Here is a 144,179-nt window from a genome sequence, read left to right on the forward strand (position 1 = left end):
GGGAGGAAATGTCTACTGAGTGCCAATTTTACATACAGAACACTTCACCTTACAACCCAGTAATATTTTACTTTTCCTAAATTCAGGCTAACATACTTTTAAAGCAATTACAGCACCCCAAGAGAGCTTTCTGTGTTCTTTCATTATCAATCTCAGCCTTCCCAAAAATGTGGGGATTACAAAAAGATGGTCTTTGTGCTGATTTCTTTGTACCTGCTCAGATACAGCTTTTTTGAGGTACCGAGCAGACAGACATATCAGCAGAGCTTTCATGTCTCTCAGTGACCTCTGTCAGATTTTCTTCCTGGATAATATCAGAATTTGTTTGCCATGAAATACTATTTCACATCAGTGACATGCAGGGAGTGAGAAGATAAAAAAGATGCAGGTAGGTCTGAAAGGTTTTCTAACTTGGCTATGTTTAAAAAAAATGTAGCTTTTAACATTTTATGTATATTTTATATATATTATACATTACAATGCAGACAGGAATTGAAGATGAAACAAAGAATAAATACAAAATTTTTCAGTTCCTACATGGAGAGCATCAAGATTCTTGAAGGTCCTAGCTTTCTTTTCTCCCTCCAGTTTCTAGTTTCAGTGTAAATTCCAATATTCAAAATCACTTTATCTATTCTTTTCCAGTGCTGCTTCTCACCTTTCTCTCTCATCTTTCACATTGTTATTACTCCATGTTTTAAGAAAGCGTCAAGACAAATTCCAACACTGATTATCTCATCAAAGGGAAGGAGGTTTTCGTTTTATATGGCATTCACAACACAGCTGGTTGACTTGCAAAATTTACTTCTTTTGAAAAAAAATAAATAAATTGCCTTCTTTTTGACATTACTGGCTATCACAGACTAATCATAAATACTGCCCAATACTCAATAAATTTTAAATACCAAACATACTGAAAAATATGGTAGCATTAACAAAAGTGCTATGTAAAATAATTACAGTATACCTATTAATATGCATACAAATGGATACAAAGCATGATTCTTTTCTCCTTTTCCTGCATCCTCCTACTTTTATTCTGATGGTATGTGGTAAGTCCCCAAGGTGCTTAAGGAATTCTACTAATGACATAATAAATAACACCCTTGCCACTGACTCTTCATTGAGACCCCAGTTCATCAGACATGGTGTGCTGCTAGCTGTGCCATCTTTGAGTTGCTACATTAAGCTGAGCTACTATGATCCCCCAAATTATACATGCATCTTTATAGGAGAAAGGAATAGCCCCAGATTCTAAGTAATGCTATTCTGCCCATTAGATTGGGTAAACAAACAAACAAAAAACCAATGTATTTGTTGAATGTATTGTGTTTCATTGCCATACTCTACATGACTAACTGCAACTTCTTACTTTCTAAGTGGCTGTTTCTCAGCAGAGGCTGAAGAAAATACGCTAGGTCTCATTTTTACCAGCAATGGATTTGGTCTGTAATAGATGCGTACTGAAAAGAATGCCATCAACAGCGGGACATGCATAAAAAGTTAAGTTTTGCTTCTAGATCTTTATTTCAAATGACCTAAATAGATTCAAGAATGACAGATGTTTTTATTACATTGGAAGCTAACACTGGAGGGACAAGTGTATACATATTGCAAGGTATGTATCCTCATTGGCTAAAGGTTTAAAATATTTTTTTTAATAAAACAAAAGTTCTTAAAAATCACGATGTTTATGTAAACTGTTTCTCATTGGCTGTAATTCTATCTCCTAACATCCACTACTCAACAAACATGTATTAGAGCAACTCCTTTACTCAAGGATTTCTATAGGAGAATATAAAACTTTTTAAGCCAAGGTGTACAGGGTCAACTTAATCTTGCAAATAATCTTTGCAGTATATAAGAGATTCTCCAGCATCTTTATCTCCTGAGCTTAAAGGAGTTATCAGAGTTAAAAGGCAGGATTACAGTTATCAGATGAGTATTTCAGTTTTAAGAGATGGACTACTGATCAACACAGAGGGAAAGCTGACCTGGGCAAGCACCACATGAAAGATTTCCACTCTAACCAATAATAAGCCAAAGCGTTCTTTCAGTAAAGAAGTTGTTTTGAACATTTAATCAACCTATTAAACTGAAATTATATAAAAGAAACATATACATCACAAAACTGAAACATCACAAAACTAACCATCTCAGATATGCTATTCAAAGTTTGCAAAAGGGAGCTGAAAACAAAATTAAACAGAAAGATTCAGTCAGGAATATGCTAGTAAAGGCTTTACAGTATTTTCACTTGGATCCAAGTCAAAGTGTTTTGTAAGACCTAAGTAATTTGCGTATGTGTAGAACTCTTTTATATGGAAGTTAGTACTTCTGGCATTACACTCGTTTGCTGTTCTACTTGTTTTATACTTATTTTGTTTATTTTGACTGTTAAATGGTTTTACCCTTCAAGCTTTTCATAACTGTTTGTATGCAGACTGAAGGATAACAAGGTGGATCCCAATCTTGTTGTCTGTGTTAACCAGTTCACACATATAGAGCAGGGATGCTAATCATTTTTAGGTTTTCAAAATGAAAGGATGAGGCATGAGACCCTGACATGTTGCAGGTGCGCAGCCAACACAAAACCTAGCACAGTGATAAATCAAGCCCGGTAATTATTCAGAAATAAGCCACAGACAGCTCACCAACAACACTGCCCACTTATCCTTAGGAGAATCACCTACCATGTATTCTCTCACTACTGCCACTACTCTCACTACTGTTTTGGGGTCTAGGGGAATGCAGAGAAGATCACAACAATACCTCATACAGAAACTATATGTGTTCCCACTTTGTTAGTGTCCTCAAAAGTAAAAGGCATTTTGGCAGAAATTATCTGCAACTAATGGACAGAAGGCAGCTGGAGGAAGAGCCAATTCTAAGAAACTATAAACAGATGCTTAACTAAAAAATGTATTTTCAAATCATTCTGTTTGATCATTTTCTCAACTCACTTAAGAACACAGAAAGGATTTTATATCATCACAGCAAGGACTAGCTGCATTTTTGCCAATTTTGAAAATCTCTCCGCTGAAAAACAGCTCCACTTGTTTTTAAAGGGTTGTGTTTACTTATGTCTCTGTGGAACTGACCCAACATTCCTCAAGTATATTTTCAATTATTTTTGTTATTTTCATTTCACGGGAATTTTTCTTTTCCAGGGCACATCTTTTGTTTCCACAGATACAGTACTAATTACTTGTGTAGTCCTAGTATTTTCTAGGGAGACTAAAAGGAGCCGTTATCTGCCATACCATGTTTCTTTGCCTCTGCTGGAGGTTCTGGACATGGTGTGCTACAGGCCAAATATCTTTCTAAATTAAGCCCACAATCTCTCTGTTTCAGCTAGTATTGTTTAGTAAATATTAATGTGAGTAACTCATCTGCAGTGGTCATGTATGGCTTCTTCTGCTGTACTCTCTGTTATTTGTAAACAAATTCTGAAAGGCCGTCTAAACAGTTTAGAGTCAGAAGCTGTGCAAGTGTTGAGGAAAACACTCAAAATGTGCTGCAAGGGAATCTACGCTCTTTATTCATAGCCCAAATACACCGAGGGGGTACAATACATGGTATTCCCAAACATCTAATTTGAGCCTCAGTCATCCAATCTTTTGAATAATATCTACAAAAGTTGACCCTTTGAAGCAAACCCGCCTAAGTCCTGAATGGATAACAATTATCTAAGAATAATTTAGATTTGTAATGATGCTGGAGTCATCTGTATGCACAGCTTCCTGGTATTCAATCAATAGACCGCTTCTCAAGATGTTTGAGGAACGTTCTCAAGGAAGAGGCCAAAGGTCCCTTTACATGCAATGTAGTTACTGCTGCTCTGATTAATTCAAACACATGACAGGTATCATCTTGTGAACTCAAGACTGGTCCCAAGAGGAAAAAATATTGCATACAAGAAATAATTTTATGCAATGTCTAACTGCAACCTGCACAAACACTTTTCTTTCAGTATTGTTTTATATCCCTGTCACCAGCTCCACATATGAAGGTATGGGTTAAAGTTGCAGTTTTCTAATTTATGGGAATAATTCTTATGTCTGTGAGTAGACCTATATTAGGTCAAATCATCAGAAAAATGCTCCTTTATGATAAAAGCATGATTCTGTCTTGCACTATCATTCTAGCTTTATGACCCACTACAAACTACTTTTAACGAGACGACATTTGTGGTTTGTAGATCAACAACTACAGATTAAAATAATCTTTCAGATAATCATCTATCTAAACTCTAACTTATGTAAACTATACCTTTCCTTTACACAGAAAGTGTGCTCATTTTTAATCTAACCAAATTCAGAGGAAAGGATTGAAATTTTTTCTCTTTTTTACATCCTTTTTTTTTTTTTTTTTTTTTTTTTTTTAATCTGCTGTAAACTAAACACAGATGTCTCCAAAAGCATGGGGCTGCTGATGAGAAATCACAGCTTTCATAGTTGGAGAAATCTAAATATAAGTAGAGGCATCCTTTTTCTAAAGCGCTCACAGATTTACAGCTTTGAAATCATGTACTTTGACTTGGGTTTCCCTCTCTCCCACCCTGCACCCTGACAAATCATCCTTGCCTTCTGAGACTGATAATCCCAGTTGGCTGCAATGACACCTACTGGATGTCAGACCTGATGAACTGCAGACCCTTCTGCCGCTGAGTTTAGCTAGCATCACTGCCAATGCAACCTTCAATACCACAGTCCTCTCTCAGGCAGAACTCCCGCAAGCTGCAGCTCTTCCTGGCTGCTTGGATCTCAGTTACTCCTGTGAAGCAATTTCCTGCCTCTTTCAGGCTCATTTCTCAGCTCCCAGGTAACAAATTTTCAACCTGATTACAAGTGGGTTAGTTTAGTCCAGCCTCTTTTAAAGCAGTTGCATAATCTGAGCTGCTCTGCTGCAGCTGTTATTGTACAAAAGTTATTTATAAACTGCAGGCAACATTCTCAGATATTTACAAAAGCTACTATACAAAATAGCAAGATATACTGCACGACACCATGATTACTGTTTTCACTAGGACCTTTCTGTTTGTGAGAATCTCACAGCTGCGTTTCAGCCTTTCCTGGGAACTCTGAAGTTCTGATCACAAATTTAAAATCACTAAGCAGATGTCATAATTAAATGAATTCATAAACAGTGCATCTTCTTCAAATGGAAACTTGACTACATGATTAGCAACATTGGTATTTTGTTTAAATAGGCTTGGGGGAATGGCTTGCCTTATGTTTGTGTACAATCACCTTTGCTTTGGTATCATAACTAATCTTTGCTTAGGTTACATTTGTTTTTACAGATACTGCCCCTAGGGAAAAAGGTAGGGCCCGATGTGATACCACGGAGGACCAGTGGAGGCCTACCGGGATTCCAGACTCTAGACTGCAATGTTTAGGAGCTACCTGAGTTCACTAGGTTTTGGAAGCAACACGTGGTGGTCAGGGCCTCCTTGGCTGAGGAAACCTTAGAAGAAAACACTGACATGAACCTGAGCCTCTCTTGTGAATTCTCCATTTCAGTGATGGAATAAATGAGCATGGATACAAATTAGAAATGCATTACCTAAGTTTATTAGGAACTTAAATGTCCAGTCTAAGACACAGAATTTTGGATGAACTTTCCTGCAACTCCAATTCTAGCATGCAGCAGAGGAAATAAAAACATAACAGACTAATGAAACACTAAGTTAGAATCATCCACCCACCAGCTGAGTAAAATATGCCTTTTTAGAGTGCTAAAAAAAAAAAGAAAAAAAAAAGAAAGTATCCTGGTTGAGGAAGGTATGCTCTGACCATGAATATAAACTCTTAAGTCTGCCAACATTGGCAGTGAGATTCTTAGCTTCTAAAAAAAGAGGAATTCTGTAGCTGGAATAAAATATATATAAATAATAAATATCTGTTTTACGACATCTGAGCATCATGTTCCTTGACAGTAAATGAAAAGAGAAAAATTTAGTCTCAACCAAGAAAATAAGGTGAAAAGAAAACCATTTAGAATCTGCAAAAGAAAATCATAAAGAATACTGATAGTTATCAGTATTTTAAAAGAGGATAAAGCATAAATAAATATATAAATACACTACAGACACCCTTAGCAATAGCATGTAACAGATGTATTTCAGCTATCTCCACATCACAAGCAGCATGATAAAACAATGACAGTGAGAAAGCTGTCTGTCGTGTGCTATCTACACTGCTTGGGGAGAACAAACTCAGACTCAACACTATCTATGATCTTTAACGTTAAACTTTTTTTTCAAAACCTCCTACTATTCAGAATACTTGAACACATTTGTAGAGTTCCTCTCACATTGTTTATCAAAGAGCTTTTTGACAGCTCAGCTCCAAAAAGGTAGCCCCAGAGCATGGCCTGATCTGAAGACTCAAAAGAACGGTGTGATGTAAACAAACCCTGACCAGACAGAGAGAAGTTGTGCTTGAGAGGAAGAGTAGCTTTCTAGCTAAATTCCTTGGCGTTTTAATCAAATGCTATGTATGATAAATTAGTAATGTCAAGCTGACACCTCTGTAAATAAGCTCGTCAAAAAGCATTAGGGACACATAAACAAGTAATGATGAATCAACTCCTTTTTTGTTTGGTATGAGGTCGACACAGAACAATTAACAAACAAGTGCATGATGTAACTGAATGAGAAGTTCCAGTCCGCACCAGGCCCCTCCTTCCTCTGCATTTCTGAAATTTTTATCTGCAAAGCTGTGGTTTGAACTGGTCACCCACAAAAAGCCACCCACACGGACAATAGCTGAACAGACCTGGCAGTATGGCAGCATGCAGCACGCTACTTTTGGTGGGTTACCTGTGTGTACTGAGCAATGTTTAGTCTTATCTTCAGCCTTTCAAACACTACAGGACAAATTTGGTTCTCCTTTCTTAGCCGCCCCATCAGGAACCACCCATTCGTTTACAGCATTTGTACTCACTATGGCCTTTGAACAACCCAGTCTGAGACTTCTCTTCTGCTTGACAAACAGCCTGAACCCAAACCTAGCTTAAGGGACCAAAGGTGAATTGAGCTCCCTGTTTGCCTCCTTTTCTGATGTACAGCGTTCAGCCCCTGGCTCATAACTAGATCTCCAGCTGTAAATCTCTCGCTGGTCAGATGAGAGGAAGGAAGCTCTTTCAAGCTGCCAGCACTGGCCACAAGAGCCAGAACCCTTCTGGAAGTGTGAGGAACAGCTTTGATTCTCACTGCACGCAAAACTCCTTGTCTCTTTCAAGAAAACCATCTTTGTATCTGGTTAGATTTGAAGTCCTGAAGTAGCCATTCTCATTACCAACTCTGAACTCCCACAGAACGCAGACCATTAAATTACACCAAGCTGTTCCTGCACCAGTCTCAAATATTCTGGACATCAAGCACAAGAAAGAAGTAAAGTATTTTCAGTGTTAGCACACATTGTCTGCAATAGATTCCCATTTTTGGTGAACAACAGTGGACTCAATACAGTAGTTTATAGCCCAAGGAAGGTGACAAATACTTGAGAAAGCTTGATCATATCTTAACCATTTTATAGATACGGAAACTGAAAGTTAGGCACAGAGAAATTCATCTGTAACTAAAAGCAAGCAAAATTTGTATGCACTAATGAAAGTCTACAAATAGGGTTAAAGCAAGATTGCTGCCTGGGCCTGCATTTCACCCAAGTCACTATAGAGCCAACATAAATTAGAGTATTTCTGAGTACCAGCCCCTTTTTTGTACAGGGAAGCTGTTGCTTATTTTTACTTATATTAATTTGATCTGTGTTCTTGTAGATTAAAAGCACAGTAGTGGGAAAGCAAACAGTACATGGTGTTTTTTTTTTTTTTCATGGAAGAAACTGGCAAAGTTACAGAAAGCAAATGTTCTGTTCCACAGAAGGTTCCATACGCCTGCCTAACCCAGCCATATTTCCGAGGTTAAATGATGCAAAGATAAAAAGCTGACTTTGTGAAACAAAGGTAAATAGCAACCCAGATGCTCTCATTCATATTCTAAAGTTATTGCCATCAGCTCTGCGACCAACACATTTCACAGCTTGTGAATTTGCAACAATCATAAATTAAGGTAGTAAGAGAGGACCAAGTACAGTCCTATAAACCTTTGAAAGGGTATGCTTTATTTATACTCCAGTTGAGGACCTCACCAGTGCTCTAAAGTTTATAAAAGTATTGGAACCCAGTAGAATCCAGTCCTCAAATGATTAATTTAATATTTCTGATGCTCTGGATTATTATCATGTATTTACTTCGCTTCACGATTTCACTTACAATGTAAAGAACTGTGATTTATTCTTTGCCCTCCTTCCAAGTAGAACCAGGGCCACCAGGTGCAAAGAACTGTGCAAACTTAACAAAAAACAAGATCATGTCTTCAAGGAAGTGGAACAATCTGTCTTTTCTGGAGGCTTTGCTTAGCTCTCTTGGCTATCCCTTGAGAGAAAAGTAATAAAAAATGAATCTGGAAAAGGAGTTCCTAAGGTCAGTGATTTTTTTTCTGGAGGCATAACCAACTACACCTAATATCTAAGGGATAAATTCATAAACAGACTCCCTTCTAAATGAGCTTGTCCTTCTGGATGTGATATCCTGATGAGACAGGATATCTCCTGAGGTGGGAGAACCTTGCAATGCTGTTCCACAAACATAATTCCCTTAATCTATCTTTTGTACTAAGGAATACACAATGCCCTTGGCTTTCCAGAATCCAGCATTTGCACTTCTCCTACATTAACTTCATAGAAGTCTTTTTCTAGGAAAGGTTATATTTAATGATGTGAAACTGCATTGAAAATATTTGTGACATCTGTCAAATTCATTTAAAAAAATTCATTAGGGTCAGCGTAACTGCAATAAATACAAAATTAATAGCAAGGGGTTTCTTTTAAGGTTACATTAAAATAACATTTGGGATCTGTCTGAATCTGACAAAATCCAGGGAACCGGCTACAGCCACAATTTGTCCTTAATTTCTTTGTGCCCAGATGAGAAAGGTGCTAAACAATCCATATTTTTTATTCATAGAGCTCCACGTGCTGGAGTAGAGGAACTGGTCTCAGAATTAATTTGGGATTCTCAGTCAGGCAGTTTGGCTTTGTTTGGCTTACAGCTCTCCTTGGGCAAGTTGCTATCTATTTCTGTCCTTTTTTGTAAATTTATGAAAACTACCTTTAATTCTTCCCTCAGCTGTCACGGGACAGAACTGTCATCCATTAATGATGCTTGTAAAATGCTCTGAACCTTCAGCAATGAATGTGATACACCGTGGCAAAATGCTATTGCTCTCTGCACTGCTAGCAGTGCCTACTGGGGCATGTTTTACCTTTAAATTCCTGAGTTCGCTCCTTCTTTCACTTTCTGTATTCCCTATTTTTCCTTCACAGGTCTTAGAAACATACTTCCTCTAGGTTCAGAGAAAAGGACATGACAAAACGTGGACTGTTGTGCTGCAATGATTAAGATTACTGGAAAATGACATTTTCTCTGCAGTGGATTTCTGTATGTTCCATTCAAAATCTAAAGGGCTTCAGAGTCAACTTAAATATGATTTAATCTGGGATAGCTTTGAAATTTGCCAAATCAATTACTTAATCTAAAATGTTCTAATGCACTTTTAATTTGGAATGCGTGTGCCAAGTACTGCTCATAGCTTAATATTTTGAAAACAAAATACCAGTGACTTCAAGGACATGTGACTGCATCCTATATCTTTTAGCTAAATTGAAAGCAGACAGTCAGGTAATTTTTTTTTTTCAAAATTTACATGTGAATCTTTTCCCAATTAGACAAAAGAAACCATCATGACAAGGCTTTTAAGTACATCTTAAAATGACATTTTTGTTACTTAGATCCCAGTGACAAGAAAGATGAATTATGTCTCAGAATTTATTCAGCATTGCTAATTAAACTCATTCCTCAAGGCCTCAGAAGCACTAAACCACTGGAGTGTAACAGTGAAAATTAGTGATTTGAACAGAAGAATCATGAACTTTGGAAAAGAAAACATTACCCATTGGTGGAGCTCACAAAATATCCCCTTCCAGAAACTAAATAAGATTAATGAATGTGAAGTCAAGAAAAACAACAGTTTTCAAAAGTCCTCGTCTTATTTTCTGAAGAGCACAACCTAAAATACTTAGCAGCACCACTAAAAACCTTTACCCTGCATATATATATTTAACACACACACACACAAAAAAAAACAGGGAAGCAAGTTTTATAAACTTCACCTTGCTACGTAGTGCAGGAAAAAAAAAAAATCTTCACCCCAAAAAATCATTTTTTTAAAGTGAAATCAATCCTGAAGTACTTCTAAATCCTTGGGTCCAAATTCTGTCCCTCCAAATGTTGTCATGCTTTGCTTAAAAATGTTTTCCTAGAGGTTTCATTGTTACCAATAATGTTCTATGTCCAGTGAACGAACTGTGTCCTTCCCAAGTTCCTGCTGAAGAGTCTGGAGACCGGCCCATGCAGAACACAGCCCTTATGCCCTTATGGGCTCTGCCCCTGCACTGTTCAATGAATGTAGCACAGATGTAACTCTAAAGTAGCACCACTTGTCAGGATAATGTGGAGGCACAAGTGGCTATTGCATCTAGAAATCCAGGCTAAAGATAGCAAAGAGAAAGCCTTCAAAATCAGAAGTCAGTGCTGAAAATTATGAATTTAATTCAAGGGTTATTCTGGTAGGAATATCAAAGGGGCTGCAAGATGCTGCCTTGTTAAAAGGCAAGATGCTGCCAGTCATCAGCCTTTGCCAACAGCAGGACTAATCTGCTTTTGGCCAATGATTGTAGCTGGTTATACGTGTCACTTGCTTGGACAGGCCCAGCTTACTCTGTGATTGAGCCATGCTTTGCTATACTTAGTGATTCCTACAGGAGCTTTTCTGATCCAGAGTCCCCAGTAACAGCAGAACCTCTCTCCAGTTTCCAGTGTTGGATTCCAGCTGTTCTGCATAGATGGACATGTATTTTTTTTTTCACTATAGCATGTATGAATCCATACACTCAGAAGCCTTTAGCTTAGAAACAACTCATCCCTAAGAACAAAAGAAAAGCCTCTTTTTCTAAAAAAAGGAAAGCATGTAGCTTACCAACAGGGCTAGGCTTTTAGACAAAACCACATTGATACACGAAACCACGATACAAAGCCCATCACCTTCATGACAAGAATATCGTTGCAATAAAAGTGTGTCAGCTCTTGAAATCCTGCACTGTTTGGTGATCTGCTCCAGTGAGGTTCTGCAGAGATCCCTTACCTCTAGAGGCTACGGTCTGGACTGAGCAGCAAAACACAGAAACGTGATCTCTGTCAGCCTTCACATGACACTTACAAAACTAACACACACTGCAACACAACTGACTGCTTTTGTTCAAAGCCATCAGATAACTGAACATGCACAGCCATACGATTATTCCTTAAGCAGACAGTTCTCTTGGTGATTTGGAAAAGTGGAAGAACTGAATGTAAAACTCCATCCAAACAAGCTAGGCAACTGACACATTCCAAATGCTAACAGGAGCTAAAAAGCAAACAAACAAACAAACAAAACCCACAACTATTTCCATTAAATACATCTCCAAGAGCAGAATTCTTACTTTGTAAGAATATCCTTCCCTATGGTGTTTACATTCAAAAGCTACTCTCCAATGTAAATTACCTCTGGCCAGTGGTTTCCCAGTGAGAGATGTTCCTTTACCAGAACACCAGGTTAGTATCATAAATACGAGATTCAGAAGAGAAACTGCACTTGGAACTGAACTTCTGCAACTGTCCAGTAGCACTCCCCAGTGCCTGGTGTTGCAGTGTCAAGCTCTGCAGCAGCAACCAGTAAGCAAAGCTTTCCTTAAACATGAATGGCCAAAACTATACGTAAGTATTCTACTGTTGCCTACTTCTCAGCAGAGTGAGAAATACTTTTCTTCACTTTGCCACTTTGCGTTTATTGCACATGGGACAACTGATCGAAGAAAAACAATTCATATTAAAACAAACAAATAAAAAATGATGTGGGCACAGCTCACATTCGGACTTGTAAAGTTACTACTTATGAATATTTATTTATTCTCTATACTAATATACATCTATGCTATTTATGCACACTGAAGGTACCAAACCTTTAATATAAAGGCCATTTTGTGTTTTTTTAAATACGAACTTTTAACATCCAAATGTGAGATCTGAATCTCATGTTAAGCAACACACTTATATAAAACCTGCCACATGGCAAAAGTACCAATGATTCTTCTTCCCATATTTCTGCACTGCTTACTGTCCCTTTGTAATTTTTCAGCTGAGAAGTGTTTTCATAGTATGTTAATTTTCAACATGTTATTCAACAATAAGAAAACAAATCTGCTGAAATCAGAGGAACATAAAATTCATGAATGGTGTGAGAGAGGATTTTAGGAGAGCATGTGGTACTGTCCGTATTGTATTATTCAGCACTAACAACTAACCTGCACATTTTTTGTTGAATGCATCACCCTTCACTCGATCTTAGTCAACCCACCCCTTCACTTAGCAAAAGGTAAGCTAGACAATTAAAATAAATCAAATGAGTTGACCCTAGCAGTATCCGTTTCTCTTCATCAACTGTGTTTCTATGACTAGTTCACATGGAGACATCTAAACAAAGGAGATGAATCTCATCCTCAGTATTTGAACATGAGGCATGTCTTTCTCTGGGGTCCAAGTTCACAATTCTACTCCTTGAGGTTCATTGTGTAGCTTTATTAAAGCTTGACTAGAAGGCCTCAAGGTCCCTAATTATGTTAACTTTTGGATGTTCTTTTTAGAAGTGCTTTAGAGAAGCAGAGCCTATTTGTTTATTTTGAGGTTGCTGGTCACTTTGCTATTTGGAATTCTTTGCATGTGATTTGGAAATGAAATGGTTTAAAATCCAGCAGAGATGTGAAACACTGCAAAGTTCTAAGTTCTGATCAGTTTCCACTCTTGCAAATATGCAGGAGGAAGTTCTGAGAAGGGAGCATGGAGAAGTTAATTAAAGAATTAACAGCTTATAAAATACTGTTTGATTAGAGGTATCAAATACAAATATTTGGTTGAAGGAATAAGCATAAACTGCTGCTTTTTCAATAATTTTAGATCTTGCTGTGGTTTAACATAACATGGCAGTAAACAGAAGCTTGCAGCCAGCTGTGAATGTGAAGGCACAAACTTCTTGACAGTATGAAGTTCACACAGTTTTGTGAAGGCATTTCTCAGACAAGAAGGGCAACAGAATATTATACACTTTAAAATGGCAAAGATACCATGAGGGGTAGTGTCTACACAACTTTAAGTTATGGAAGCAAGATACTGCTCTTAAAGAATTGAGATTTATCACAAAAACGGGCTCTACAGAAAAGAAGGACAAAGTCATAATTATACGTTATTTGAAATATGTAGCTCATATAATTATATACCATAACTTTAAAAACAGAAGTTTAAATGCAAAAACTAGCAGTACATTTAAATGGTTAAGATTCTGAACAGTTCTCTTTCCTAGGAAAAGATGTTCTCAAGTTGCAGCTACTCTGAAAAGAACAGTTTTCCATCACTTGAGTACTTTTAAAGAAAGTATTTCTAATCCAGCAGCATATTAGTATGTCCTTGAGGACAGAGCAAGACAAATACATATCATGTATCACTGTATTCTTAGAATTAAATTGCAAGGGAGAATAATAATGGCAGTGTAATTCCTAGTGAGAGGGATTCTTCAGAAATGGAAAGCTGCACTGTTTTAGAGATAACTCTGCTCTCCTCTGAGACTTACACAATAGTAGCATGCTGCACTTCTGGTACCTCAGAGAGAGATATATCCTTCAAAACCTTTTCTTTGAGACAACTTATGGGGCCTTTTCTCACAGAGAGGGTCAGAGCCACAGACAAAGGATTAGAAGTATGAAAAGATTCCTTGATGAGGAGAGACAGTTGTGATGAGGACCATGCAGCTTAGAGAACTGCTGTGTAAGAGGGTATTCCACAAATGCACATTAAATAATGAAAGATACAGAGAAACCAGGCACTCTGCATTTCGTCTGTATTATAATTGACTTCTAATGAAAGTAAAGCGTAACAGCATGTAATTCATTGGTGGAACCCTTGCCTTTACTAGGGTTAGAAGAGGATCTTAAAAGATGTAAAGAAGTGCTTCCCATTCATTTTGGAACAGATATTTGTCAATACTTTTCACAGAATATCTTTCATTCTTAAATAAATTTATAATTGAAAAAACTCTAGAGATGATGTGATTCCATGGATCAGCTAAGGATTTCTTGTCACGCTGATGTGATGACAGATTACAAAAATATTCAATGTCCTATTAAAGAAGGAAATTATGTTTACATTTCATGGCATGTCAAACAGTGGCTGAGAAGGGACAAGAAAGAACCTTTCCACTCCTTTTCCCCTGTTCTCCATGGACAACTTGTTCTGACAGCCTGTTCTGGAGTTCCATCCATCACCCTCCAAATCATCCCCCAACAGGCAGGATCAGCTGCAGCATGCCAAACTCCATGACACAATATGACATATTCTTATGTGTCTGCAAAAATGGACTTGCAAAACTGCATGCAATTACAGAACACATTAATAAAGTTTTCTTTAGAGACTTCCTCTTCAAATTTAAGATTACACTCACTATTTACACTGTAGATGGTCACCAGAATGGAATTTAACTATCTTACCCGTTTCAAAAATATTGCCAGATCTTGAACATTTAACAAGGTTTCCATAGATTTTATAAGGGTCAAAGGGAGGGAAAGGCTTCTAAGATACTTTTAAAATAATGCTTCCATTCCACTTAGAATGGAAACTGCCTTTTTTGACACCTAAAGCTGCTGCGTTCTTGATCTGCTTTGCTTCAGGTAGAAGAATTCATTAGGTGATGAAAAAGTTCTCAAGCAGGGTTATGAGCTCTTTCCACTTCATGCACATGGCCTGAGATTCTTTCAGCTATTTTGAATGTTTTTCATGCATTAATCAGCAATTGACGCTTTGTTGCAAGAACTGCAAAGAGTATGGTACTCAGAGAAGCACACTGAACTCTTGTGACACTGTTTGTGGAGTTGGGGGTGTTATTGTGACATCTGGGTAAGTCATTACAGAGTTCTGTGATTTTTTCTGTTTTTTTCAGGGTGCTTTGAATAGCATATGGAACAAAAGCCCACAAATTGGAGATGAGTACCATTCTTTTGAGATATATTTAAAAAAAAACAATAATCCAGAACTTCCTAATAATTGCAGAACCTGCCCTAACAGCAATGTTTTCTCTAAGGTCATCACCAGATGAATAGGAAGTTTTGTTTACTTTTCAGTCCACTTGGACATGATAGATTTTGTTTTGGGAAGATGTTTGGTCTGTGATGTAAAGAGCCCATTGAAAGATGTTTATGTTTTCTCTGTATGTAAGGTTTTCCAGAGTCTTTGGTGGTGTCATAAGATGTATTTCATAGCATGCTCATACAAGAGTAGGCTGTTTAAATTATTATGCTAGACCCTGTAATTACAATAAAAGCTGCAAGAAAGTAATGCCAACCAGAGTGCAGCAAGACTCGCATTCTGGTCATGCTACCTCCACATTGAACACTTACTCGCTGTGCAACTTGGCAAAAGGTTTTTCACCAAAATTATAACTAAACTCCATTCTTTTCATGTTTTTTTCCCCAAGAGAGAAAAGAGAAGGTTGATAGGAATAAATACATATTTAGATAGTAGATATTATTTGTCTAAAAGTCTAACTTGTCAGTTAAAAGGAAGAAGAGAACATTTAACTTTGTGTTTTCATCTGAATCAAAGACAATTAAAAAAAGATAATTCCTAAATAAGCTGAAGCAACAGTGAATTTCCTAACAAGCAATCTAAGCATCATAAAAATATCTTTTTTATCCCAATATACAGGCTGATACAGCAATTTTTATTAAAGCCAGACTGTATAGCAAAAGGAGCAAAAAGCTCCTCTTAAAAACCCAAGTATCGAGCTCCTTCTTAGAAGTTCAAACTGATTTCCACATACATTACACTTCTTTTGAGATTGATACTTAATAAAGGGTGTGGATTTGTTTGTGTCCTTTTTCGTCAGCCACCTATAAAGGCCAAGCTCATTTGATTCGTGAAGGCACAAAGAGAGACCACACCATTTACCAGAACAGAAATCGCTTTTGCTCATTACAGTGCAGCATGCTGGTTGTTGTGTTAGATGCCATTTCTAGGTGGGTAATATAGTCATTTCTTAAATTACTCTTGCCCCAAAACACTGCATTCTAGTTCTACAATACCTGAAGCATGAATACCCAATACTGTTTTTAAGCATCAAAAATGTTCAGTTGGTCAAAGAATTTGGTGATTCCTGTAGGAAATGTGGCAACAGTAATGAAAAAGCAGAAAACAAACAGAAAATCTCTACTGAAGGTGAAGTTTTGTAGAGTAAATGCAGGACAGAAATCACATAGAAAACATTCTGTAGAAATCTTTGAAAAGATTTAAATGTACATATTATTAAACTTACATATTATATATCTGATTTTATGTACATATATATTAAAAACAGAAATTCTCTATAAAACATACAGAAATGATAACTATCACTGGCTAAAAGCCACTATAGATTAATAAAATAATCTGAACAGATCCTGATCTGCCGCTGAGAGGGTACACAGTCCTGACAGATCCCTTAGTACAGATGGTGGGAGTAAAACATATCCACATGATAATCACATCCTTACCAAAATTGAAAACGTATGTGAAAGTCATGGTGGTCTTGCAAAAATATAAACTCATAAACGATTTCTTGATTTGGTGTCATCATTCATTTCTTTCATTTGAAAAATCAGTTTTAGTAGGACATACAAAGATCGATGGCTTTTTCATAAAAGGATATTTTATGAAATAGTGAAATGTAGCATATTTCTACCTGATAAATGCAGAGACCTGTAAACTTTGAACCCATGTTGGCCTTTGTTGCTCATGACCCTGTTTAAGTGATTTATTTACTTTTAACAACTAAAGTCTGCAGGAGGTAGAATATACTGTGTAGGTCCTTAATTCTGTTGAAAATTTAACAGTTTAAACACAGAATGGCTGACATTGGAGGACCTATTACTGAAAAGTCATTATCTTTATTTCAGTATCCCTTTTACAAATAATATTTATGGTTGCAGAAAAATACATAATTAATATAAAGAGCCTGGTAGACTGCTGCAGAGCAATGAGGAGTTGGCATCCTTAGACCTACATCAGGGTGTCTGGTGGACTGCACCAAAGCTACAAAATCTGGAATCCTGGCACATGTAAAGGTATGAAATCAGGGAGCTTGCCTGTTGTCTAGAAGAACAGCTCGAGGGAACAGAACACTCCCCACACCTTTGTGAAATATGGATTTCAAAGATTTAGCAAATCCCAAGGAAATAATACTTCACAAGAAATTTTCTGTTGGACTTTCAGTATAGTAGTAGCTTCATGTTTTACTTAAATAAATTCAGTTCCTTTTTTTCCATCCCTCCACGGCTTCTTATATTTTGTGAGTGTGCAACAGTTAAAATAGCCTTGTAGGCATACTTCCTACTCTTCAGTGTGTGTTTCACCACAGAAATTACGCAGATCAATACTCTTCGATATGAAGGAAAAAATCACCTCAACCCCAAATCATTTTCCATACAGAGAGTCCAACATTGGTTCAGAACAGTGGGGACTTATTCCAGGATGTTTCCTCGGTAGCAAACTACATCACTGCTCTAATTCTCTTTCATTAGATTAGCGTACACAATCTTAACAGGCTTTAATATGTATCTCAGCATTATCATATAGTGTCCAATGCTCCATCTTATAAAACAAAATTGATATGGTCAAAGACATGAATAATGTTTTATTATCATTATGTTTTGAACTTGCTCATTCATTGAATAAGCTTCTGAGGTTAAGCAAATTCTATCTTTGTGAAATATCTCAAGGATATATGGTGCTGTAATACAAATAATATATGTTTGAAACCCCCCTACTTTTCTTTACTCTTCATTATTAGAAATAAATCTTATGAAGCAGATAAAAGTATTACAACCAATCCCTCCTGAATGGAGACAGTACGCACTATTCTTTTCAGTACAAGAGAAACTGGCTTTGACTAGAGTGGCAACCACTGGCAAACTGATTTTATAGTTTTGATTTATTGAATATTAGGAAATAAACTTTTTAATAACAACTCCATTTAAGTATTCATTAAAATGGAATTAGTAAAAGCATGGCCAGATTCTCATATCCATATTCTTGTCAGACAGCATTTTATTACACAAAAGTCCCACTGACAGCAGTGGGATTACTTGTAAAAGACTGTTCAGCATGAGAGAGAACGCAGAGTTAGATCCTAACAGGGTACAGAGGACTACAGAAGTAGTCTCCCCACCGCTGATAAATGCCCCCACATCACCCCTCAGCATTGCCTGGAGCAGTACCTAACTGCGTGCCTAAGGCAACTCATCTACACTGGTGTGCACCAATGCCTGGATCTCACCAACATGAACACCTGACTAACCTTGTCCCTGCCCCAGGTATGGGGCACTTGAAATACGAATCTTCATCCTCACAAGGGAAATCATTCCCAAAGATTAATTATTTTACTTTAGACTTTATGCTGAAGATGGTTATCATCACAGTTCTTTCAGTCTGAACAACAGTTAGAACTGGAGAATGCATAGCACATGTTGCCTTACAAGAGCACTACAAAGGTGAATTTTAATTTATAAGAAAAGTAATGCAGAAGGAAAAAAAAACAGGGGGCTATAGTAATGATTCTTATTAAAGGATCATTATAGCATATCAAGGCTGCATACTGAAATTGTTTTAATTACACAGCAGAAGACCACCTTGGTGGTTTTTTTTTTTTTTTTTTTTTTTTGTTTGTTTGTTTGTACACTGCTGATTTAAACATATATAAAAAAAAATCCAGTAAACTTTTGTGATGGCAAGGGGGAAAATTGGTTTAGCTATTACTACTGTTGACAATTAGGAAAAGCACATTGATTCTTCCCATATACAAACCAAAGAGACTCTCAAAATGAGCTCAAGCACCTGCACTGTCTGTCTTTATTCAGTAATCTCTAACTAAAACGAACAGGGTAAGAAGCTGAGAAATTTGACCTTTATACATGAAGCAATGATGTATGAGCAATTGGTGGTTATCCTAATTATCTTTCATTTAAAATTACTGGCCACTGATTTTGGAAAATAATCTTTAGTACGTATATGGTGCTTTACATACATGAAGTGTATTTGATTGGGTGAGCAAAAGTAGAATACAGTGCTGTCAGCAAATACTCGGTGCATTCAGTCAGTGTACATGCAGCCCTTCTTCCTCTAAAAGACTGATGTTTCTGTACAATTCCTTAGCAGCAAACTAATTTGTCAATAGAAAACCAGACACGGTCAAAGCCAATTTAATACTTTCTAAAACTCTAAAAAAAATAAAAAGAAAAAAGCCTATATTTGTTTGCAGGTACAATTAGTAAGCAGACTACTTATTGTTGTTTAACTTTCATTTAAGAACTAGCCAACACTATGGTTTTCTATTGTATAGTTCTATAGCTCGTGAAGGTCAGAGTCAAAAGCTTAAACTCCAGGTTCTTCTGAGATAAAGGCACTGAGCTTTGCAAAGTTATGCTATTATCCCTGGTTATAATCTTCACTGACTTCAGAAATAATTGCTTTGCTTAAACAAAAAGGAAGTCTGATTCTAATTTGCTATCTAGATCTACATTCTTATATTCTTTTTATAGATTTTTGAACAAGTTATCACTGGAATCTTCCTTCACTCAAACATAAGTGAAAGTTTTATCTTACTTCGGATATCACAAAAATAATTTATGACTAAGGAAACAAAACCTTTTGTCTCACAATATATTTCTTTGCGACAGCTGTGGTATTTCACTGAAAGCACAAAAGCTGTGATGGTCTGGACTGCAATCAACCATTTTTAATAGGAAATTTTTACAGACTTTTAATAAGATCTCCTAGCATAATTTATGGGGAGAGGTTTTGAAGTGAAGAGGCATTGTTTGGCAAAGTGTTCTTCCTCTAATCTCAGGAAATTTAAATAATCGAGTACTCATTTCCTCTAAACTTAGGATTTCTCCTTTAAAAAAAAAAAAAAAAAAAGGTTAAGAAAAACACCTGCTACACCAGCAGCAAAATAAGTGCATCTAGGGTCCAAACACAGTATATTTCTAACAGCTTTTCAAATGCAAAATGCTCCATGTCAGAACATAATATTATTAATAGCAACACAATATTGAACTTTGTCTATTAAATTCAGGATATTTAACAAATACTTTCAATGCAGATAGCATGCTGGTCAGGACAACTGTATTTTGTTTTGTTATGTTTTGTTTCAAACTCATATAGTTAGGTGGATTTTAAATAAGTGGACAGGCACACACAGTTTACAAACATTATAAGAAAACCAGAGAAGCACCAAAAGTTACTACACTTACTGAGGCTATCCAGAATTCCTCCGATTACAGAACTTGGTTGGGAAGAATAAGGACAACAGGCTTTCACTGAGATTTCTGACACATCTTGCAGGAAGATACTCAAAGGGTATTGCAGCACTTTCTCTTAAGTCCCAGACAGAACTAGGGGAAAAATAAATAAATAAATAAATAAATAAATAAATAAATAAATAATAAATAAATAACAAAACACATACATAAGTAGGAATCACATTTCTATATATCAATAAAGTTAATCAAAGTTCCTGAACATAAAACAGCTTCGGTCTGGCTAACTGGGATTTTGGATGAAGTTCTGATTTTTTATTTTTACCTTTTTGACTTTTCTGGGTAACCAAGTGTCCGTATTTCTGACTTTGAGTAACAGCTATGCTAACTGCGTTCCCACACTCTAGGTTGGTTAGAACGCCTCTCCCAAAGGAGAAGGAAAAAAAAAATAAGCACAAGGAGGAAAAGCCTTTAAAGGAGGGACTCATGAACAGCCCAGGTACAGTTGCGATACCCGGGACTCACCCAGGTCACTGTGTGCTGAAGACCTCAAGAGGGCACTCAGCACAAAACATACTGCATGCCAGGAGTGAAAGGTGTCTACAGTTGTGTCGCTGGCCACTTTCCACAAAAGGCAGTTATCCTTACCTAGTTTTCCAAACGATCAACTCAGCATTTATCTCCTCATCAGTTCAGTTTAGATACAGAACTGTTAAAAAAGAAAAAAAAGAAAAAAAACTGTAGAGGGAAAACAAGCCATTATAGGATCAGTGCTTCTTTTCTATATTGAAGAAGATCCCTTTCATTAATGCTTTTAAGAAATGAGGGTTCCTCAGTTTCTAGAGTCAGCCCTAAAACCTTCCTTTTTCAAAAGCTGTCTGTTGCTTTCAAAGAGTTATTGCCTTCAGAAATACTGCTTTTACATTCGAGGCAGGCAGGACAGAATACTGCTTCTTCAGACTCCATCTCTCTGGCCTGGCTACGGAACCGAAACAAAACCCACCCGGTTTACAGCCAGTGCCGGTCAAAACTCATCTCCTGCCTTCTGCAGCCGAGACCTAGCGGGATGCTTCCTTCCCTGCCCGTGCACGCACCGGGCACGCTTGCGCCCACGCTTGCGCTCCCCCTGCCCCGAGGGGCTGCAGGGCACTGCCCCAGGCTCCGCGCTCCTGCTGCAGCCCGGGCGGCCTCTGCAGGGCTCTCTGGCTCCCCAGGCAGAGCCTTATCCCCATCCCCGGCCGGTTTCTGCACTGCCTTCCCAGCCTGCAAATGGCATTATAAACAATTGCCTCGTTCCCACAGAGATGTCATTATTCCAATAAAACTGAAACCCATTCTTCTACCACATCCTCTTTACATCGGTAGTCTCACAAAACGCATACTGCCCCTTTTATATTCAAAGTGGACTTCCTGATGCACAAGTTCAAACTCCAGCTATCATCTATCATCTTAATTCTTCTGGGACAAATAAAGTATCATGCAACATACCATATGTGGATATTTCAGCAGAGCTCTTTAGAGGCATATCCTGTCTACTCCGTGTGATCAATGGTTATTTTATGTTTGTGTATTTAGAATAATACGCGGCAAACCTCCATCTGGGTGCACTACCTTAAGAAAAAAAGAAAAAAAAAAAAAAAAAAAAAGACATTAAGGTTGGGAGTCAGTTCCTGATGTGACTTGAGCCATTTCTGTACTCTAGGGCATCTGAGACTTCTACAGAGGAATCTCAGACAGCGTGTGTAGCCATGCATGATGTCCTAAAACATAAACTGGCACTAGACACATACGTCAGCACCTGAATCTCCCGAAGGGCTGGGGCACCCCCGTTCCCCAGTGCACTAGATGCCAGGTTACCTTTGTTCTCACCGGGCTCTGTTAGGCAGCACTCGATGAGAGTCACCTGCACTTTAAAAATACTTAAACACTCTGAAAATCAAATCCCACCGCAGATTAGGCACACAAGGGAGAGACGTGTACGAATAACTTTCAGATATACGTTGTAGACAATCAGCGGTATTACTGCTGATCTACATATTACGAAAGAATTGTAACACTACCAATTGGCATTAAAAACAGCTTTAGCAAAGACACCTCATCGGTTAAAGTAGAGTTATTACAACAGAAATCCTTCCTCAACTAGAGTAAATTTGTTTGCCAGGATTTGCGTGGTAGAAAATTTAAGAAAAATTAATCTTGTATTATTTAAAAGTAACACAAGCTTGTAGATGAGCCAAACCAATGTGATTCCTGGACGCTAATAAAGGCAATGTGGGCCCTTAACAGGCGGAATGGGCTCAGTGCTGTGGAAACACAGAAGCAGGTGCTAGAGCTGCCCTGCTTTTCGGACTGGGAAACTGACTCCAGGTGTTATTTGGTCATGTTTGTTGGCGGGAAAAGAGGGGGGTGAGATTGTACTCAGCAGTCTTATTAACTTAGGGAATTTAGGTGAGTTTTTAAGATGGCTTTATTTCTGCAAGATATACTGGATATAGCAGTAATAAGGCGATGCGACTAATAATTAACTACTAGTTAGCCTTTAATAAAAGGTTGAAACTGCTAGTGTTTTTAACAACTCCTATGTGCTTTATATAAAAGTTGTATTAGAAGTATTTCCTGAAATGTTTGGTGGGGTAGAATAAAAAAGGGTTTTGAATAGAATCACCTTATGCACGTTAGCTATGATCCAAATGTGTAGAACTCTGAGTATAGAGCTGAAAGCCATAAAGGCTGTGCTGAAATCCCACAACATTCCCTCAAACTTTGGATTGAGACTTTGCTGCAAATTGCCCAGTAATTCCATGACAGATTTTTTTTTCTGTTCAGCTTTTTGTAGAAGGGATGGAACTTCCACTTCCCAGCCAGTGAAGCCGAATTCATAAAACTTTGTTTTACTGAAGAAGAAAAAAAAATTCATAAGGAATTTCCATGACAACAAATATAGGACATGCTATTTTTAAGCATTTTCTAAAGAGTTCTCCTTTAGTCTATAAATTCTTTGAGTTCATTGTCAATTGCTGGCTGTTCCTAGTCACCTTTCAACATATTGGCACAAAGGGTATGAAACTCTGTACAAACTCCAAGGTTGCCATCAATACTCAAAGAGCCTCCCAAGTTTGCATAAAAGATTCCTGAATACAGACCATTGAGAATATCAAATATCAATGCTAAAGTCCCTTTTTAATCGTGTTTCCTTATTTATTGCTAAAATCTAATTTGTAAAGTTGGGGCTAGACGAGTGTTTCACTAACAGCCAAGTCCCTCTTTGCCAAACGGCCTTAGCACACAGTGGTATGACCAATAACCACCTAACTTTTTGCATACTGCAGATTATTTATTTAAACTCTTCAAGCATAAAACACCACCTCCAGCCCCGGCGCACTATATCTCATCTGGTTATTTTACATCGGGGACCAGGCTTTACGAAACGCTGTCTCAGGAAGGCAGTTCACACGTTCTAGTGCAAACAACGCCAAACACAGCACCTGTGTTTGGCCGGCAACCCCGGCTTTAACGGAGAGATCAGTTCAGAGCTTTTTTCCTGGTGCTTCAGCACTCCATTCCTGGTTGTCAGCTGCTATTTCTCTGAAGGAGCATTTCAGTGGTTCAATGGTTTTTAGAGCAACGAAAAGCTCCGTAATTACTTTTTAGCAGTACCGTTACATAGCAATACGAGGCTATCTGAATCCTGAATGATTCAATGTTTTTTAGAGGAAGGAAAATCTCCGTAAGTACTTTTTAGCAGGACTCTTACGTAGCAACGAGAGGCCACCTGTGAACCTTTTGCAGTAGGAATTGTCCAGCTTAGTTCATAAGTCTTTGGAAATGTTTTAAGGCAGGCAGTTGCGACTAAGGGCTTTTTTAAATGACTATTAAACACTAGGCGCATAGCGTTTGACTATATTTTTAAATGACTATTAAACACTAGGCGCATGCCAGCGAGTTGGAGACACAGGGGTAGCAGCAGGGCAGCCCCGCTCCGTCAGGGGGACGCTGAGCGGAGCCCCTCAGGCGGCGCCTCAGCCCCAACGGTCGGTGCGGGCGGGAAGGGGCGGCGCGCGGCGGCTCCTCCCGCCCTCCCCTTCCCTCGCCGTGTGGGGAAGCGGAAGCGGTGGGGCCCCGGCAGGCCCCGCTCCTTCCTTTCCCTTCCCTTCCCTTCCGTGCCGGCGGCGGCAGCAGCAGCAGCAGCGGCGCCATGAGCGTGCCCGCCTTCATCGACATCACGGAGGAGGACCAGGTGCGGCCGGGGGAGGGCCGGGGATCACCGGGGGGAGCTGGGGATCGCCGGGGGGGCCGCGCCGGCTCCGTCCCCGAGCGCCCGGTGCGGCGGAGGGGGGGTGTGAGGGGCTGTGAGGGGCTGGGCCTGCTCGCAGCCAGCGCTCTGTGTGTGTGTGTTTGTGGCAGGCCGCCGAGCTGCGCGCCTACCTGAAGGGCAAGGGCGCCGAGATCTCCGAGGAGAACAACGAAGGCGGGCTCCACGTCGACCTGGCGCAGATCATCGAGGCTTGCGACGTGTGCCTGAAGGAGGACGACAAAGGTGTGCTCCCCTGATAACCGCCGCGGGTCTGGCTTTAATGGCTGTGGTGCTGTGTGGCAAATATAGCAATAAGAAACAAGACTGTAGACGCCTGTAACTAGAAGTACTAAGGCCTGAGCATTAGTTGGTTAATAATTGTCTGGAAACACTGAGGTCTCTCAGCAGTCAGTACTGGTTTTGAGCTAGGATATAAATCCTTAGAATCCACACTGCTATGGGTTAGTGACACTGATGCTGCAGGAGCCCGAAATGATCTTTCTGTGCTGATACAAAGTTCCATCTAGAACTTCTACCTGTAAAAATGATAGCTGATTATTAATAATAAGTGTTTGAAAGAGTGTAGGGTTTGTCTGAGGAATACATACAATTATCTTTCATTTTGCCTCTTAACTGTAGGCAAATGAGTATGAAATATTGGGGAACCTTATCACAGTGCTGTCTGAAGTTCAGGTGTCATTAAGAGAAATAGATATTTGCCATGTGCATAGAATTTTTTTGTTGTTACACTTTCTGTAACTGACACCTGGGCAGGCTGTGAGCAGAATACCTGCCAGGCTCTATTTGTGCAGCATGTAATGCTGTACTTGAAACAGGCCACAGAGGCCTCTGCACGTGCTTTGTTCTTCTGAGCACTTTTCCTGTGGTTTGGGTTTCCCTTGCACTGAGCACTAGGTTAGGATCCTTGCTTTAAAACAGTTTTCTAGATGTGCAGGGGAAACCCACTGCTTTTTTTAAAGGCCAAAACCTGAAGCTCCCCTGCCTTCTCTTCTGGGTGAACAGAGAATTTGAAGCAAGTCAGATGCCAAATGCCAAATTCTGTTTTTACCTGGCAGTATAAATTCTTGTTTTAAATTGAGACGTGTTAATAAGAGACCACATCTCTTGATCTCTTGAACCAAATCTCTTGAACATTCTGATGAATATCCACATTGGTTATGTTGGCATCTTAGCCCTTACAGTTCATGCCAATGCTAAATAAGTGTTCCCAGCAGAAGGAACTCTACAGCACAAAATAGCTATTGATGATGGTTGCTGCTGGCAATTTTAAACAGCTGTGTATTTTGTTTTGTGCAGATGTTGAGAGCGTAATGAACAGTGTAGTTTCTTTGCTTCTTATCCTGGAACCTGACAAACAGGAAGCATTGATTGAAAGCCTGTGTGAGAAACTAGTAAAATTTCGGGAAGGAGAGCGCCCATCTCTCAGACTGCAGCTGTAAGTATTCCACAGAGAAGCTGAGATAATGGTGTCTTGCAAAGTAATCCTTCCTCTAAAGAGAATGGATTGTTTCGTGTGTCTCTGGAAATGAAAGTGTGGGGTGTCTGTTGCAAGAAGCACAGAATTTTTGGCTTCTCTGCCGCAACCTGTTATAAAACTGAATGCTGTTACAATTCTTCATGGACTTAAGGTGTTGCCAGGTGCTTTGTGTGTGCTACCACGCATCTGGACAGAAACTTGCTCTGCGCTCCAGTGAAGATTCTCTAAACCTTTTAAACTCAATTGTTTGTTGTTTGTTTGTGGTTTAGACTGAGCAATCTCTTCCATGGCATGGATAAGAACACTCCCGTGAGATACACGGTATACTGCAGCCTTCTTAAAGTGGCCTCCTCGTGCGGTGCCATCCAGTACATTCCAACTGAACTAGATCAGGTAATTAATTATGGTGGTGCATCAAGATACAGCCATTGTATTAACAGTGTTGCATCTCACTAAGTATTAGTCAGAGTTGATACAGGCCATTTTTCCCTGCTGTAAATTGCTAGACACTACTGAAATAAGAAATGTAGAACGTGACTTCTTACCTTTTAAAGGTCTGTGTCCAGAATCTAAATCAAGGTGCTGTTTATTTTCCATCTCTGATGCTGAGCATAGTTAGATGTGTCCGATTCTTGTAATGAAAGTGAGAAGCTTTGATCAGGAATTGGGGCAGCAAGTTCTTGTCCCTTCCTCTGGAATCAGAATGTATTGGAATCACACGGAGAGCACAGACATCTGGCCTTGTCATGGGAAAGCTTCCAGGCGCTGCATGGGGAGCCTGAGAGACAGAGGACCCACAAGAGAAGTCTCTGTGAAAGATCTCTTGAATCCTTTTCTGCTTGAGAGTAAATTAGGAGTATTTGCAGTTTGTTGTTACCTTTTTTCCAATGCTTCCTTTTCACTTGTATTCTCCTTAGGTCCGAAAATGGATTTCTGACTGGAATCTCAGCACAGAGAAAAAGCACACTCTTCTGAGACTGCTGTATGATGTCCTAGTAGACTGCAAAAAGAGGTATAAAAAACAAGTAATAACTGCATCTTAAATCAATCTATTGCAAGTGATTTTTAGTAAAAGTGTTTTTTGTGGCATTTTAAAATGAACCTGTACTGATAATTCAGTCCTAAGGTACCCCCTTTTTTCTGTTTTTATAAGCATTGTTGCATTAAACCAGTTTTTGAAGCTAGTAGTGAATTAGCTACAAACCATAGAAAGGAATAGTTTTATTTTGGGAGTCTATAAATACTAATCTTCAAGCATTGTAATGTTGTGCCAAGTTTATTATTTAATTGCACTTTTGACATTTTAGTGCATGGTAGTGCTATCTCTTAATGATGTTGGGAGGCTTATCAATCACAGTTAGCAGGATCGGTCTTCTGTATAAACATTACCTTTAGGACAAAGCTTTCCACCAGTCATCAAAATTAATGTCTGCAGAATACCTGCTTGACCATTTTAAATCATTTTCCTGGATCCTAAGAGGTATCTTTGATCTAACAAACTTGGCAGACCAGTGTCTTCTGGCATGCAAAATAATGCTGTGCGTACTGAGCCTGTTAATTAGTGTAAGTCTTAACCGAGAGCTGTCATCAGTTTATCTCAGGTACCTGATATAGTGTATCGAGTGCGTTGGCCAGGGCTGTTGAGATGGGCTGGTACTTAGAAGTGGTTTCAGCATGTAGTTCCACAGCTGTTTCAGCCTATCTAAATTGACTTCACTGTGATTTGGGGGGGGAAGCAGCTTTTCCTATGCTTGCATAGCGTTGTATTGCTGCAGACCTGTTCCTGTCCTGTCCCTCCATGTACTGGAACCAGTGTGTGTGCAACTGTACGTGGATTGCACTAGGGAGGTGACTTGCTGAAAAAAAAGGCATGTGTGGAGCTGTCGTAGTAGGAGGAAAGTTTCTTCTGGCAGGAGAGTTAGCTTATTTGGGCCTGGTGAAATTGTAGCCTGGAAATGCTGTGTCAGCATAGCCGGATCGCTTTTACCTCACCTCCATTTAGGGATGATTAATGGAGTCGTTACACTGTGAGTTATGTTACTGCGATTTCCTGTCGCTAACATTAAAATGCTTTTGTACTGATAGTATTTTATGAGATTTCAAAAATATCAATCAGATCTTGTATGTGGCATAGCACTTAGTTTATTTTAGAAATATGCTGGTATTCCGTAATGCTCGTACTCTAAACGCTTGGTTTACTGAGAGGTTTTAACTAGTTTAATTTCCATACTTCATAGCTAACTATTTTTAGGTCGTCTTGTTATCAAATCTGTGGATTAAACTCGTAACTTTTGTTTTCAGTGCTACTAGTAACCTTGCTACCAAAGTTACTTTGTAGTTAACTGCCAGATTTCATTAATAAAAACACAACACTGCTCACCAATAATAGGTGACATTTTTTAAATTAGGCATTTAAAAACTTTCACTAACTCTGTAATATATTACTCCTGCACTCAGTGTCCTTACCATCTGTTGCAGTGAGCTTTGCACTGAACTGAGCAGTTTTTCAGAGCACTTATATTTCTCTCCAGGAAAGAAAACAAGAAGTGACCCTAGCACCTTTGACCTGGTTCATTCTCCTGGATCAGTGGGCAGTATTTGCTGTAGTATGGGAAACTCACAGCAGCATTCCAGCTTTCGCACGCAGGAATGTTGCTCTACCTAGCAGTTTGGGAAGATAAGGGGGAACTGAAAAATAAGCAATAAAAATCCTACCTCAGTTACCACGTTGATTTATAATAAAGGAAAAAACCCACATTGTTGAAAGCAATGGGATTGGTTTTTTTGGTTTGTTTTATGTGGCAGAAAAGATGGCTTTCCAGACCTAATAGACTTTCTCCAGTGGATAGCTCAGAAGTGAACAGCTTGTGAAAAGTAGATACACAGATGTTAAGTTCGTTGTTCCTTTTCCTGCAGTGATAAGTGAAAGCTTGTTTTATTAAATCTTTTCCAGTCACTTTCTGGTTGAAGTTTCTTCTTAGTGATGATCAAAATCATCTTGATCTCTTTGAAGAAGGATTCTTATCTTTCCCATGATCAACTGAAGAAAAATTGGTGGTGGTGGCTGGAGAACAGATGGCTGCGGTGGCTTGTTTCTGAGATCTGTATTTGGTAGCTGAACTTTGCAGGAGATTAGTTACTTTCGCTGCTACTTACGATCCTTGTCATAAAGGTTCTGTAACAGTTTTGTGCCTCAGCTTTAATATGCAGCATTTTCCTAGCTGTGTTGGTATGAAACTGCAAGGTAACGCAACCTGTTTTCCAGGTGCAAGTGAAGTTTTGCAGTTTTCCTGCCATTGACCTGGCAGGATTCAGACTGGGGTGAGTCTTGTCCAAGTTTACATTCAGACAGGTCTGGCAAGTCTGGTTATTTAGCTGTCTTGCTAGAAAAGCGTTCACACTTAAATCTTAAGTGAAATCCATGCTTAGCAATGAGCTTTGGTGAAATGATGGTCTGTATCACTGCCTTAAACACCCTAATTTATATTACTAGTCTGACACTGAATAGAGTAAGATGAAATAATAAAAGGAATAGAAGAATTTTGGTGTATTTGCTGAGGCTTACAAGGCTCTAGCACAGGAAGTTTGGGAGTGATTGTCTTGTAGCATTCTGATATTTCCTAGAAATACAATATGCTGCTTCTCCCCCTTCAAAAAAGGGAGGGAGGGATTGCAGATTTCATTTGAAGTGAGTGAAAAACAGAGTTTTAACTTTTGCTACCAAGGGAGGGAGAAGAGGAGGAATGTTCCAGAAATCTAACATAGTTTGAAGTATATAAGTACAAAAATAGAAAATTTATATTAAATGTGGGGACTTATATTGTTAGGTCAAATAGAACATCAGCTGAGACTCTTTGTTTGAATCCCTCTATAGTGCAAGTCCTATATTAAAATGGTTCTTTGTCTTCGCTAATTATTGAGCATTGATAAGGCTTCACTAGTGGAGAAATCAGACTGTTGTAGACTGACACACATGCAAATATTTCTTGCATGTGTAAAACTGTCTGTGTTCAATTTCACTGATACAAAGCTATCAGTTCTACACATCAGTATCAGTTGCTGCAACAAAGCATAGGCCAACCTCTTTAATGGCAGAATCTAAATATTTTGGTCAAGGTTTCTGTTCAAAACCATTTGGGAATAATGGCTGGCACCTGTAAAACTTCTCTGCCTTTGGTACAAACTCTTTTTACTCAGTGGACATCCAGATTATATACGATACTGTTCGTTTCCCATGCTCTGCACTGCACATAAATGATATCTGCCGAATTTTCTAGGAGCACAAAACTTCACCCTATAGAGAAATTGCCAAATAGTAATACTGAGAGTTGTAAAATTAATATCCACGTGAACCTAGTCTTTGGGCTATAAAAACCATGCTAGCTTGTGCTGCTACATAGGATAAACCCATATCAGCATGGAAAATTGTGTAAGTCTATCAGGCCACACTTGTGTACAGGTTTTGGCTGGAGTACAGTTAATTTTCTTCACTGTAGCTTGTATAGGCAAGGCTGCTTTATCTGGAGTTCAGTTACTTTCAGGGAAGAGTTCAGCTTTATATTATAACTCACAGAGTGATATCCAGCCTTACTGAGAAAGTATTTCTGTCTAAAGGGGACCCCAAGTATATGTGCAGAAAAGCAGCAGAACACTTGCCAGTCTGTCTATATTCACTGCATGTGTTTTTTGCTGAAAATTTTGTGAAAAAGCATGAGAAGTTAGTGTTCTCAATAGTGGTGAGAACCACTGCTTGAAAATAAATCTAAGTCAGTTAAAATTACAGTATCTGTCTTGGAGCTGGTTTGCAGCAATGTCAAGGAGCTATTTAAAGAAATCATCAGGGCAGACAAGACTGTGGGTTTACTCAGTTTTCTTCAAATGAATGCTTTTTCTAAAAGCTGTCTGTCAAACCAATGTTGGAAGCTGCTTCCTTTGCAGCAGCCTAAGACAATCTAATTGCTGGCTGTGTAACTTCGTCAATGAAATGAGCAGCTCTCGCTCTGAATACTTGGAGAGAATCTGTGAACGAAGAAAAGGGAGCTTTTACACAGTCACTTTTCTGACCATAAATATTCTTTAAGATATGCCATTTTACATCTGAAATAAACTTTGCAGTGCTACTTATTCTGCAATGATTAAATCCAGATGTGCATGAGAAGAGCATTCTAGTGAACCATATAAAGCTGTTCCTAGCTCAGAGAGCTTTTTCCATAACCAGCAGGTAATTAATCAATTTAAGAGAATGAAATGAAGGGTGAAGATAAACATTTTGTAGAACAAGAATTGAAAGAATACATCTAGTTAATTTGTTCTCTCCACTAGAATTAAAATGGATCATCTACATCTTTTCAAGTGTAACTTAATTTGACCTGTAACATCTTAATGGAATTAATCAAATATTTGAGTGTCCTGTTTGAACTTTTTTTTCCCCAGCAATCCTGAGTTAACTTTGTTTTTCTTTCATAGCGACACTGCAGCAAAAGTAATGGTGGAGCTATTGGGGAGTTACACAGAGGACAACGCTTCCCAGGCTAGAGTTGATGCTCACAGGTAGTACTGACTGCCTAGTTCCCTTACGTGGCTTTTTCTAAATTGCTGAATTACGTTGATTGCCTTACTATTAAAGAATATTGCATGTCCTGGCAGGCAAGGGCCCTCCCATGGCCCTTTTTCTATAGCATAGCTGACTTGATAAGGAGTTTATCTGTGCAGCCTGCGGTAGGTTAGCTTGTTTCCAGGCTGTCAGGTTTACTCCACTGCAAAAGTGTGCAGGCATACTTGTGCTCACCGCTGAGAAAGAGCAGCCTTGCTAAGAAGGTTGTTTACATCAACTCTGTTATCAAAAGTTTAAAAAAATCTGAAAAGATGTCAATTCCTCACTGCTTATTTGATTATCTAACTTAAATACTTTTTTTTCAAATGGCACTTTCTATTGAAAATAAATTCTTGCTCTTTGCTATGAGCGAGGACTAAGGATGTGAACTGCACAGAAATAAAATTACTTGGTGGACATGCTGGGAGTGAAGATGATTCTTAATTTACTTTCCCCACAGGACAAAATGTGTAAAAGCTTATTTTCATGTTCTGTCTGTCGTTATTACTCTTAGGAATTAGATATTTAATAAGTCATGTAGATATTCTGGGTGTGTAATAGCTTACACTTGAGCAGCAGGAAGATGAAATGACTCATTTTGAAAATTAGAGCGTCTCCATAAGTAAATGAAAACTTGAATGGCTACCACTGAGGCCTTTTTACCTCTGAAAGAACGTGTGTGCTCTGGGTTTGCTACAGCGCTGCCTCTGTGCAGACTAGGTTCTTCTGGATGCATGTTATGTGGTAGGGTCATGGTCTAGGCCATTGGTGCTAGTGTAGCACTGACAACCTTCTAATGTGCTGCCGAACAAAAGCTTTCATCTAGAGTTCTAGAAACACTTTAGGAGTGTTTATAGTCTGGAGCTGCAACTGATAAATCATAGGTCTTGCAATGTTTGGTACTGAAGATTTCTCTGCTTTGTGTCACATGTTCCAAGTATAATTAATCTTCCTAAACGACTTAATTCTATGAAGTTTTAGGAGAACAGTAAAAATACCACAAGGAATGAAGATCTGGCTGGAAACAAATGCATAGATGGAAACAGAAGGTTGATCTGTAGCCTTACCACCTGGCAAATTTTATTTGTGATATTGGGCAAAGTACTAACAGTTCCTGTTTGTTTGTTTGTTTTTCTGTTAAACGAAGATTAAAGTTACCTAGGAATGTGATACGCCTTATATTTAAGAATAGTTGAAAACCACAGAATATTTCCTAGAAAATCAAGAAAAACAAATTGAATTGCATTTAATCATAAAAATGTGTATTGTTGTAAAAAAAAACAAAGTAAAATCTCCTTTTCTAACTAGATGCATTGTGCGAGCATTGAAGGATCCAAATACCTTTCTCTTTGATCATCTTCTTGCCTTAAAACCAGTCAAATTTTTGGAAGGAGAACTTATTCACGATGTAAGTAACTTTGATTTTAGTAAGTTGGTTTGATACCTATTGAGTGCCTCCTTTACTGGTTTCTTTGGAAATTCATTAAAGTAGTTGTCTGTTGGCAATCTGCAATGTACTTTTTTTTTCGCTTTAAAAATTTTTTTTAAATGTTACATGTAAAACGTAGCGTGGATAATAGAACATTCCCCTTTAGAAGCATCAGAGTTACAAATCCTGTCTTTTCATGAGTTCTTGTGGCAAAACTACCTTTCAGGTCTGAGAAAAGAAAGCACAGCATGGGTTGCCCTTGGCTGGTGGCAGCAGCCAGAATTTTAACTTTCTTTTTGCATTTGTTTTTCAGTTTAATAGTAAAGTGGTGTTTATATATCTATCCGTGCAGCCCTCAAGAAGGGAAACAAAATGTTTAAACTGTTCATATGCTTGTTTTCTAGCTTTTGACAATTTTTGTAAGTGCGAAACTAGCATCCTATGTCAAGTTTTATCAGAACAACAAAGACTTCATTGACTCCCTTGGTAAGTTTTCAAATCATTATGTTTCTGACTGTTTACATGGTTTAAGATAATAGAACCCACAAACTGTTTCAGTTTCAACAGAAATACTGAAGCCAGAGAATTTTAATGGGATTTTTTTTTTTTTTTAAAAACACTGGATTAGAGTTTGTAGAGTCCTGCTGGTTCAGAAATGGACCATCTAAAAACTACGGCTTCTTATAGTAGGACAAGCATTAGAGGGGTTTGGAAGATGACTATTTTCTCCTAACTTCTTTTCACGTAATCCTTTTGGGGGCGAATTTGTAACACGTTGCTACCCTAGGCTAGGTCAGAGATTACAGTTTTCCAACAAAAACAGCAGCTGGTATAAATCTTTTTTATGATCAGTAAGTTTACAACAGCAAATACTTTTCCTGAATGGTAAGGTAAAACATGCAAAGTACAGTGTGTGCGTGCACGCGTGCGCTGATGCATTAGACCTAGCAAGCCACAGTCTGTCCCAGTTAATTTGTTTCATCACATGAAGCAATGTGATGGAATGTTAATGTCAGCACCCTCTTTATTTACACACTGTGGAAAAAAGGAGTAGTAATTAACACTTTGACACTCCCCCGTTGATGTGTAATTGACTGTTTCAAAGGAGCACTGGTTCATAAGCTATTGCATGCATTAAAATTACGTTTTTTATATTCCAGCTTTTTAGGACAGGGGTCAGTGACAATGCAGAAATTGCTCAATGATGCAGATTTTTTTATTACTGCATTAAGGTTTTGACATATTGGTAATGAATAAATGTTTCCATAAAAATCTGATTTTTTTTTAATAACTTTGATTTTGAAATGACATTTGAACACTAACTGAATGCATTTGAAGAAAGGCACGGTTTTGCTAAAACCAAGTTTAGTGCAGCCTTCTAACACATGCATTATTTTGTTTAATGGAGTGTGGTATAATTCTGAGAATAATTACCTTCAGAGCTTTAAAATGCTGGTACTTTAGGTATTAAAATGATGGAAACAATGACTTTTTTGTGGATAAAATTAGCAGCAAGTTTCTGGTAGTTTGTAAATGTGTATACGGGATAAGCATGTCTTTTGTCTTTTTATTTGAACATGAGTTGTGGGAATATTTTACGCTTTTCTTTCTTAGGGGAAAATATTTTTTGTATTGTACTTATTTTTGTGTGTTGAAATGGCTTGTTATTTGCTGAAAATGTATTTAATAATTAAAATGTATGCAATATAAGTTACACATGGGGTAGCAAATGTATGTCGTGCAATAGTCATGATTTATTTTGCATTGCCTTCTTGTATCTAGGTTTACTTCTGTGAATATACAGTCTGTATTTTAAATATATCTGATATTCACATTATTCTGGTGAAATCCTTAGATACCAGTGTAACTGGTTTTGAAATACAGCCTTACTTAAACTTACCTTGATTTCTCACCTCCTTTATGGTATACTCAGGACATTTTGAATGTCTTCAAGGCAGAGATTCTGAGAGATCTAGAGATGCTAGAGGCCAAGGTAGAGATTCTGAGGCAGTTCAGACCTGAGTGCTAGGAACTTGGTTTACTTCTTCCAGTTATGCCTTTTAAAAACAATAGCAATTTGGTACAGAAAACAACACAATTAATTGATGAGACATTCCAATATTCTTTAAAACGCCTAGATCTATTCCCCCCAAAATAAATATTTTAAACGATGCTCCTTTTCTGGATCAGGGCCAATTAAAATGTCTATGAAAGCTGTGCAGTGAAGGCTCCTACAGGTGGCATCAGTTTGTTACAATTTGTTGTTTTATTAATGCTGACAACTTAGGCCAGCAGTAGCATTATCTGTGTCAACTGGATCGCCCTAACATGTCCACATTTAATCTGGTATTATCAGCAGTCTTCTTCAGAAAGTTAATCAGCATCTCATTTGCATTTGTTAATTAGGGTTAATGTGTGCTAATTGATTTTTTCGATGCTTGTAGATTTCCATTAAACCCAGTTAGGTATAGTTTCTGATGCTTCTCATTTATATGAATTATGGTGATCACATTTTTGTTGAATTGGTGCCAAATAGGGAGCCTGCATCATAATTACAGCTAATTAACACAACATGATGTCCTCTATTAATGTGCTTTCCTATTAGAGTACGGATGTTATAAATTCCAAACTTAAATATTTACTGAAGCAACGTAAGTGCTTATAACATCATTCCAAAACAAAACGATTGCTGTTCATTTTAAAGAAACTTCCAGCAAATCTTAGTTGGTGCCTCAGAGAACTTAATTAAGAAATGCCTTGGCTCATCCATGTGTCTTAACTCTGTTTACCTAAACTTTTTCAGTAAAACAGGTTCTGATGTAGATGTGCAAGGTTCAGTTTCTTGTGCTACTATTCATACTATCATGTAACAGATGAACAACTTCTAGTATCTGTTCATATGCACTTGAAGATCACACTTTTGGCACCCTAGATGCCACTCAGTGCTTTTATACTCTGGTATAAAGTTATTCAGTGTCTATGTGTTTATGGGAGAAAAATGTTGTGTTGATAAACCGCTACAGAGTTGTTGGGTGTTTCTTTTTTAAGCAATCAAATAAAAATGAGTGGTGCTGTAGGAAGGCTTTGACATCGCCAGATATTTTTCATTTGTTTTTGTGCTGTTATTCTTTCAAATGATGTAACTGAAAAAAAAACTTTTATCACTTGTACTCTTTCCATCTAAATTTCTGTTACGGTGATGTTCTTCCTGGTTATCTATACTTCTACATAGGCTTGTTACATGAACAGAATATGGCAAAAATGAGGCTACTTACTTTTATGGGGATGGCTGTAGAGAACAAAGAAATATCATTTGACACAATGCAACAGGAACTTCAGATTGGAGCTGATGATGTAGAAGCATTTGTTATTGATGGTAAGAACTGTAACAAAGCACTTTACACAATGCTAATGAACCATACCTTTTATAGTCTTCAAGGCTGGTGTTAAATATGCAGAGAAATACTTTTACATTTCTGTTCTAAGATAAATATCTGTAAAATTTTGTGTTTAAAGACATGCACAACTGCTGACACTTCTATGAGTGACTTTTCCTTTTGTTGATAGATACATTTCAGATAATTCTTTATAGAACTAATAAATTGTTTGCAGATTCGTCATCTGGTTCTGTTTGCTGTCATTAAAACAGGATGTGTTTGTAGGGGAGAGAAGTTTATAAAACTATGCAGGATATTGCTTTAATAGATTGGCATCAAACAGTGAAGATACATGTATGACCTTCATCTTGTTACATCATTTTGCTTTTCTGCCTATTGGACAAAAAAAAATCAGTGAAAAATATTAACTGTTTTTTTTCAAGTTGTATTGATCCAATCATAAAGAGGTTTTATGCAATTTAATACCTTAACGCTATCTTGAAAATACTGCTCAAAACAGCATTGCTTTTTTTGCAGCTGTAAAGACAAAGATGGTATACTGCAAAATAGATCAGACACAGAGAAAAGTAGTTGTCAGGTAAGACAATTCTTCATAGCATTTTGTGGAACTTAGTGTGTTCTAATTATTTCACTTACAGTTGTAGAATATTTTAACTAGAAGCAAGGTATTGTTCCTATCAGTTGCTGGTAGTTAAATAGTTGCTATTTATCATAATTTTATTAAAGCTCAGACTGAATGTGATTAGCTTATTTAATGAAAGAGTCCTATTTTCCAGCACATTTCATTTAATGACCTAATAGTGACAAGAATACTAATGACTGTTGTTGCTTTAAATATTTGGGAAGGCTACAGATTTCTGTAGCTGATAAAGTGCAGCCCTTTGTATACAAAAAATAAAATTTCCCTATTCATGTATGAGAGCAAAGTAATGCTATCAAAGAATTGCTAGGTGAGCATGACATCTAATAATCATCTTCTAATTCTGTTTTACTTCTCTAGTCACAGCACACATCGGACCTTTGGAAAGCAGCAATGGCAGCAATTGTATGACACTCTAAACACCTGGAAACAAAATTTGAATCAAGTGAAAAACAGTCTCCTCAGTCTCTCAGACACTTAAAAAATGACCTAGAAATGTCTTACTGCAGATAATTTTTATTAAAAATTTTGACAATTTGTGAACACTTCTAAAATGTATGCAATTGGTTTATAGAAGCTAAATATTTTAAATTGAAACCAAAAAAAGGCAATAAAGCTAACAAGGGAGAGTATCTTCTGTTGATTTTTATTCTATAATTAACAATATATAACATTAGCAATAGCAGTTTCTTTTGTTATTGTTATTTAAGTTCATAATATGAGGATCTTTCTTTGGCAAGAGGTGGGGAAATGAAGGGAGGGTAATCAGAAAAAAGTGTGTGTAAATAATGTGAAACGAGAGCTTCCCTCATGCCCTAAAGGAAGAAAAACATGAATGAGTTAAAAGTGAAACTACGAAGCAATATCTGCTGCCATATCTTTGAATCATACCTGATGCTTTAGTGCTGAAAGAGGTATTATTTAGACAATATTTAAATAATTCTGTAGTAGAGGTAAACAGACGATTTTCTTCATCTGCCACTTAGAGTAGTTCTAAGTTATTATAAATGTTTATAGGAGGAGCCATTGTATTTTGAAACAGTTGCAGTGGATTGTTTGAAAACTGAGTGAGCAGTCTGAGAAAGAAACCAAATTGAATTATTTCAGTCAAAAGTTCTTCAGAACAAGAAAGAGAGGAATGTTAAGCAATAGTTTAATATTACTTACAGGTTTATTAAAACTTGTGAACTTTTAACTTCAGGCAAAACTTGTAACAAGTTACATGCAGTTGACTGCAGAAACAGAACTAACTTTTAGTAGGAATTCCACCATTTTTAAACAGAAGAGGTCTATACTTTGTATTGAACATGAAAGCACAATGAATACATACCATATTCTATAGGAATACCTTTACCACTCTGGTTTATGCAAGTGATTTATCTGTGCAGACACATACATACTTGTAGCTGCTGCCACTGTTTTTTATTCTCTGTCTTCGTGTTTTCTTTTTCTTGATGAACAAAGTCTCTCCAACTGGAGGAATTTCTCAATTTCTTCTATTTGATTTTGTATGTTAGAATTATGAGTAGAACAGGCGCCTTCATCTCCAAGCATTCTTTTGCTTTTTGCTGGAGTTACAGTTACCTGAGAAGACTTCTGCTCATGTGAAGCAGTAAATCCTTCTTTCACCTGACAGAATAAAAATGTAGCAGTTAATAATCAAAGAAGTGAGGTACAAAGGTTCAGATTGTATGCTTAATGTTAGCAAAATTTGACAAGGAAATGTGAACAGAAAAATGAGTCAATTGCAAAAAGTTTTATTTGAAATGCATATTTCAGCTTTAATCTTGAAGGCTTAATATACTTTTTATAAACCAAAGCTTACCATAAGTCTTAGTACAGAAGAGTCTTATTTAAAAATAAGACAATCCTGCCCTAGAATGCAGACTAGCAAAATAAATAGTTCAATTAAACAGTTTAATGTTGCAATTGACAGTTGCATTGCTATGCAGTCACTTGATTAACAAAACCCAAAATCATGAGGTTTATAGTGTTAACTCCCTTTCTGCTTAGCTTTACAGATTAGAAAGTGAACACCATTATTTGCAGTGAGGTCTGCAACCAGGTGCCTTTGTACGTTGAAGATCTTGTTCTCCGAATAGTTTTAGTTAGTATTTCATCAGTATTTCGTATATACCCTGATCAGGCACATGACCACAGAGTAGGGAAGCAGTGCAATCGTGCCCCAATCAATTGTAAGCCATGGTCCTTGGTTTTAGCAAACCTGTCTTTAACTTCGTACATATCTATTTCCATTAAAGAAAAGGAAAATTAAGGCAGGAAGATGTGTAGTGGGACAGCATATCATTAGGTAAGCTAATTAGTAAGTTTTCCTTCCCTAGCACACAAGCATTTCTTTTAGTTTGAAACACTAACAGTAAACAATGCAAATTGTTCAGTTAACCTGTTGCACCTACAATGTTATTGCCATGCTTTTGGTTCTGATACTTGGTTCAGCAATGACTAATCTCTGTTTCAATGAGGAAGTAACATCCAACCTGTTAATTCCACTGCTGTACATGTACACTCTCCCATTCTCTTCCCCCCCAGGGCCTCAGACAGAAACAGATGATACTTCACTGCAAATCACTGGTCAAAATGCACATGGGACTGCATCTACAGCCCCTGCAGCCCCCTACACATGGAGCTGCATCTGTGCTAAACTAACTATCCAAGAAAAAATAAACCTTTAAGTCTTACACATGTCATATGGCCAATGAAATAAAGCCATGCCATTTTACTAGGATTTTACTGAAGACACCAAACATTTAGACCTCTTTTTGGAGAAGTAATTGCAACTAGGTAACCTGTATATATAAACCCCATTGTCACAGACTAATATTAGAAAAAATCAATGTCAAACTAAAAATCCTCAGCATTTTCACCATGAAATACAAGTAAAACAATGCATCTTACTGCCCATGCTGAAGAATATGGAAGGTTCTCTTTAATACCATGGCAGATGCGTAAAAACTTATATTGCTGAATAGCATGGCTACATGGTTAATGACTTGTGTGTAAACTGAGCTCAGCTCTCTTGTTCATCCTTACCTTGAGGCTCGGGAATACGCAGATTAATACTTAAAACAGTTCTTCATATTTCTACTAGAATTTCAAATACATCTGTAGCATTTCTTTTTATTTTTTATTGGTTTAGTGTTGTGGTTTGGTTAAATGGAGTTACCCAAATGGAAGAAGGCACAAGTCTGCTCTAGCGATGAATGTACAGTCAGAACAACTCAGCTGAGCGACAAAAATGACTGCTGAGCCTATGTTTAATCTCCCCAAAGCTTTTCTGTATCAGTCAAGTAGAATGACAAATTTAAGAAAAGGATGTGCTAGAACAGCACCAACAGACAAAGGAAGGAGCAGGCTGCAATATCACAGGCTGAGACTTCAAGTCTAACCTAAGGTTAAATCAGCAAGAAACTGTTCTTGTCCGTCTCAGCTTTTACTTAGCCTGTACATAAGAGCTTTAACTTGTAGATGAGAAAAAGATAATAATCACAATCAGAAAATGAAATACAACTTCTTACTAGCTGTAAATTAGGAACTTCAGTCTACTCCTTTCCAAAAGTTCTCAGCTGAGAGTGAGGGAGAAACAAGCAAGGAAGAGCAAGAGTTTTAATTCCTGAGCAAGAACTTTAACTGATCAGTTTCTGGCTCCACCTCAACGAGAAAAAGTAGGAGACGTAGTAAGTATCACCATAATGTTTGGTATTCTCTGAAAAATCCACCTCATTGTCATTCCCAAATGTAGTCTTATTGGGAAAGTTGAGCCTTTACACTTCTTAATTTCAGAGAACATGAACGCTAGTAGCACTAAAGAGAACCGATTCAGTCTCCTGAAGTCAGCCAACTGGAACAGGCTGCCCAGGGAGGTTGTGGAGTCTCCTTCTGTGGAGATATTCAAGGCCCATCTGGACGCCTACCTGGGCAGCCTGCTCTAGAGAGCCTGCTTTGGCAGGGGTGTTGGACCCGCTGATCTCTCGAGGTCCCTTCCAACCCCTACAATTCTGTGATTCTGTGAATTTTGTCATCTGAAAACACTATATGCCCTAATCTCAAACCTCACCCAGAAGAGGCAGCTGTAACTACCTGAGAAACTGTTCTAGAACCTCTTCTGGAGAGGAAAGTCAATTGCAGTTGTAAGTTAATAGTGTCACTCTTGAATGTTATGTTTAGTATTAGGTCAAGCCCTAATACAGCAATTAAAGCTGTTCAAGCTCCACACAGAGTAGGAGAGTTTAACAGATCTAAACGCGCAGTGTGAGCCATTGGTAGCATCACTCCGAACAAACTTGTCTACATGGGAAAGAACAGCTTTCTTTTTAATTATCCACTTTTACACATTTGTATAATGTCGTGCTAATCAGTAAGATAACATAAAATATGGCATTACGTAACTGCTGTCGTGGAATAAACTGATAGGGTCTCATTTGTAGGTATGCTGAATTTTTAGCCGATTCTTTTAAATAAGATATTCCTACCAAGTAATAAAGGAAAAAATGTCTATACTTCTACATGATACTTCCCTCCCCCCCCCCTTTTATTTAAACTCCTACTTTTACTACTTTAGGTGGTGATTTTTATTAAGGTACACAACGAACTACCCACTTCTTCCCCTCCCAAACGGGCTGGTTAGCATCTGTTTGATTCATATGCTGCGACTTTTTCCTGCTGCTTTCTATCAACCTTAATTGTGAAAAATGGTGCCTTGCTGCCCTTTTGATATTATTTTGGAGATTGACTCAGCCTTAAAGTATCCAGATGCGTACAGTTGTACAAATATCTGTGGAATTAGCTCACTGAGGTCTGGTCCGCAATATTTTTAATTGACTTACGTGTTCTGTGGGAAAAGAAGAATCATAAAAAGTCTTTGCTGTAGCATTCCATTCCTCACTAGGGTCTCCCTGGGGGTCTCGGTGGATACTAGAGGTACTCAAAGTGTCGGCAGCTCTGTTAGAACTGATAGAACCTGATTGACAAAAAGGAAATGGTAACAACTGCAATTTAGTCTCTAGGCACTAATTGTAAAGCAACTAAATTTCTGGTTTACCTCTGATCTTAAAAAAAGACATACCACTCAAGTATTTTTTGTCTTAATTCACCAAACCTCTGTTGCAGGCTTTTACTTTTTTTTTTTTTTTATTTCACATAATTGTGTGTATGTATACTTAATATTCTAACTGAAGATGCCTTTTCTCAAAGAGCACATCTATAAAGACCCCCACTTTCTGATGATGATAATAAGATACATAACTACTGCCATCCCGACATCATATTACAGGATGACTTGAAATAAAGACATTCTAAATGCAAAGGTGTTTAGACAGACACAAAACATCTTTTAGATAAGGAGTCTTCTAGTAAATAGATACACCTGATTTCATGAAATCAGGCTATAGTTATCTACTAAAGGTAAAAAGGACAGATAAGTAGGTGAAATGTAGCAGAGCATAAGGCTCCAGCCCTGTGGAGGCTTTATGTACTACCAGCAGATTCTGTTGAAACCACCACCAAACTACCTGCAGGATGAAAATATACACGTACCAAAATCACTCATAATGCAAACAGGAGCTGTTTTGTCACTACACAGATGCCCATCAATTACTGGTATATTAGTAAAATCATTACTTAGCTATAAAAATATATTTTACCTCAAGTCTGTGCAATGTGGTTGATTAAGAACAGATTTTTTTTTTGTCTTTTTTCTTTTTTTTTTTTTAGGAGGGGGAGGATTAACAGGAGCAGAAGCAGGTGGGAATAGAGAAAAAGGGGTTGGGATTTGTGTTTGATTTCTTTTTCAGTGTCTTCCCAGGAAGATTCTGACCATTCCCTACTCATTTCTCTACTCGGTACGGCATAGCTGCTCCCTGCAACCAGAACTGTTGTATAAATAGCAGATTTTACATTTTGGTTAGGCCATAGAAGGAATTCCCTCTGACAGGCTTACAGAATTCCAATGCTCTTCCCATCTGGGAAAATATTTTGAAAAAATACACAACATATATTGGGAATTGCAGTGCCAAGTGTAGCACAACAATTAATTCTTTGGTGCCCTGTCAGTAAGATTTTCTACTCTCCAAGAGGTGCAGGATTCAGAGAGGCCAGCAAGCAGAAGTAGGGACCTATATAAATTAGGCAGCATGATGAGAGGGAGAGGCAGATCTGGAACACAGCCCAAGATCCTCAGCTGGGAAGTTTTGCCAGAATTAAAGAGGTCTGGTGACTGTACTGGTCACTAGGCAACTCGTTTGTGGTATTAGAGTCATATTCAAATCCCTGCTGGCTCCTTTGGATGAACTTGTCAGACTCACTTCTTAGAATTACTCTACTTTGCATACAAAAAGGTGTCTGGCAAGAAAAGAAGAAACAACGCATGGAAGAACTTCAAATAGTGCAATCCTTTCTTCCAGAGAAGATCCAGAAAGAATATTACAACTGTGCATTTATTTTCTTGAAACTGCTACTGAAATTCACGTTAATGAAATACTAATGTGCCATCTGAGATCAGGATTCTGCTACCTTGCTACTTTCATTTTAGTGACAGAGGCTCATCTGAAACTGAGCTTCAAATAATCGTGTGTATAGAAATAAACACATGCAAGAGACCAACTACAGAAACAAAATCACCTATAAACTTCAAATCATAATACGTGAACAATATTAGGAAACCAAACTGATGGTTTTACATCTCACTGCCACTGGCTGCAAAACCAAGGGGTTGGCTTCCATTCTGTTCACACACTGAAGGGGCGAAGTACAAAACACTACATCAGCAAAACCTGAAATAGATACAAACACCCTACACTGCAGGCCTAGCTCTTTTGGAAAACATCTAAGCAACCAAAATGCCATTTTTCAACAAAAGTAGGGCTTTAATTTGTTCCAGAGGATAACAGATTATCTGTTTTTTTTTTTAAGCTTACAGCATATACGTGCTCAGAATAGAATTCACATATAAGCTTTATTTTGAGAAAGGAAGGCAGTGCTTAAAATACCTTTTACTCTGTCCAGTTACTGAAGTAGAGGAATATCTACAAACATTTTGAAGTCATTTTACTGTGGACATAGAAATGTTTTTATTACTTTGGTAAGAGATTGAGTTTTAAAATGGCATTTTTAGTAAATAAATACAGGAGTAATAGCACTAATCTTATTGCAAAACAAATCTAAAATATAGTTCTTCCTGCATTTTAGTAATGATGTATAAATGTGGAATAAGATGTTTATTTTTATGAAGGCAAAATATTGCTCAGCAAGTAATCACCAAGTGTCAACAACAAAAGATGAAAAACCTCATCGAGAACTCCCAACAGCCTAGTGTGATTTACAAAGCTTCAGAGAATAATCTTTCACACATTCAGATGGTTCTGAGTGTCCATCTGAACTGAAGATGCACAATAAAGTATATAAATACACACCACATTAGGGTTTCAAATGCCTATAAAATTCCATTACACTGCTTTTCTTTCACTAAGGAAATAGGAGAAAAAGTTGATTTAATCAATTGATTTAAATTGATTAAATAAAAAAAAGCTACTTAGCTGTATTTATACTATTAGATTTCTCAGGCTATCTTTCATCAATCAGTTTTTTTGTGTGTGGGGGGGTTTTGTTTTGTTGTTGTTTTTTTTTTGCCACAAAAATGACAACATGTTTTCTAATGCTACACTACTTAAATGCAGGAAAAAAAAAAACACTTTTTTTTTTTTTTTTTTTTTTTTTTTTTTTAATCTAGTCAATACATACTTCAAAGCATGCTTTTTTCTTACCTAGTCCTTTTTCTCTCTTGGCAACGTTTTCATCGGGACTCTGACATTGTGCTTTTGAAATAACCTTTCTGTTTTCCACTAGGCATGGTAGTTTCTCTTTCAAAATGGGAGGTTCTTTGGCAGCTGAAGTCCATGTAACTTGACTTCTCATTTGATTTACTCTTGAACAAGAACCAAGGTCTAAAAAACCGAAGTATACTGGAGTTTTCTCAGCTTTTTTATCTGAAGTTGAAAGATCAAAGGATGACCTTCCACTTACATTTACTAAATTTCCAGATGTTCTCATGGGTAAAGAGCATGATTCTTTCAGGTGACCCTCAGCAAACTTCCTTCCTGGAACTGTACTGTGCAGTGATCCTTTTTTCTCTTTTAACAATGTATTATTTATTGAATTATCATTAATCTCCAGGGAATGTCCATTTTTGATGAACTGTGCCTGAATATCATCATTAAGTTTTTCACATAGAAAAAAATTTTCTGTACTAATTCCATCTGTTGCGACTTTATGAGCAGTTATTTCAAGATCAGCAGCCTTTACTGGAGATACAGCTTCAGCATTCAGCGTGCATGTATTTGTATCACCTCCTGATTGCTCAGTACTGCCTTGTTCAGTTTGTTTGCTGCGCGTATCATCCACATTTATTCCTCTGTCTACTTTTTCAGGGCATAAATTTGAAGTATCTGTAACAGGCATATTACTACTGTGCTCTTTTGCAGCAGCACTGGCACTTGCATTATTACAACAAACAGAGGGTGTATTTTGAGCATCAGTAGCTGGAAACCCAGTACTCCTTAGTGCACTATTTCTGCTCATGTTTCTGTCTTTGTCATTGTAATTTCTTTCTTCAGCATCTACATCTGTCTGTTTAAAAGGAAACTTATTTCTGTGTAAACCACTCAGCTTTAACAAGATCTTTTCTGTTCTATGTAATATGTTACCTACATAATTATCACTGTCCAGCAAGCTACATTTCTGGTATTCTGTCTGAGAGTTCTCCTTAGCATAAGGAAGGATGCCAAAATTGAATTCTTTCGCTTGATGATTATCGGTTGTTCGCTCACACACAACATTCTTCTCAATGCAGAAAACTGCTTCAGACTCTTTTTCAGATGCTTCAGACATAAGGACACTGTTGTGTTCTATAGTATTTGATTGTTTGTCTGCCTCAGTACAAATTGATTCATGTGTAGTATTACACAATTCTTGCTTACTATAATGGGTGTCTTGACTCGCATTTTTCTCATAGAAAACTGTGTCAGTGCTGTCTAAAAATACCTTTCTCGTTTCTGTGTGGCATGCTGCCACTGGATCAGTGCTGTCCTGTAGCTTTTGTTCTAAATTCGCATTGCTTTCCTCCAGTAGCATTCTATGTGTAGTTCCTAGATTTTCTGCTTCTTTGCACTCAGCGACATGTATTTCAGAGGTCTGTCCTTGGGTAATTAAATCAGTATCTGTGCAGAGGGTATTCCTGGGAGAAACCTCCCTTTGCTTTTCTTCATAATGGCTAGCAACATTAATTTCATCCTTAAAACTGTTTTCAGGAACTTGTAAATCTGTTAAAGTGTATTCTCTAGTTAGCAATAGATGATGAAGAGGTTAAATAAAGCAATGTTTTCACAGTTTAAAGCTTCCAAATATAGTTTCAAGGTTAGTATCAATACAGATTTTTCTTACATTAGAGCAATATTTCAATACACATACAAATAAAGCAAAAAATTGCTGAAGACAAATATTATTGTAATTTATAAAATACTTATAGCCTGTTCAAATAGAAAATATATTAACATTCCGTACAGTTTAGTCATGGATTATATTGAATATATATTGAAATATTTCCCAATTGGTATTTGCCAGCCTTATTGAAAGGGTGTTATATGAAACTATAACACGCTTAATCAACCCATGTTTGTCTAACAAAGTTTGTCAGTGGTCTACTACAGTGACTATTTGTCTTTGGTTTTTGGAAATGGCATTTCTAGCTAATAAAAACCAAAACAGAAGCCAAACCCAATTAAGCAACTATGTTCGTACCAAAAACAATCTCCTACAACTTGATGGCAGTGAGCCAGTGAGGAATAACTAAAGCATTTCAACATCAGAAAGGTGTTTTCTGAAAAATATGCTTGGATGCTATGAGCACTGATCCTTTAAAGCAATAATTTTACAGTCAATAATCTTTTAAATTTCCACTTACCTTTGTTACAATTTTAGAAACTAAGCATTAAAGACTTAAATACATTTTCTTTAGGCTTCAAAAAAAATACTTAGTGGAGTTATAAAGTACTTTGGGTAGGAAAGTATTATGTGTTTATCAAAATATTATTCCCCAGGAACAGACTTTCACTTTCATGTGCAGGGCAAGCAGTCTTGTGCCCATTTTCATTGTTTTATGGGAAAGGGAAGTTCTTCCTTGTTTTTGCTTTCGTACACTTCTAAATACATAGTTCGTCTTAACCCTTACTCACTTCTGAACTGGCATACAGGAGAAGGTATTGCAACAGCTTGAGGAGTGACAATACACAAATCTAACTTTATGTCCCAGGGCAGCCAGCAGAAGTACTGTATTTTCATTCAGAGCCTTGTGAGTTTATCACAGATTAGCATTACTGACACCAAGAATTTTACTGTTGTTAGTAGAAAAAAATATTCAATTCAGGACTCGAGCATTCTCTTATCACATACTGTAATGTAAATAGTTATCCTTTTTATCAACAATATTACTTATCTCTACTATCCGGGTAATCTTATTACTTTGCTCTATCTGTAATTCCTCAGTGCTTAAGGAGTTTTTTACTTCAATTTCATCTTCATGTCCAAGAATACTGTCTTTTCTTAGTATAGATTGCATACTCTCATTTTCATTCTGAATAGTCTGCATTTCACTGTATTTTGATGGTTCTTGACCACTCTAGCACAAGGGGGAAAAAAATTACAAATAGTTTAATAAACTACTAGAGTCTCTGATTAAATTTAAATTCAAGACCTGAATTAGCCTTCACTATTCTGATGAAAGCCAAAGACCATTCTCCTGAAATACACCAAGTTAATGTAAATGGGAAGAAAAAAAAAAGGCAGGTCAGCACCCTAGAAGAGCAGGAAAGAAATTAGGCCCTACTATATTACAGCCCACAGGAAAAAAAAAAAAAAAAAAAAAAAAAGTACACTGATTGACAGAGTTTTTCAGAGGAAGGAAGATGTTTTCAACATCTTCTGACTGGATTACTCCCTCTGTCTGCAGGCTAGATCAGTGACCTGCTCAGTAATTACATGTGGAAAAAACCTGCATAATTGCTAATTACATTCAAACACATGCATACACACATTAACGCTTTTTTCTTCTTCTAACAAACCACCTGGTATTTTTAACTGTTTCAGAGGCAAATATGTCTTACGAATTTTCACTTGATTAAACTGCTCATTCCTCATTCCCTCCCAGCTGGATTTTGAACCTGAACAATCGAACTCAACAGGAGTAGAAGCCTGAAAGATGTTAAATTCCATAAAGTTCTGCGACAACTGGAAGCTGAACTGAAGAAACACCCTAAACAAAAAAAAAACAATCCATCCACTTGCCTAGCCCTCCTTCCTCCCTCCCTCCACACACACACACACACAAAAAAAAAAGAAAAAAAAAAAGAAAAAGGGAAAAGACAAGGCATCATTTATCTGTTCTGTTCTTGACAGCTGAAGGCAGGAGCACATGCTGGCTCAGATAAAAGTAGGTAGCTGTGGGAGGGAGCAGGGGCACTGCTTAGTCCATAAAAGACAAGAGAAGAAGCTGAAGATACTTGGGTGGCTGGAGGTGTTGCAGAAGGAAGGCTGGGATGTGGGAGGGAGTTACAAGAGCTATGTGTTGCATCAGATCTCTGGGGAGGACAAAGTGTATTGTAAAATGTGGGGAGGTGCATAGGCAGTGGTGAAAAATAGGATTATTGCAGTGGTGTGGTAGTAGATGATGTACAATACAAATCTGCAGGAAATGATTTTCTACAGGTCACAGAAACATCCTGACGCTCCCAGCTTTGCTGATTTGGGGAAGGGAGGAGTCATGGCAAATGGAGAGGAACTGAAATCAGATTTCTTTGCCAAATATTCCACCTTCAATTTGTCTGATTTTTGTCCTCTTTTTGGGTAGGGGTGGGGTAAATCCTCTCCCCTGTAAAGACTAACTTGAAATCATAAATAAAAAAAAAAAAAAAAAAAGATTTAATAATCTTTTAATTAGCTGATTCTACTTCTTGGTTACGTGCAGCCTTGGCATCACATTTTAAAGCTTTTATTTTCAAATACAAATACTAGAAACTTACTTTTTCTTTCATAAAAGCCACAGTCCCTTCATACCCTCTTGCTTCTAAGAGCTGTTTCTTTAGACAGAAACAAAAACAACCCCACATAACTTCATTTTGTACAGGTATAGACCTACTGCAATAGAACCTACCCCATTTGTTGGTATGGGCTGAACTGTTGAATGGATCTGAAACAAACCTGAAAAAAACGTTCTTAGAAAGGGACAAAAACTGCATGATTCCTCTCCAGATTTTCTGAAAGGCTGACTACACCTAGTTTCCGTGAACTTCAAACACCTGTTCATCCTTTCAAAAATAACGTGTAAGATGCCTAAACTACAAAGCCTAAATATCGAAACTTCCAAATCTGGATTTTATTTCTCTCCCCCTGTAAGTTAGTAAAATACATCTACACAACATACATCTAACCTAAGACGACCTTTCCCTCAACAACATATTTCATGGTATGAAATTCAAAGCTGTCTCAGAACCAGCTCTCCCAGTATGTATTGCAAGCACAATAATATAAATAGCCTGCTGCTCGGTGTAGTCCTGTTCTATAGTGGTACACAACTGCATTACAAGTTAAATATAACTTTACCATGCTTCACATTTAGTTTAACTAAATTGCAATGCATAAGCCAACATGGGTGTAATTATTCAGGTATGAATTTGTCTCTGAAATGAGGTCTGACTTTGTAGTTTTCTTTAAAAGAAGGTTTTTGCTTAATTCCTGTTCCACAGGTGATTTGTATTAAGTTTACATACATGCTAAATTTCATGCCCCGCAAATAATCACAGGGACTTCAGATGGTACTAGGTGTAAAAACAAATACAGCTTTTATTTTCTTGCAATGCTTGCTTCATCTAAACCATAACCAACACTATCTAAACATAATGACAATGCTGTCCTTTTATGTTATACGAGACACTACCTCATTACTAATACAAAATGAAATAGTACAAACTAGAATGACCAATACAATCTGCTGCATATCCTCTAATTTCTCGACAGTGTTCGACTGTGGATTTTACTCCACCTAACCCGTCAAGCTTTTGAAATCTTACAATCTTACCACACAAAGCGGTATGGCAATTCACTGTAAGATAGGTAAAGATACCTATTTAGATGACACCTCCATTTGTTTTCACCATTTTTAAACACATGCTTCAGGCTTATCGACCTTAAAACACATGGGATTTTCTCAGTAAGCACAAGTACAGTTTCTCATAAATGGCTGACAGCATGCTTTGTTTCTGCATCTTAAAAATATATTTTTTTCTTTGAATTAAAATGAAATACAAGATTTTTCAAAGTTACACAACTCCTCCCCATAATTCTACATTATACCTTGTAGAATTCATACAGCTATTGCATGATGAGTACTTATGTCAAGTCTTATTTCCATTGCATTATTAAGCACACACCAGATGTGTGTATGTTTACGTGTGTATGTATGGATGTGTGCTATAAACATAGCATGCATGTATCGTGAAGAAATTCTTTTGTTCTTCTAAATCCTTTTTTTTTTTTTTTTTTTGGTTGTTTTTTCACTGTCAATTCACAGCCTAGTTCTGAAAAAACATCAATAAGTTTCCACCCAGTGTCTTTCTAACACTAAAAGCAAAAATCAGAGATATTCAGAATGAGTTTTCCCTTCTGTGAAGGATAAACCATTATCTGAATGTAAAAATGAATGGAAAAGAGATATAGTCAATGCTCAACCAAACAACAGATTATACTCAACACAGAAGAAAAGCTTCTTATAACTTATGACTCTATTTTTTTCAGTCATATGAAAGACTGGAATATAAGTTTGCAATCCAGTTCAAGTAGGTAACACATAGCTATAGTGCTAAGCGTTCATCCTTTTGCTCCAAAAGACCATCTTCATGAACCTTATCACTTGCTGACTTCTCATACATGCCCTGAATATAGAACTGAATGTAGACTTGGCTCACGCAGCAACGCAAGCTCAATTTATTTCAAGCTGCACTGCGTAAACCAGCCATCTACCTCCTGCATTCATAACTTGTACAGCTTACTATGCCTTTGATTCTTAAACAGAAGCAGCAAAATAAAGGCTGTTTAGTTTGTTTGAACTAAAATTAAAGGCCTTAGGTTATCTATTTGCTGATAAGGTGAAAATTCTGATCTGTCCCATGTTACGTAGGCTCAAATTTGTTCCTCTGAGTAGAAGTCGATTTGAACTTCCACAATTACAGGGAACTTGCATGCATGTAAAGGGTCAGTGCATCTGCACATAGCATTTGAGAAGCACCTATGTGAAATACATATGTGAAATGTGATTTAGGAAAGATGCATTACATTATTTAAGATAATTGCTATATATCTAATAGAATAATGAACATCCCAAGTTTCTATGGTAAAAGTGCCCTCTAGAAGAAAGGGAAACTTTCTCTGGGTACAGTAAATTTTAATGGGGTCTTGGATCATTGGCTACAAGAGAAATTTCTAGGCTTAAGTAATGTCAAGGGAAGATCAGCGGACATAAGAGCCAGACTAGAAAAACTGCCGTGTCTCTCATTCTCTAAGGTTAATTTATTTATTTTTAGGAAGAAATGCAAAGTACTGCAGCTGTTAGATACACTTACCTGTGGACTTTCCACTTGCTCAGCATACTGGTTTCCCAGAGGAGGAGGATAATCTTCAAGACGTCCTTGAGCCCCCTTAAGGGAATTCAGCTCATTTTTTATAGTGGCTATCTCTCTTCTCATATTTTCCTCCTATAACAAAGCAGAAAACACACATACATAGATCTTTTCTGCATGTTCAAATATGAAAAATGGCATGTTACACCAGTATCAACAACTTAGAAGAATGTATAGATGCTGAGGAATGCACAAAATAAGACAATTTTGAAACTTTTCGTTCACACCAAGATTTTAATCATTATCATCTTATATATATATATATATATATATATATATATATATATATATATATATATATATATATATATATATATATATATATATATATATATATATTAATTATTTGGGCTTTGTTCATTTACTTCAGGTTGTAACTCTCCAAAAGGTAGGATTTGTATTTATAGTTTTTTTTTTCTGCTCAAAGATAAACATGCTAGTAAGTATTCATTCTCTATCTACATTTTCAAGGAACTATAATAAGTAATTTGCGTGGAACTACTTCTGTAAATAGCCTCAAGTGACCAATGCTTCTTCAGTGAGTATGTAACAATCACATTTTTCTACTTAGAACAAGAAGTATGGTCAAATAGACAGTCTGTAAAGGAAAAAAAAAAAAAAAAAAAGGCAACTTTACAGAAATACCTTCATTTCATTAGCAAATATTTTCAGAAGAGCGTGTAATGTTAATGTTATCCATCATGATGCTAGGCTTTATGAAATTAAAAGTCCAAATTTCTAGTTAGTCACAGTAAAAAGATTTGGGGTGTGGAGGTATCTTCTAAAGAGAAGATAGAAACTTTTCTGAGAAATAAACAGGGCCAATTTCCATGTCTATACAAGAACCTAGGGTATAAGCCTCTGTGAGAAATTAGTAAGATGGAATCTTTTCTCCTCAGAGCAGCGAGCATCAGAACAGTGCAGGTATTTTGTAGTCTCAAGCCCATAGTCATGTCCATAGTGGTTGCGCTCAAAGAGTTAGGACAACAGGCCTAAGATTTCCCCACAGCCTCGCTGATACAATCAGTCCACCAGTTTCAAATCCCTTCTGGCAATAGATGCCAAGTATGTAGAAGACAAAAGAGGCTATTAAACACATGCTGATAGAATCTAATTTCCACACACAAAGCAGACCGTGTCTTATTGAAGAAGTATTACTCACTTGTGCACGTACATTTATTATTGCACACCATTTTTACAGCTAAAATACCTCATTCTTAAATAGTTAGCAATTACTGAAGTATTTAAAAATAATGAAAGCATAGAAAAGATGCCAAATGTTGAAGACAAACTATTGTTTAGGTGTATGCAGAGGTGAATTCACTGAGAAAATATACAGGGTTTTACCTTTTTTAAATCTCCTTTCACTCCACAGTACTTGTTAAATAATTCCTTTCAAATGAGGACCCCCCGCTTCAATGCAAGCCTTCAGCATCTCTACCCGATTCAGTTGGAGATTGCTTTTTGCCCACCCTCCAAGTCTCTGGGCATACAGTCCTTCAGAATTACCTTCAGTATGTGCCACTTTAATCAACCTATGTTGTTGTTTTTTGTTTGTTTTCCTTCCTTTCCTCACCAGAGGGTATAACAGTTTACCACCAATAGTTTTTTTCAGGGTACAAGAGTGTACCTAGAATACCAGCCTAGAAGTGCTGGTATTCTCTGAATGAACTGTGTATAAAATTATTCTGAAAAATATACAAAATTCAATCCATGTAAGTTAAAAAGTTATAACAGCTTCTGTGTCTAGGTAATTGTGTAATTCTGGAATATTTTTAATTCAGGACAACTAATACCCTGGGACTCTTGCTTTATAGAACTTCCCTGAGCTTTCATAGCACAGAAAGCACCATTTCTCCTAAATATTAATTTCTAGATGAGTCTGCATTATTAGAAAAGGAATTGGTTGTTTTTATTGTAGTATTTCTACAATATTTTCTTGGCTTTTAGGAATTACCTGAAATGCTTGATGGCTACTTCAAAAATCTTTTAATACTATAACATTTAATTTAATAAACCTACATCTTTTTTCCAAGTTCTCAGTGCTTTCTCATGCTCATTCTGAAGATTAAGGAACTTTTCTTCATTTTCCTTTGCCTTCTCCCTTTGCAGCTCATTATCTCTTTCAAGGGTCTGCAATAAAATTAATTATCCAAAAAATAATCAATACCACATTAATGAATTTTGATGTGTTTTATGTTGCTTGGACCTTTGCTTCTAACATGCTGAAAGTGCCATACAGATCAGTGATAATGTGCTATCTCAACAATAATTTTCATAAATTAACAGAAAGGTGCTTATAGTTTAGCTAACAGGAAACAGGGGGAGGTTATGAAAAAAGAAATGGCTATAAAAGGGTATAAAAACACTTGCCATTATTCAGTTTCACTGCATAAGTTTTAATGTGCTGAAAAAGTAATATAAAGTCCAGAGATGAGAAATGTGAAATGTAGCACAATCTAGACCTTAAAGAAAGTACTTAGGGAAAAAACTACTCTATAGCCAAAGACAATATTTTTCTGATCACTTTTTCTTCCTAATTTGTTTATTAACCTAGCCTACAAATGGTGTAAGCTTCAAACTCTAAAACAGCTATATAATAAACACTTCATGTTCCAATATCTGATTATCCTTTAATTTATATTACGTCACTGAAACAGAATAAGTGTGTGTTAAAATAACAGTAATATAAAGTTTTTATACCATCTTAATTGTACTCACGATATTTTTTGTTTAAATGTTTCAGCTTTACTGTGCCAAATTAAAGCACTTGTGTAAATCAACAGTAACTTCTGACACACCTCAGGTATTGTTGGAATTTTTATCCTACTACACTTTTATAGCAAACAATATGAAAGATAAAGGACTTACTGCATCCATTACCTACTATTTAGATGACGCATATATTTGATAATGTAAACATTACTGTATGTAGCTATATGACCAGCTATATATTTATGACTCTGCTGAGCTTTTTTGAAAGTCTACATGAAAAATGTTAAGATATGAGGGCATTACTCTAAAGCAATTTCTTTTTACTTAACCTTTCAACTGAAAGTGGGTCTACTTCTTGATTCACTTGCCAACCATTTAAAAATGCTTATTTGAATTAATCTATTCTATTAATATAAACATATTTTACAGGTATAACACTAGGAAAATGCAGACTACCTTGCATTTTTATACACAAGGAAAAAGACGTTCATAATAATGTAATGAATTTTCTCCAACAGATTATGTAATTAAAAGGGTGAGACAATTCAACAATACATTGTCTGTATAATTGCACACAGATGTAGCACCTTTCATACAGTTCTACAAACCAGGAGTCTAAGATCTCCTTTCTTTGATGAACCTCCTCTACTTCTCTAAATAAAGGATTCTTTAATCCTTCGAGATAAATGTGGCTCAAATTCAACCTCCTCTGAGGTGGAATGCAATGGTTCTTCACAGCATAGTTCTTACAACAAAACAAGTAGTAAATTAAAGTACCTGACTGAAAAAAAAGAAGAGTTGCTGCCTCACCTAAACTTTCCTTGAAAATCTCCACTCCCAAAGCAAACCTTAGCTTTGCCCGTTTAACATAAGAACTCACTAAGATACCTACCCAATATTGGGCCCTCTCAGTTAACCCTATCCTACTGAAACATTTTTGAAGTAACAATAGTTTCAAAATAAACTGTCCAAAGTACTTTCTTATAATCATCACAGACGTAATTAGAAGCAGTATGGACATCAGAATAACACCTGTAGGTGTAGGGTTAACATTAACTAACTGTAAACACTTAAAATCCTGAAGACCCTTAGTAGAATATCAACAGATAAAATGCATCTTCCGAAAATAAACATAGCATCCTCATCATCTCTATAATACAGTGTTGTTACAGCACTGAAGTTTGAAATTTATGGAGACAGGTGTGCAGTACAAAATAAAGCCAAATCCATTATAAACACATCAATCAATCAATATAATAAGAATATTCTTGCTTTGGAGACCAAGAAGGGGAAATTTCCTGATTTGGAGGGATACCGAGTGAAAGTATTCAGTAGTGAGAATGCTAAGTAATCCTGAAAAAATGAGATGTCGGAATGACTGGTGGATGGATCCTTACTGCACATACATATTGCCCCAGCACTTCTGCAAAGCCGAACTTGCCTATGCCAAAGTCAGCAAGATCATCTTAGTTAAATCCGCACTGGGTTTACATGTGACTTGTGGAATTAGTGGAACTGAAATTTACGTATGTATTAGTCCTGTGATTCAAGAACATGTATCATCAAAAGACCTTCACACCACCCCTTCCTAGACAAGCTCTGCTTTCTGTTCGGTTGCAAACAAGACTAACAGAAGCAAGCCCATCCCTAGTAGGTACATTTCCTTTGATAATACGTTACACAAATAGATAGAACACAGTTGTCTCTGTGTTGAGATAGTTTGCAGTGTAAGCTTTCTTCTTCCATTTGATCAAATAATCTATTATTTAGATAGGAAGAAATATCAGTTGCCTATTTATTCCAGACTATATAAAGAAGAAATCTTGGGAGTAGCTGATGAATAGAATAATATATGTTAAAGACAATTGCATAGAAGAGAATACCCGAATTCGTTGCATTCTCATATATACTGTCACTAAGAAACTTTAGCTTGCTTTTCTGCACTATTAGATACTCTTGTATCCTAGCACTGTGTATCCACAGATAAATGAGAAAGGCCAATATGACCTTACTTGAATGTTATTTTGCAAGTATTCAGTCATCTCAAGCCCAAAAACTAAGTAGAATTATTTTTGTGAGTAAAAGAAAAAAATATTTCCATAGTACTGTACAATGACTCCAAGATTCATAAATGTGACAGGAATGTAGGATAGAGCATAGGAATAAAATGTGATCTGCACAACCTACTCATCATATTAAGATTCTAGAATCAGTAAAAACAAAAGCAATAGTTCTCAAATCAACAGTAAAGTGGGTAGAGCATTCAAATAGTAAGCTCCTTATAAATAAGTTCCATTTCTTGCTTTAAAAATGACAAGGCAAAATAAGCAGCTAACATCCTGGTAATTGTCTCAAACGGTCAGCAAAACCAGCAGCTGTAAAAAGCAACAATATTTTATGGTGACCATTTAAATAGAGACAGATATTTTTTTGACAAATCAAAATAATTGCCAAAGTTCATCTGGAAAGAACCAGAACACACAAGATTCACTTGAGATTCCTCAAGGGCCCCCCTATTATGAAAATCATCATTGGTAAGGTTACAAACCAGTTATCTCAAGCCTCTGCTTTTCTTTGCAAATTCATTTTAATCAACTTACAATAAAATGCACAGTACCTTCTCACTAACAAAAAAAAAGTGTCATATGAATAGCAACTAACCCAGATATTTCACTGTTTCTGCTGATAAGCCAACATGTAAACAACAGTTTACTAAAAAGCTTGCTACTTTTAACAGTTCCTTGCCTGTAGAATTGCCTCAATTGATCGTGGTCAAAAGTTTAAAGTGTGCCAAGAAACTAACCTAATACTAACATTTCAGTAACCTTAAACTGTGCCTTGTCACGTTTAAACCTTTTAGTAAAGCAAATTATATGAAAAATGAATTGGAGAATGCTGAAGATTCATGATGAACTAGTGGAACTATTCTCCAGGCCGAGAAACATCTCTTCTTGGCTCTAGAGCAGTCAGATCAAATAATTTGAAGTCATGAAAAGCCAACACTCTGGACTAAATGCAGGAACCTAGACTCATCTATAAATTTACTTGTTCAGTCAAAATGCAAAGTTCACATACTTATATTGTGGCAGAAGGCAAACTGCTTACACCTATAAAAAGACAAGTTTAAGACTTATGTGAAGCAAATTAATTTCCATTTAGCATTAGAAGCATTTACTTAGAAACAAAAGTATATATGCACATAGAAAGCTTAATTTGAAACTGAGATGCTAGTTCAAAACCTTTGCCTTAAAGGCGAAGCAAAGAATAGAATAGTTGCAATTGTATAAATTATAATAAATACAGTGGATAATTATTAATCATCCCATTAATAGTTGTAGCTGAACTCTGCATGGAATATCTGAAGAGAAAAGATAATGACCTTAATCTTCAGTGCCAGTCTGACTGGTAGTATAATTTAAAATCTAAGCTGTTAATTTTCTTTATTTTATTTACAATCTCAAAGAAGAACACTGCAATCCCATGACTACTTACCACCCTTCGCATAAATATGACAGACAACACAGTAAAAAATGACTAGGGAATATTCTTGGTTAGGCTCTTTGCTCTAACAAAATTGAGGACAAGCAATGGCTCTGAAGTCCTGAAATTTGAAGTACTTTTCGGGAACAAGAAATTTATACCTATATACAAACGAATTAAAAGAATCAAGTCATAAAATCATTTGATTTCAAAATACTTGAAAGCAACCATAGAAACATTCTGCTTTTACCCTCCAGAAACAGTTGATTGGAGTGGCAACCATGATTTACTTTAGGGGGAGAACTCAAAGAGGGAAACCATAAGACTGCATTTCAAGGTTCATGCTGACAGTTAAGGAGCTGAGGGAGCAATGGAAGTGAGGTCAAAAGTTCTGAAAAGCACACAGATGTCTTTAACAGCCCTAGACTTAAAAAATACATAACAGATAGTAGCAGCTTGTCTAATCAAGAAAAATCTGACCTGATATTCTTCTTTCAGTGCATTTAATTCACTTTCCATTCTAATATTCGTTTGGGTTATTCGCTGAAGCAGCTCCTGCACACATTGTAGAGAGCTGAGAATTTCCTTGTTAATACAAACAAATCAGGATATATTGAATTACATTTTGTTTCTGAAGTTTAAACATTAGTTAATTTATGTCTGACATTCAACATTTATTTTTTTTTTCTGTCAGTGGTATACAAAATAATGTATGTTAGAATGTATTTCCTATTACAACCAACATCAACATTTGGGAAGGGCTTGTAGGAAGAACCAGACCTCCTCTAGGCTATTTCAGTCTTTTTCCTGGGAGACTATAATAGACTATTCTTTATCAGAGATTTTTTCTTATAATTAAAATGAACAATTCACTGATATTTTTAAAATAATTCAGTGCAAATCAGAACAATGTGCATCAAATCTTACCCCTCTGTGGGTTCAATTAATCTAGCAGAATAATTTTATGGTACCATATTACAGTTCTGGAAAATAATGGAAAATCCAGAGAAATTATGAAAGACATGTAATCACTAGCATTAATGGATCACCATTACGTGACGTTATTCTGAATCTCAAATTAAATCCTAATAGATTGGAACTAACACACATTAGCTTTGCACCATATAATGCCATGATGCATATGCATCAAATTTTGCTGTCACAATCTGATTTTTTGACATACCTTCATCAATTGTTTTATAATGGGTAACCTTTTTAGAATTAACAACTAATCTGATACTTTTTTTTTTTTTCTTCCCCTTTTGGGAAACTTCAGGGCCAAATTCTCAGCTTCATATTCATTGGCCTCAGCGATTCCAACAAGACTCTTCTGGTCATTATAACACGGGGTTCTTTGTCTGTCTGTAACCCATTAAGCATTCACTACTCTGAAGGAATAATAATCTCAGTTTAAATTCCATGTGAGATGATACTACATGAACTTTGCACTGAGTTGTACTAATGAACACTACAGTCTTGACATGCAATTAACACTTTCTTTCAGTGTTCAGACTAAACCAAAGAATCATTACAAGTAATGTGTCATGGTTCTGTTATTTCTGTTACAAACATGGACTTGCAATTATTCCTTCTGTATTTTAAATCTAGATGTCAAAAGTGAAAGACTAGCATGTTAATTCATTGCGGTAACTTAATTTCAAATGGACTAAGTTGGTCAAATGCAAAGTTGGGGTATTAAAATTTCAGCTGTCCTGCAGGAAAAGATCTTTTTTTTTTTTTTTTAGAAGGACACTGTTCATGACAAAAACCTTTGAGTTAAACAAAACGGATATGACTAAATGACTATAGACAATATTGCTACTTCAAGAAGAGTAAATTGTAAGAAAACAGCCATCCAATGAGTTAAGGTGGTGTAGATTTACAACCCATTGGTGCTACCATTCACTACACTGCAGATGACAACATGGATGGAATGGAGACAGTTAAAGTCATTAAGACCGAGTACATCTCTTGTTGTTTTCTATGCTTATTGTCAAGTATTTTTAAAAAAGTGAATTCAAAATGCAAACAAACTTTTAAAAATTGTAAGAGTACTGCTGGATTATCCTTTAACGAGTGCTCAGTGAGTATACAAGCAAGCTACTGCTTTTGTCCTTGCCTCAGAACAAGGTTAAAATTTCTCCAACGTGTTCACTTAATGAGCAGCAGAATGAGAATTCTGTAACTGTATAAGAAAAAAAAAAAAAAAACTTTTTACGTTTAATATTTGCAAACCAGTACATTATGATATTATTACAGGAAACACAATTTTTGTGCCACGTGTTTGTTACTTGACTCCATGTATCTGTCTTGAATAACAGGATTTGCTCAGGAACAGAGCAAATAACTAAGTTTGAGAAAGAAGATAATCCTATCATCATCTATGTAAGGTGTGGCACAGTAGCAAGAATATCATGCTTATTTGGACTAAACAGATAGATAACTTATTTTAATGGGTATACCAAATTTCTCCAATCTGAACTCAAAGACAGAAGACCTGGAACAAGGTGTCAAAGAACATATTTCATTTTGCTAATTCATCTTCTCAAATTGAGGAGTAAAACCCCATTTGTGTTATTAATGAAATACTTCAGAAAAGTGAACAAGTGAATTTATTTTTTTAATAGCTTAGTGAGATCGTTTAAGAATCTTAAATACATAGCACCTCTATTCTTAATTTTGAATAACAATGTTATATTAACAACTCACCAGCTTTTCTCCTTTAATTTGAGTGTTTTCTTCTCTAACTTTTTTACTAATTGCTTCCTCCTTCAAAAAATGAAAAAAGGAACATGAAGCACTATAAAAGGCATTTAAAATTACTGTATATATATATATATATTAATATTGTATTAATAGGGTATTGTGAATCATCATGACGCTATTTTAAAAACTGTATTATATTGCAATGTCTAAATTTTTATTTATTTATAAATTTGTATTTCTATTCAGTGTATTTACTTCCCTAGGAAAGGTAGTTCTGGAAATAATTTTGGTACACAGTATATGCAGGTAGTAGAAAGGAATCACTGAGATGTATGCGTCACAGAGATCCTTGCCATGATGTTTTATAAATGAAGAACAGAACACATTAACCAAAAAATTAATTTGTTTAAACTCCAAAATACCATTCTGAGTTTTTGTTGCAGTTCTTGAAACTGTTTTTCCTTTGCTGCAAGATTGATGTTTTCTTCTCCCACCCTGTACTGAGATGTGACCTTGGACCTTATCAAGTCTGTAGTTACTTTCTTCAGTTCCTTAACACAGGAAACACGTATAAATAGTTCATCCAGTATAGGCATTGCAATTCAAAACAAAGACAAATCTTTTAAACTATCCTAAGTCATGCCCTACTTTTAAATAATGTATGGAAACAGAAGAATAAATTAAATTGAGGAACCAAAATTTCTAAGACTGACTTCCTAAACTTTGAACTTGTCAAATGTGGCTGAAAGTTTATTTTCATATGTAAAATGTTATTGTGCTAATAATATTACTGTTTGAGGCATTTCTGATACTTCCATATTTTGATACTTTCTCTTCCTAGAAGTACATTAGAAGTGAGCATTAAGCTGATATTGGTAAAGCTTCTTACACTGAAATATACAATAGGAATAAAGTACCTATTATAACTACTATGTTCCTGAGAATCAGGAGGGGGAAAAAAAAAAAGAACAGTGACTATCTGGTAAAAACAGGAACTGGCTATAAATTTGGAGGATCTTTGCTTTTCCTGAAACATTAATTACTTAATCTCAGGAGAATGCTAAATTAATTTTATATTAGAAACTTCTACAACATGATTTTCCATCTAAAATATGCGTTTGATTTTATAGTCTTTATAATCTTTTAAATATCCTGCTTTTTGAGGGGAGAGGGGTGCTATCTGTTTTCCAACCAGTTTATTCCAAGCTCCTAGTGAAGCAAATAAACAGCAAATGCTTTGATCTCATTAAATTACAACTTATAGTTCCTGGAGTCATAAATATTGTGCCCTATTCTCCCCCACCCCTCCCATTCTGGTACAAGGTAGTCTGTTTAATATCGCTCTCTCCTTGAGTGCTCTGACGTTTACTCAGACAAATAGCAGAGGTTATGAATGCTGTTCACAGATAGTATCAAGAATTCTTCATGATGCCATAGTGGTGAACCAAGCATTCAGAATGGTAATAGTTTTATCTAACAACTAAGTTTGGTCTGTTTAACTTTTCTTCACAAAACTGGAATTCCATCTTATCACAGCCCAATGGTTTAACTGTTCTGGACAAAATCATATAACAGTACCAAAAGAAAGGGAAGATTATGTAGCTGAAATTCACAAAGTTACTTGGAAAATACAAGTACAGATACTACATTTAAATAAATCATTTTGTTTGCTAGAGGCTTTATTTCTCATGTATTTTAGCCATAAATAAATCTGAAGTGATCTAGCTAGGACAAAGTGTAATTGCAGTATCAATTATAAAACTCAAAGACAGCAATGCTTTAGAAATGTGACATTCTGTAATCTAGGAAGAACCATCTTTGCAATGAAAACTTCTTTTAGTTGTACTATTTTTACTAGAAGGCCCTTATAAAATATGCAAGCAGTAATCTTGTATTTAAGAAACAGAAGGTGGTGCAAGTTGTGTTTTTTTTTTTTCTGTTTTGTTTGTTTGTTTTTTAAACTCTGTAAACATGAAAAGGTACATTACACTAGTCTTTTACAAAGAATTAGATTATTGGTAGATAGGTTGTGTGCTACACAAGCAGGTGCATAATCCTGCCATGGATCTGATGTACATTTTGCCAAATTCTGAGTATACTGTGTACAGAAAAGTCTTACCATTTATTTTGTTGGGGAAAAGAATGTGCCATACTAAGTAAATTATGTCCTTGAAGTAAAAGAGAAAAAGTAAAAAATAAAAAAAAAAAAAAAAAAAAGAAAATATAACTACATTTTATTCTGTGTATATAGCAGGTGGATGTGTATAAATACATCTGGAATCAAACCCACATCTGCAAATCTACCAACACTGTGGGCAGAAAACAACATACAAAAAGAACCAACACAAACCAAATTACCAAGAGTAATGAGAAAGTTTACCATGATGAGTGGAAAGCACAAGCTACATAACTGTAAAAATAATATAAAATATTTTTAATACATACATATATTTCTTGTACTCTGAAATTAAATAAAATCTGGAAAATAATTTCATCAGTTAGGAAATGACAATAAGACTTTAAACCTATTCCTTTGATGTGTTGCTAGCAGTCAACACTCAGGGATGTGGTTTCAGAAACAATTTAAGCCAGCAACAGAAGTCAGAAGTCACACAAAAGAAACAGCCCTGTTCCTTAAATACGTTTTTCTTTCCTTTTGCTAATTGATCTAAGCTAAAAGTCACTCCCTTTTTTGTATTGATGAAAACTACATTTTACTAAAAAAAAAATAAAAATAAATAATTCTACTGTTTCTCAGGGCCACACAATCACATATGCCAGCATGAAGTGGCAGTATAGGACTGGAAAAAGAGCCATTACAGACAGATGTAACTGCTTCCAAGACAGTACCAATAGCATATACAAACTTAAAGTTTATGCAACATAACAAGCACATCTTTTTGCTCTCTTCCAAGATCAGAGCAACCCTGGTAATCTCTCAGGCCTTGAGCAGAATAGATGTTTTTTTAAAGGTTTGTTTCATTCTATTGATTTTCTTGCAAGCACTTTCAAAGTGTTTGAAAAAAACCAACAACCTACCATGTTGAATATCTAAGTGTTCAAGTTATAAAAACAAAAGTGTTTCCTAAAAAGGAAATTAAGCCAAGATATCAGAACTGGACTAGTAAGCACACAATGTCAAGAGCAAACTGCCACCTCTCCAAATATTTCTTTCCACAAATTCCAGAAGCCTAAACATTTGCAGAATGGACCTCAATGTAAATCAGGTTTTCCAGTTGTACTTAATACCCCCATCACATAAGTGTAATTGTATTAATATTGGAGATTAGTTTACTTTTTTCCATAAACGTTGAATTCACTAATTCATATTCCCATTAAGAACAAATGTGAGAGATCATTCTAGTCCAAGTTAAAGTAGCGGCTGTGGTAAGAGCTAACGGCTCACAAGTTTTTAGATTTATTAGAGGTCAGTCAAGTTGCCAAGGCAGATAAAACCAGTTGCATAAGACGTCACAACTTGTGCTGCAGATATGACAACTTCTTTCAGCTTTGCAGCAATTGAAGATAACCTAGTAATTCCTCTTCAAAACCATTCTAAATATCAAAGTTTTCTCATTGCTTTATATCTCTTGTAGGTCCCCTCAGCTCTACAAGATACATTCCCCAACAAGAGAAAACACCTTACTGCTTTAAGATCACTACTGCAATGGTAAGGCTAAGGGAAAGGCAACTGCAATGAAATGAAACTAGCTCAGGGCAATTCTTAGTGGGTCCAAGCATTTTCTTTGTCTTCACTTACAGACTGACCCAAAAGACAGAGCCCACAGCCCTTCACAAATGGAAGTTGTGCTAACTATACAGTGCCATTACAGATATGTGTCAGGAATACACTATGCCACTACTTCACTTTCTAAAAGTGTTTTATAAGCTGAAATTTATAAACTGTTGAAATAGGAAGTACTGAAAAATGGACTGTAATTTTTTTTTTATATTATTAATTTTAAATTGTATTTTCACAGATATTCTACCTTTCATGGAAAAATACCCGTCATTCTACTACCCAGAACCTTCATCTACAAATCTGTAATTACAACTAAACAAGCCTTCACTTTTTGTTCAGACAGCAAGTCATTCCCACGAAGTGTCACATCACTACATGAGTATTGGAAAGCTAAGCAATTAAATTCTAGTTCAGGTCTCCACTCACATTCACAACAGGATGGTCAGATACTACATGTCCACTAAGAAATTCAGAAATAGCCAGGATAAAGGCATTTCCTGGTGAACGATGGAAGCCAGATTAAGTTTCTGCTGGCCCCTTCTACTGCTTATCTAGCAGTACTTTATTTAAAATTTATCACCCATGACCTTAAGAGCCAATAGTACTGCTGAAAAAGATGGATCAAGAAATACATTTTATTACTGGAGTACACAAAATATTATCAGTTTATCTCGTACACCTCTGTTACTCATAAAATTTATTACGTAAAAATTTTCTTAAACATTTTTCTTTTCTTACCTCTCAGATTACTTACTCTCAGGAGAATTCTATGCAATTAATTGTTGATTCTTAACCAAAAGCAACAAATCTAATTGACTGTGATGCTTAAGAGTTTTTAAAGAGTCCTTGAATGTTGATATTTGCAATATAATACAATAAAGATATGCTTCATTTTAGATAAATGTCCCTGTTCTTCACATGAAAGTTACAACACACTTTTAAAAACCTGTATGATATCTAGGTTCAATTTATGATTTGTGACTAAAATATTTTCGTGTAGTAAATATCAACATTAAGTGTTTGAGAAGGCAGAAATGAAACAAATGAAAACGGAGCTAAGTAGTAGGCCAAGAAGCTGCAAGTAATCATGCATTTGCTTCCTCCCTAAAATCCTCACAGAATCAAAGGGAGAGAAAATAGCAGACTGGAAAGAAAGAGAGATATGAAAAAGATGAGGTACAGAAAGATAATGAGTTTACAGAACAATTTTGTCTTCAGAGGGTCCCTTTGCCTCTTCTCCTGTCAGCACCTAAGAAACAGCTTAAAGAAAAGAGAACTTTATCCTTACCCCTATTATATAGGTCTAAGAGAGTGCAACTGAAAACATACCTGGCAAATATTAGTTTCTTAGTAGAAGAGAAACAGAAAAGAGTTTAATGGCCAGGCAAATTTTGCCCATAGCATCGCTATAATTGATGGTCTCAGTTGCCCTACATCAAAATTCTCTCATTTCTGACAGAGATTGAGAAATGAATGTAATTTATTCTATGTTTAAGCTATCAGCTTGCTTCTATGACATAAGTAACCTTCTTCTTACCCAATTGTGTTTGACTACACTGAAAACACCAGTTACCTTTCCCTACCAGATGGAAAATGCAATGGCAACACAGCACAGGAAAAAGACGGGTTGACAATAATTAAAAAGAAATGAGTAGGATACTATTCAGGTAAACAAAAATTCCCAAGTTACAGAAACTATTCAGAGCTGCTCAACATTTAATTGGCAGCCATCTGAGGCATCTGTGTATAAGATGGGAAACTAAGACAAATTCAGACGTTAGTCATAGAATGAAGAACAGTTGCATGCTACTCGTATGCTGTTTCCATTGACAATACAGCAGCTTGAACAAGTCCAAAAGAAGCCCACCTACACGTTTAGAAATACATACTATACTTACTTCCTTCAGATTACTTATTTCAGTCTCTTGTTTTTTATTCACTGATGTTAGTTTCTTATTGAGCTGTATTGCTTCCTGTACTTTAAACAACAGATGAAACATGTTAATATATACTTCTGCATTTAAAGAGCTATTTGATTTATATCTGCAATATATGTGTTTTTAATGCTTAAAATAGTCAAGCTTTTTGGAACAGAGGCTAAGGCTGAAAATATGACTCAACTACTCTTTCCATGTATTATGATACTACATAAAAGGATTACAGCAGCCAGTATCAGTTGTTCTATACCTCAAAAAACAAGTTTAGAATTTTGTTTGTTGATTTTGTCATTTAATTTCTAGTGCCATTTAGCATCACCCATTTGAGTGACTTCTCCATCAGCTTTCAATCTTATCTGAAAATTACCTGTAAAACCCTAGTTTTAAAAACAAAGCTAAGTCAATTATTTTCAGAGAAACAGAGAACATAATGAACCACTGAACACTCAAATACTTGAGTTAAATGTACAGAGTTATGTTCATATAGAACATGGAAGATCACAAACAGGATACTGGAGGACAAGCCCAAGTATATCCTCTGTCTCTTCTGAAAGGGAACGGAATCACAAGATATCACAATGAAAAACTGAAGATGTTCACCACCATTCCTGTACTTTTTTAGTCACTTCTATTCAGCCTAAGAATTTTGATCCCCTCAGCTTTTTCTTCAGCCTTTTCTGTTTCCTGACTCCTCTTTGTATGCAGGAACTCCAGACACTGCATCACACCCAGAAAATTCTTCCCATCTGTTGAAGATGTGCTTAGCAAATGAAAATGCTTTTAAAAGAATGTAATACATGTAAACGTCTTCTGGTAAACTTTAGGAAAAAAAAATCAGGCAAAAGTTGGTAAAGTTTTCAACGAGACTCATATGTTCACCCTCTATCTTTAAAGTGCTAATAATGGGTCACTAGTAAGACAAAGTTTTAGATTTATCATGCATTGTGGCATTTTCCCTATAAAAACACTAAAGCATCAGTTTTTACTTTCTTGTTTCCCTACATACTGTTCTAATACAGCAGATAAAGAACAACTGTTCATAAATTTAAACAATTTGCATGAAAATGTCTCATACCCTTTCTGCATGACTCTTCCATTGACTGCAGTTTCTTGCTCTGAATTTACAAGTTACCTATTTCAGGTCTTACATACTGCAATGAAAATTGAATTCTCACTGCAGTAAAAGACAGACTGGAGTTAAACTGGTGAATAGATTGGCTTCTTACACAGAACCAGTTAATAACTTAGATTTAATCTTTTCCAAGGGTTTCTTGGGCAATTACTAATAAATGCAAGTAGAAACATGGCAAAACATTTTATACATAGTTAAAAAATAAAAAATAAAAAAAATACTGAGTGTTATGTTTCCATGAAATAGCAAAAGACTTTTCTGTATTGACATAGTAGAAAAGCCCTGCCTTTTTTTTTTTACATATTTACATTTACATATGAAGAAAAGCCCTTCATATGTAAATACAATGAAAATACAGCAATGTTTTCTCTTTGTTTATTTTGAATATCAATCACTAACCTACTTTCAAGAAAGGGGTACAAAAAGTAACCTGAGGTAGTAAAATACCACAATTTCACATAAATAGAGAAAACCCAAAAATACTAAAAATATTTCGGGCAAATAATGTCCCAAAATTTTTGATAATGTGTTAGCAGTTTCTTTGGATGAGATCTGAAGAACTAGCTGGCTTCATGCAAAACATAAAAAATAAAAATAAATACCAAAGCTTGTAATTTATACATCTAGTATTCCTCTTCTTTACAAAAGGAATTAATGTTCTTAATCAAAGGACAAACTGGAGGCACACAAAACAATATGCACAAAATAGTCCTATACAAATTTTCATGCAGACCTTGCAGTGAATTACTTTGTTATGCAAAACTAGGATTTGTCTCTTGAATTAACAGGTACTAAAAAAAAAAAAAAAAAAAAAAAAAAAAAGTAAATGAAGTTTATTAGTTCACATATCAGCTTTATTATTTTACAGATGAAATATATATATAGTTATATTAAAAAAAAAAAAGGGTATGCGGAATGCTATTTTTGTATTAATAGATTCACAAATAATTCACAAATCATTTTGTTATTTAATATATTAGAGGGGTTAAGGCTTTATAAAACCTGAATGGTCACATAGAATCTAGGTAACAATAACTCTACAAAGTTATTCATCCACTCTATTTACTGAAGTAGTTTTAAGACTTTAAATTTCTGTACAAAACCCACAAAATATTATATTTCATCAATGTTTTCTGTCTATTTCCCAACATTAAAGCTAGTTAAAATGACATTCATTTTTCATTATCTGCTGATTCAGACCCTCATTTAAGCTTGTACCACTGTTTATGTGGATGTCTACTTAATGGCAGGAGAAAGGTGATCCAAATTAAGCATATACATATACACATGTATAATATATATATATTTTTTTTGAAGGGCTGAGTCTGCTGCTGGACTGCTTTTGAATACAAGTCTTTTCCTCAATGTAGTTTACTGTATGGTCACACACACAGCTGTAGTCATATAACAGCAAAGAGCAGAGCAGGTACAGGGGCTGTACTGCTTGACTTGGCACTGTCACGCAAAGAAACACGGCAGAAGCTACTGAGATGCAGTAATTGTCAGCTGGTATATTTGATATTAGACACATGGCAGCTACTATTTTTTGAGTTCTGTCACACATCTGATACTCAGTCTGGTCAAAAATAAAGTAAAAAACAAATGCTGGAGGATGTTTAAGCCATACGTACCACTGTGCTCTAATTGTCCATGAACACCTTTAACAATGCCAAACTGACATACAATAGTGGCATAACACCTCTCAACTTCATTCAATTTCTTATGATGCTCCTCTCTTGCTGCTAAGTGCAACTGTAATTTCTGATCCTGTTAGAAACAAATGAAGCCACTGCTTAATGGTGCCCACTAGCATGTATCAATCCACTCTGCAAATGCTTAACATTATAGCATAAATGCAAAATCATTTTCAGAATAGCTTAGTTGTCTATTTCATATCTGACAATCAGTTCCCACTTCCAGATAACACCCCGCTCCAAAAACCTGCACCTGTGTGTTAGCCTATCAAACAGGCACTTCAATTTATTTTCTCATGCTGCCCCTTAGATTTAGGAGAACTTTCAAATAAATACATGCAGAACTCAATTAACTGCTTTTAAATCCTGTTCTCAAGTTTTTATTTGTTATATAGCTTACTCTAAACATGCCATTTCATTTGTATTGTGAACATAACCTAACATAGTAACAGTGCCTCAATATCTGCCTGTGGTGCATACTTGCTGTCCTGTACTACCATTCAGGGCAGCATCACAAACTCACTCCTTCAATGTAGGATGCCTGTGGAGTTTAGCAGCATAAAGACAGCACACCAGCTTTTCAGAGTGGTCCTCCACCTGCCTTTCACTGCGGATTCAGAACTGTAACAGTGGCTTTGGCAGCTGTATGTTTCCACCTCATTGCCCTGGCTGCTCATTTCTCCCTACTGTAGTACTCAAACAAGCATACTGTGTTTTTTTGTTTTTTTGTTTTTTTTTTCTTACTACCTTTATGAGTACCTTACTTCTTTCAGCATCTTGGCTTAACTAGTATCTTGTCCCACTCTTTAAGTAAAATGTATTTAGATTTCATTAATCTAACCAATCTCTCTCGTTTTGTGAGGGGGTGATTGAAAAATTTATATTCACATGAACCTGTATTCAGTGACATATACCATTATTTGTTTATTTTTACCCTTTCATATACAGTATTTTGTATGTTCCTCTTAAATATTTTAGTATTATTCTTAATAGCTTTGTAGGTACTATTAAGACAATTTTAAATTTAATTTTCTCTTTAAAGAAAGTAGGTTAAATTACTTCCTCTGAAAATATACCTATTTAGGCATCTAGTCTCTAAACTACAGTAGAGCAACATAGCAACTAAAATGAATTGGGCCAAATTCATTCTTGCGTGTAAATTCAAGTTACACAAGGATGAGTCTGGCCCAAGCTGTTTGGCTTCTGTAAGGCTCCCTTCCCATACAGTAACAAATGCAATACATGTCCAAGCATCAGAGGATAATAAAAGCTGATAGTAATCAAAAGAAATGATCAACATAAGGCTAGCAAAACAGGATATACAATACAAATTTCTCATGTTTTATAAGGTATGAAATTAAACACACTACAGCAAATGGAAAGTCATAATGGAAGCACTGGTAAAGAAACACCACCACTTACAGAATCACTGCAAGGAATTTAGGCTGTGAATTTTCACGTACTTTCTCTTTTTCCTAATGAAAAGTAAGCTTAAAAAAACACTGTACTTCACTAAAATAAGAATGTGGGCTTTATACAATAAAGGAAAATCTATATTTGTTTTTCCTGATAATAATTAAGGCGTACTCATTCTAAGAAACTGATAAATAAGGGAGCATCACTAACACAAGACTTGAACAGCTTGTGGCAAAATTTGAGTTTTTGCCTTTTGTTCTTATTTTGTTTTTCTTGGTGTTGTCGCAATTTCTTTCTTAATCTTTCTTAAGTCAGCAGGACAGCATTACTCCTTTCTCCCCATTAGAACAGGTAGAAATATGCTTTGTTATTTCCCAAGGCTCTTTCCAATGAGAAAAGGAATTGGCTTGCTGTATCCTCAAAAGAGTTCTATTAAGAGTTTACCACTTGTCTAAACATAATTGATGGCAAGCTGCTCTCCATCCTTGGAGTGCCCAGGAAAATAAAAGCAGTTTGGTTTGCCTTCTGACATCTTTCCCTGGATATGTGGATCTTCTGCTCACAATGAAAAGGTCTTAAAACATTCTTGCATAGAAGACAAAGAAACACCAAGAGACTCCACAGGATAGGGAGGGTCTGACCCTGGAGTTGGAGCAAGACCCACAGAATCTCGGTTCTCCTTCCTAATGTCTGATACTGCATGAACAGGAATTATTGCCCTGCCTTCCACCAGTAATAAAGATAAGCTGGGATGGGGAGTGGAACTGATTGTGGCCATATGGCTTGTTGAGGCACAATCATTTCTTGGTGGAACTAGACCAGAGAAATAGCTCAGGGTCAGGTAGGTGACTGGAGGAAGACAAAGAGGGAATTGCTCATATCTCAAAAATATTCTGGAAATTGAGTCACTAGTCAGTTACTCAGCGAATCAAAAAGGTGGTAATTGGGAGGTGAAAGTGTCAGAGGAACAAAGGGGCTGTTATGGAACAAAAGACTACAGGCAAGATCATGTGAAAATTATGCAGAGAGCTACCAACTCTAAATATTCAAAACAGGAAAAGTGTTTCCACACTAGTTCTCTAGTTCCTACCATTTTTCTAATTAAAAGTCATTATTTACAGTTTATACTGTACTACTCCTTTCTCACTATTTTTAGACAACAGTGTAATTACAGGCAAATTTCTAAAATATGTGGAAAAGAAATAAGTCTAATTTTAAAAGTTGAGTTGTTCTTAATAATCCAGGATAAGAACGTCATATCCTGTTTTACAAGTAGACATTTTTTGTTTGGTAACCACCTCTATATTAGAGAACTAAAAAGTGGCAAGGAAACTCTCAGGCAATGCCTATACTGCTGGGTTGTTAGGAGATTCCTGACAGATTTGGCCTAAATCAAAAAGCACTCAAACAGAGCCTGGGCACAGTTCAGGAGACTGTCTACTGAGAACAATCTGGGTTATTTGGATGCAGCTTCCTCTTTTGAAGAGTAGTAGAGTTTAATGAACCTAGGCCATTTCATATCACTTGAATTCAGCTTTGATAAACGGTCTCTCAAGCATTTCATTTACCAATATAGTCAGCAAGTGAAACTAGACTAATTACCAGTCATTCACAGAAGTATTCATCCCATCTACTTTACTCATCAATACTGACTGTCAAGTGACACCTTATAAACAGTGACATCTCCCCCTTTGGTCTTCAACCCAGCCATCACTAGCCTTAGACTCACTCGCCTTCTACATTTTAGCACCATGATGGTATGTTTAAGGATTAGGTACTACAAATACAAGTGAAGTTGAGAAGAGAAGTAACTCTAAATGCTTTCTCAGACATACCCAGGATAAGCCAGTGCAACTTAAAAAGGGAAAGGATGAATACATGCAAAGTTTTTGAAGAGTATTTTTCTACTCTACATCCACTTTTATTCTACACTCTCAGAGTTTCAGCATTCTACATTTTATCACCTGTGAGGAAAGTAGTGAAGGAAGAAACAAAAACCTGACCCAAGACCATTTTCCTCTAGTTACTCCTTTATTTCAGCAGCAAGAAAAGAATGCAATACAGAAGCCACAATCGAGTTGGTTACAACACTAGTTGTCTGACAGAATAACCCTGCAGCCTCCTGGCTGTATCTGTATGCAGTGACGTACAAAGCAACTATACCACACAATAATCAATACCGTTACTGCATAAACAAAAAGAATGATGGAAGAAAAATCCTTTGTTTTATGTTGAAAGGCTATATAGAGATGGAGAAACAAAATTCTACTATTTCAAAATTCTAGTGTGTCATCATATACATGATGTGAGCACTATAGTTTTCACATAACCTTAACTGGATAGCATGCTAAAATAACATGCAATATATAGACCTCAAAAATGTTAGATTAAAAGAACAGAACTGAAAGGAACAAAACTGAAATAAAATGGTACATCAATTCCCAACACATATGAAAGCTACTTTATTAATTGGCAGAGTTTCTAAGGTTCCAGATATAAACTAAATCTCTAACAAACTTCAAATTTAAACGTAAATGGGTCTCAAAAAATCCATTCTACTTCAGAATATCTTGTCGTTTGTGATAACTAAGATTCTACATGGTCTTTTGTTCCCTTAAACACATTTATTTCAGCACAATCACTCACGTTGGTAGAATCTAACCCAGTCTAAAACTTTATTAGCCCACTACTGCATATGGTTGTAGGAAAGAATTAATTTCTACTTTGTGTGTTGTTGGTTTTTTTTTTGCTTGTTTTTGTCTCTACATCTTCTACATGTATGGCCAGGCCATACATGTTACATTTGGTGCTACATGCAAAAGAGGACTTCTAATATTTAGTCCCAAACTCAACAGCATTTTCAATAACCACATTCTGTATCAAGGGCACAGTACCCCAATGTTTTCAAAATATTCAAATAATTGTTGAAACAATATTATGAGCATAGAAAAGGAAGATATTTAAATAACAGCACCTTTTCTACAAGCTAGAAATTGATCTGTGCTGCTTAAACACTCATTCATATGGAAGACTGAACTTGCAAATTATTAATGAAAGGTAGTATGTGAAATGATCTAAATATAAGTTCAATAATTCTGTGTATTTTAAGCACCCTTTTAGATCAGATGTATTTTAAGAATAAACGTAAGTTAAAAGTGAAGTAAGACAAAACACATTTTATGTTGCCTTTGATCTTTAACTTGTAGCCTTATCTCCCAGGTCAGAGGGCACATTATTCAATTTCACCATATTTTGTGTAAAACCACTGTAGCGTTGAAGATGACTTTCAGTACAAATGTCATGGTACTTAAAGCTAAACTGGACCCTAGTTTTTTGAGCTTCTTAATTAAGATCACAGTTTATAATGGTCTGACAATATTATCTTTATTCTTTCCAGTTGAGCAGCAGCAGAATTTTCACAGCATTTATTCAATCAAGCTTAGCAATGTTTCTGCAGCTCATTCTTTCACTTCCCAAAACAGACAACAGGGTTCAGAGCAACTAAGCTGTCACTCTATATAAATTTATTCTCTGTGTCAAAGGGAGTAAGCTGGACTGGATGAAATCTAAACTGTTCAGGGGAACTGATGTTGAGAAGTAATTCTGAAAAGAGTGGTGAAAGAGTGAGAAAATCCATGATCAGTTTTTCTCAAACAACAAAACAAAAGCAAAAAGCTGTCCAGAATTTTCTACTACTTCTTTGGGATGGATATGCTAGATCCTACAATTATATGGGTACTATAATTACATTTTTCATATCAGACCATGAAAAAATAATTTTCATTCTGTTCTATAACATGAGCCAATTATTTTTATTCATGAAGAAAAAATCCAAATGATTTAAGCAGCAGCTATCACAACATAAGAAACTGAGAACGTTACTTTAGAGAGAAAACTTTTTCAGACTCAAAGGTGATATCACCTCTCAATTACTTACAGTTATACACCCATCAAGTATTAGAGATAGCTAGGATTGACATTATATAAACTGACATTCTCTTTTCATAAAAACTTACTCTTTTATTAATTTCTTACCATTTCATTCAGTTTCTTTTGTAAAGTGTATTTTGAAATCTGTCAAATGAAAAAGAGCTATCAGTTGAACTGCAGTTACCCTTTTTTCCTGAAGACAAACTGTAGATATTTAAATATTCTTATACCTAAGATTTAATTGCACTTATTCCAATCCAATACAGAAACACTGTTTTCAAATGAATGGTTACCCTATTTTGCTATAAGACTCACTTAACATCATCTTTATGTTTTTAAAAAAAATGCTTTACATTGATTTGCAGCTACAGGAATTTTGAAAAATACATAAATACCTCTGATCACTGTCATGTATCATAATATTTAAAGGGACTACATTCTATAAACTTAACCCTTTGAAATAAACAGAGAAGAAAACAGGAATAAAGTTTATCCCCTTCTGGGGGAAAAAAAAAAGTAGATAGTCCAATGGTTTTATACAAAGATATATTGTACCCATCTTGCATGCTTTAATAATAAAAGCTAACATTTGAAGTCATTAACACTTCTTTTCATACACCACCACCAATAGAATTTTGATTTTTATAATACTTGAGACTAAAGCTGTTGCTATTTTATTTTTTCCTTTAACATCCTAAGACATTGACTTGTAAATAATTAGGGAAGCATCAGTGAATTTAGTATGTGTAAATCCTACATAGCAAGTATTTCTAAAAAACAAACCTAAGCCTAGAGAGCAATCATTTTTAAGGTAGTATTTTGACTGTTTAGATAAAGGACTACAGAACTTAACTGAAAATTGCTCAGTCATATTTTAGCCTGATTTCCAAACATTTTCTCTGGGTCCACTGGTTCATTGTGGCCTCCCACTTCCTCAAGCCACAGCAGAATTCTCTAGATCTGAACTATACAGTTACAAAAATGTTTGATCTGCACTCTCAACTGTACAATAAACAATGATAAACTTTTCTAAGAAAAACTGAAAACGGAAAAGCCAGTGAAACCTTTCACTGCTCTACTTCATCTGTGCTATATCAAGGTTTGAAGGCAGCAATGGAACACTTGATCTATTATAAAAGACTGTTAATAAGAACCGAACTTATTGAAAAATCATTAACACCCATTATTATAGAGAAAATATATGAAGTAGTGAATATCCTGAAGAACATCAGATGTTATTAACATGGCATTTACAGTAACACTAATTCTCTTTTAACTAGGCCACGCCTCAAGTACTGTGCTCAGCTGTGGGCCCCTCACTAGAAGGACATCGAGGACCTGGAGTATGTCCAGAGAAGGGCTATGAAGCTGGTGAGGGGCCTGGAGCACAAGTTTTATCAGGAACGGCTGAAGGAGCTCAAGTTATTTGTCTGGAGAAGAGGCAGCTCAGGGGAGGCCCTGTTGCTCTCTGCAACTACCAGAAGAAAATTGTGGGGAGCGGGGGGTAAGCCTCTTCTCGCAGATAACAAGTGATAGGACAAGAGGGAATGGCCTCAAGTTGCACCAGGGGAGGTTTAAGTTGGAAATTAGGAGACATTTCTTCTCAGAAAGAGTAGTCAGGCATTGGAACGGGTTGTCCAGGGAGCTGGTAGCATCAACGACCCTGGGGTGTTTAAGGAAAGGTTGGATGCAGTGTTTAGGGACACGGTTTAGTGGGTGACATTGGTAGTAGGGATATGGTTGGACCAGATGACCTAGGAGGTCTTTTCTAACCTTAGTGATTCTAATCTATGATTAAAACACCTAAAACAATTTTAATCACCGTGCTTGTAGCAGAAGCAAACACAATGTCTCTGGATTTTAAGAGGTAATCCTTCCTTTGACAACAGTCAACTTCAGATTTTCTCCAACTATATCTCATTTGTCCATGCTTACCACATCACTTAATGGATATATTTACAACTCGTTAAAGGAACACTTCAGTTCACATAACCAAGTCTCTCACTGAAGTGCTTCTAGCACATGCCCAAACACTATCTGGGACTGGGCAGATTGGGATTATTTCTTCTTTAGAGCATACTGCAGAACTAGACTATCCATTCAACATCCAAAACAAATCAAAAAGATGTCTCTAATTTGGAGACTCATTTGGATGCAGAAATCTGAGCAACCCTTAGCAAGTGTAAAGTTTTTAAACATAAATTTTTTTTATGTTTACCTACAAATAGAATAAGTGTCATTTAGGATTTCACTGTCCTGGAAACTACAAAAAATATTGTAATATTAATTGATGAAACCACTTCCATCTTGATGGTGGTAACAATCTACTGAAGATGACTTGTTTGTAGGAGTGCCAATTGGTTGACAAGCCCAGATGCCAAAGGTGGTGTTATCACCCCTTGCAAGGCACACACCCGTCCAAATTCACAAATTGGTACTGCAGTCTTTACTTATCCAACTTGCCTCTGATTTATAAACCAAGGTGACAACTGAAATCTATCTTACCACCTATGAATTTGTAGTTAATAAGCGTGTGATTTACCTTTTCCATTTTTAATTCCAATTAAAGAATCTAATGGAAAAATTAAAGAATTAAAACTATACCAACATCAGCCTGTTTGACCATAAAGAGGTAATGTGAAAGAATGTACGAAAAGCAGCAGTGATCAGAGCTATATCCTAAATTGAATTACAAATGCCAAATTCAGAAGTTTCAGGTTTTCTGAGGAGGGAGCTGGGGAAGAGATGTGAACTTTCTTGAAAAATATAACCCAGAGATTTTGCTTTATTTCAAATAACCAAAAAATACAGCTACAACATGAAACAAAACCTTATAACATAATAAAATACAAAACAGAAATAACAGGAAGAAGCACCAGAATAATTTGTGGGTTTATCTGACAATTTTTACTTTTACTAACAGACATTGTAAAGCAATGGATTAAGTGGAAAAAAATATAGAAACCTCCCAGTGACACAAAGTCAGGGAAACTAATACAAAAGACAGGTAGCTTTGCGAGTTGGAGGTCCAGAGTGAATACTTTTTGTGTTTAGGAGTCCAAAACCAGAGTTTCCAGACAGGTGAGAAGGCTCCAGAGGAGAACGGCACAAAGAAAAAGAAAGACTGCAGACATGAAAAGAAAAAAAGAAAAAGTGGCGTGTGAAAGTTCTTGTAGAAGAAAAGAACTTTAGCTGGAAAGTTAACTGAAAGTAGCTGAAGACCAGAAGCTGAAGACCAGAACAGAAACTCAGTGTTGGAAAGTGATGTGTAAGTGTACTAGGAAGTTGAAAAGAGACTGCCATAAAGACCCTCTTAAAAACAGCTGGTCAGGTTATTGTGATGCCGGAACACTTGAATACCAAGGAACGTTATTTAACAAAAATAACACGTTACCTGTAATGTTTTTAGTGTTTCTTTCAGCCCATCAATTTCTTTTTCTTTTGTTTCTACAGCAAGTTGGTATTTTCCCTTTCAAAACAAAATCTGTGCTTCAGGATTTGGACAGAATAAATGCATTTACAATGGAATCTTATCAAGACGAATATTATTAAAATAGCACTACTCTGCTATGACAGAACAATTTACAAATGCAAAAACAGGTAAAAATTCAAATAAATGTTTATATATATACGTATATACACACACACACACATTTAGCTGAATGCATGTACATATTACTATAAAGAAAAGAGTGAAGATGTGACAATATATTTTTTTTTACCACTTATGACCTGTCAATAAGTTTTAGATTTTTCTGTTCTTGGGGAGAAGCCTGACAAAGGCAAGATCAAAAAAATTACATGCACACAGATGAACAATTTAAAGAATTTAAATGCAATTGAATTAGGTAAGAATCTCAGGTAGCAATCAATACAATGGAAAGTGTAATCTAGGTAACAGAGTACACTTGTAGAAACATCACATCCGTTCACCCATCCTTGGGTGTTCTACTTGTTTCAAACAGTGCTGGCAGTGCAATCTCCTGAAACAACCTTGACGAATGACTTAATAAAGGTACATATATTGTAAATTGGGCAAAAGTTATTGTTTGTATTCAAACTCTGTCCTGAACCATTACAGCTAGATTTATTATTTTAGTTACTTTGGTACGAAGTACTGAAAGCATCACTGGGTTCAATGGAAGTATTTGAAGTTTAAAAAAAAACAAAAACAAACACATCTGTACATAATTCAACTCCGAATCAGTAACTGTCACTGGAAATACACATCAGGGACTATTACATGGTAGGCATGGACAAGCAGCATGTCTTAACAAGGAAAAATCTTTAAATATGAGTAAAACAATAGCTAAGCCAGATGCTATAAATGAAAACAACGTATTTTACTTTAATATACTTTCAAACCTATTTCATCTATTTACAATTTTCCATGAAAGTCCTTATGAAATATATACAGCATACTCATCTAGTCTTAATTAAGAGCCCTTATATAGATATTCAACTGCTTGACTTCTTAAAAGAGGCCTCTAATACAGCAAATGCAAATCCCTTATTCAAACAAAGAGGCAGACACACAGTTTGGTATAAAAGCCTCATGTGGTTTAAAAAAAAAAAAAAAAAAACAAAACACAAAGAAACAAACAAATTTAGTCTCAATATCTTAAACTACCTCAGGTAAATCAATAGAAACCCTATTATAATCTTTTTACCAAAACAGAGTTATTTTTGGCCAACTCTCATGTAAAAAACAAAACAAAACAAAAAACCACCACCAACAACAAAAAAAACTTATTACAGTACCCCAAGACCTCAAAATAAATACAGTTTTGTATAACTTCAGTATAGAGGTATCAAAGAACATTTATTCTTCAAACAACTTTTTAGCATAAACAGATCTTAAAATATTATTTCACAAGTAATTAAAGTTATACAGGTTATAAAGAAGGAATAACAATTGTTTAAAGTAACTGTAGTTTATATTTTATAAACAAATAGCTTTAGTAAAAGCCATAGGAAGAAAAATACTTGAACTGTAATATAATTTATACTTAGAAGGTGTTTGACAAGTTACATAACATAATCACTTGCTTATGTGCTTCACCAGATGAAAAATAAATTCTAATATACAGTACCTTTTCTTCTTCCATGGCAAACATCCTTGCTTGTAACTTGATTCAGTGGCATAAAAAGTGGAAACAAGTCAATATAGCAGTTAGGATTTATTCATGCAGCTTGACAAGGCAACATATTTATACTTTGCAGGGTAATATATATAATTTTAAAATATATATCTATATTCGTAGTCCTACAATAGCAGTAAGCTTGTGAATCACAAACTATTTTTTTCAAGAAAGAAAAGACTTGCTTATTATTTGTGTGATATGATTGCACATCACAGCATTAGTGATAAATTTATTCATCACCACATGCAACATTTTCAGTTCTTATGACTGTTCTCTGCAGCTTTTCAACACTCATTTATTGATTTATGGATAAAAACGATCCTGATTTGAAGGACTGAAACATATTTTCAGACATTGAACTGGATAAGTTACATTACAGGTCTTTTTCCATGGGGGCACGAAACGATTTGCAAAAGATGTGCCATTTTTGAAAGCGGAGGAGAATGGAACAACAAACAAACAAAAAATAAGATTTAGAAGAAGCTTCTCGAGGAATTTTTGTGAAAGAAAATCCCAGTAATAGTGGCTTATTGTGAATGAATTGCCAAGTGTAGTATGTTTGGATTTTTTTTTTTTTTTTTTTTTTTGAGCTGTATATTCCATCATTTTACATGCAAAAGTATCATAATACCAACTGAAAACTTGCTATTATGCCATCATATTCTGAAATCTTAGTGTCATATTGGAAAGCTTTATTGTGCTACCTGCTTTTTAAAAGCTGCCATAGCTTCTTTGTTCTGTTGCTGTAATATGTCTGTCTGATGCTGCAGAGTCTCCTGCTCACAGGAAATAACAGTATTTAAAGCAAACCATACATACAATCTTAAGGAAAAAATAGGTTTAATAGATAGACGATTAAAAGCAAAACCCAAAGATTAAATAGACATTTATAAATAGACATTTATATATAATAGACACTGGTAATCATCTAGGGGCTTCTCTTCTAGTTCATAACAATTATCACCTCAGGAATTCAAATGTGTTGTTGCTGGGACAGCTATAAGCAGCTCTTACCCATCCTATAAAGCTGCATAAGAAATCCTACACTCACTGCCATATTAAGATAGTACTTTCACGCAGTTCTAGATAGATCTTCATCTCCATTTAAATGAAATACCATCTGTTATTCTGTTTTAGTTAAATGACTAAAATTTAACTGAAACTGCGTGAAAGGGCTGAAGGAGGACAGAACAGACAAAGTGAAGATGATCACAGTGCAAGACATTTATCATCCTGCTGCCTGGCTTTACTCATAGCCATAAAATGGCACACAAGAAAATGATAATAATTTCAGACTAATACTAAATGCTGTCAACTTGCAGAGCCATAAGATCTTTAAAGATCGTGTTCCTACACTCAGGATAGGAAAAAACTAATTGAGGTGAAGTAATACGGAAGATATCTTTGTGAGATCAATTTTTTTAAATTCTGGGCACTAAAGAAATATTAGGTAAAGGGAATCCAAAAAAACTCTGTCCTTGAGCAACTATCTCAAATTGCAGATGTGTGTTTAGCTATGAAGTCTTTGTGTGAAGTAGGAAATAATGATTAAGCAGTAACTGTACAAAAAAAAAATAAAAAAATACAGACTGCTAAAAACAAATGTGTGAGAAACTGAAATGATAATTTGTTGTATGTGTGAGAAACCTATTTCCTATTTCTTCTTCTCCCTTAACCAGGGATTTGAGATTTTCTGACAAAGTGATTCTAAAATTGCTACTTTCTCCACCAAATAGGCATTACTTTCAAATTCTGCAAGTGAGAGCTTCTGTCTTTTTATCTGAGTAAGAAGAGAATCTGTGAAGGTAAAGACTTATACCGATGTACATACAGATTAATTCATTGCAAGATATTTATAGACAGTTCTGATTTGCATTGAATTCCAACCAACAAGTACGTGAATGAATATTCAGAGGTGTAAAAACATGAATCTTGAGGAATAAGCCAAGTTTTCTCTTAGAACTGTTTTCAAAGACAGGTTCTCCAATGGGTGAAAGGCATGCCAAGTATGCCCCAAATCCAGAATTGGTAGCGGATTACCATCAATTAAACTATTCTCAGGAGATTATTCCTACCCTCTACAGAAATAAAAGTTTATAAGCATGGTACTGCCAAATTAAGTGACACTACTTTACAGTAATTCAAACTAATATTAGATAATTTATGTAAATAAAAGTTTAGTTTCACAGAATAGTCATCCTTTACATCAATGACAAAGTTGTATAATTAATAACCAGATAAAAGTATTACTGAGCTCTTCAATATTTGCTGTATATTCAAGTGATATATTTTAATAATCTTAGATTATGTTTTTTAGTAAGTAACATGAAATTTTCAGAAATTCTGTTTGGGAATATATTTTGCACACATGGCATGCATGTTTGGTGAAGAGGGTGTTAAAAGTATAAGAAAAAATCACCTTTGATATTTTGATATTACATTTAGTATACTGAGTACGCTTACCAGATTTAAGAGTAAGTACTCCCCTTACTGTTTTCTATACTATAGCATTTTTCAACAGCAGCAACAATATTCTCAAAACATATTACAATTTGAAAGCAAATCTTTGTCTTAAATCAGAAGCTTAGCTTAAGTTACATCTTCATTTGAAGCTTGTTCACTACAATTACATAAAATAAAATATATAATGAATAACAAAAATGTTGGCAGAAGGGTATCCCTGAAGGAAAACATAAAGAACTTTTTATAAGCCAAGAGGAGAAGCTGTCTACTACCTGAACTACAACTGAGGTCAATGTAATTTTTGCATTCAGAAACCATGAAGTCACAAATTCAGGCTACATCTCATACTTTTGCATTTTCATCTTCCTGGATCTCCAGAATTAGAAGCATAATTCGTTCTTTTGAAGTTCCAGAACTTTACATATGTGCTCACCTGAAGTTCCTATGAAGATCTATGACCTGTTGCTTACATTAGGTTTGCCAATTAAAATCCAAGCGTGGGGAAAAAAACAGAGCTTATCTAACTGACTCTAAGTTCCATCTTTTTATAAATGGTAAATTGAATTGTTTTTAAGGTCTTGGAAAGAAGGGAAATCATCCCTTTTGAACCCAAATTATTAAGGACTGCAATGCTAGGTTAAGAAAAGCAAAGAAGGGTTACAAATTGAAAGCACTGTTGCTTCTACAAATATAAAATGTTTCCTGTTTCTGCGCACATATATATCTTCCATGAAAAAAACACAGAGTTAGGATTATTAATTTAAGATGGTTAGTATGAACTCCAAGACGAAATAGACTTCCTTTACTACTAAGATGTTAAATATCCCAAGATCAAGGATAGAGCTGAAGTTATTGTTTTTTTCTGTGATCGTAAAATATATAGAGTGAAGCCTTTTATCTTGTGACCTAGTGACAGGGGTCATAGGTTTGATTGTATTAGAGAAGGGAATGGATTTCCTATGAAAGCATAACCTCAGGAGCCCTAACCCTAAAAAGAATGTTAGATTCATTTTACTGAGAACATTCTGAGCGTTTAAAAGCTGACATAACACTTCTGAGTATGTCTAACCTGTAAGTTACTGTTTAAAATAACTTTTTTTTTTTTCCCCTGTATGTATAAATCTTATCCCAAAACACTGCAAGTGAAACTATTTGTACAACTGCAATGGTACTGGCACTTGCCAAAGCCAATCACACTACAGAGATGTTGCCACGTAGCTTCCCCCAGATTAACGTGTCAAGATGCCTCATGTTGAAGTGATGGGACATTTCATCGAATATTTACATCCCTTTTATTTGAAGATTTCCAGTCATGTCAAATATTATGACGGGATTATTCGTTAAGCAAGTTTTTAGATTGGGCACAATCAAAATCTATATGAAAACAACAGAAAGACTGGAAAAACTATCATATACCACGTTTTACTACTAGAAGTGACAATAGCCTTAAGAAAGGGAATTGTACCATACTACAATTCATATTAGTATTATCTTAAAATCAAACCCCAACAGTTGAAATAATATAATCATTTAAGACAGTTACCTTCTGCCATTCAAGTTCCTGTTTCTCTACAACAATTTTACTTATTTGATCTTCATAATTTATCTCTGTTTCCTAGTTAAAAAAAAAGAGTGAAAATTTAAGACAGTTATTGGCAAATCAGACACCAACATAACTTTTATAGTCTTACTCTTTTTTTTTTTTTTTTTTTTTTTTTTTTTTTTTTTACAGACCATTACACAAAACAGTATGCGTATATACACTGCACAGCAAGAAGGAAACAACAGTTTTGTGTATGTGGTGAAATGGCAGATGGCTATCTGCTAAGCTATCTAACAGCTTGGTTGTTTCAGTCAGAAAGCTTGCAGAATAAACAACGTAGATTAACGTGCACAGTGGAACATTAGGAGCTAGGATTATAGCTCTCAGTTGGCAGGAACAGTTCAGTTCCCTCTTTGTACGTATTCTCTTATGCATCTTAAAAAAAAAAAAAAAAAAAAAAAAAAAAGACTCAAAGACAATAAAACAGACTTGACTTTACTTCACAGTTGAAAAATAATTGAATATCCTGATCAATCAAGTCACAATATTGAGATGAAAAGAAATTCAGCGAGCTGCAACAAATGCATCAAGAATCAATGATTAATCAATGATACAGATAATCGTGGTAATGAGTCAGAATCTTTGGGACACTAACAATTTCACAATGACTTCATTCAAAGTAGACTGTTTACTTATTTATTTTGCCTTCTCCCACAACAGCTGAAAATTTGTGCCAGCTATTCTGTCCTTATTATAGAAAGTGAGATATTTATCCTGACATTTTCTGCCAAGAAGCCTGCTGATTTGTCAGATCAATATAAAAAATCAAAGATAATTCATGGATAAATGACACATTTTTGATGAGATGAGCTACCTGAAAGTCTTAGAAGAACATTATTGAAGTCTAAAGTTCCTTCACAATCCAGAAGATGGACTAGGAACAATTAGGAAGGTGTGTTACATCTGTGCTGACACAAGCACCTTGTCAAGAATAAAACTGCTACTGTGACAATAAATAAGATGCATCTGTTGTTAATCATAGTTCCTAACAAGTTATTGTTTTCCCAAAAGACTGTGGTATTAAAGTCAGATTTTCCTAATAGGAATCACCTTCCCTTGTAAGTTTTTTTTTTTTCCTTTTTAAATAAAAACACAAGCACTGGCCTTCTTTTACAAATACCATACTCAAAGGAAGAGCAACAGATTCTCCTCAAAAAAAAATTAATCACAACCTCTCTCAAGAAAAGTACATAGGCCGTTTATGTATATCACAATAAGCAACTCACTGCTGTCCTGTTTATATAGAGAGCCAAAATAATATCCTTTAAGGGACGTAAGACCTAGAGCTACACTAATGTGTTGCTCTGAGCTTCAGAAGGCCGATTTCCTGCCTTTTCTCTGCAGTGGTCCTTACCTTGAACAAGTGACTACATTAAGGTTAAAAAAAAAAAAAAAAAAAAAAAAATAGGAGAAATTAATCTCTTGATACCTGTTAAGTAAAACTCCATTGAATTGCAATACCATTAACTACTGTTATGTGCCATAAATTACAAATTGAGAAAACAAACTACTGCTAGGTGAAGTAAAAAAAAAATAAAAAAAAATCAGAAACAATAGAGAAAGAAAATGAAGGTTTTACTCCTTCCTATCATGAAGCAGATAATCCAAATATTTGGCTGCAAAGAATGACATATGCTGCAGCTAAAACATGCAATTCTTCCTAAAACCCTGTGCAAAGGAGAGGTTTAAGTTTTAAGTACAAGGATATTTATAGCACTTCAATTTGTGCAAGAGCATTTTAAAGAAGGCTTTGCAACCCTTTCTCACTTAGTGTAACATTTGATCCATAGTCCCACTGTATTATCAATAGAAGTTAAATGGCAAAATATGTCCCAAGGTGATTTAACATAGGTTTTTGACAGTGACATCTTTTATAGGTTTTAGGGTCAAAACTGACTTCCTTGATTGCCAGGCAGTTTACAGGCACATGTGTGGACAGAAATAACACACACTTCTACCCACAGGAGGCTACTCCTAAATATTTCAGGAGTTACCTGTTGGACCTAAAAGCATGCCTCTACACTTGTGTCAATGTTATATGTAAAATATTAAACATACTTTTTAAATTAAAATTTGGTTCACAGAGAACTAGAGAAGGTGTTTAGATTTGTTCCTATGATATGTACTTAACAGGTTATAGGGGGAAGAGATCCCTAAAAATTTCTTATGCCTTATGGTAAAAAAAATAAATAAATAAATAAAAAATAAATAAATAAAAATAAATTAAAAGAATTGAAAAGGTAACAGTGTGTCTCTATTCTGCCTTAACAAATAGTACTTCAGAGTTGCAATGACTTTGTTTTCCCATAATAATCTATAAGCAATTAATGATAATACATTCTAAGTTCCCTGGAGTAACAAAAACAAACTAGGTTGACTCACAGCTTCTTACAAATCTTAAGCAAGTTGTGCCACTAAACTACAAATATTATTAAAATGATACATAATTAGCAAAAGTTTTGTACTGAAGTGTAAGATCATAAAATCTGACCCTTAAAGTGGGTTACCTAAATTATTCCTAAACTAATAAAAATGCGCTGCAGTTACAATTCTTCCCAGACTCCATATTTCTGCCACTCCCCTGGGCAGGCACCAGCATATCCAGAGGACAACTAACCTGGGAGAAGGATGCAGCCAGTTCTCCCACGGGTCAGATCTAGCCTGCTGGAACACAAATATTTGTACCGATGCAACAGACGTAACGGGAACACATTGCTGCTTGTGATGTAGCAAGGACTCATCCACACAGACAAGAAGACTGCACCCAGAATATCAGAAGTGCCTGTGCAATCGAGTCCTAGTGTGCTTTTTCATAACGTGCTACCCAGTTTTTCAAGAATATTCATTATTTTGAAAACATGAAAACTAGTCATTCTATGATTATTACATTTTTTCAGATCTATGATTGTAACTCTCTCATTCTCTTCTTAATAAACTCATATAGTTTGTTATATTTGTTAAAATGAAAGCCTAAGATTTTTTTTTCTTGTAAATTCTCTAAACTGTGACTAGCTTCAGAAAATACAACTCTGAAGATAAACTGATAAAGAAAAAAGATTAACATACGCACTTGGATTCCGACCTCACTAAAATTAATAGCAAAAATATCACTAATTTCAATAGTTGTTGGAGATCAACAAGTACCTATCCATATGAAACTCATGAAATAAAGGGAAAGAAAAAAAGCAGCAACACAATAGTGTTATAAATTTCTGACAAAGCAAACTTCCATTCATATACACCAGGCTTACTTAAATGTAACAGTTACCTAAATAAAACTAAGCCTTTAGTATCTAGAAAATAATAATAATAATAGTACAAACTAATAAAAATATTTGTATAAAAATTTGGATTGGCAGACTATTGTAATCAAGCATATACACCATTTGAATTTTAAAATGTGTATTTTAAATCTTAATGAGTACACAAATTGAAAATTTTACAGTTGATCTTGGAAACAGCATGTAAAATTTAAGCCCTAATTATAAGTAATAACTGCCATATCCACACCAAGTCCTTTACATCTAACTACATAAATACAAATTTGAAAACGGCATTAAATTCCACTTAAATGAGCTCTTTGCTTTGAAACCTAAGAAGGATAAGAACTGAAGTCCTCTAGGGGAACAACACTCCAACTTACTCCCAGATTATAAAGGAAAATCTGGAAGCTCTCAAAAATGTGTATATATGTGTAACTACTGTTGAAAAAAAACAATAAACATAATAAATACTTAAAGTGAGAATGACAATTATATGATAAGCGTTTTCATGTGAAACCGCTAACAATTATAAGCCTTATCCATCATTTTTACTTCTTTCAAAGGACATTTATAGTTTACCCATTTTGAAGTGAAGGCTTTTAAAACTTGTGAAGCACTTTTTAAAAAAGTTCCTACAGCTGTTTAATAAGACCCAAACATTTTTGTTATACTTGGGAGCATAACGTTGTATATAACTTTGATGAGGTATCGAAAAAACACAAAACCTTAAAAGTGTTCATTTTTTATTAGATGCCTTAGGACTACATGGATTTAAGTGTTTTTATAAAAAGACTACCATAACAATAAAAGAGGAGTAATTTGATGGTTTATTTACTCGTTATAACCTTTAGAAAGTGTCAAGCCTTCTTTAAAGTGTTTGCTTCAGGCTGTAGTTTTACAAGATGGGCTGTGGATTGGTCAAGCCCCCTCGATTCTTGACCCTGAACAGATTTAGGAACGGAGTACAGCTGGCTCATGTCCAAGCAGCCAAAACTGCTGTTAGGTACTTTTATTATCTTTTTCGAACTCATAATCTACCTCCTACGAAATTGCACATCCAATTTCTCATGCAGCTCAATCAAATAGTACTTATAGAAACTACAGTTTGTTTGTTTCATGCTATAATTAGGATATCCTTCATGAACTAAACAGTCAAGCACAACTTTTAGAAGACTGCATGGATACTCTTAAGTTCCTCCTCTCACTAATTTCCTCTTTTTACTCTATGGTTTAAAAAAAAAAAAAAATTCAAATCATGCTCATCACTATACTTAGTGCTTGCTGGCTGTTTGAATTGCAATAAATCTCACCAAAAATCTTTCGTTTCCCTGACATCCTCTTCAGTTTTACAAGTCATTTCTGCCTTATCCCCCTTCTAAAAAAGTAGGTGCACCCCTCATTGACTCAAGGTACAGTATTGAAATATCTTTTTTTTTTTTCTCCCCATGATTCTACTCAAAGAAGATTAAAGATACCTGAAGTCCAGGCTCTTTTGCAAGCAAGCAAGAAAACAAACACAAACAAAAACAACACACCGCAAACCAAAACAACAACTAACTTGATTTCTGCAACAGTTCCATCAAATCCCACAGGTTTGAGTTCTCAAAATAAATGGACTCCCCTAAGCAGCCTATATCACTACTGCAGGTGCCTCTGGTGCCATTTTTAACTTCACTGCCACTCTGTGCATCAGAAGGCAGAGTTCTTCTGCAGAACATCCTTCCAAGAAGGTTCAGCTTTTGTATATAGTGTACTACTACATACTATATGGTATATTACCATAACAGTATACTACTGTTAGTTTAGGTCTAGATATAGTACAACCAGTATGACCATAACCGGCAAGTCCACCAATGTTTTAATACCTCTAATAACTCAAGCTTAGTCTTTATGGTTCGCTTCTCCTGATGAGCAACTTTACGGTTTTATCAACTTAGTCTTCACTTAGTATTGCAAACACCAATTTATCTTCTGGGCATAAGTGACATTTTCAAATACTAACCTACTGCTTTCCATTTGCATCTCAATACTGAAGTCCACTTGCCCAAGTTATCTGTGAAGCGCTGCTAAATTCATTATTTAGCCCTGCTAGAACAACTACACACACCTCCATTCTGTCTCAGGTTTTGCATGGCACTACACTGTGCAGTGCAAACCCCTTCAGATTTTCCAGAAAGCACAAGTATGTTTTAGGAATGAAGGAAACGGAAGAGAGTGGTTAAAGTGGGAAGAGCTCCTTCATGACCTCTCTGTAAGAAAACCTAGGAAAAAAAAAAATAGAATAAAAAGCAACTAGAAAACCTAGGCCCCTGTTCTGAAGAAGTTGGATTAGAATAGCCAGAGGGGAATGTTTATTCTTGGTAATTTTTACTGAACAGAAGAAATCTATTACAGAGTCCACAGTATTAAACTGACATTCTGATGTCCTGGTTAACAATCAGAAAGGGCTTCAACAGGTGCTTGTTTTCAGGTATAGAATCGTGTCACTGAAAGTTATCCCTTGTACTAAAGAAAAACACTAGTAATTTTTTTGAAGTTGTCACTAAATTCAGTCTTTTTTGTTTGTGCTCAGCTAATCATCACCTACACTTCTCCAACTGTTACCAGAAATCCCCATATCCTCTGTATTAGAATACACTTCTATGCAAATCAGGAGGAACACCCTCAATTTACATTCACATTTTTCCCACTAAGGATGTTCTTCTGTATATAGAAAGAAACTCAATGCACAACATACACGCTTTATTGTCCTCATAAACATTGTCTTCAAACCTACTGTCGCTGTTCTATACACATCATACTTCAGGAAACATAAGAGACTTCCGATTTCACTTACTTCACAGCAACTTTATAGCATTAAATAGACAATATTTATCTGTTAAAAAGAGGATTGCCTGATATTACTCAATGAAATTAGACCAAATGATTGCAGAACAATGCTGAGACACTTTGGAACAAAGTGATTTTTTGTGGTGAATACCACATTCATTTGGCTGATTGCCGCGTGATGAGTGGGACAGCTAAAGCATCAAAAAGAGAAAAGGATGTTCAAACACTATCCCTGGGGGAGGGGGAAGTAATAGTTTAAATATATACATGAATGCAATGAGAAGCTACAAAAACCTAAGTCTGTTCATATTAAGAGCACATACTCTCCAAGCAGACTAATGAATAAAGTGAAGCTCTACTAAGTTTAAGTAATGCATTGTCTACAACAAGCATGTGCACTCACCATCGACAAGCTGCGACTATATCTGTAAGATGACAGACTACTCATTTACTTGAAGAAAAAAAATTAGAATTATGAGCAAATCCTCCAAATTATTTTTGAAGTTAATTACAACTGTACATGTAACAAAGTAAAAAACGTGCTTTGAAGTAACTCAATGCACTTATTTAAATAAGCACATTCAGAAAAATCAAAAAACCAATTTTATTGTATCAGGTATGGATTGAATCAGTTCACAAAATATTTTACTATTTGTTTAATTTTTAATCTAACTAGCTTTGCACAGATTATTTCACCTGTGAATTTATTTTTATAAGTTTGAATTTATACTGCAGTACAACCTTATCCAAGTTATTCAAAGCAGTTTATTAAACCCCAGATATATGGTAGTTCCTGTCATGAAGAGAATCCTGTCCAAGTGACAAGCAAGATCAACAAAGGGAAGAGAAACAGAAGCAAACAGATGTAAGATCTCTCATCTAAGGTCAAGCCATAGGTCAAATACAAAATCGAAAGAAAAACCCATTACACTTGGCTATACTGCCTCCACTGGGTTATCAATTTGCTACAAGCCTCCCAAGGAACTTGGAAAAGAAGTTTGAAAAACAAGTGGCAAAGGAATCAAGAAACCAGCAGAGCTTTAACTCTGCTATCTATTTAGCAGATGACACTGGTTTAATTTAGTCCATTTTGTCATCATTCATAGGAAAACTACCACAATGCAAGACAAGCACTGCAATTCTCTGGGTTCGGATTGTATTTTGGTGTGTGCACTACCTTTTCCTCAGGATTGAATATAAATTTACAGAATAACTCTGCAGTGATTGGATTTGTAAGACTCTTAGAGCCAAAATCACCAAAGGATTTTGTAGCATTGTTCTTTTAAAGCAAAACATCTATAAAGATTCTACTTTAAAAAAAAAAAAAAAAAAAAAAAAAAAAAAAGAGTGGCCATATTATTTAATTACCACTGCATGTTCAAAATATTAAAGTTTTATACTCCAATTTTCAAACATACTAAGCCAGCAGACCTAAATTGATCATTAAACCCAACAAAAATGCATGCAGATACACTTTAGGTTTTCCAATTGACTAGGTGTAAAATGCTTAATTTTTTTGACATACAATTCTAATTAAAAGCAGGTAATTTTTTTATTCTTTTTTTTTTTTTTTTTTTTTTTTTTTTTTTTTTTAAGGAAAGTACAGATGTTTTAGCAACTGAGTAGCATGTCTTATCTATGGAATTGGTTCTTGGAATTAACATCAACTTTGAAATGAAAAGAACCTTTAACCAAAAAATTGCTTACCCTCTTGAGGCAACATTCTCTAAAATACATCACTTACTCTTGTGATATAGCAGACACAAAAGCAAAAGACAAAAACAAAAATATCCCCAAAGATGAAGTTCATAGCACTACAAAATTTTAAGACTCTGACAAAAGATATTAAAAATGCGTAGTTATGTTAACAACATAAATGGAGTCTAGCTAATATCTTAAGGTACACTTCAGTAATAATTACAGAAGGTCTTTAGGCTTTAATTTTTAATACAAGAATAGGCTAGACTAAACATCATCATTGTAATAAGAGTTTAGGGATGAAGCTGTGGTAAATTTCAACAATACTGCACCAAAAAAATGGGATTGCGCACTTTTCCTTTGATTTTTTATGGCCGTTATTCTTTTGTTTATATTTTTTAAAGAGAGGATTACAGCATTTAACTTAGATCAAAATAAGCATACATCAAACATGTCATCGATACTAATATTTTAAAGTAATAATACAAAGCTTTTGAACAGGTCAAATTCATCAAATGAAGAAAGACGTACTTTAGATCTTCCAAAACAAAACAGTTCAGAAATGCTAACGGAAGAAATAGAAGAAAAAGCGTGTACCCATACAACAATTGAGAAATTAACCACAGAAAAACATAGCTGCCTTCAATAGTGCAGAAACAATTTCACCTTAGTACTACATGATGACCCTACTCTTATTTCAAAAAGATCCCCTACCCCACCATACTCATATACCAGTATTGTAGGGCTCTAACCTAGTAGTTTAATACTTGATTTACCATGTGCTAAACAAGAAAGACTTATGGAGTTGGCAATGACTTGGATTAGCTTTTCTTCCTTTCCTTAGCAGCAGCCACACTGTAAGAGAAGAATCGACTACTAGGAAATACAGAAGCAAAATATAGATCGCTTTTGTATATAGCCTGGTGATCAACTGTAGCAGCCTGTACATAATTATAGGAAAGTCAAATTCATTATTTCCACGCAACCCTGTTGTCTTGTGCAGCCTACACAGAAAATTTCAATTGTGGACGCTGCCTAAGCCCACGTGATTTTTTAAAAGCGTATTTGTAGTTGGTGAATTACTTAAAATACAGTATGCAATTTACCTATACCTATGCAATGCTTTCTATGATTACATACAGGAAGACAGAAATAAAACATCAATATAAAAACGTTTACCCTTCTTATACGCAGTTCTTCTATAGCCTCCAATAAGCTTGTTTTAAAGTCTAACAGCCGAATGGAAATCAATGTCTCTGAGGGACTCTGAAGATTGGAGTCAAGTGTCTGTGGTTTAAAGTCTTCATCCATTCTTACAGATTGTCTGCAAAATAAAAGCGTACATTTCCTCTTCAGTTTATCTTTAAGAGGATATTCAAACCGCAAAATTGCAAATGTGGAAGCAGATTTTTTGAAAAGAATAAAACCACTCATTATAGCTGTTAAGCAATCACTTTTTCCATTATAAATCTGTGTGTAATATCGTAAAAAACAAACAGCTTTATTATTCATTTGCCATACTCTTTTTTTTTTTCCTCTTTATTTTGGGCTTGGTTTCAGTTTTAAATGAAGAGTGATGAGCACGAAGGAAGTAGAACTCCTCCCTCCCAGAGCTACTGCCCTGCACTGGCATGAAGGTACTGCAGCTAACACGGCAGGCCATGAGAAGCATAACACTGCCTACCTCACGGTGTTAAAAGTCATGAATCAGGCTGGATTTTAAAGATCTTCCAACTGACTTGAAATAATGAACTAGAAGTAATATTTGGGATTTCTGCTTGTAAGAAGAAAACTTTTCCTTCTATTCCCATGAGATCAACTATCAACGTTGGGGCTTTAAGCTAGCTACACCAAATGTTGTTGAGTAATATTAGTGCAGCTCTTCTAAGACACATAAGCCTTCCCAGGGACAAAGTGTGTTTTAGTGACACCAGAGAGTACTACAATACTTTTGTCAGTTTTGTAGATCAAATGATGACTGAAAAGCTAACAGTACATATTTCATTTGCATTTTGCAGATTTATTTACCCGTCTATATAGACAGACACATATACACACACAAGACTTCATCTCCAGCAGCGTGCTAGAATGAACCCAGTCACGTACACGCCTTTAACGCAGCCCTACCCTGTCCCCAGAAAACTCTGTGGGGGTTTCTGCACCACGAGCTGAAGAGGCTGGGGCAGAGCGCAGGAGTTACGACCGACCTGGCCACTGCTGCACAGCCCTGGGGAAGGAATTCCTGGAGGAAGAGCGGAGACCTGGTCTGTATCATGGGGCCATAACAACCACAAATCAGGACACACTGCTTTTCCTTCTGTTGTCTAAATAAAACCCTAGCATAGGTCAAATTTAAGCTGCTTGATTGTGGGTAATTGATTGATTCCTTGCTCGGTTGCCCCACCACAAGAAGTTATTCCAGCTAAGTTACTGAAATTATGGTTTTGCTAAAAAACAGGAAAAGAGTCTGAAATATTTAAATTGCTTTGTTAGCATGAAAATATGTGTTTGAAGGACTTCTAAAGGAAAAGAGATGCACAGAAGTCTGAATAAGAACAACGTACAAACATGTACAACTTCAAGCAATTTTATTATTATTTTTTTTTTAATTAAAGCCCCAGTTAAAAAACAATTGTAGCCAAAAAAATTAGAATTAAATCAGCCCCTGGAAAGCACACATGAATTCTTTCATCCAAGTTCCCAAAAACTGTTCCCTACTGATAGATACTGTACCAGTAATTCATAAAGCACAAACAACATTTTTATATTATACCAAATATTGGGAGGTTATCACAGCTACAAAGCTAATAACAGCACTGATATTAGGCATAGTAAATTAGGCATGAAGCCATTTGATTTCAATTTTAAATCCTGCTATATTCTGATCTGAAGGGTAAAATTTTGTGCATATAACGTTAAGACATGATACATGCTCTAATTCTATTGCTGTCACCTCCCATCACACCTTGGAGCTGGAGGACTCTGCAGCAATGGATTTTCACGCCATAGTACTGTTACCCCATGGAGAACTGGTTGCCTGTTTTATCAGAGGAAAAGAAAAATAATTGTGCTTGCAAAAAAAATTGATACAGAAAAATGACTTCCTAACTCTGGGTCCCACCCTACAAAGGAGGGTGCACTTGAGCTTCAGTTATGAAAGGATTCCTGTTCAAGTTAACTGGTAGAACTGGTGCACTAACCTATGCACACTGAGGTTTGTGATTTTCTTTGCCATCACAGAAGTGATTTGTGAATTACTTTCTTAGGGTAATATTTTCAAACCCATGTTACACACCGAGGGATGGAATAAAACAGGCCTCAGGCATCTCTGGACATTCCCCCAGCTCACTGAGCTCAGCAAGAGCACTTGACAAGCAAGACATCACCTCCCTAAAGCAGTGAGAAAGGATAAAGGCTTTTCCGAGAGAAGCTCATTGAGTCTTCACCCATCCCTTCATCGTGAAGTACCATTTCCTCACGCGCAATTTGTACTCGTTCTGCTACAAGGAGGTCAGGCTGCTTTTTCTGAGGCTGCAACAAAACGCTTCACAGCCTGCTGCTGGGAACTGCAAGGCACAGTACGTGTTACACACGCTCCCTCTCCTCCTCCAAGTTGAGCACGAGACACCCCTGTGGTGCCTCCGCCACAGACATCAAAGAACTTGGTTACCTGCTAAGTAGTTCACACCGTGCTCGGAAGAAAGAAACCTAGACAAATTATAATGATAAAGGTACAGAATTTAATACCTTAACGTATCTGCCGTATACACTGGTAAAATGCCTACTTTGGATATTTCATTAAAACAGCTATCTAGAGATACTATGAAGACACATGATAGATAAGTGCCTTTTTGACAAAGCAAATACAAGAAAACCCCTGGTGTAACTAAAGCTATTCCTAATTAAGCAGGTGCATTTTTACCTCAGTTATTGGTATTTGTCAGAATAATTTTAAAACATTAAAAAAAAAAAATACTCTGGAGCATACACAAGATAACATTCTAGAAATTAATAAGTAAAAATGAATGAAGTTCTAATTCTGAAGTGTTTACCACGTTTGCTTTTCCGTTACTTGTTTTATGCTTAACAAAATAAGGACAAAAATTACTTTTTAAAAAGCACATTATAAAATCCATTTTAACACAATTTTAAGCGCCATAAAGGGCTTTATATCTTTCAAAAGCACTTATTAAAAATTACATCTTAAATACCCTACGCTAGAAAGTAAGTTAGCCTATAAGCCTGATAGGGGTCAGGGTAATAACACAGAATGAACAAATTACACTGTCATTCCACTTAAATTATTTAAGTTATTTAATTTGACCTGTAGATAGTCTCTTGTCTTCTCATCATGCCTGACTTTTAAGTGGGAGGTCTTCATTCATGATGATCCTTTAATGGAAGCAAAGCTTTCTCCATTTAACCCATGGTGTTATCAATCATGTACAGGGATAAATGAGGCTGTAAGATTTTGCCAGTATCACAAATGACACTGTGACCTGAGGCCAACATCTTTATTTGCTTCTCCAGTGATTCACTTCAGCAGATATTAACCAATTTTATAATCCATGAAAGGCAAAATTAAAGGACACCATCCATAAAACAGAATAATTCCTATCAGCAACAAAGTGATGTCTGTATTATCTTATAAATTATATGGCCATACAGTGTGGTAATGTAATGAAGTAAAGATGGTAATAATCAAATGCCTAGGGCAAATGCTAATATGCATTTAATCACACAGCATGAAGCCATTTGTCACTACAGTTGAATGCATGTGTACATAAAATACATGAGTCACGTCCTTATTGTTATAGAATAACAGCATCAATTTCACACTATCATTTTACCACAATAACAACCGTAGGTTTTGATATTAACTAAAACATTCCAGCACCAGAAGTGCAACTGATGGCAATATCTTTAAAAAAAAAAAAAATATATTTTGAAAGACATTCCTCCTACTGCTATTCAACTTAACACATTTGAATACTGCATGTGTGCAGAATTTTATTACTTTTATTTTTTTAAACACCCCCCCACCCCCCTTCAGTACATTTTAGCAGCACCCTGAGAGGCTTTTTAGAAACAAGGTAATTTATGGCATTTCAGCCTAGGCTGAGTCAACTCTTAGGTATGTCTCATCCTGGATAAAGAATTACTGATTTTCACTTGCTTGTTTATGGGTATTTACAGATGCACAAACTTCAGATGCGGGCCACTAAATTTGATGTTTTAACTGTAATAAATGCTTCTGTGACAATTGGTGAAAAGCAGTCCAGAAGTTTATGCAACTGAAATACATTTATCCAGGAACATAAAACATCCACATGCATACAGTTATGCCGAGTTAAGAGCTAGCATTCAAATCTGAATATGCCAAGATACTGCATTTACAAGATATCAGTGGTGCAGTAGAACCACCAAGTTACATTACAATTTAACAAGCGTGTTCCACATTATCACATTGTACTGAAGCGTAGGATATTGTCCACTTTTAAATCACTTTTAAGAAGTCTTCCTAAATAACAATGGCACAGTATGACTGAATTTTAAATAAGATGGTACCACTGTTAAAAATAAAAGATCAAACCACAGAGGATAAGGTTACTTTCACAATCCTTTAAGCCCCCGAACAAGTTTAGAGGCACTGCCTGATGCATTAAGAGCAAGACAATGCCTCGTGTATACGTCTTCTCTTCCTAAGGAAATGCCTTTTCTTCTGATACCGTTCAAATTATCTGCTTTCACTGGAAAGAAGTAAAAACAGATTTGACTTTACCCTATTCTTATCCTAAATTAAAAATGTGGGATAAAGCCTTAATTTCTATTCTGAATTGACTAGAAATTAGACAAGTGTTCCGCTACACCAAATGGGCATAACAAGCCTTTAAAGATCCCCCTTTATGCTATGAAGGGCTCACCAGAAAGCACTGGGGGTGAAGCAGGTGTTCCAGGTTCCAGTCATCAAGTCTGCCTTACACCTTGCTGATAAACCAAACAGGGCTCCTCTATGAGGAGAGAACCTGCTGACAGTGACAAAGCTTGGATTATAACACAGCTTGGCATATCTCCTACCTAGGGGAAACAACAAGGCAACAAAACTGAAATACGCTACATAATGTGAGAACCATACACTTGCTCAGAATCCATTATGTAAGCATTTAACATGTATTTTACAAGATCAAGAGAGTTGCAGTGTTTTGGAGTTCTTAGGCTTGTTCTGATAAAATAATATTCAAAGACAGCACTCTCCCTATTGTAATTGTGTTTTTAGGAAGAAAACACCAATTTTAAACTCAGAACATTTTTGTGGGAAGGGTTATTTATTTTAAATCCTTCAGCAGCTGAAAGATATTTTCTGTGGATATGCTTGATATTGTCTTAATTCATTTTTCTACTTCTGGATCTACAGAAAAAATAAGTTATTTTTCCACTTTCAATAGAATTTTGCAACACTTCTCCATCCCACATCTTCAACAAGAGGAAATACCATCCCCTTGGGAAGAACGACTGCCTTTCTGTACACCAGATACCACCCGCACCCAACTAACATGCTGGATTTGCCTACGAGCAAGTCATCTTCAGATCCACAAGGTGAAACACCTCAAAGAGCCACAAAAGCCACACTGGCAGGTTATCGCCATGCCTGGGTCTCCTCTCAGCTTCTAGAGTGCTGACAGTGGGGCATCCTGCCCCGGAGGGACACACAGTAAGGCAGAACACTCCTGTACAAAGGGTATTGGTTTAATGCTCTATTTCGTATCCTTCTGGGCTGCACATCTTTCAGGAATCATCTGGTTTAGCTGGGAATGGCTCCATTCAAACGTACAAATCAAAAACCAAATAACCTAGACATTTCACACCTTTTCACGGTTCTGGGGAAGAAGGTAGCGCCTCAAGCACATCCAGAAGTAACACGCCTACACCAGCAGGGCACTGTTTAACCTGAAGTATTTCCTTCCTAGTACAAAATCTGTCATACAACTCATTTTCAATACTTTCCTCCACAAGTGAGTTAAAGATATTAAATGCATCTATCCATTGTCAGCTATGATTTATTGAACTTTACGGTAAGTCAAGTGGTACTGTCAACGCAAGATACTTAACTGTCTAGCTTATGCTAATTTCAGATAAATATTGACTTATCCTACTATTCCCTAGAATTTTTTATCCACGTATTACTGAGATGTAAATCTGGGGAACATACACTTACTATAGTAACAGCTGCCCTAGGTTAGGCAAAGGGTCTTTCCAGCTTGCTAATTCATTGACAACGCATAAAAGCCCAGTTGTGACTCTTCTACTAAATGGAAGAGAACAGGAATTTTTCACCTTGGCCTTGCAACTACAGGACTCTGAAATTAGCACAGAGCACTAATTCGGATCATGTGTTGCTTTTTATACAGTCAAGTAAAACATTTCTACCAGCATGCAATTTATGTCGTGACAGGGCACCTTTGGGTGCTGGTAGAACCAGGCTGCTTCAGCACTTCTCTGGAGAACATTCTCCATCCCCTTAACTAATAGATTAGTAAGAAACATCACTGGATCTTCTCTTTTGCATTAGCTAGCTCTATCCTTCTTTATCGTTTTGTAAAATTAGGGGTTACACTTGCACTAATTTACCTTAGCATAGAATTGTCTCAAGAGCTTATAAAAATTTTTGAAACAAAGACAGCAAATAAATGTATTGCTTGTTTCGCTAAAGAAAGAGAAGATGTTCTTCACTGCTCTAACAGCTGAAGAAATAAAATAACAGATTTATTCCCCCTTGTAGAGATCCATTATTCAGCACATTTTATCCAAGGAACACATTTGTGAACCTGCTACTATTTCCCCTTTTCCAAAGGGGAAAAACCACCACCCAGTCCTAGTCACATCAAGCTGCCCTCATCTGTCATATTCTGGTCCAAATTCGATAGTACTTGTTTAAACTCAAAGTAATTGTAAAGGTTTTTATTCTGGAAGATGTGCATGTATTCCAAAGCCAAAATCCAGTGAATTCCTGTCGGATAACCCAACCGAAAACCCCGGGACAAACAGACACAAGGACCAGTGTTCTGTGCCGTAAGCCAATTTATTACTGCGTGACATTATCTTATATAGTGTCAAAGTGTCCCGCCCAGGAACCCAGGACCCCACCCACTGTGCTCGTGGGCACCCCAGACCCTTCCCTTCGTGCACACAGGCACAACCCAGAATAATCCCACAAGTCCCTGCCAGTGAATTTCCTTTCCAGTGAAATATGGTGTCTGGGATGAAGGGGGTAAGGTAGTCCAACATTACATCCTTAATGCAATACAGTTGTCCTAAAAAAAATTCCTTAGCAGCTTTGCTGACAAAAACCTCCTCAGATACCACCATATTGTCTTACGTTACTAGTACCTCTCTACAAAATGTCATGCTTTAATAAAATTGTGAGAGAAGTATTGGCCAAATAACTCTTGGATCTTAAACCCCTCGGGTTAAAAAGTAACAGGCCTGCATTTTTTCCCTTTTCCCTAAAAGTTTTTGTGCTATTCTGTAAGATACCACTTTCCCACCTCTCAGGTTCGACATGTTAGTGAAGCTACTGATAAAGAGTATAGATAGGTGAACTATCCCAAAATATCATCAAATGGTTAAGATCTTTATCTGTTTCAACCAATCTAAATAAAACTGATGTTTACTATATGCAGACTCAACATACAACAACAAAAAGTGAGGGAAAATGAACAAAACATTCCTGACAAGACCAAACTGACGAACCAGAAGCCATGTGGGAAAGTCTCTCCAACTCAATTTTTATTTTATTCCACCTTCAAAGCTGGATTTTGAGTAATAATAAGCATTTCAAGCAATCAGTGTATCAATTTACCTTTTTGAATCAGAATTCAGTGAAAAGATGCTCAAACGTGGAGCAACCTGAAGTGAAATTTTTTGAATATTTTGTCAGGTACTTCAAAGTTAGCTACCTGTTGAATTCTGGATGAAACTTAAAGAAAATGGAACTGCTTGTTCAAGCATTGCATTGCATTGCTTGAGCTCTGCATTCATTCACACACACACACATGCACTAAAAGAAGATGACTTCAGGAATCAAAAGAATTTGATAAAGACTTAAAAGGATTTTTTTTTTTTTTGATAAAAATATACAATCTTCCAAAAACTAGCTAGCCCAGGCATTTTCAAAAAACAGATTATTTAAAATTTCCATAACATGCAAGTTTGTTCACAGGTTAATAAACACAGAAATAAGTTTTCTGAATCCTTACCTTCTGTAATCAAAACCAATTATATAGTATATTTTATCTGTCTTTTATAAGACAATACTATGGTTTAAAGAAAAAATAAAGGTAAAAGGATTTTTTTTTTCTAAGCACAATTAAAAATATTACTAAGAAAATAGGAGCAGACACCTCAACTTTTTCCAGTAAAATTTAAGAAAGAGAAGAGGACGGTTACAGTAAAAATGTGCATGTTCTTCTAACCCTCATGTGGGATTGAGTTCTCTTCTCCCTAACCTTTCCGTTCCAATATTTTTCAAGATTTAGTCAATGTCCTTTTAAGTATTAGTGTAAAGGCATTAATTGTTCAATGGATCGTTAGCTCATGGGAACCTCATTTTACCCAGATTTTAGAAACAGCAAAATCTAGAGATCATTTTACAGAAACGCAGTACATCTGTTGGTCTTGCACACTGAATGATTCAAAGTAGCATACTTTTTATTTTAAGCCATACTGCCACCTAGTTGACAACCTAATGAACTGTGCTGGCCTGAAACAACGCACTGTAATTACAGCTAGAGCCTTTGAATAAAACTGAATTGTTTTCTAAAAACATGTTTGTGCAAGGATTAAGATACCAGGAGCAATGAGCACCTCAGCTAACTTTCTCATCTGTTAAAAGCTCTCTGGCAGTACAAGAGCAGTTGCAGAGTTCTGCACAAAGACCAAATTTATTCAGGTAGCACTATGATTTCGTAGTTCATACTTCTTTGTAGTTACAGTCGTGAAATAAATATACCAAGTATAAGTCAAAGCAATATTTAGACTCAATACCATCAAGTAAGGAATTAGTCTAAACATAACAATAAGCTGAGGAATAAGCAGTGTATTGTTACGTAAACATAATACACTGAGGAAGGGATGTAAGAAGGGATGTAACGCATTAAAGAAAGTTGGTTCTGAATGATGCTTCCATAAAACATGTTGAGCTGTGGCATTTTTCTCACATGGTGGGCTCATTAAGGGCAACAAACTGCTCTCTTAACCAAATTTAGTCCAAAAAAATCAGGGACAAGTCAGCAAGAGAAGCACCTGCAATCTTTTGTTCCCCCAAATGCAGGCACTATTGATGTTTATTCCCAAAGTTTTGGAAAGGAGTTATGTTATCTTCAGAACTAACTCATGGAGACTTTTTTTTTTAATGTGTCTAATAAAGTATTAGTTTAAGTAATAGTTTTTCTTCTACAAATCCTTCGAGACAATTTACAATAAAGTTGCTATTAAACATTTTGGGATTCTTACAGTAAAACCTCAAAATGAATTAAGAGTTTACTGAGGTATGGAAAAGTTGTTTCTTCTCTGCTCATGGAGAATGTTGATGTTGGTGAAGAAGGTTCCTGCCTCTGAGAACAAGTACCTAATCCTATATATTTGCATCCTGCTATAGGTTACCGTGAGGACATCCCTGCAGCACGTGTTTTGGAACAGCTCCCAGTGGAGGTCAGAAGCAGCAGGAGATGGTAAGGAGCACAGGAGCTGTCTCCTCCTTGTCCTGCAGCATGCTCAGAGCTCCAGAGACTGCAGAAGATGAGCAGACCTTCCCCTGCATTGGGTACCCAGTGTAATATAACAACAGACACAGCCCTAGGCTGATTTCTGCAGGAAGGGAGGCAGAAATATTCTGTGCATGTTTCTCTATGAATACAAGACAGTACTTAAAGGCAAAAGGCATGAGAAGCCAAAATAGCAACAGTTTGGCAAGAAGTAAACTTTCTTAGTGAATTATTACAGGTTGAAGCACTCTCCTGCTGGCTACACATATAGTTATCTTCTCAGCTAGAAGAACCATCGCCTTGGCTATAACAATACGCAACTGGCACTGAGGTGTCTGAGGGACTAAACCAGAAAAAAAAAGATACTGGTTTCAAGCCAGCAACACCTCAGCGTAGTTACCTGTAGGCAAGAGACACGGGAACTCAAATACAAGTGGCACAAGAATCAAACTACGTGATGGTATACATGAAAACACCCAGAGAAACATGTGGGAAGATAAATACTCCTGCTCTTGTGCTCCTTGTTTGGACTCGGGCTGTGGAAGGTGGCGCTGACAGAAGAGATGCGCCACGTATCAGCCATCTCCTCACAGACCCCCAGCGTTGCAAAGCCTGTCCAGAGGCAAGTAGCCTGACTAGAAACTTCAGCAAGTCATTTGAAGACTTTGGATGGGACACTGCATAAACAAATCCATGTGAAAAGATTAAACCCTACACGATAAAAAAAGAGGAGAGCGAGAGTGGCCTCTGGGCAAGGCCCAAGTTTATTAACAGTGCCAGGGCCCTCCACGCTGAGCAGCGAAACACCTTTTTTCCCCTGTCACCAGTGATTCAACCACCCTCACCAGGTTCAGAGTGGGCAAAACCCCAAAGCTGCCCCCCTTGGCCCCTCACCAGGCGGTGGGGTGCAGGCCGGACATGCCGCACCCACCTCAGGGCCTGCAGCTGGGCCCTGGGCCTGCAGGGGCAGGCGAGTGTGAGCGGGGACCCCCATTTCCCCCTCTCCTCTTCGTCTTCTGGCAGGGACACCATCTTTGACAGCACCACAAACTTCCACGAAAGCACTATTTCTGTACATTTTATAGTGAAAGAGTCTTTCCATAAAGTTCACAGCGACAGCTTGGTGCATTTAACACCACACAACCTGCATTGTAGGGGAAGATCACGCTCACTGGGAAGGAAGTTGCTTTTCATGAAAATCCAGTGATTTACTTGGCACAACCCTGAAATATTTATTGGAAGCAAAGATTCCAGGAAACGTAATATTTTCCAAAGCACAACTCAGAAAGCATTCTTTGCCGAAGGTTTGAAATACGCCATCTAGATCTGAGTGCCACCGCTGACCCCAGATTTATTCCTGTCAAGGCCACGGTTGGAAGCTAGGAAGGGAGAGCGGAGGGCTGACCTCTCTCCTGCAGCTTTGAGACAGTGCTACAAAATGAACACCAGATTGGTGACTCTCAGCCATTAACTGTTGGCCATGACAGCTGTTGGAAATCACGTTTGCGACTCTCCACAGCTTTCCAACCTTAGAAAGTACATTTGGCAGCCTAAAAAATATGCTGCACAAAACTTTGTTGTTGCTTTAATATTTTCTGCTATGAATTCTACCGGTGTCAGCCATTACATAAATTTTATACTAAATTTGAAGAAAAGAATTATTTATAAAATATGTTTTTGTACTTAATATGTCAACGACATTTGGCTTTCTAACAAAGCCAACATATAACTCATATCTTCAGCTACAATCTGAAATCTGTATCCATCTTTGGTAATACCTGCTTTAGATGAAATAAAACGTATACTTGCTGGTGAAGCACACTGGTCAAATGGTGCATGTTCCAGCAAATGCTTTTTCTTTTTCAGCAGATGCTATTACTACTGACAGTATTCCAAGTAACTTGAAATATTAATGCAATATTTACTTAGCAACTTTGGAACCTGTCAAATCGTATTTCTGTGGTAACATTTGCAGTTCAATCAGCTTTTTTTTTTTTTTTTTTTTAAGTTCCTTATATTCAGGAAACTTCTATCTGAAGCTGCAGAAGAAGTGCTACTGCTGCACAGAATGTGGCCGGTCTGTTATCAGGTTTATTTATATACCATGATGATCCTGAGATTATATTCATCCTCACTAATGTGAGGAATTCAATCTGAATGGAAAATTTCAATACCTTTTCTGATAAAAATGGGTAACAACCAAACATGGTTCTACATTTTTACATACAAAAAAACTCTTTGATATTTCCCATGGGAATTTGGGACTCCTGCTCTCTGCCGAGCTCAGATCCCCCATCCCACTGCTCCTCCTCCCACACCAAGTGCATCTATAATCTTCCTGTGCTACTTCTGCTCAAACCAAAGTGGGGAGGAGGGACATGAAGGAGAGAAATTCATTTCTTTCCATTGTCCCTGCATACCAAAATAAAGTTTTTGGCCTCCTACCTCCAGTTTTTAAATCCTTTCATTTTATATAGCCTCAAGTCCTTCCAACAAGACTTGTTGGAATTCCATCTGTCCTTAGAGTAGCTGTATGTTCATTGCTTCTTGCCCTGGATATATCCCCATTTTCCAAATTATTCCATGCTCACAGAAGATAGTAGTGAAAATTAAAAAAATAAAACCAGTAATATCAAAGTTCAATTATTCAACCTGTTGCAAAATCATGCCTGACCAAGCAATCATTTAAGAACTCACTCACCTCCCAGCTTTTTGCTGTCAATGGCACTATTCACAAGTTGAAGTGAAGTGCTTTGCTGAACACTCAACATCAAACATTTGCTAAACCTAAAAATATTTGCTACAAGTAACAAGTTTCAGTATCTTGGCCAGATTTTCAGTTTTTATCCGAACTGCATTCCTTGAAAGAATATTAAGTCTCAGTTCTCTTCCTTACATTACAAACTGCACTCCAGCTAGCACAGGTGGTGCTGTTAAAAAACAATCAAGCTGCTTATGTCAAATAAACATGGCCTTAAGACAAAAAATAATAATTTCCAGTACAGTAATTCTAAGCATCTCTCAAATACACATTTTTTCAAATACCATGATGAAAAAACAGATCAACAAGTTATTTTATACAACTCTTCTCAAATATATTCTTAGCTTGAAAAAGATGTTAATCAGATTCAAAAGTTATCAGATTCAAAAATAGTTTTAAAATAAGAAAACATCTTTCTTTTGTATTTAGGTCAAATAATAAGGATGGCCTTTTTATCACATTAAAAATAAATAAATCAAATACTACAAAGAAATACGATGGCAGTCCTTTTTTCCTCATTTTTCTCCCCCCCCCCCTTTTTTTTAAAATTATTATTCATTTATTAGGTACACAATTATTTTGTTGTTAGCGAAAAGCCAGAACGAGCAAATACCACAAAACTCAATGGATGATTTCAGTAGGAACAGTAGCATACTAGGGCTAGCACATACTGAAAAACAGAAAAAGAGTTAGTCTCTTTCAGTTTTGTTTTTCATAATTATGCTATACAAAACAAGCTGGTGTAAGAGGCTGGGGGGAGGGTAGGAATCAGAGGCTCTTTGGCTGAGTGGATGTGTTACATTAATTTCTTAATATGTGAAGGAGTGGATTACCCCTCTAACAGCAATGGGAAATTAGTTTCTTCATTTCTTCATTAAGACTGTGGGAGGGAAATTAATTTTCTACTCTGGTTTTCAAAATTAATTGAATATATCTTTATTAACATGATAAATATGTACACATACTTTTTGGTTGAAAGAATTCTCTAAATTAATCCTAAACAGACATTTTCAAAGCAGTTCGTTAGCACATGGATTTTTGTTTAGTTTTCTGAGGTTATATAAACATTGAAGAAATTGATCGCCTAAGTTTTAATAAAGTTATCTACAGAAAAAAGCATCTCAAAACAGTTTTTCTAGTATTCATTGAATAGTACATTAGTGAGCTTTCTTTTTTTCTGCTCTATATTTGTACCTGTGTTGTTGCAGTCTAACATGTGCCTAAGTGTTACAGTTTCACACGTGAGTGTATGCACCAGAAACTGTATTTGGTGGCTCTAACAGGAAAGCCCAGTTCCTGAAAACATCATCCTCTTAGCTTGAAGGTGTCTAGATGCCTCCATGTATCTGTATATTCACTTAGGTGAATTTACAAAGCATCTCAAAAGTTGCTCACTTCATTTCCTACACAGTGTTTTTATATCTGTATTGTAAACATAGCTCTTATGGTGTAGTTCCACCACTGCGTCATTCTATTCTTTTATCTACATTCTGTAGTATTCTTCTATATACAAAGTCAATCACCTCAGTTATACTAATGGCTTTTTGATTTAATCTTCCACTACATAAATTACAATCGTATCCTCTAACGTCTTTCAAACTGAAAAATAAATCAAGCATTTTTTCTAAAAAAAATTAGGTTTTTAGGTACTGAAACAAACTATCAATGGCTAATTTTCAAACTGTCTGAAGACAGCAAGGCAGGATGCTTTGATCAGACATAAGCTGCAGAATGAACACAACAATATCACAGCAGCCTCAAAGAGCCTATAACATAAGGAAAGTAAGATCTTCAGGTTCTTTTGGCCTAAAGGCTAAAAAGCATGGGAAAACTCCTAATAGCTTCTTACAACTTAATTTTCCTCAAGTATCAAATGCATTATACAGGGAATATAACTTGAAAACAAGTCTTTTTTTTTTTTTTTTTTTTTTTTTTGACTTAGTCTTCATTGAATGAGGGATAAGTCCATGCTATTTTATGGGGCCTCTGTCTCCCTAGACAAATAAGTAATCATGACCAAAACTATTCCAATTAGGCTACCTTCATTTAATCTTTTTTTGTTTTTTAAACTTATACGGTTGACCTTGCAACTTCTACCAGCTTTCACATGGAGTGTATTACTCTTTTCTTAAGAGTCTTAAGAAAAGAATCAGAAAATTATTTCTGTGAAAGGTCACTGCAGTTGCTGTAACCCAAATGCAAACTCTAACCTCTACCACCAATTCCTAAGTCACCATTTTCTGTTTAATAAGGTGCGTAATGGTTTGACAGTCTTGACTTGAAAAAAAAAAAAATCACCTTGATATATAAAATAAAACTATAAATGAAAGTTTGACTCTGTGCATTCACAGACTATCTTCACAATCCTTGAGAAACAATGACCTTTAAGGAGACTGTCCCAAATAATCGGTTAGATCTTTCAGATGTTCTTCTGCCTGAAAATATTACCTATGTGGCTGGAATATTTTGCATTCAGTTTCTATGTTCAAATAATTCAAAAAAGGTTATTTCCTAAATTACACACAAAAGACAGGAAAATACCCACATAGGCAATGGAAATTTGCCTTTGCAGAAGTTCCTCAAGTCACCTCCATTTCATGGGCTCCACCTTAATTCATATTAATTGAAAGCTGGAGAATTATTTTAATTGAATTGTTCTGCACCAAGAAAAGCAGACTACAAGTAAATAAGCAAACTGGGGATACATTAGAGCTGATCTCCTTCCTTAGGAAGTTAATAGGAAGTTTACGTTTGGCTGGTCAAGAAAAGAACATCTTTTTTATAGACATAGATCATAGGAATTAAATAAGCAAAGTTTATAGCAAACAAAATCAAGACTGTCTCAGAAATATTCACACAATATAATTCAACCTGTTTAATCCATTTTTACCAAAATAGATCTTCTCTTTGAGAACTGCTGACAAGGAAGTTGCAAAACACAACCAGAAGGAAGAAGCAGAACAAGTTCCTCACTTGTTTTGATAATTCATTGTTTCATTAGTAGCTTAAGAAACCTCAGCAAGTCCACAGAGCATCTTTGTTAACATGTTAACCATAATTTGCAAAGACAAAATTAGTTGCACTCTTTGCCCAGAGTTAAAACAATTAGATGTCAAAACAGTTCAGCTTTAACACAAGTAAAAAAAAAAAAAAAAAAAAGCTTTAATCTCTTTTTTTTTTTTTCCTATTGTTCCTACTAGGGGAACTTAAAGAAGCAGAACAAGTATGGATGAAAAATAACTAGCAGATGAGATCTCAGCCACCTGAGGAAAAGCCAATGGCAAAACAATCTATCTGTCACCAAAACCTTTCCTCCAAAGGAAGGAAAAATCTCTTATCCAACCTGTGATTTGAACAGCACAGAACAGAGCTCCTTCCAATAGTGTAACACTTATGAAAATTTGAAATCTGATTTTTTTTTTAAGCTAGTGGTGCTGTTTTAGTTACCTCATGTTCATGGAGGAGGTTGATGAAGGCCCTGCAATTCTCCATGTCAGAATGCCAACACAAGCTTCTGCTTCTGTCACAGCTCCAACAAAACCACCACATTATCCTCTCCAAGGACTTTAAAGAAAACACACAAACACAAAACAAAGCCACACAATGCAAACAAAAGACAGCATGCTGCCTGAGATCAAGGAAACTTCAGAAGATATTTAATAATCCAACACACAACCTCAAATTGAGGAGGAAAAAAAAAAAAAAAAAAAAAAAAAAAGCTTTTTATAGGAAGTATCCTCAAACTCTTGGTCTTGAGCCAGGACTCAGTAATTTTGTCCCATAGGTAACAAACTTGGGATGAATGGGGCAACGTAAGACCATGCTTACTTAGCACACACCCACCTATAAGTCAGATGAGAATGGCAGTGCACAAAAGCCATGAATAGTTAGAACACAAGCCCAATGCCCAGACTTCCAGCCCAAAGATATCTCTTTCCTTCTTATCATATGAACTTCCTTGCTTAAAGAAAAGAACAGCAGCACAGTTGGAGGTGCCACAGCAGTCCCACAGCATACCACCCATCTTCATGAGCCATCACAATGATCTATGGGATCTACCATGTCATCTACCCAGCAGTTTCTCCCGAAGCCAAATCGTTCATCGCTGGTGTTCTTCCTGAGCTACAGCATTAGTCAAATAACTACTTGGTTGCCTGCGTAGGATAAACTAGATTATGACTCTGAGAAGGGTCATTAGTCAAGCATTAAAGAGTTTAGCATCCTTTGCGAAATAGCCTGGCTTTGTTGTAAAGCACCAGGAGTCGTACGCACATCCGGGATGTAGTCACAACTATTCTGTCAGAAATGAAAACTGCCGTTTTGGGGGCCACAAAACAAAAATAGCCATAAGATGTTATACCCGTTTTCCTCATTTAACCTCTCTGAGAAGAGGGAGTGCCTACCTAAGTTCACCACATATTTCCTTAGATCGGAAAATAGTTAAGGCAGCTTGTAATCATTGACCTTAACATAAAAAAAAAAAAAAAAAAAAAAAAAAAAAAGGCAAAACAAAAAAAAAAAGCTTTCCTTCAGTCTATTATATGAATTTTATTTATTGTTTAGAACCTGCTTTTAGACCTTTGCAAAGACTACCTGCATTGTCAGACCCGTGCAGGCTGTCCCTGACACAGACCTCGCTCTCTCATTCAGGTTAAAAACCTCAGAATTCTCACCAACTGCTTCCTCCAATTCAATTAAATTCACTTTTTTCTTTATCTGGCTATGTAGTATCCCAGCCCATTTTCTAGAAAGCATAATTGACATAAAAAGAATGGCATGTTACCATGTGCAGAAAAAAATATATAGGTGGATCAACACCACTGTCTACAAAATCAGAATTAATGAAAAACACTACAAACAAATTTGTAGTCTGTGTATCAACTCTAACAACCATTAAGTCTGCTTGCACCTAAAATAATTATCTTACCTACACTGACTGCTACTCACCAGTGGAAATAAGTTGAATTTTTATGATTATGTCCCTAAAGAAAATCCCTTTCTCACCCTAAAGCAGCCCTCCCACCTCATAAAACCCACAAACACAAAAATTTCTAGTGGATCAGTCAAATCGAAACTGACTGTATCACAGCAACAAATGAAAAGCTTACCAAACAACTCCACAGCTACCACAATAAATGCCAGGCATAGCAAGCATCAGCTTCATTGCATTTACACACATCAGAAGCCCGCATTGCTGTGACTGCTGCTCCAGCTGAACAAGATCAAGACGAAACCAAAGCTGTCCACCTGGTGTTGCAGCACTTCACTTACAAGTGACCTGGCAGCTCAGTTTCAGTCTGAAGTGAAACATGAAAAAGAAAAGAAAAGGGAGGAACATGAATACAGGGCATCAGCTGGTCAGAGAAATGCCTCACAGGAGATGTAATGCTACAGGAGCAGTTACGGAGCTAACTAATAGTCCCAAACTTGAGCAATTTAGGAGGTGAGACTGAAACATCAGGGCTTTTGCTCTACTGTCACAGGTGTACCGAGGCTGGGAGGGCCCTCTGGGGGTTATCCTGGCCAAGCCCCTGCCCAAGCAGGGCCACAGCCACACAGCTGGTGAAGATCTCCAAGGATGAAGAGAAACTTATCTGGGCAACCTGTGCAAGCACTCAGTCAACCACAGAAAAAAAAAAAAGGAAGAAAAAAAAGTGTTTCCTTACACTGAGGGGGAAGCTCCTTTGTTGCAGTTTGTGCCAATTCATCTCACCTGGTGATTGGGCACCACCGAAGAGGCTCCATCCTTTTTGAGTCCTCCCCTACAGCTGTACTATGTACATAAATACGTATTACAAGCAGGTGATTTTCAGTCCTGCAAGGCTTTTATTGACCCTCTGTAAGCATTTTATTTGTGTAACTTTCCCGTAAATGTTTGCAAATGTTTGTATAAACAAAGCAAATATAAAGCAATTACTAACAATCCATGTAATATTATATAATACTAAAATCAACAAATATTAACTTGCTAATTGGATGTATGACTACTTTTGTTATTTATGTGCTATTACAAGTGTTAACTTATTGCTCAGAAATACTGGTTAACAGTTTAGTTTTATTAACTGAATGTTCAAGTAGGTGCAGGCTTTTTTTTTTTTTTAAAAAAAAAAAAAAAAGTCCTTAGGAAAAGTTCTGCCTTATTTGGAAAATTAACAATTAACATTAACCTATGAACCTGTCCTTAAGATCTTGTTGTTTTTGTTTGTTTGTTCTTAATAACAAGAACTACTAAGTTCTCACATTTTGTTTGTTTTTCTCTTAAACTGCAATAGAAGATGTAGGTAATTTATTTTATTTTATTTTTTTTAAGATAAAAAAGTGACTAACTCTCCTATGAAAGGAGCAAGCAATAACACCAGCAGAGATCAGTTTTATAAGCTAAATTCAAACTTTTAATTCCAAGGAGCCTCATGACCAACACTTAAAGCCTTCATTCATCATATCTTCTGGGGATGAAGCAATATTCTTAACTAATAACTAAGTGACATGCATAGCAGAAATTTAAGCATATTTAAAATGTGCTTAAAATTCTATTCTAGCTAGCATCATTAAAATGGTAATCTTGATTTGAAATACAGATTTAACAGAGGCAAGTTTGTCACTCAACGGGATGTTGTTCTTTATGCCTTTTATAAGACCAACCAACTTAGCCAGGGGGGAAAAAAATTACACTTCTATAGAAAGGCAGAAGGGACAGCAGGTGGTACCTGAGAAAGTATTTGTCTTTCCCAAATATGAGTTGGTCTGACATAATCCTTCCCTCCAACACACCCTGTGTGGAACAGTTACCCAGCACTCTGATACACTTCAGTCAATTGTTGAGACACTTATTACTGAATGCAGTAGTTTAAGAAACCCCTTGACGTTAGCTGCACTAAAACAATGATTAAAATCTAAGTTATGTCAGATTAGCTCGAGTAAAAAGGCATCACTTCTAAATCAAGCTAGAGTTAACTAAATTTCTGCCCAGGTACAAACACAGGAACTTCAAATAACATTTTGTGTAGCAGACAACGTCCATCACACGATGCAGGAAATAAAATAAAGCAGCACAGAGCCAAACAGATGCACACACTTGAAGAGTCCACAAGAGGGGGTCATTCAATTATACAATCATTTAACTTATGCTTCAAAGTTCTACCCACAGCATATCACAATACAAACGATTGATAAACACCGCCTGAGAAACTGGACGACAGCTACAAGGAATTTAACGTTTGAGAACTTATGGTAGGCTATATTTGCATACTGGAGTGAGAAAAAGGGTGTTACTTTTCCTGACTATGCTAAACAACCGAAAAACATCCTTGATAGCACAGTCTGAATGGGACACAGCTAGCAAGGGGCTAGATGCATTCCTGCCCCAAAATACTCCAAACAGAAACTAGCCAAGCCTATTATACTTGGCTATACTGAAGCAGATACACTGCTACTCATTTGCAGCTAAGTAATTAATAAATGCAGAAACAGCTTAGATTGATATCGCACTCTTCTTGGGAGGCATGCAGCGTATTTTACTTACACTGAAACACACCACGGAGTTGTTGTGCATTCATGCCCCTGTGCTGCAGCCGTCCATGGGTATTTTGCTGGTTGGCAGGCTCACAGAGACCCTCACGTAGGAGCTTGGGCTGAGAGCTGAGCAGCAACACACCGGAGGAAGACACAAAGTCCTTTATAAAGTACTGGGCATTTCTCCTGTTTCCCAACAGGTAGCCACCAGGAAGTCTCAGCTTCCCTCTTAGCGTTACCTGGACAATAAACACCCTTTTCTTTCCTGGTACAATGCAGTTCTTCTTAGACCTCAGTTGCATTGGAAGTAAATACGTAATTGTACTACGGAGCTTTCTATTGAGATCCCCAGCAGCTAAAAAGCATTAGAGCAACCAGCTTAAGTTACACACTCATCAAGTATCTCTTAACTGCAATGTTGATGTCACTAAGTAAATATTTAGCCACAGTCATCATTCCTCCAAACTGTTTTCCTTATCCCACACATTACAAGTTTCTGTTTTCCTCCCGCAAGTATCCGATCACTTCCAGCAGCATTATCCCGTGCCCTTTGTGTACTCCCCCCTGCTCCTGTGTACACAAACCACTTCAGCACTCAAATAAATAGCGCAATCCAGTGACTACAGGAAAAGCTCTAGCACAAATCATGCTCAGTCCATGAATTTCCTGCTAGCAAAATTGTTCCGATCCCACAGCCCAAAAGTTACGTTGGTGTGTGATTTATGACTGAACGTGATTGCCTCGTACAATAGTACCAGAACATTTTCTTAGCTGCCTTCTCCCCTTACCCTGTGTGGCTTTCCAAGCACCACTTCTTGTCCTTGCTAAGCGCCACAAAGCGTTGGAGACCCCAATGGGGAGCAATGTGTCCGCCTCGCTGGCGGAGAGGAGTTAGCTTTACAAATGTGAGGGGAAAAGAAGGGAGGCTAAGGGGGCAGGCAGAAAATGTAAGCTGGTTCTTTTGCCCTACCTGGTGAGGAAGACCTGGTGAAGAGGAAAATGCTGTAGAGTGCTGTTTGATAAGTAGATGCTGGGAATGAGCAACAAGTTTTGGGGTGCGCTGCCACCCGGGCGCCCTCCTCTCCTCACAGCTCGCCCTCAGCTGCTACCCGCGAGTTTTATTTCGGGGCAGCGAGGACCAAACGCGGCTTTCAGCGCTTTCATCAACCCAGCAGGGAGAAAGCACTTCTCCTCAGCCCTGTTTGACAACAACGAGAAGCCTTCAAGAAGCGTCGACGGGATTTCTCCGGGTCAATCGCTAACCAGGAGCGGTGCCGGAGCTGCTCGTACCTTGTCCTCGAGGGGGGTCAGGGCGGCTGAGGGGACAGCCGGAGCCCTCGGCGGGGCTCCCTCAGGGCGTTCCCTGCCCGCCCCGGTGCCGGCTGAGGTGCGGCCCTGCCCCTCGGCCGCTCCCTTTCCAGGAAGCGATCGCTACGGGGCGGCGGCCCCCCGGCAGACACCGAGAGGGCCGGAGCCTCGGCAGGGCAGGTAGGGGAACCGGCAGGGCCCGGGGAAGAGCGGGGGCTGAGCGCGGGGGGCTCGGCTGCGGCGGCCGCCTCAGGGAGGGGAGCGCGGGCTGCTGGGGCTCGCTGAAGGCAGAGCGGGTGCCGTGCTGGTTGACACCGGGGAGCTGCCTTCTCTCCATTAGAGAGCCCGGGGACCTTTCGGGGAGCTCCCTGAGGGCGTTTTCTTGTTAAGGTGGCCGCCGAGCCCGTGTGGCAACTCTGTGGGGGTCCCCCGGAGGGGAGCGGGGCTCGGCGCCACTTGCGGGTGTGGTGCCAGGGAAGGTGCGGAGACACGCAGGACCTGTTTGTGGGGCGGTTTTTGTCTCCGCCAGGGCACCATTAGCCCGAGCGGCGTGTAGGTGCTTGTGCTGGGTGACTTCACCTGTGGGATTCACGCAGGGTTCAGCGCCGACACCTCGGAGGAGCGATTGCGCCGTCGTGTTCCCGAGTTTCTGCCTGACGGAGCCCGGACATGTTGGTGGCCTTGGCCCTGCTGTCTCAGCTCCAGGCTGTGGTGGTGTCCGCGGTGCCGCACTGCGCTGAGGCACGAAATGACCCGAAGCACCCGGAATCCGAAGATGGTAACTGACTTTTACCACAATTTTGGTCTTCCTGAAGTCAAACTGTATCTAGGTTTTCTTCTACTAACTTCTAAACTACTTTCTTCCTATGCGCGCAAATGCCTTCCTGCTTCATGAACACACTTTACAGTTTTATTCTTATTTTCAGGGTGCTTGAATCCCTTTTGCTGAAACGTGTGATAATTTGGGTGTCAGTAATATATGTGTATCAGATTCACCAGTAAGCGAAGCTTGGCACAGCCGAGCTTTTTCTAAGTCTTTGGATTGTTGTCAGTGATATGAACAGAGAAATGTCAAAATTTCCAAAGTTTGAGATCTGTATTAAGACGGTATTGCTTTGATACTATCTGAGCACATTACATCATAGTTTTGTATATCTAGAATTCATTTAAAGTGTTTATTTGCTTGGTGTTTGAGACTTTTTTTTTTTTCCTCAGTGCCAGATCCCTTACAACACCTTGAAATATAGCGCTGATATTGCAATTCCCTACTTTGGAAGGAGGGAGGTGGAAAGGAGGTAAAAACAAATTTAGTCTTCAAGAAGGACTCAATCACTGTGATGCTGAGCCATCATAGTTAAGCCCTGATGCTTAACATTTAAGTGTCAGGGCTTCGTAAAGGAATTTTTAAGATAGCTGCCCCGTCTCCTCAGTGAATAAGGAGTGCAGAAAACTTAACACAGACTTGCAAAAGCCATCGCATTGAGCAGGAACTCCTTCAGGGCAGTAGGTCGATCAGAAAACATAGCTAGCAGAAGAATGCTGAATACAAGTTATTCATTAAAATCCATATTGCTCTGGGGCAAAACACAGAGCTGCCAGACTGCTTCTACCCTCCAAGTTCACAGCACAGAACCCTCTTCTGGCAATAGACTTGGTTCTCTCATTTTTTAAGACAAAGTTGGAAAGTGGGAGGCCCATCTCTTTTATCCAATAATTTAGCAATTAGAACAATTGCCGAGAGTATGGGGTACCTGCCTTGTGAAGTTACCTCTTCAGCATTTTCTGAGCCTCTTTTACCACTAGAGTGACTTTATTCAGCACATCGCATGGATGCATTTTTAATTAAATGTTAGGCATGCTAAAACGGGATTTACCATCTTGTTGCGCTATGGCTCAAGAACTGCAGTTCTGTCACGTATAGCAGAGAATTCAAGTTCACGTCTCATTCTTCAAATACTATCTTAATCATGGGATCATATGTAATTTGGAGGTGGAGACAGGTAAACATTGACTATGTCCTATAAAGTAACAGAAGGCACAGGTAAATGGATGAAGGCTCTGAGAGCAAAAAGGAGCTTGTATCACTGGGAAAAAGGGGTCGTAGGTTCTACTGTATTCTCCAGGCAGCCCCATTGTGCACTTCATTCATTAAAAAGCAGCAATTATCTAAGTTAATTGAGAAGTATAGTTAATAGCACTTGCAAAGAAAGGTATGAAACACTACTGAACAAAACCAAAGATCTGTTTCAGACGTATTAAGTTACTCCTATGTGATTTGCAACGAACCAAGATATCGATAATATTTATTTCTGTGTAATTCTTTTCCCTTTCTAGAGAGCAAAATATTTTGAGATACCATTGCCAGATCTAATAGTCACTATTAGGATAAAAATTCCAGAATGATGTGATAATCCAGCCAAACAAGAACACAGAGCTAATTTGTAGCCAAATAACTTTATTCTGAATCTCATCTCCTTTTTTAGCTGTCTGCCTTGGTATGTAACAATGCTGTTTCTGAATTACAGTTGCAAAAATAATCCTCTAGTCATCTTACTAAACCAAATAGTCTGGATTTCTTAGAGCGCAGATTTGGCTTTCACTGAAAGCCAAGCCAGAAAACTAGTTCTGTCATATAAAGACGGTATTTCTTAAAAGAAGCTATAGCAAGAACAGGCTAAAACTTGACTATGAAAAACGCCTGGTGAGAAAACACATTCCTGTATTCCAAAGCCTTCTACAATTTCACTAACTTCTGGAATCTTACCTTACAACTTACTCCACGAGGCTTCATAGGGCTTGTAATAAGCACAAAAGAAGAAAAGAATTAAATTTCTTCAGAAATGCCTGCTGCCAGTAATATTCCTATCATGGACTACTTCAGAACAAATAAGCAGGGTAATATGCCAATCTTTACATAAAACTTCCCGCCATGGTTGTGAAAGGAACTATTCCTGTGAGTAGGACTCTGGCCATGATGTAAAATCTAGTCTATAAACAAACACTGGAACTCACAGACACCTGAATCTTGATAAATGTATTTTGAAGATTCTTTTGGAAGGTGACTTATTTTTTCTTTCTCCTCCAGTAGGTCAGCATCTTGCTGGGTTTCAATCAGACTGGATTTCTGCATTCTCTGACTATGCTTTGTTCTCAAAGGCTCCAGTGAAAAACTGATGCCCGTATCCCAGAAGGGATAACACTAAATCTTGAACTGCCAACTGCTGTCTTGAGAACCAAATTCTCTTGGCCATTATAAGAAATAGCTGAAATGCTTTATGAGAGGAAAATATGTCCATTTTATATTGCATAATTGGAAAATTTAGCAGCAAAGACAACATATTAGGAAGAGAGCTTGATGTTTTTTTCTCCTCTATGTAGTTGAGAAGAAGAGAACTTCTACAGGAAAAAGTTGACTCAACATAGTCCCTTTAAGATATTAACCACTCTTTAAAAACAGCCTTCCTAACTTGTCTTAAATCACTTTTTTTTTTTTTTTAAACTAGTGTTCACATCAGCAAAGGAGGCCAATTTATTCATCGGGCGACGTCTTCTGAACAACAGATTTGATTTTGAAGCATTCACACCGGATAACCTGGAAAGAGAATGCTTTGAAGAGTTGTGCAGTTATGAAGAAGCCAGAGAAGTATTTGAAGACCCTGATAAAACGGTAGTTGTTCAAACAAATTGATATATAATGAAAGAGGCTATTGAATATACAATTACTGTATTTAAATACTATTTTTTACAGCAATTAAAACAAGATGATTGCTTATTTTATAGCAGTAGAGGCCCAGATTAGATACGATTATTGCTCTTGATATGCAGTGAATGTGCTTGCATATGTACTGTTGCGTTAAAGACTTGAGATAACAGCTCCAATTCTGCACAATCAGAAATGAAACTTCAGAAGTACCTCTTGTGGCTATATCTATATGCATTTCAGAATCTTAGTAACTTCTCAGCATCTGGACAGAATGTGTTCCAAATGCTCTACATATTAATTGGCTAATCTCATCCTTATTTAATGCGAAATAAGCGTTTTATAAGAGAGAAGTGCAAGCTAGATCTACATCTCAGCTATTGCTGAGTATGAGTAGCATAATTTTTAAGTTGCTACCTATATGCACCTTGGAAAAAAATATAATTTAGACAAAACAAATGGGAAACTTTACAGCCCAGTAATAGAACATAATAATGGAATAATTAATAGAATAATAATAGAATACTTGCTGCATGTAGCATTAATCTCTTCACGATCCTATACGTGCTCTGCACTAACCTGAAGAGCAAGGAACACCTAACCTGAAGGTGAAAATGCTAGTTTGCAATTGCTATCATTTCCTTAAGGAAAAGATGAAAATGTTAAATCAGACTCTTTCTGGAGTTTTGCTAGACAGCAAAAGTAGAAATTATGGCAAAACACATTCAGCGCACTGCAGTTACGCAACATGAAGGTTTTTCTCTTAAAGAATCCTATTATTTTTCCCAGCTAATATGAATTCAAATTCTGTTCATAAAAATGTCTGATTCTTAAGAACTTGACTTTGCCTCATTGATACTCCTATGTAGGGATTACAAAGGTTAACTGTCACCATTTTTAGTATCACAATATTTGCTAACTTCTGCAGGCAGCAATGTCTCTATGATGTAACAGACAGTTAAATGCAGTTCAGTATTTCACCAACTGGCATTTTATTCTTTGTGAAATAGTAATTTTTATGCAAATTTGAATGTATGACATAAATATGATGGGATAAGCAAGTACAAATCCCTCATCAAGAGTTGCTTCTGTTTATGCCATTGTTAAATTCTGCCTACAGTACCACATTTTATAAAATGCTCAAGGTTGCCAATTACGGATCTTTTATAAATCTGATCCTTTGTATTTTTATAGATGGATTTTTGGAAAGACTATTCAATTAAAGGCCCTAAAATAAAAACAGGTAAATCATCTTTTTATTCTTTTCTTCTTTCCTCATCTTGCAATGTCTTGTATTTGTTAAAACAGTACCTCCTTAAAAATACACCAGTTAGCAGATCTACAATTTGATCAGGGTCACAAGTATGTGAAGAAGTATTTGGAAGGCATTGGAGGAGAGACATCTCAGAAGCTTCACATACAGAAAAGGGAACATCTACTCACCTCTGCTTTAAGCTGAATGTGAACTGTGTTGCACTGATACTATGGCTTGTCAGAGCACACCAGACATTTGTGGAAAGGAACAGCTTTATAGCACAGCAGAATTGATATTTCATAGTGGACACTGTAGAGCATGTAGATGGGAAAAACCCTGTCTGAAAATAACCAATATTTTATTTCCAGGTGATGAAACACTACAAAAGATTAACGTCACAGGACTTCTCATCAGTCTAGTTGCTGCTGGAGTAATGTTAGTCATAATCGGACTGCTTATCTTCTACTGCTGCAAAAGCAGATGCAAATCAAGGCAACCACCAGGGTAAGGAACTTCACTGCTTAGAGGGGGGGGGGGAAAAAAAAAAAGTAAAAAATCCACCTTGGCCTCTTACAGTGGAATTTAAAAACCACCACTGGTTGCACTGGTTGGTCTAACTGTGTTCTCAGATAAGCCAACGGGAGCTCTAGTTCTCAGTTTCCTGGAAGCAAAGCTAGGTGAGGACTAGCAGTAAGTAGTTTCGCTGAAGTTAATTAGTAACAAACAGCACTTGCACAGCTGACACACATTCTGTTTTTGTGTTTGTGTGTCTTCTTGGGTCCAAAATACCCTTGCTTAAAACCAGAATCAATTTAATAGGTTGGGGCCTGCACTAGAAAGTCTAAGTGTGCTCTATTTTGCTTTCAAAAGTAGAGTGCACTTCATGGCATTTAACCTGCTTCAGATGTGGAAGGAGGTAGGTTGGAGGAAATGCTTCTCTATCGATTCTCCAGCCCTGCTTCATCCTAAACTTCAATAGAATAGGAGTCTGTTCTCTTCCCTACCCATTTCCCATTAGTGAACTATTCTTACCCTGTGGTCTGAGGAGAGTATTTGGATTCTGTTGTTTATGATCGTTAATGGCAAGGGCAGTTTTTTTATTATTGCTTCACAACAAAGACTTTATATTCTGTCTTCCATTTATTAAAACAGAAGCCGCTACTTACAATGCTGTTAATTTTGTTTAGGTACTTGGATTATGCAAGAAGTAGAAGACGTAACTCTACCAGCATCTTCAGAAGGCATGAAGAGTTTTCTTTAAATCCAGTTCCTCTCAGAACTGATGATTCAGGACTACCAACTTATGAGCAAGCAATTACTTCAGGTGGACAGCACGATGTACCACCACCTCCTTACCCAGGGCCCCCAAAAGGGGCACGGGTGTTCAGAAAGTCCATGTCGCTCCCTGCCCCTTAGCTACAACCCTCCTTCTGGAGAGAGGGGGTATTACTGAAGCATAACATACTTTTTTAAAGTGCGCTACCTTGCATATTGCAAGACAGTTTACAAAAATGTGAAAGATCTTTAGCATAACTAGGAAAAAGTGAAAATCCCATTTGGGAGAAGTGATCTGTTGCAAAGACTGCAGGACAATTCTTTGCATGAGGTTACTGCGCTAAGATGAGGGAATGTATCGGGATTAAGTCTTGTACTGTTACACTCTTCCACATGCACTTTGAGCCATCCCATCATACTATTGATGTTTCATTAATAGTTTCATCTTGTTTCTTTAGAAGGAACAGTATTTTAATTGGTTTCATAGACACTAACCATTTTTGTGACTTGATGTTTTCAATCACTAAGAAATCTACTTTATTGTTTGTTGTATTCACTGCTGTGTAATTTTCTATTCATTCTAGTAATAGATTTGAGTTTGAAAATTACTTTATGAGTTGATCAAGTATAAATACATTACTGCTTCTGGAATACATTGGTTTGTTTTAGACATTGCTGGTTAATACTAAATTTTATGTATTTTTGTGATTATTTTGGATGAAGAGGAACCGTTAACTGCAAGACATGTTACCCACTCAGACAAAGTATACTTTAATCAAAAGGTTTTTTGATACTCCAACATGGTATTTAGTGTACTACCAGTCTTTTTTTTGGGGGGGATGCTAAGCACAGTGCTAGAGATTTGTCCCTTGTTAAAATTATGGTTAGGATACTTTGTCTGGGAAGTACACAGGTTCCATGGATAATATTCCTCTTGCAGTCTCAGTATATAAATGGGGGAAGAAGAGACATTTTTCTTGTGGAATAATATGCCAAACTACTCCAGGCTTTTCTCTAGATTTTTCCTGGGACACAAACATACTAGTTAAATGGGACTGACAGCAGCACTTTCAAGGAGAGGGATTTCACAGGGATTGTAAAAGTTCAGATTCTGTACTGTTTTATGTAATGATGTATGCAGCTGGCAAGATCACAAATAAACTACAGAAATTGGACTGAAACCTACTTAATCACTTGAACTTTGATTCTTCTGCTATTCCTAAAACTCATTTGCAAGTGATTCTATGCAATGCAAGCAAAAATCTTGACCTTCATATAATGAAAAAAAAAACCACACCTAGGATGAGTAACTTTATTGCTAAAAGAACTTACAGCATGGATGTTAAACTGCACCTTTTATATACTTCTATAGCATATAACACTTCAAAATTAGTCAATGAATCTGCAGTTTAGACCATGAGGGTATTCAAAATATGCAGCGACTGACATTCAAATAGTGGTTACATGTAACAAACAAGTGGTTGCATGTACACGTCCTGTACATGTACAAACAAGTGGTTACATGTACACGTCCTGTACATTATAAATATGGAACAAAGTTTAAAATTAAATTAAACATAACAGACTTACCTCATCTTAGATAGGAAAAAGTTTCCCAAGTAGTCAATGGGATTGTTTGTTTGTTTGTTTTGCTTTTACTTTCATAGATGGGCTACTCTGTCCAAACGCTTACCTTGTATCTTGTTTTGTTTTAGAAGTTCTTACTCATCGGGGTAGTACAGGAAAAATAAATAACAGGTAGACCATGCTGTTTTGTGAATTAAGTATTGCCACACTTCCATGTTTTACACACCATTTCCTTTGCAAATGTAGTTACTATGAGAATATAGAAAAGAGCAAATAGAACTCTCCTTAGGTGAGCGGAGGAGGTAGTTTTAGAGGAGCAAAGCAGGAGCAAGTTTAATCCAGCTTGTGTACAGATGTAAATCATCAGAGCTGACCTTCAGGACTTTTCTTTTCAAGGTCTGGCAGGAAAGGCAGTGGATTTTAAGTAAATTAACAGACATCTACCCTGACAGATAAAACCAGAAGTGTCTAAATGAAACCCTGAGAAAAGTTACGGAGTACTTTAATTCTGTTTCTCACAGAACAGGTTTAAACATGTCACAGTACTTAGATGGTCTTGGCTATCACCTTGGACCATTTTCAAAACTTACTTCGTGTTGTCCTTTCAGCATCATACCAGTTTACAGCATGCAACCTTTTAGAAGTCTGAATAGACTGTTAGTTAGAGCAAATACCTGGCAGTCAGAGAAGCAGTCTCCAATTCTATCAACTGAAAAAAAAGTCACCTGACCTGTTTTTTGCTTCAGTAACACAGGAAACCCTACTATGTCATTTCTCAAATCCTCTGACGAATATTATTATAAGAATTACTTGTGTGTGTGTGTGTGTGTGTGTGTGTAAAAAACTGGAGGAACAAAAACAAAGGACCACATGGAAGCGTACCTCCTCTGCAGTTTAGGAAAAATGTGACTCTTGAAGTGTTTGATTTTGGTCCTACAGAAGTCTACGGCAAGGTTTTTATTGACTACAACTGCACTGGGATTGGAGCCAAAAATGAAATAACTTATTACTTCAGGTAGTAAAAAAAAATATAATGCACTACCCCATTATTTACCACAATGCAGTTCCCAAACCTAATTTATAGGTTATTCTACTGTCTTAACGATGTCTACTTACATAAGCCAGGATTTTTGAGTCTGATCTGCCCTCAAGAAGTATATTTGGAAAGCACAATAAGATCCTTCATCTTTCCTACATTACTAGCTCTGAATAAGCTGCATTAATTATCCATAGGAAGTCATTAGCAATTCTTTTTGATTACTGTGATCAACACTACAGGTTCCTTTGCAGCCTTTTTTTCCCTTCTTTAAGCAAAAAAAAAAAAAAAAAAAAAGAGTCAACCTTTCTATTTACAGTCTCATCTTGCAACAAAAGTTTTATTGCTGCTATCCTCACTTGTTCCATGTGGTAAAGAACAGGAAGGAAACACCAGGTTTGAAACCCATCTATAAACACTTTAAGCTTGCTCTTTCTACACTGTAAATGTCTTTTCATTTATTCATGTCACATAGAAACTTCCCACTATACAGTTTTCACGGTCAAGAACTTTCATTTTCCTCTCAAAAATGTGAAGTACGCCTTCCCCAATGCTGCTCTTTATTTAGTGGTAACTTCTGACTGTTTCGAGTCATTCCTGAACTGTGTAAATGGTTCTTGTGACTTCGCTGTATTTCAACTCTCCTTCTACCCACCTAAGATGGCCTTTTGAATGCAGTTGTCACTAGTTATGTTTTCATTGCAACTTGGATGTTAAGTGCTGTCATTTTGGTGAGAAAGAAGCAGTGACATTTAAAACTCTGCTAGTCTGTTATCTTGCAAAACAATTTCCAATAAACATGTGCACAGGCTAATCATAGCAAAAAAAAAAAACAAAAACAAACAAACACACACAAAGTCTAATTCAGCCTAAGGTTTTTTGTTTGCTTGTTTTACTAAAGAGAAAAACAGATAAAACCATTTAGAATTTCTTTTTGTGAAGCTGTTAACAGCAAGCATACTTCTTTATGGCATATAGCAACTGTCAAAGGGGAAGAAGCCTTTTTTTTTTTTTTATAAACATTGTTAATTTCTACTCTGGACAAAAGCTTCCTACGTCACTGCTCTAGTTCACTCCAGCATCTGATGTATATAAATACGAAGGAAGGTTCTGAACTGTGAACAGCAGTCACTGGACATGAAGCCCTCAAGACAGACGAGCCAAGTGAACAAGGCGGCGTACCCTTCCATCTCCCTTGGCTTTCACCAGACCTTTGGTGGGAAGCTTTAACACACTGATGTGTCAGAAAAATTCCCATCTTCTACGGGGTAGTTAAGTGAGCAAGATCATGACAGAGCACCAGAACAGGTGTGCAAAACCAAAGCAGGAAGCAGAACTTCCTTGTTCGGTCATGGTGACTTCACCCTGAAGGGATGACACACACTGCGCAGTGAGAATAAACTTCTGCAGAGAGGCAGGGAGGACAGCTGAGGGCAGCTAGGTACAGCCGATAACGTAGCACAACCAGGTCAGACAACTTCCACAAGAGCGAGTAGGGTCAGCCTTATCTCCCTGCACAGAACCCCGCTCCTGCCACACAAGATGAGCTGAACTAGCTGGTTAAAATTCCTCAGAGTAGTAGTCTCTTGTATTTGAAAATCCAATGAATATTATAACCAGTCACCTAAACTGAGACTTGGAAAACAGCTGATGGGGTTTGGGTGCTTCGTTCTGATTAAGCCAAAGACCTGAAAGGATCAGAAAAATACTTCAGTCTTGACATTGGTACATTTCAACACAAGTTTTGAAAAGGCCTTAGAACAGGTTTGGAAGTTCTGGTGCAGTACTTGCTTCATTTAGGAAATGAGAAACACTTGAGGTCATTGAAGTTGTTCAAGCAGCTTCAGTTACATTCCCTAAATATCAGTAACTACTAAATACGTATTGAATATTACATGTCCAGTATTTAATGTTAAATACCCAGCTTGGATGCAATACAAAGGATAATATCCAGTAAGCGTTAAAATAACATACTCCTTGTTAAACCATGAGCTTATCTGAGAACAAAAGCTTTAAGTTCTGTTGTTTTCCTACATTATCACTGCATATTTCTCCCGCTTGCCTTACACCAGTACTGGTGCTTACTAGATCCCTTCATGAATCAGCTGAATGTGCTCATCCAGCAAAAATGCAGTCAGCTTTCTGGTGAGCAGGTGAGTTGAATCGGCTCAAGTGTGAGTGGTGGTGCCTCAGAAGGTGTGGAACCACATGATCAGGAGGAGGGTTGCGAAGGTGAAGGAAACAGGGACTTCCCCCTCTTTGGTACAGCGTGCTTTCTGTCAGCTCACTCATCTCTTGTAGCATCAGAAGTGCCACGATTTAGTAGATCAACATTTGTTCTGCTCCTGAAGACTGAGATTCATTTGTCTGTAATTACACCCAAGCTTTTTATCAAATAAAGGCGCTGAGCTTATGTAAGGAAATGCAAAGAAAGAACACTTGCCCTGAGGCTCCAAGATAAAGCATGTTCTTTGGAAGGCAGCACTTTCTTCCCTATTTATACCTTTCTTAGCATCTAGCTTGATGTTTGAAGAGGCCAACTGCCAAATTAAATGCAAAATCTTATCTGTTAAGCAATTGCAATTTTCGGCTTTGGTCAGAACCACAATCACAACCAAAAAAACCACCCAACAATCAGTCGGTGATTAATAACAGGCCTGACCAAGGCTTGTGTTACTACTGCGTAACACCTGCATGCTCAGTGCTGCTTATGGAAGATAACCACAGCCTGGCAGCATCTTTACTTACACACAGCCCACACAAAGGTGCTACATCCACATTCTCTAAGTGAATTCCTGGTTTGTTCAGCATGGAAGAAAGAAGCTGAGAAATTTTATTCTGCACCCTTTTTAAAATTTGTTAGATAATCAGTCCCAGCTCCGCTGTGGCCTGCACTTTTAAAAACTTCATCCGGTCATGTACACTCAAATTATTTGAATATTTCTCTCTCTGAAACATTAATTTTCAAAAAAAAAAAAAAAAGTCTGCAGGTCTCTGAAGCGCTATTTTCAATCAATTTTGAAGATTCCTTCTCCCAGCATAAGGCTAACTGCTAGGTGTTTCTAGAGCTTTTGCTGACAAACGGAAGCAGCATTAGCCACTGAAAGCTAAGCACCACGATGTCTGTGTATGTTAGCAAGCTATTCACTGTGATAGTTCCAAAATAAAGTACTATTATGAACCAAAGTTTGATCCTTTTGTCCACTTTCACCCACCAAGCTGTAAGCTCTGACCTGCAGAGTTAGCTGCGCACTGTGCTGGTAACTACTTTCTCCAAAGAACAGCAGCTGAAGCTGCTGGTCAGCAGGTCCATCTGACTCTTACTTCTTTCCCATGCTTTCCAGCCCATCAAACACTGCCCTGAAGCATACCAAGCGTTTTGCTGCAGAAACAATAGTTTAACTGGAAGATTCCTAATACAAGAATTTTGTATTTCTTTATCTCACACTTAAACATGAGGGAAGAGCCTGGGTAAGACCAAAACCAAGCCTGATCTGTTATGGAAAGATAACGGACAGAAGCCGTGCCCTTTATGGAAGAAGGCAGCATCTGGGGACAGAGAGACACTGGAAAAGCCTTGCAGAGCTAGGTTTGCTGTAGCTGCAGTGAAAAGGATGCCAAAAGCACAGGCAGCAACTGCGGGCCCTAGGAAGAATCACCCCATTCAGTATTAACATTATTTAATTTATACCATTTATAATTAGAAAAAGGAAAGAAAGAAAGGAAGTTTCACGGAGGGGCTGCTATATTAGCTAACACAGTTCTGCAAGAGCTGGCTGGATTCTGGCCAAGCCAGAGTATGAGCAGAGGAACCCGTTACTGCCTGTGGAGGTAGCGCCTCAAGCACTCCTAGAGATTTCTGCACTGAATACGCCACAAGCTACCTCAACATCTCATCATCAAAAGCAAGTTTCCTGCTTTTGCTTGTCATCTCCTTCCTTTCCCACCTGCTTCTGGCTGTGACCTACTACTCCTTGCCCTGAACCAGCACTCGTTTGAAGCAAAACAAGCTGACTCAGCTGAGTGGAATTAACATGAAAATGTCCTGGCAAAAAAAAAAGTAGTAAATGTTCTTTTGCCAGAGGAGTAAATTTACTGTTTACCTTGTGACCAGAGTGCCTCACTGGGAGCAGGAGGGTGGAGCAGGGAAGGAGGAAGGGAAGGGAAGGCTTTGGATGCCTTTGGGTGTCAGCAAGCACCTAAGGCATCCCATCCCTGCTGGGACACCATACCTGTAGGCAGCACCACATGCTGCAGCTTTGAAGATCACTCCTTGAACATTACGGAGACAATCCCCACTAAAGTATCACCTTAAGTACTGAAATCTGTGCCTACGTGGCTCATAATCATCAAATGACAACTCGGGCTCTGTAAAGGATTTATGTTATTCTAACAAGTGGGGGCTATTTGTTTAGGGAGAGGAAAGAGCAACAGAAATCCAGTGCTGCCCCAGGCTGGTATGCTGCACAGATTGTGTTACAGGACTGTAATTTAAAATTTATATATATTCTTATATATATATATATTATTTTTAAAAAAAGCATTAGATTGTTTTTCACAAAAATACGACTATTAAGTTAAATTTTCAGTTTGAGAGATAAGTGCATGTACTATCAACACTGGCTACAAGCACTCAGCGTTTATGAACTACAGTCCTGGATGTGTTAAAGCCCACTGAAGGTCAGTCCCTAAACTTGCTAGTAGTTGCTTTTGAAGCTGAAGCGTTCCTTACAAAAGCAAGAATCCAAATATTTCCAACCGACATTTAGAATCATGAACATGTCTAGTATGACTTTTAAATACACACCTTAATATATGCACTTCAATCCACTCATTAAGATAACACACGTAACTAACAGGATTTGTCTAATATTTTTTCGGCGCTCTGAGACCTGTCAGAAAAGCTGTGCATGTGGCACAGATACAAAGACGATGTAAAAGCACTTATTCTAAGCAGACCCTTTTGTTGTCGCAGAGAATAAAGTTACTAAATACCTTTTTTGTTACAAATAGATGAAACAGGCAAACTTCAATGCAACTTTCCAAGACAGAGGGTGGCAACAAGCAGCAGGGATCAGCTTGATGAGAAAACCGCAGAAGTCTCACAAGCTAAGCTCAGGAGAACTGATTTTTCTCTCAGACACAGGAAATGCAAACTGCTGGATAAAATGACTTTACCTTGTGGTTACAAACATCAGTGGTGGTGTTCTCAGTCTACTCAACCTCTGCAAGAACTATGTAAAAGAAACTAAGCTTAAGAACAGCTATCATAACTTCTGCATATCTTTTCTCCTGACAGTAAATCTCAACGGATGTTTGTGTGGCATTTCTTATGCAAAGAGATCTTATTGTCACGTATCAGTATTAACATCTACACCTTCTCTTTAGAGAAATAACCTGGAATGAAAACACACAACGTTACAGTATACCTTAAGGTTTGAGTTGTCATTAACCGAGGAAAAAAAAAAATTGAATAAAACACCAGTAGTTTTACAATTTATTAGCTTATTGTCGCAAATTGTGGCAAGAAATTTGTACAATAGCTCCACACTAACATGCTGCAACCGACCACTACAGCTAGGTGGAAAAGGGATTGCGCTCCACCTACCTACAGGTATCAGTCTTTCCTCAGGGGCATTTGAAGCAAAACAATGAACTTCAAGTGGAAGTGGTATTCTAATGGAGATGAGCAGACATCCTGCAGGGAAATCTAAGAAAAAAAGTGGAGGTCCTTCTGCCAATGGCAAGGCTACTTTCCGTGCATCAGCAGCACAAGTTCTTCAGCATTAGCATAAAACTGGAGGCATTTTCTATCATCAGGCCTCGTTCATATGTAAAACAGCGACCCTTGTATTTCCCAGGGAACGGCCCCCCCGCACCCCACCGCGCACACACGCTCTCCTGCTGCAAGCCATACAGGTGCTAACTTATGCAAACACAAGGGAAACTCACTCTGCTGGTTTCTGTCTTTGGCTGGCTTCTTTTCTTCTCTCTCCTCCCTCTGCCCTGGCCTCTCAGTGACTTTGCTCAGTCTCTCAGGTGCGGATGGCTCTTGCACTCCCCTTTCCTTTCTGCTCCAAGGAGAGATTTCTTCCCACTGTTGGCCTTGCTTGAAGCTGGGCAAGACAAGAACAGAGCCTCAGCTTTTCCTCTTAAAATCCCTTACCTTATCACTGTCTCATTTAACATTGATTGTTGCCCTTTTTCATTCCAGTGTTGATATATTCATTTATATTGTGCTTTTTTTTTTTTGGGGGGGTGGGGGGGAGGGCATCTAATTTGATTAGCCGTAGGCAAAAGTTTCTAACGTCAGCATTTCACTGCAAAATTCATTTCACCCTGCGGTTTGACACCGCCTGGAGTACTACAAACCCAATCTTCAAAAGACTTACTTAATCATTAGCATACACCTTCCTCTTCAGAGCAAGGCCGACGCCTTCGGGTGCTCTCTTCTCTCCTCTCCGCTGCTCGGAGTCCTCATCCTCGCTCCTGGGGCCTCGCTGCTCCTCCTGCCTACCTCAGCCCCTGCATGCTCAGCCTGAGGGGAAGGCGAGACGCCCCCAGCCCCACACGGACGCTGCCCTCGCTTCCCACCCAGGTCTGTGCAGTGGGCGCCCGCTTGCCCTGCTTTATGCTCTCTTTTAGGAGCCACGCAGCCCAAAGCAGGGCTGTTTGCCCCTTGTGGCCGTATTTACGTGTCATTCGGGCCTGCTCCTCTCCTCAGCACCCCGTCGCTCTGCTTCAGCCCAGCTCAGCCTCCAGGCCTGCGGCAAGCGCCTTGAGGAGCCCTGAGGAACGCAAGAAGGGAGAGAAAAATCAAAGACCGTAGCTTGTTGGAAAAGAAAAATGAAAAAATAAAATTAAATTAAATTAATAAAGCGTTTTTATATTATTTAACCCCCCGCAAAACGTTATCAGGCGGTTACAAATCGTTGTAGAAGGATGACGACGAGCTGCGGGGCGGCACAGCCGGGCTGCCCGCATCCCCCCCCCGCGCTGCCGGGGCCGACCCCGGCCCCTCAGCAGCAGCAGCAGCCCCCGGAGCCCCCCTCAGTTCCCCTGCGGTCCCCCCCGGGGCGCCCTCCATCTTGTCAGCAGCCCCGCTGCCCCCGTCCGGCGGCGCTGCCCGGCCCCGGCGGCGCTCGGCGGGGACAAGATGGCCCCGCCCCGGCCCCTCCAACAAAGCCCCAGCGCTGGGCTCAGCCCCAAAACCGGCGGCGCCTTCCTCCCCCTGGCGGCGGCGGCTTCGGCAGCGGCAGCAGCAGCGGCAGCGGCGGCCGCCCCCCCCCCTCAGCCCCCGGCCGCCGCGGGCCGTGGCGGGGGAGGTGCATCCTGGGAAGGAGCAGCCCGACATGGCTCTCCGCCCGCCCGCCGCCCGCCGCTGAGCGGGAGGGGAGCGGAGCGGAGCGGAGCGGGGCGGGGGGGGCCGGGCCGCGGCGGCCGGGCCCGCATGAGGCGGGGGGGGGCCGCTCGCAGCCGCCCCTCTCGCTCCCCGCCGCCGCCGCCGCCCTGCGCGCAGGGCCCCAGCGGAGCCCCCCCCCCGTTCCTCCTCCTCCTCCTCCTCCTCCTCCTCCCGCTGCTGCTATCGCGGCCCCGCGCCCTGCCCCGCTGATGGACAGGAACTACCCGCCGACCCCCGGCTTCGCCGAGCCGCTGGCCCCCGCCGCCGCCGCGCAGCCCAGCGCCGCCTGGGCCTACGAGCGGGGCGCCGGCAGCCTCAAGCCCAGGTGAGGAAGGGGGTGGGTGGGGGGGGGGGAGGCTGCGGCACAGGGCCGGGACGGGGCCTGGCGGCCCGCGGCGGGGCCTCCGCTGCCGCTGTTGCGCCCCCGGGTTCAAGAGTTCAGGGCGGCGGCGGGAGGGGGGCAGCGCCCCGCGTGTGCCCGGCGAACAATGCGCGGCCCCCGGGCACGAGGAGCGGCTCCCGCGGGGCTGCGCTGCCCCTGCCCCCTCCCCGCGGGGTGCCGGCGGTGGTCCCGGGCTGGGGGAGCCCCCCCCCCCCGGGTGACTTCGTGGGCAGCCGGAGCCCGGCGGCCAGGCGGGACTCGGCGCGGTGCTCGCTGGAGCGAAGCGCACGGGGTGGCTGCTGCGGGCTTCGCTGCTCGGTCGCGCTCGGAAAGCGGCTAAAAAGCTGCCAGCCACCCGTGGGAGTCGTAGCGAAGCGCCCAAAGCCCGTTTTAAGGCGCCTTTCCCCAGCTGTCAGATCTCCAGGTCTTAGGAACTTCCATCAATTTGCTGTGCGATGTTCTCCTTATTAAGAAAAACACACCGTCTCCTGGAGTTTGCTACCAGCCATTCTTGTCCTTTCATATTTTTTTTATTTTTACATCAGTTTTCTTCTGGGTGCCCTCCAATTCCTTGCCATCCTCCTTGACAGTGCGTTTTAGGAACAATTAAGCCGATGTTAAGAAAGAAGGTAATGGGCCCTCTGTGGAGCTCCAGGTTCCCTGTTTGACAGACAAGGAGGGTCGCTTCCTTGGCCGGAGCCTTGCCCCATGAAGCCGCCTGCTCCTCTCCAGAGTTGCCTGCATGGCAAAATAAGGTCTCCTGCTGTTCTTTTTCGTCTTTCTTCCTAATCGTTGGACTGCTTTTGGTCGTGTTAATATGTTGGCTTCCTTGGAAGGCGGTGACACGTCCTTTTTGTATCGCTCTTGCCAGTTTTCAGCATCTATGGAGGATCGTGTCAGCTGTTCCACGAAGAAGCTTTGTATTTTCCAGGTCAGTTAAGAATCTGTGGTGCACAGCAAGAGTGGATCCCTCCAGGGTCTTAGAAGAAAGACAAATGCTTTCTGATTATTTTCTGCGTTCAGAAACAACACAACCCTGCTTTCAGAAATCTAACGAGTATTTTTAGTAGATGCTGTATTAAAGCAATATTAATTTTGTATTTGGGAAGTTCCTTTATGGAAGTTGCATAGGCAGCAGTCCCAAGACAGGTACCTTGCAGAAGCTGCCTTTACAAGTCAACCTGTTAACCAAAGAAAATCACACTGGTAATACCAAATCTGTTCTTTGTATAACAGCATTTCTGCTGTGAGTTAGGAAGCAGTGTCAAGATGATCTCGCTTTCATTTCCTAAAAGTTTCGTCTCGAGGCTGTGTAGATGCTGTTAAATGATACATTTTAAAGGTGTTGACTGAAATGTTTTAACTTTTCTTTTGTAACTGTAGCTATGGCAGGAAAAAAATAATCCATGAATTGTACGCAGTATGTGCTTGAAGTGCTCCTGTACTGGGTTCTTATTTGGGCTTCACTTCATTTCAGTAAGAATTAAAATACTCTGTCTTCGGTAAGATTGCACCGAACACAGCTCAAATTGTTCAGTGTTAAATACAGTCTGAGCATGCCGAGGTGCTTCTGGATCCCTTGCTGCTGATCCCGTCCATCTCAGTGTGGATGGAGGTGGTTGCTGGGGAATTGGGACACAGGATTTGGGCCTGTTACTGCCAAGGCTTGGACCAGCCTGGCAGCAAGTTGTGAGGGTGCAGATGTGCTGCGGCCGAGTATCCTGATCGCGCTTTCAGCTCATGTTGTGGATGGTTTTCCAATTTTCAAAATGGTGTTCTTGATTGTGGCTGACAGGTAGTCATCTCGGCAGCCGAAGCTGCATTAGCCTGATGTTAAATTAAAAAAAAGATGTGTCATGTTCATCTGGTGCTTGGCAGCAAGGCAGTCAGCCTTCAGGTGATGCAGATAAGTGTTTCATTCTGGCTCTTCTGATATTTATGCTGGTGTGGGCGATGTTGTGGCAGGCTATGCTCCCTTTGTGTGCAGAGCCGTGTTCAGTCTTAGCTCATCAAAATGATTTCTCCTCCCTGCAAGCGTTGCTCCTGTTGTCCTGCACTTAACTTCAGCCATCTGGTTTTTATCCTGCTCCTTATTTCTTCCAGGCACTGTTTTGTCTGTGCAATGGCACTGTTCCTATCAACTGAAAGGAAACGTGTGGCGGAGTATTGTGAGGACGCTCTTACCAGGCCTGCTGTGACATAACTTTTCCCATCGTAAATAGGAGAAGTTGGCGAAACGGGGAAGGGCGATGATGGAAATCACTGGAACTGTCCTGTATCGAGTAGTGAATACTTGTCACGCTTATTTGTTGCTTACTGGAGAACGACGTGGTCTTCAGAAAACATAGTGAGCGTGTAATAGTTTGAGAGACCGTCGTAATTACTTGGAAAGAGAAACGCAGAAAGGCAATAACGATGATGAGGTTTCTGGTTGAGTACGCGTTCGACTTGGCGAGGCTCCTTGGTGGTCATACAGAGAAGGATTTCTGCTAGTGGAGGGAGCTTGTCTTGTTTGGTTGTTACCTCAGCTCTGGGGCCCAAGTCTCATGTTGTGTGTGACGGAATGACAGGCACAGTTACCTTAGATTGTATGGCAGCTGCCGTGGTTTCTGATGTTTCTTCTAGCTTGGCAGTCCTCATCCATCTCTGTCCTACCCAAACATATGTTTCTTATAGCATCTAATTTGAGATGGTTCTTAACCAAATGTCTGTGAATGTGGCCTATATTTATAGCGGCTAATCTAAGATAACAAATAAGTTACAGTGATAGTTCATAGGGAAAGTTATGTAACTGTGAGACTGAAACTTTTTTTAAAAAATCATAATATTTAAGTATTATAACTTACATTTTTGCATAGCTGGCCAGCTAACGCTATTTGTAACAGTGGTATGGTAATTGCAATTTAGGTAGGGCTCAATTTTAAATTATAATAGACTTCTGCATAGCTATAGAAAGCATAAAAAATGCAGATAATATAGAAAAGTGTAAAACTTGAATCCAATGAAATTTTCTGAGAGGTAAAAACCATGTTTGTTGTTCAACGCATTCCCTACAGAAAGTTCCCTGTGGCGTAGCGTTTCAGATGTTGAACACTAAAGCTCATAAACAATACACTTAAAACATTTGCTATTAAAAGAAAAAGGCACAGAAGGATTAAATAAACTTTCTAAACATAAAAAGCTACGTCACTTTTAAATACTACCAAGCTGTCTGTCATGGTTCAATGTTTAAAACACTTCTAAGCGTAAAATAAAACACGAGCAGTCCATGGTGTGGCACAGGTATTTTACAGGGACTCGCTAACCTGTGTCTGTTTTTTTGGTTTTGTGTGTGTTTTTTTTTTTTTTTTAAAAACTTTTCTTGCTTTAACTCGTACCCAGTACACCCTGACATGACAGCTGGGATGGGGTTGAAGACTGAATGAGCAGGGAGGCCGAATACGCCCTTGCTGTACGCCCCTCAGCTCCCCACAGGCGCAGAAGTACAGTCACCCCTTAAAATCTTTGCTGAAGTTTCAGAACGAACCAGACAGGCATGTCTGAAATTATGTGCCGAAGACTGTAACAACAACCTCATGGAAAGCATTTTAAGTATTCGTGTGGCGAGGAATGGTGACAGGGCAGTGCGTGGAAGGAGCGAGCTAACGCCTCATGTGCGGGCACGGTGCGTGAGGCGCGGGAGCTCCCTGTCCTCTTCCTCCTCCCCCCCTTGAGTTGATGGTACGAGGGTGTGGGGCTTCCTTGTGAGCTGGGGAGCTGTGGGGTCTGCCTGTGCCCACAGACAGGTGGGCATCCAGCGGCTGTGCTGGCAGAGGAGCAGGGAGCTGAGGTGGGAGCAGCGCGGCCTCGTAGGCCTCTGCCCCGCTGAGGTGCTGGGCTCAGTCTCTGCATCGCTGTCTGCGGTGTGCCTCCTGCCCAGACCCTGCTGCTTGGTAAGTCAGCGTGTTGTTGAGCCCTGGGCCTGTCTCAAGATCACCAGCAGTGATATTTCGGATGAGAGCCCTTTCCCATGCAGCCGAGAGCTTCGCCGCTGGTTACTCAATACGTTGCTGTTCTGAAAGAAAGAGGTTTTGTATTCCTTCACCTTTGCAAAAAGTCTTTTGGTCCCGTACCTGTATCTTATCTTCCATCCTGTTACTTTAAGTACAGGAGTTTACTTTATATCACCATATCACCAGAGAGCAACCTTTTCCCATTGTTGCTTCTGTACTTTTGCCCACCATTTTTTTTTTATTATTTTTTATTTTTTTTTGGAGATGCTGTTGATTCTGGCATGATGGTGCCATAGGAAGGAGGTTGTTTTTAGAAAAATCTTTGTTCCTGTTAGGAAAAAATCACCTATGACTGGGTTATATTCATTATAAACAATACTAGAGCTCATATGGATTGGGTGTATTTTCCTTGGATTTTTTGATTTGCTGTATTTTGTCAAAGTGTTCACAACTCTGCATATCACAAAGTCTTTTTGGATTACCTATTCCATCTGCTTAAAAATAAAATAAATACAGCTACAAGGCAGCACATCAACACTCGCGCTTCAAACAAACCTTCCCGAGTAGCCTTAAGTGTGACAAAAATAACTTTGAGCAGCGTGCAGCGTTCGGCCTTTCCAGCAGGGCACATCTTGCTGTGCAAGTACAGAGGATGGAGAATTCGTAGCGTGCTTAAACAAAAAAAAAAAAAGAAATAATGTGCTCAGAGAAGGCTCAGCTCTAAGCTAGGAAGTACTAGATTTACGTATCTAGATGTCGCAGGTTTTGGTTTTACTTCTGCTAGTCTTTCTGCCACCTCTTCTTTCATTACTTTCTGGTTTTCTTCCTATGAATGGGCTGTTACGGGTGAGGGGATGCTCTCAGTGTCCTCAAAAGCTCTCTGGCCACGGGTTAAAGTGAACAGAGGCAAGGAGCTTTTATTCATGAATACCTGCGTACTTGTGCTTTCTTATTCCGAAACAGTTCAGGAAGAACCTCTATATGTTTAGACAAGCTTTTATTTGCCCGCATCGCTTTTCTTGTTTTTCATCTTCGCTCTACATGCCTACCTCTGATGCTTGCTTAGGACTTGTGCAGGGTAACCAATTACACCGAGCAGGGAGAAGGCACCCTTAGGCACCCTTATCTGAGGGTATTTACATAGGAGGATACTAAGGAATATTTATTCTGTAATAACTCTCTGTGAATTACACAGGGCTGTCGTATGTCTAGATTTCACTGGAGATAGCCCTCTTTCACCTAGCAGCGTTGTGTGAGAAGGGTTTGAGGGCTTTGGCCCTTCGTCTAGCGTTTCCAGATGTCTGGCAACTAGTTTGAAAGCTTTTCAGCATTCAGCCCCTGCCAGACAAACGACCAGTGCGCATGTGCGGTGTGTGTGCAATCGGGCTGATGTTTCGTGGAGATACTGAATGTACCAGCGTGTGCTGCACGTTGCATGTTGCACTTCTTTCTGACCAGGAAATCCCTTTCAGAAATATGGCAACTTAGTGTTTCACACCACATCCTGTTTACTTTCTCTCTTCTTCGTGTCAAAAATTCCAGTGCTAGGCAGTGAATAATCCTCCAATTCCTATGTGCCTCCTATTTCATTATTCTCTACAGTGTCTGCCAAGGATAGCGTTTCTGCTAGGTTTTTCTTGATTGTGAACATTTGCTATAGAAAGGGTGATCCCGGAGAACTAACCTGCTAAGCATCTGAGCAGCAAGCATTTATTAACTATTTTCAGTTGTTGCTAGAACCGGTGACCTGGGGGTTACTGATGCTCAGAGCTGCTGGGATTTCCTTCTGATCTTTTCCCCTCCAGAAAACTCCCTTTTGTTATTCTCTTCTAAAGAGAACACAATTTTTCTCACCAATGAAAGGATTTTTCTAATTTGTATGTGTGTGTGCCATCTTGATCTTTATTAATACTTGTTTTGTTTTAGACATCTGCCTGAAAGTTAGGAAGTCTAAAATAAAGTGAATACTTGGGGCATGTTTGGGGAATTTGTTTCATACGGCTATGTTTTTCCCTCCTCAAAGTAAATGCCATGCAGCTCTAACTATTTTTCTACTGTTTGGAATAGGGTGGGTCTTCCTAGTTGCAGCATTCCCATGCAGCTGGGTTTGTATGGTATTTTCAGCTGAACTGAAACTCTGCTGACAATGTGTTAGCCAGAGTCCTCTTCAGAAGGTTAAAAATGTGCATTTCAATCCGTTTTAGGGCGAAGAGACCACTGATGGAGAGGTGCAAGAGCTAAGTTCAAGGACCACGCTAACCATTCTCGTAAAAGTAGGGAGCAGCACCCTCTGATGCTGCCTCTAATGCAAAGGACTCTTGCAGCCGTGTTTTACGATGTTAATCTTCTCTGAGTACGCCTCCCAAACTGGGATACAAGGGGTGTTAGTCATAGAGATGCCTCTTTCTTGAATCTAAAGGAGGTCATACGAGCTGCTTAACCCGTGTAAGTGTGTTGTGGGAAGGGGAAAACCAATGTAGCAAACGTCTAGGCCTGCTGGAAGACTTGGAGGCTATTTAGTTGCCTTGAACCACGGGCTGTGCAGATAGATGAACAAGGATATTGCGGCTTGCGTTCCTAGATGTAGGCAGTGAGTCGCTGCCTCGATGCTGTGCAAGTTCTCCCGTGGCTCTGATCTGCCAAACCTGATCTTCACGAAGGTTTAGAGCTCTGGGAAATTCTTGTTTAGTGAAACTTGGAGAAATTGACTCTTATTTCAGTACCAGCTGTTTGAAATTCTGTTTCTGGTTGTGAGGGGTGGCCTCTTTTGTGAATCTGAGTGGGTTAGTGCTTGTGCCTCGGTTTTGCTAGTCTAAAGTAGAAGATATTTCATGGTTTACGTGGCTGTCAGGCCCTTGGAGGTGTGGTGATGAAGAGGTGTTGCCTAAGGTGGCTCTGTCGGTTGATGGGACATGTATTTGCATCTCTTTTGCGATTAACATCTCAACTTTGGCTTTATCTTTTCCGTATAATTGGGAAACTAAAGGCTTATTTGGAAATGGATATCAGACGTTCTTACAGTACCTCAAAGGTAATGCCCAAGTTCACCACAAATTACGGCACTGTAATAGTGGTGGGAGGAGAAGGGTTGTGAAGAATCTCAGTAGCTGAAATGAATGCTTAATAAGGCACTGACGTGGCTAAAGCCACATCCTCAGATAAAGCTATACTGCGTTTTTATTCTGAAATATAATTTCATTATTAAAATCAATGGAATATTTCCGTGTGTCTCTCAGCCAACTGTGTTAATGCTGTGGTGATCTTGAGAATAGCTTCAAGTATTCCAGCGTAAGCTGCTGACAGCAGAATAGTATCGCGTGGTGGAGGAAGTGCCAGATCTCCAGGACTGTCTGTTGCAAAAATCTTCAAAACTGTGAGTGAAGCTCTGCGGGAGAGAAGTAGCACTAATTAACACAATCACAGCTATTATCTCCACGCTGGGGAAAGAGAAAGTATTCATGGGGAAAAGGTAAGAGAAAAGGCTAAACAAATGTAGTGCCGAAGTAATTAAAAGGCGAGAAGAGAGAGTTGCACTTCTTTACATGCTGTAAGCTGCATGGAGCAGGGTTCGTACTCCTGTTTCTGCAGGGATCAGTGAACTAGAAGGCACTGGGGAGATGTGTGACCCTCAGAGCATTCCCACTCTCCCGGGTGGCGGCAGCAGCCTTGGGGTGCTGTGTTGTGGGGCACACGGGAGCGCCTGAATGCTCCAGGTTCTGCCCTAGCTCCTGGCTCCTTGCTGGCCTGCTGCTAGCTTTGGAGCAGTGGAGAGCCTCAGGAACTGGAAGTAGTGTTTGTATCTAAAATTTTAATTCTGAACTTGAAGTATCTTCACCCCTCGGACTATTTTTGCCTTTCGTAGGACGTCTGGTTTTTGTAAACCCTGGTATTTCTTTTGGGAAGTTGCTTTGGTTAGGTTACAGAGCGAAGAGAAGTGGTGGTGGTATTTGCCAATACTGATTTAATTAAAAAAAAAAAAAAAAAAAAGGGGGGGTGGAAGAGAGGAGAAAAAGGTCACTTACTAAATGTACCACATTTGAGATGTAGATCATGTCAACAGAAACACAGTTTAGATTGTATACCTTAAAAAAGAACATACGGCAGTGTGTCAAATCCTTTCATATACCTGAAGTTAAAGTTTAGAAATAGCTTGTTTCTATAGGAATAAGAATATTAATTTTTCACATTCATAGTTTAAAGACATAGTTTAACTGATTTTATGAAAACAGAATTATAATTGTCTTTGTTGTTAAGAGCTCCGTGGGTTACTTAGTCAGGCAAGCCAGCACTTGCACTCAAGTACTGAAGTACCAGTAAGAATATTTTGGCTTTCCTGAAGCACTTTTGGGTTTTTTATTTTTAAAAGGCTCAAGCATAAAGAGTTCAGGCACATTAGCATGGGAATAAAATGGAGCCAGATCTGTTTTGCCATGAAATCTTTTTCCTCTCATAATATGTGACATGTATTCAGGTGAAGGATCACATGAACAGCACCAACTTCTGGTCATTCGGGCATGTAATTTTCTGCCTCGAAATGTTATTCTTGGAAGCCTGTATCTCGACCCCTGGGAGGCGAGGAGGTAAGGCGTGTTTCCTTCCCCAAGTTCCTCAAGGAACTTGGTCATACCATAGTCTGGAATGATGTTAAAGGTTGTGAGTGTGACATAACATGCAGTTGAGGTGATGGATAAAATACTGCTACTCCCTATTTTACTGAAATACCATACTATTGGAGCCTAAATCTGTTTTCTATCTTTCTGAAAGTCACTTGTCTTGAAGAATAACATGGAGCATTAATAGTACCTTTAAATGTTGACAGTTATTCTTTTTTTGATGTGATAGTTCAAAAACAAACCAGGCAAATGCTGAAGACCTATGCTCTTATGTGCAGTAACATCCCAAAGGAACGTCCTACCTACCTTTTAAGATGTGTTAACTTCCTGGGTACTTTTTTTCTGATTTCTCAATGGTGGACTTAATTTTTCAAGTATCTTTTTTTCTTTTGCCTCGTGGATACCATAACTGTTCTAGACTGCATAGTATTCTTTCTCTTCGTGCACATGTTGGTTGAACCATCAAATATTAAGGACCATCTCTTCTTTGTGTCATCTAATGAGAGGGTCAAGCGAGTAGGTTGCTCTCTTCTTGAAGCTGCCACAATTTGGAAGCTTTGAATCAACTTTGTTCCTGCAGTATTGGTGCATTTTCTGTTGTTGAGTTTGTTTTTTCTTCACAGTATGTCTGAGGTTGGGAAATGGAGGTGAAAAATTGCATGCTGTATATATTTCTAAATAATTTTGCACTGCAATAAGTAGGAAAACATATCTGTGCTGAACAGGAGTTGGTTTTCCTTACATTGGAATTAGTTCCTGAAACACTTTCTGTTCTCTGTACGGGCTTGCTTTAAAAGTTTCAGTAGGGTGTTGGCCTTCATCAGGGCTGATGAAATGTTCTGAACAGTATCAAACTCTTCAGTAACTGCTGTCTTCCTAGGCGCATCCCAGTTCATGGCTTTGCTTTCTTGGAGTCATTGCTTTTTAATAAAAGCTCAACCCCATTTTTCGATTAGGTGTACCTACCTAGAAGTAGATAGCAGTGCCTTGCAGACGGTAGCAAACGCTGGTGACCTCGGCTGCTGTTGGAGTGCAGGGTAGCTAGAGGCCGTGCCTTCTTTCATTGACCCTCCGTTTAATCTGTAATACATTCAAGTAATGTTCCCAAGCAATACTGCTTCCTTCTGCCTCCGTGGGATGCTGCGAGTAAAGGCAAATTAACAAAGATACTTAAACATAGTGTTAAACATTGCATACAGCACTACAAAACAAGTCTAATATAAATGTAAACAGTTCTAAACATGACCCTGATAATGGGTTTGTTGATAATGCAAGCTGAAATTTTGATTTTAAACATGTAAAATACAGATACCGGACAAAAAGAGATGTAAACTGCAAGCTGCCTATCAATTATATATCTCTTGTGCTTTTAATATGTTTAATATTTAGAAATGAGTTGTTCAGTTCTGTGGTATGTGAAACTTCTGAACAGCTTTGCTCTGAACTGGAGCTTGCTGTCGGGTAGCTAGAGAGCCACCTGGAGGGAGAGGCCTTCAGATAGATAGCTAAATTCACAAGGTTTTTGTTTGTTTTAATATAGTTTAATTGAAACTTATTTCAAATAATTGGAGTATTATTTCCCCTATTTCACATACATCTCAAGTCAGAAAAAATGCAAAGTATGAGTTTTCAGGTGTTTCCTTGTCAACGTGAAGGTAGCAGTGCATTTTTTCTCTCCGCTTTGGTGCTTTAATGACAGGCAGACTGTATGCCTACTCGTCTTCCCACGAGAGTTAAGGTGCTTCTCCTGTTCCCAGGTAGTAGGCTGCCCCGAAATGAAATCAGATCGTTTCCCTCCCTGACCTCAGGTCTGGCCGTTTGCATGGTGCGTGCGGGGTTGTTGCTTTTTGTCTTGGTTGGATTGGTTTGGGTTTCTGCAAGCCAGAGAGTGGTGCTGTGTTTTGGAAACTGCTCGTCTTCTGGCTGACCGGTTTCACTTCGTGCAGCCTTTGCAGCTGAAGCACTTTGAAAATGCCCCGTGATTTAAAGGCTTGGATTTGGGGAGCAATTTTCCTTTGTACCAGACAGACGTTACAGCTGCCTAAGAACAAAGTATTGCACGCAGAAATATATTTTGCTTCTAAAAGGTCCTGGTCTGTTTGTCACATAAGCATCGTGTGTTACCCTAGACCTGAAATAATTGCGCAGTCACTAACCTTAAAGAAATAAATAATGCCAACCTCTAATGAACGCTGATTTGGAAAATAAAGAAGGTAGATGAAATAACCTTATTCTGCATGTTGATGCTTTTTCTGTCGAATATTGAGTAAATTAAGATACTAGTTTTCAGTGGTTTTACTTCTGCATTTTATTCCGTGTGAGTGCTTAGGGTAGAGCAAGGCTATTTGAAGAAACCAAGAGAAATAAAAAAAAGGCTACATGTACTCTTTATCTCGAGTGCTTATTGTAACTAAGTTTTGTTTCCTTGTAAAAGTGGTGCTTTCATTGGAGTTGGAAATTAGGAAATGCATCTGGCAGCAGCGTAAAGCATAAAGCAAAGAATTGTGTTGGCAGGTGAGGAGGGCGGCTCACGCAATGTAACTCCATAACCTTTTGCAGTTGGTGACCTAAATTTGTATAAAGCAATTAAGTTGAAGAGTGCTGTGGTAATAAATTATCTTAATAACAGCAATATGAAGCGATACGTGACCAGCTGGTTCAGGAAAGACTTAATGCTGGGCAATAAGAAGGAGCTGTAATGCGAGGTTGAGGTGTTCTGGTACCAAGTGCAAAAGGTACACATCTTCTGTGGGGAATTTTACTGGAGAGCTAACGTCTTCTATTAAACTAATTGATGTAGCTGAAAAAACAGTAGTATTTGGGTCAGTTTTGCTCCCATTGACAAGAATGTTTTGATTGCATCCTTACAGTAATGACAAGTGATGATGCGATCTTGGGGTATCTCTGACAGGGCACTTAGGTATGATGTTAAGATTGAATGGACCTCTTAAATGAAAAACAACTTCAGAGGGAACCGTTTCCCAAATCTGTGTTACTTTCAAGCAGTAATCATCCTGTTGTGCTGTTGCCACTGGAAGTGCAAAATCACGTTGATAGATTAGCGATAAAGGAGGAAATGTTTTGGGGCCACTAAAGAGCAGCTGATGGTAACCTTCCAGCCAGTACCAAGCAGCGTGAACGTGGTTTCTTCACTAAGTGACCCAGCAAGGAGGAGCTCCCCGGGGTTTTCTAACAAACTTGGAAACCAGGGCGTGAAAGACTTGATGGCCATCGTGGTATTTGCCATGCTTAATGTACTTCTGATATGCAAATAATGAGTCGGCTAAGTTCATCTGTTTAAACAGTTTAATTTTATACAAAGAAACCCCGAGGCTGTAATCTTTCAGATTGCTCTGCTTATGTTTAGGATAAGCTTATGTAAACCAAAGGCGCATATGCAGGTTTTTTGAGATAAGAATCTACATTCCAGCAACAAGTAATTATACAATAAACAATTAACCGTTCTAATAAATGCAATGTTTTTATTGAAAGGCAGATTCATTTTTGAGGTTGCGGTTGCATTAACTGTGACCTGGGAGTTTTTTGGTTTTTGTTTTTGTTTTTTTTTTTTTAAAGTAAATCATATGCTTTGATTATTCTCACGATAAAAATAAAGTTTATTCAAGAAGCTTTTTGAGAATTTTGAGATACTAGTAACTAACAAGGTTTTGGGGATGCAGGTCTCCAGGTTATTTTTGTTTTCCGGTGTTCTCTTTGCTGCTAAGTCTTTGTCTGCCTTTTTCAGAAGTTGCTTTTATCGTTTAGTGTTCTGCCTCATATCTATAAGCTTGTGTGTTAAGCTCTCTTGTAATCTTTGAGTGTACTGTACGCTTCCTTTACAAAAAAGGAGTTTCTTGCAAGGGAGCAGGGGGGGATACATGAATCGGTCTTCACCAACCAACCAGAATAAGTACCAATTTTAGAGCAAAGAAAATATTCATTTTTAAAACTCACAATTGTTCAGGTGGTTAATGTGAAGGAAGATTGATATGTTTTTTTGCCCGTGAATGATTTCTATTATAACGTAAGAGGAGGAATGGTGCGATATTACTCGATATAATCTTTGTGGGTCTAACCCCTTTAGAAGGATGTTTGGTGCCAAGTGTAGACCCCCCAGCCCAGAACAGTGGAAGCCTGCCTCTCTCCTCCTGAAAAAGCCTGAAATGGGAGAAGGAAGATGTGCTGCTGTACAAGTGATACCCAGAGTATAATTTGCCTTGTAAACATGCACAGGGGCAAAACCAGCACCGCATACTTCTGTGTGCATAGGTGCTTTGAGAAAACTTGAAAAGAAACGAAGGAAAACCACTTACAGATGGAAAGATTTCACAAGATCAGAATTCGTGTCGGTGGAGATAATTCTTGCTAACAGTGCATGCATTACCATGATTCAGTTTAGAAATGTATTTTCTTGTGTAGCACGTTTTTATTTAAAAAAAAATAAATCCGCAGAAAGCATCATATGTCCTAAGTTTTGTGTTTTTTTTTTTTTCTAGCTGTGCCTGTGTTTTTTTAACTTAAAAACTTGTCACGCGTAAACATATTTGCATAGAGTAAAGCCTATATAAATGCAGGATGCTTTGTGTGTAGAGCACTATTGTTGTGGTTTTGTCTGGAAATGTTATGACGTTTTAAGCCTATAGACCAAAAAGTGACCCGTACCATCACCCCATTATGCTACTGGTTGTCCTTAATAACAACTCAATCAGGAGAGATTTCAGGCAGTATTTAACTGAAATCAGTTGCTGAT

The 144,179-nt window shown here is 37.7% G+C and overlaps 4 protein-coding genes across 4 annotated transcripts in view; 3 read left to right on the top strand and 1 right to left on the bottom strand.

The window, feature by feature from the left end:
• Positions 1 to 24,612: 24,612 nt before the first annotated feature.
• EIF3M (eukaryotic translation initiation factor 3 subunit M) lies at positions 24,613 to 37,985 on the top strand. The gene is made up of 11 exons (XM_082760754.1): positions 24,613 to 24,738; positions 24,906 to 25,038; positions 26,113 to 26,251; positions 26,563 to 26,686; positions 27,211 to 27,305; positions 31,760 to 31,843; positions 33,195 to 33,294; positions 33,720 to 33,801; positions 36,548 to 36,691; positions 37,230 to 37,290; positions 37,714 to 37,985. The coding sequence occupies exons 1-11, from the start codon at positions 24,697 to 24,699 to the stop codon at positions 37,832 to 37,834; spliced, it is 1,125 nt and encodes a 374-aa protein (XP_082616880.1). The 5' UTR covers positions 24,613 to 24,696; the 3' UTR covers positions 37,835 to 37,985.
• A 40-nt stretch (positions 37,986 to 38,025) lies between these two features.
• Positions 38,026 to 112,905, bottom strand: CCDC73 (coiled-coil domain containing 73). The gene is made up of 19 exons (XM_082760753.1): positions 112,890 to 112,905; positions 93,023 to 93,167; positions 83,994 to 84,065; positions 80,692 to 80,763; positions 79,937 to 79,972; positions 78,238 to 78,312; positions 74,949 to 74,987; positions 69,435 to 69,570; positions 66,633 to 66,712; positions 61,415 to 61,543; positions 60,996 to 61,055; positions 58,767 to 58,871; positions 54,114 to 54,224; positions 52,035 to 52,166; positions 49,574 to 49,606; positions 47,884 to 48,040; positions 45,132 to 46,685; positions 42,198 to 42,331; positions 38,026 to 38,982 (listed from the first exon to the last, which is right to left on the bottom strand). The coding sequence occupies exons 2-19, from the start codon at positions 93,152 to 93,154 to the stop codon at positions 38,776 to 38,778; spliced, it is 3,264 nt and encodes a 1,087-aa protein (XP_082616879.1). The 5' UTR covers positions 93,155 to 93,167; positions 112,890 to 112,905; the 3' UTR covers positions 38,026 to 38,775.
• A 1,347-nt stretch (positions 112,906 to 114,252) lies between these two features.
• On the top strand, positions 114,253 to 121,573 carry PRRG4 (proline rich and Gla domain 4). Its single transcript, XM_082760612.1, has 6 exons — positions 114,253 to 114,367; positions 114,784 to 114,965; positions 117,691 to 117,854; positions 119,082 to 119,130; positions 119,511 to 119,646; positions 120,330 to 121,573. The coding sequence occupies exons 2-6, from the start codon at positions 114,857 to 114,859 to the stop codon at positions 120,556 to 120,558; spliced, it is 687 nt and encodes a 228-aa protein (XP_082616738.1). The 5' UTR covers positions 114,253 to 114,367; positions 114,784 to 114,856; the 3' UTR covers positions 120,559 to 121,573.
• An 8,672-nt stretch (positions 121,574 to 130,245) lies between these two features.
• Positions 130,246 to 144,179, top strand: part of QSER1 (glutamine and serine rich 1) — a 42,291-nt gene continuing 28,357 nt past the window's right edge. The window contains exon 1 of the mRNA XM_082761039.1: positions 130,246 to 130,767. Within this exon, the coding sequence (XP_082617165.1) occupies positions 130,652 to 130,767 (116 nt within the window). The 5' untranslated portion in view covers positions 130,246 to 130,651. The remainder of the gene's footprint in view (positions 130,768 to 144,179) is intronic.

The sequence above is a fragment of the Aythya marila genome (assembly GCF_965140915.1).
Source record: "Aythya marila genome assembly, chromosome: 5".
Taxonomy (NCBI): Eukaryota; Metazoa; Chordata; class Aves; order Anseriformes; family Anatidae; genus Aythya; species Aythya marila.

Coding starts and splice junctions, on each gene's coding strand:
- EIF3M (XM_082760754.1), top strand. CDS start 24,697: ATGAGCGTGCCCGCCTTCATCGACATCACGGAGGAGGACCAG. Junction 26,687..27,210: donor TTCCAACTGAACTAGATCAG/GTAATTAATTAT, acceptor TATTCTCCTTAG/GTCCGAAAATGGATTTCTGA. Junction 33,295..33,719: donor AAGGAGAACTTATTCACGAT/GTAAGTAACTTT, acceptor CTTGTTTTCTAG/CTTTTGACAATTTTTGTAAG.
- PRRG4 (XM_082760612.1), top strand. CDS start 114,857: ATGTTGGTGGCCTTGGCCCTGCTGTCTCAGCTCCAGGCTGTGGTGGTG. Junction 114,966..117,690: donor GCACCCGGAATCCGAAGATG/GTAACTGACTTT, acceptor TTTTTAAACTAG/TGTTCACATCAGCAAAGGAG. Junction 119,131..119,510: donor AGGCCCTAAAATAAAAACAG/GTAAATCATCTT, acceptor TTTTATTTCCAG/GTGATGAAACACTACAAAAG.
- CCDC73 (XM_082760753.1), bottom strand. CDS start 93,154: ATGGATGAAGACTTTAAACCACAGACACTTGACTCCAATCTTCAGAGT. Junction 78,313..79,936: donor TTGCCATGGAAGAAGAAAAG/GTACTGTATATT, acceptor TTGTTTTGAAAG/GGAAAATACCAACTTGCTGT. Junction 61,056..61,414: donor TGCAACAAAAACTCAGAATG/GTATTTTGGAGT, acceptor CATTTTTTGAAG/GAGGAAGCAATTAGTAAAAA.